The following is a 118,427-nucleotide window of genomic DNA, read 5'->3' as shown; positions in this document are numbered from 1 at the left end:
GGCCCCAGACTGGATGGAGCCTGAGAATTGATAATGCTGACGCCTGTGATCTCTTATGGTTACCTCACCACCCACCAATCAGAGAATTGTGCACAAGCTGATTACCTACCTGGCAACCCTCTCCCTCACTGTGTCTTTAAAAACACTTCCCTGAAGGAGTTCGTGTCTGTTGTGCATAACCTACCCATTCTCCTTGCTTGGCCCTGCAATAAATGAATGCTGTACTTTCATTCTCCATAACTTGGCGTCAACAGACTGTCTTTGCTGTGTGTGGGGTGAGCGGATCAGTTTGGTTCAGTAACACTTTCTGAGTCTTTTTGTTCTATTCAGGCCCTCAAAGGATTGGATGATGTTTCCCACCTTAGGGTGGGCAATCTGCTTTGCTTAGTCTACCAATTCAAATGCTAATCTCATCTGGAAACACCCTCACAGACACACCCAGAAATAAAGTTTAGCCAAACAAATATCTGGACACCCTGCATCTCAGTTGAGTTGGTGCATAAAATTAGCTCAGCAGAGGGGACTCTGAGGACCTAGAGGTGAGCAAAGCCCAAGATGGAAGGAGCCTGGGTCTCTGAAAGACTCTGTGGAGCAGAATGACCCCAACAACTTGCATTGGACTATGGTGTGAATTTAAAAAATAGATTTATTAATGGGGAATTCCCTGGCAGTCCAGTGGTTAGAATTCCACGCTTTCACTGCCGAGGGCCTGGGTTTGATCCCTGGTCAGGGAACTGAGATCCCACAAGCCATGCAGCACAGCCAAAAAAAAAATTAAGAAAAAAGATTTATTAAGCCACTGAATTTGGGGGGCAGGGGGGATCTTCAGTTAACAGCAGCTAGCCTTATTTACTTTAACTAATACACTCCCTGAAGAAAGAGCTCTGTGGTAGACTGATTGCAAAAATAGCTCTATTTTCCACCCCTCCATGTATCCTTGCCCTGTACAATCTGACTTTGCAGTTTCTCACATGAAGGGGTAGAGTCCATTTCCCTACTCTTTGTGAAGCCAGATTGGCCTTGTCATTAACCAACAGAATGAGGTGGAAGGACAGTGTAATACTTCCCAGCCCAGGCCTCAAGGGGCCTTATGTTCTTTTCTCTCTCTCCCCCACCCCCGTGCTCTCAGACAATGCCATCATAACTGTCCAACACCGAGTTAACCCTCTAGCAAATGACAGATGCAAAAGTAAGCCCAACCAAGATCAGCCAAGCCTGGTCCAGACCAGCAGAACCATCCAGCTAATCCATACACTTTTTTTTTTTAATGCAATGTTTTCTTTTATTAATATTTATTTATTTATTTTTGGCTGTGTTGGGTCTTAGCTGTGGCATGTGGGATCTTCGTTGAGGCGCACAGGCTTCTCTCTAGTTGTGGTGCATGAGCTCAGTAGTTGTGGCACGCTGGCTTAGTTGCCCTCGGGGCATGTGGGATCTTAGTTCCCCGACCAGGGATCAAACTTGTGTCCCCTGCATTGGAAGGCGGATTCTTTACCACTGGACCACCAGGGAAGTCCCTAATCCATAGACTTGTGAGAATAATAAATGATTATTTATTATTATTTTTTAAATTTATTTTTGCCTGCATTGGGTCTTCCTTGCCATGCGTGGGCTTTCTCTAGCTGCGGCGAGTGGGGCTGCTCTTCGTTGCGGTGCGCAGGCTCTAGGTGCACAGGCTTCAGTAATCATGGCATGTGGGCTTAGTAGTTGTGGCTTGCAGGCTCAGTAGTTGTGGCTCACAGGCTTAGTTGCTCCACAGAATGTGGGATCTTCCCCGGGCCAGGGCTCGAACCCATGTCCCCTGCATTGGCAGGCGGATTTTTAACCACTGTGCCACCAGGGAAGCCCAACGACTATATTTTTGAGGCACTAAGTTTTGGTGTGGTTTGTCACATAGCAATAGCTATCTGATACAGGCTCCATGACCAAACAAATTCAGAAAATAATGCCTAGGAGATTCCCTCTTGTAGAGTTATCATGGACTCTAGCATGTTAATGAAAATTCCTGCAACGAAGCAGCTCATCTAACTTTGTTCAAGCCAGCAAAGCCCACATTTCTTTTATCAAGGAACCCTTTTATCTTTGAGTATTCATTAACATCTCCTTGGAAATTTGTGAAGCTTTTTTTTGTTTTGTTTTTTCTTGTTATAATAATACAAAAAAAAAAAAAGGTGCCATGACAATCCTTTCACAAACCTTACCCACTTCCCTGATTATTTCCAGGGGCCAAATTCCTAGAAACATTAATGATGGGTCAACAGATGTGCACGTTTTCAAGCTTTGGTCTCAGGCTGCACAGTCATTCTCCAGAAAGGTGGTTGCCATTCACATCTCAACCATGGTGGATGGGTCCCTTGTTGCCCTGAACGGTCCTCAGCTTTCAGAAACCAAAATTTAAACATCTTTGCTTATATGAGACAAAAGGAGTTATCTCAGTATTTTAAGTGACATTTTTCAAATACTAGTGGGGGTAAACTTGGCTTTCATATTTTGTTGGCCATTGGGATTTCTTCTATAAATTGTCTTCCTATTCTATGCTCATTTTTATTTATTAGCTTTTCATGTTAATTTCACATTACTTTATTAATATCTTCATTCCTTAAGGGTGTTAACCAAATTTCTATCATTTTTTTTGTTGCAAATATACTTCTCTAATGCATATTTACTTCAATGTTGGCCATGCCTTTTTTAAAAAATTTATATCCATTATCTCTCTTTTTTAATTAATTAATTTAATTTTTATTTTATTTTTGGCTGCATTGGGTCTTCATTGCAGCGCGTGGGCTTTTCTCTAGTTGTGGCAAGCAGGGGCTACTTTTCGTTGCGGTGCACGGGCTTCTCACTGCGGTGGCTTCTCTTGTTGCGGAGCACAGGCTCTAGATGCACGGGCTTCAGTAGTTGTGGCATGTGGGCTCAGTAGTTGTGGCACACGGGCTTAGTTGCTCAGTGGCCTGTGGGATCTTCCTGGACCAGGGCTCGAACCTGTGTCCCCTGCATTGGCAGGCGGATTCTTAACCACTGTGCCACCAGGGAAGTCCAGCCATGCCTTTTTTAGACATATAAAACATTTGGCTTTTTATACAGTCAAATTCATCTATCTTTTACTTGGTGGTTTGTTCCCCCACTACATTGAAGTTCTGAAAGTCTTTCCTCATACAGGGGTCATTTACTATTTGCTGGTGAAAATCTTTAGCTTTTCATGGTGTAATCTCCCCCCACCAAATAAAATACCTAATTGATATTTTTCCCCCAAAAGGTGAGGGATCAACCCAATTGGTATGACATGATGCTTCTATTATAAATTCTTAGATTCTCCAGTCTGGCCAATGATTCTTTTATATTACCCAATAGATTGTTTTTACACTGAAACCACACTTTAAATTATGTAAGCTCCATGAAGACAGGAGTTTTGTCTGTTTTGGTCACTGCTGTAGCCACAGAACCCAGAAAGGTGCCTGGCACGTGGCAGGATCTCAATAAATATCTGTTGAATGAATGAGTGAATGAATGAGTGGATTGATGGGTGAATGAATACATATTCCAGGCCCTGTGCTGGTATTGTGATTGTTTTTATATTGTGAAAAACATGTTATCCCTTCTTCTGCAAACCCAGAAAACATTTCCTTAATCCTGCATCAGTTAGCTTTTGCTCCATAACAAACCATACCAAAATTAGTAGCCTAAAGGAACAATAATTTTTATTACTTTTCATGATTCTGTGGCTCAGGAATTTAAACAGGCACAGCTTGGTCTTTAAGCAACATCTAAGACAGGAGCAGGGAGCTATCCGGTTGACAACCAATGTGTACATCAGGAAAGGGTCTGGGCTGGAGATAGGGCTGGGAATTGCATGTAGATGGTGATTAAAGTCACCAGAATAGATCAGAGGAGAATGTGTAGAATGAGGACAGAGAAGGACCCAAGCTAATGCTTTAAAGAATGTTCTTTACAGCAAGGTGGGACTGTTTGAAAAACGACCACCAGGGCTTTGGCATTCCTTGTAGCAAGAATTCAGATCTAGGGGGACTTCCTGGTGGTCCAGTGGTTAAGACTCCACACTCCCAATGCAGGGGTCCAGGTTCAATCCCTGGTCAGGGAACTAGATGCCGCATACCACAACTAGAGATCCTGCACACCGCAACGAAGATCCCGCGTGCGGCAACTAAGACCCGGCACAGCCAAATAAATTAAAAGAAAAGAATTCAGGTCTATGTGGCCTCCTCTTGAGTCTGGGTGGTTTTGTAATCACTTTGATCAATAGGCAGCGGCACAAGTGTTACTATGTGACTTCTGAGGCTGGGTCAGAAAAGGCCATGCAGTTTTTGCCTTGTTCTCCTAGAACACTCGCTTTGGAGAAGCCAGCTATCACGTAAAAAGTCCAACTACCCTGGGAGAGCCATTATAGAAAGAACATGTGAGGTGCTCTACTTATCATCCCCACTCAGCTCCCAGCCAACAGCCAGTGTCACTGCCAGCCAAGTTGCTGAGTCACCTTGGAAATCCTGCCTGGTCAAGCCTTGAGATGACTCCAGCCCCAGCCAACTTCTGATTCAAACACAGGAGAGATCTCAAGCCAAGCTCATCCCAAATTCCTGATCTACAAAAACAGAAAAACAGGAAAAATAAAGTGGCTGTTTAAACTTGCTGAAGTTTAGATAAAATTTAATGCAGTTACAGATAACTGGAACACAGATGCATTAGGTAGTTATTGCTGCTAACAAATTAAAACCAAAATTTAATAGCTTAAAACAATATTTATTATCTCACATTTTCTATGGGTCAGGAACTCAAGAGTTCCCTATTCCTATTGGCCTACTCCTGGCCTATGCACAGGGCTGTTGGCAGGAGTTCTCAGTCAGTTCCTTGCTGACTCTTGGCAGGACTCAGTTTCTCATCTATAAGGATGCTTGAGTTTTATCACATATGGAAAGCTGCCTTCTTGCAGAGCCAGTGATCCCAGAGAGGGAGCAGGATGAAGATACAATGCTTTTTATGACCTGATCTTAGAAGTCCCACACCATTACTTCTGTTATGTTCTATTCCTTAGAAGGAAGGCACTAAGTCCAGCCCACACACAATGGGAGGGCTCTTAGAGAAGTGTCAAAGAATTTGTGGACATATTTTATCTTTATTTATTTTCTTGTTTCTCTTTTTTTAACTGAGTTGATGTACAATATTATGTTAGTTTTGGGTGTGTTGTGGACATATTTTAAGACCACCACCCATAATTCAAAAGGACACAGGTACCCCAGTGTTCACTGCAGCACTATTTACAATAGCCAGGGCATGGAAACAACCTAAATGTCCAACGACAGATGAATCGATAAAGAAGGTGTCGTACATATGTACAATGGAATATTACTCAGACATAAAAAGGAATGAAATTGGGTCATTTGTAGAGACCTGCATGGACCTAGAGTCTGTCATACAGAATGAAGTAAGCCAGAAAGAGAAAAACAAATATCGTATATTAATGCATATATGTGGACTCTAGAAAAATGGTACAGATGAACTTATTTGTAGGGCAGGAATAGAGATGTAGACGTAGAGAACAGACGTGTGGACACGGTGGTGGGGGGAAGGGTAGGGTGGGATGAACTGGGAGATTAGGTTTGACATAAATACACTACCATGGATATGGGAACATATGTATATGTACAACTGATTCACTTTGTTATAAAGCAGAAACTAACACACCATTGTAAAGCAATTATACTCCAATAAAGATGTTTAAAAAAAAATACACTACCATGTGTATTTATAGATAGCTATAAATAGATAGCTAGTGGGAACCTGCTGTATAGCACAGGGAGCTCAGCTCGGTGCTCTGTGATGACCTAGATGGGGGGGGGGGAAGGGGGGAGGGAGGTCCAAGAGGGAGGGGATATAGGCATACATATAGCTGATTCACTTCATTGTACAGCAGAAACTAGCACAACATTGTAAAGCAATTTTACTCCAATAAAAATAAATAAATAAAACCATCACAACAGGGATTACAATTTTTTTTTTTTTTAATTTTTTGGCTGCGCTGCACGTGGGATCTTGTTGGCCCCGACCAGGGAAGGAACCCTGCGCTCCCTACATTGGAAGTGCGGAGTCTTAACCACTGGACCACCAGGGAAGTCCCAGCGATCACAAATTTAACCTCTAACTCTAATCCTAAAGCAGCCAGACACGTCATGTAAGTCAGTAAGCAGGGTCGGGTGTCAAACAACAAGTCATGGTGGGAACCCCGGTGCAGAGGGGGTCCCATGCTGTGCTGCTCTGGGCTGTATATATCCCATCTGTTCCTTGCCCTCCCCTTTCTGTTCCAGGTCACAGTTCCCAGTCTCCCCTTCATCTAGACGCACCTGGGGTTCTGCCAATGGGAAATGTGGGCAGGAGACCAGAGAGAGGGAGGAGCTCTAGCAACTTCCTGCTGAGCTAATTTCCCATTGGTTTACTGGCTCCTGTTTGGCCCCGCATCTCCTCCAACGGCTGTATAACTATCTCCATGTGTTAATGTCCCTGTTTTTTCATATAAGAGTGGTTTCTGTGTCCCAGTTAGGTCCTGACAGGTACAGCAGATCCAATAGAGAAGTGGGCTCTGTGTTGTCAGATATCCCAGTGTGGAAGCCAGAAATCAGGATTGTCACGGGGAATGTTTGGATATTTCAAACACTGGATACACCTGGGTGTCCTTGAGACCTTTTCAGGGGGTCTTTGAAGTTAAAACTACTTTCATAATAATACTAAGACTTTTTTTCCTTTTCCATTCGAATTCTTTCACGAGTGTACAGAGGAGTTTTCAGAGGTTATATGATAATATTCAACAGTTTGCATGCAAAAGCAGATATGAGAATCCAGCTATCTTCTCTTAAGCCTGACATTAAAAAGTTTTTGTTTGTTTGGCCGCGCGCGGCTTGCTGGATCTTTGTTCCCTGACCTGGCCCTGGGCGGCGAAAGCATAGAGTTCAAACCACTGGACCACCAGGGAATTCCCTAAAAAAGATTTTCAAAATGTAAAACCATGCCACTCTTCTTGCTAGTTTTTTCAAAAGTTACTTTTTATAAAAAATTAATAATGTTAACATGTAATCGTTTATTACTTTTAAAATGAATGTTTAAACATTTTAATTTCCAAAGTGGTAAACAGCTACAGATATAAGCCTCATAAACAAAAGCTCTTTGAGGCCTCAACGATTTTTAAGAATGTAAAGAAGTCCTGAGACACAAAAGTTTGAGAACCACAGGTCTAAATGTCAGCTGTCATTGCAGGACCAGTAAGTTGAGGTGAAGAGTTGCCTCTTGAGTTTAGCAACAAGGAAGGGCTTTATTTTTCATTTATTTTAAAATATATTTATTTATTTATTTATTTATTTATGGCTGTGTTGGGTCTTCATTGCTGCGTGCAGGCTTTTCTCTAATTGTGGTGAGCGGGGGCTACTCTTCGTTGCGGTGTGCAGGCTTCTCATTGTGGTGGCTTCTCTTGTTGTGGAGCATGGGCTCTAAGGAACGCGGGCTTCAGTAGTTGTGGCATGTGCGCTCAGTAGCTGTGGCGCATGGCTTAGTTGCTCCGCGGAATGTGGGATCTTCCCGGACCAGGGCTCAAACCCGTGTCCCCTGCATTGCCAGGCGGATTCTTAACCACTGCACCATCAGGGAAGTCCCAAGGAAGGGCTTTAGCAATAGAAAGAGTTTAGTTTTTGTGGAGTTAGGAGAGGGTTACAGGAAGGACCATGTAGACACCTCTTTCCTGAAGTATGGCTGTGGTTTTATAAGGGATGGATCAGGCCGACAACACAAGAATCCAACATTGGATCTTAGCATCACAAAGAGAGAACCTGATGGTATGTGCCTCCTGATGGAAAAACTCAACACCACCCATGAAGTATATTTATCCTAAAATCGAACCTGGATCTGACCCAGTTTTTGGATCTACAAGTTTGTAGAATACACAGGGATAGAGGAATATATTAAAGGACAACAGGGGGGTACAATCAGCCAAATCAGACAGTGGGCGATCCCACAGGGAAGTTGTAGAATAGAAGACTTAGAGCTCTATCAGTAGAACAGAAGACTTAGAGCTCTATCAGCCAAATGCACTGCCTGAACCCTACTTGGATTCTGATTTGAACAAGCCAACAGTAAAAAGACAGTTATGAAACAAATGGGGACTTTGTTTCATATATAATAACTTGTTTCATATATAATAATATAACACTGACCGTATATTAAATCATATTAAAGAATTATTGCAATTAGGTGTGATGAAGACCTCACACCTTTTAGAGATACATATAGAAACACATTTCTGGATGAGATGATATGTTGCCTGAGATTTTTTTTTTTTTTAATTAATTATTTATTTATTTAGGCTGCACTGGGTCACAGTTGCCGCATGCGGGATCTTCTCATTATGGCATGCTTACGGGACCTAGCTCCCCAACCAGGGATCGAACCCAGACCCCCCTGTATTGGGAGCGGAGTCTTACCCGCTGGACCACCAGGGAAGTCCCTGTTGTCTGAGATTTAATGACGGGAGAAATAGGGGGAGGTCAGAAAAACTGAACACGATTGGCCAAATGCTGACAATTACTGAAGTTGGGTGACAGGTAAGAGGGGAAAAGGGATATTTTTTCCTTTAAGATGGGCGCGCCATGACCCAGCTTGAGAGTTAACCGGGACCCTGGAGAGTGACCGGTGGAGATGCAGGAAAGCGGGAGGGAGGGAAGAAAGCGCCAGCCAAGAAAAGAGGTCACCTCGGTTCTTCTACTGCAGCCTGAAAGTCAGCTCTGGCGCCCCCGCCAGGACATTGGTTCTCACCCTCTGATTAAACCACGGCGGGTTCGGCAGGCCTCCTGCACCTGCCCAGCCCCATCCTCCGCGAGGGAGCCAAACCCCACAATTCCCCGCGCCGCGGGGCGGGAGCAAAACCTCCGCTTCCAGACTTGAACAAGGTTAGACCGAGGGTGTCGCATGCTTTTCTGGGAAATGTAGTTTGCGTGTTAGGTTGGGAGACACCTGTCAACGCCAGCGAGACTACGCATCCCACAATGCGCCGCGCGCACGGTGCGCGGAGCAGTGCGCTGCTGCCTCCACGTGGCGACTGAGAGGTTATTGCCCGAGTCTGGGACAGTGCAGAGGCTAGGGTTGCTGAGGCTGCAGGGACTTGGGAGGCGGGCGCCGTCCTGGGAACCGCTTTCGGGGAGGGTGGCCCCAGAATTGGGCCAGGAAAGATGGGGTGGGGAGGTGAAAACGGTGAAGAAATTGGGGACAGGACCCGCTGTGAGGATTAAATGAAGCCAGCATTGTAACTGTTGACTGTATATAGGCATTTTTATTCGTATAGTTTATACAGCACTTACCTGCGTGCCAGGCTCTGAATTTAAGTGCTTTACATGTACTAGCTCATTTAATGCTCACAAAATCGTTTGGTAGGTACTATTATCGGCCTCAATTAAGAAATGAAGCTGAGGGCTTCCCTGGTGGCGAAGTGGTTGAGAGTCTGCCTGCCAATGCAGGGGACACGGGTTCGAGCCCTGGTCTGGGAAGATCCCACATGCCGCGGAGCGGCTGGGCCCGTGTGCCACAACTACTGAGCTTGCGCGTCTGGAGCGTGTGCTCCGCAACAAGAGAGGCCGTGACAGTGAGAGGCCCGCGCACCGCGATGAAGAGTGGCCCCCGCTCGCAGCAACTGGGGAAAGCCCTTGCACAGAAACGAAGACCCAACACAGCCAAAAATAAATAAATAAATAAATTTATAAAAAAAAAGAAATGAAGCTGAAACCCAGGGAGAAGGACTTGTCCAGTGCCCAGCTGGTGACACAGCTGGGGTTTGAACCTAGGCTGTCTGGCTCTTCCTCACTAAGGTTGCACCACCTGTTAACCTACTGAATTATCCCAAGTTTGTAACTGGTACACGAATGAACTCAAGTGGGCCATTAGCATATTGAGTTAGCAATTTAGCTCAGTTCCAGGACAAAGGTTGCGTTCAGCCTAAATTTAGCACTGGGATCGTTTCTGATCAGCATGAATCACGGAAGGGATTACTTCAAGCCTACAAAGCCCAGTCCCCTTTTGTTCACATGACTCCTATTCAAATCTCCATCCCATCCCTTCCCTCCTACCAGCACCACCTGGCAGATGTAGTGATTTTATTCTCCCTTCCCCTACTGCCAGCAACCTTATTCATAATGAAATATCACAGTCAAAAAAAGAAAATAAAAGAAAAAAAAGAGGAAATGTTTGGTAATTACCTGTTTGTCTGCCTTCAACTCCCAAGCCAGTACTGTGTTCATTTCATGAGTGTGTTTCCAGCATCAAGCCTGACATACAGTGGGGATGGGGAGGGCTCAAAAAATGTGGGGAAAGAGTGCTGGACATTCAGTGTCTTCCATCTGCATTGACCTGAGGATTAAGGGCAGGGTGGTGGATGGTGCAGGTCAGGCATGGGCAGTTGGTTGGGGGACAGGAGGATTTAATGGGCCTGGTGGATCCCATAGCCCTTTCCTGCCGCTTCCCCTGAAGTTATGGATCTGGGGACCTGGTAAAGGGTGGCCAATGCTGGAGCCGCCAAAACCCACGGTCAATTTTCATAGTAGTGGCTGGGAGGGAGCTGCTCAGCCCAGGAGTATGTTCCAAAGCCCGCTCTGCATCTAGGGTGGCTGCATGACTGACACGTTCTCACCAATACAATATGAGCAGAAATGGAACATGTAGAACACGTTTTTAAAGAAAATGGTGAAACGTCCCCACACTGTCTTCTCCTATTTGCCACCTGGAAGCAGATAATTCCAAGCACATGGAGATGATGGAGCCCCAGTATGGAGTCTGGGTGTGTGAATCATGGAGATTGCTGTCAATCAACCAGAAACTCTGCACTGGACTGTGTGTGTAGGGGGATATTTGTTACAGCAGCTGGTATTGCCTTAACACATTGACCACTGTCCCCCTTCCTTTCTGGACCCCTTAAAGCTTAAGCACCAGGTCATTCTGTAAAATGTGTCTCCCCAATCCCTAACTGTGGTTGACTTTCACACAGCAAGTGTAGGTTTCCGAATTAGAAATTACCAGCATGATCCCTTCCATTGTCATCAAAAATTTTAATGTTTCCCCATGTTCTGATGGGGACAGCTTCTTCCATGCTGACAGCTGGAAGGCATTAAAGCACACCCTGGAAGTCTGTGCTTAGATCTTCCACTGCAGTTTGACGGATCCTCATATACACTGATGCTGTGACCCTTGCTTGGAGCTTGGAGGTATGATTTTGGGTGATCACTGTGTCCAGGAGAGCACGTGATTGTCTTCCTGCCCCTATTCTTTGGCCTCATCACATGGGGGTGCACACTGGGCCTGATCTTAAAGTGAGCCTCAGGTCCTCAATGCTCAGCTAATTCTGCTGAGCTCTGGCTGAACTAAGGTTGGTAGATTGTGGTTGAGAATTTGGGGACACCCCCTCTAATGCTCCTCACTCTGACAACTCCCTCATGTGAAAGGGATCTAAGCCTTGGAACCCTTTTATAAAGTAACCAATTTTGTTTTGTAGATTGACAACTTCATTGATGTGTGTGTGTGTGTAGGTGTATGTCTATCCTAGATGGGTGTTTGATGTGAATCTGAGTGTATCCTGTGTGTGACTCCCCTGTGTGTGGGGGACAGAATCTTTGTGCACTGACTGTATTTCTGCACATGTGACCTCTAGTGTGTGTGTTTTGGGTGTGTCTCCAGCGTTTGAGTATGAGCCCAGGTGTGTGAATGTTCTGTGTATCTGAGTGGGTCCATGTACCTTACAGTGGGCATGAGAGGATGTATGCATCAGGCTGTATGTGCATGTGAGCAGCTTCCCCAAGGATCCCTTCAGCTCTCAAGCATTTCAAACTTATTCTGTACTGCGGTTGCTCCCACCAGTGCCAACTTCTTCTCCAGAAGCTATAATAAAGTAATTTTAACAATTAAGTAGAATCTCCCGAATAGTCATTCCATCAGGAATCCCTTCAAGGAGCTAATGAGGGGTTACTGCACGTGCAGACATACACATGGTGGAACAGGCTCCCTAGAATGCCTGGGCTGCATGCACACGTCACATACCTGAGGGCACAGACCTCTTTGCCCAGCTCTACAATGCTGTGAGGGGCCTCATGCTACTTCTAAAGACTTGAAATTTCTTTCTTCTTTTAAATATTAAGTGAACAGGTCCCCCACCTAAAGGGACAGTGGTAGAACTACTTGTTGACCCCAATATCCCTTTTCCCCAGCTTCTGTAGCACAGGAACGTCTGATATTTGGCTAGGAAATGGCCACCCAGTATAAAAACTACATTTCCCAGCCACCTTTGCAACTACAAGTGGCCATGAGACAGAATTCTGGCCAATGAAATAGGAACAAGTTTTGAGTTGTATATACATATTCCTTAAAAACATGGGGTATCCCCTCTCCCTCCCCTCACCTACCCAGCTGTCCCCAGCCCCCCCTATAATCACTGAGTCTTCCAAACACTTCCCAGGTTTGCGGCAAATTTAATAACATGTGTCTCAAAGTCAATGGCGAGGGTCAAGTGAATAAAATAAAAACGGGGTCATGGGGAGAGGGCCATGGACACACACAGGGAAGGGCAATAAGTAGGTGAGTTAGCTGGAGCAGGGGGTGTGCCCTTCCTTGGGCATCACATCTCGTCCAAACCGTAGTCCTCCTCGGGGAAGTCTCCCACTGTCACAACGGATGGCTTGACGAAGGCGCCGTACTTGGCCTGGCATTCAAAGTAGCGTTTCCCATTCACACTGCAGGGCATGATGGGGAAGGCAGTGTCAGAGGGCTCCTACTCCAGATGCTAGCACGGCTGGGCTCCCCCAGTAGTACATGCATGCACTTACACATAAATGCACACATACGCGCACACAGGCACACACACAGACACTACAGTGGGGATCTCTACCTGCCATCGTTTTTCCCTAGCGGCTCATCATAGCGGACACCGATCCAGTAGCCAGGCTTGAAATCTGTAAGTCCTGCCCAGGGGAGAAATCCCAATGAAACCTCCTTAAGCAGCTCACCGCAGATTCGCACCTGCCCACTGAGTGTAAAGCCTGTCCTGGCAAAAACCACTCCTTGCTACCACCCAGGACAACCACCATCTCCTGCCCACATCAATATGGTAGCCCCCTTCACTCGTCTCCCTGTTCCTACCCTGACCCCCTATTCACTCAACACCCCTAGTCAAAGGGCGCTCTGTAAAAATCGAAGGGAAACAGCACCACTGCCTTGTCCCAAATTCCTCAAAAGCTGCCCATCCCGCTCAGCATAAAACCCATACTGCTTATGGCCAAATGATTTCTGACAAGGGTGCCAAGACAGTTCAATGAGGAGAGAACAGTCTTTCCAACAAATCGTATTGGGTCAACTAGATATCCACATGCAAGAGAATGAAGTTGGACTCCTACCTCACACCATAACCAAAAATTAACTCAAAATGGGTCAAAGACCTAAATGTAATATGTAACACTATAAAACCCTTAGAAGAAAACACAGGTTTAAATCTTTGTGACCTTCTATTAGGCATTGATCTCTTACATATAATGCCACATGTATAAGCAAAAAAAGAAAAAAAAATTGGACTTCATAAAAATCAAAAATGTTTGTGCTTCAAAGGACACTATCAAGACTGTAAAAAGACAACCAACCCACAGAATGGGAGAAAATATTTGCAGATCATATATTTGATAAGGGAATTGTATCTAGAGTATATAAAGGACTCTTACAACTTGTTATGGGCTGTACTGTGTCCCCGCCAAGTTCACATGTTGAAGCCCTAACCCCCAGTAGCTGAGAATGTGACTGTATTTGGAGACAGGTCCTTTAAAGAGATAACTAAGTTAAAATAAGGCCGTTAGGGTGGGATCTAATCCAGGCTGACTGACATCCTCATAAGAGGTTATCTGGACAAAGACTCCAGGGATGTGCTAGCCCACAGAGGAAAGACAATGTGAGGACACACAGAGAGGGTGGCCATCTGCAAGCCAAGGAGAGAGGCCTAAGAAGAAATCAAACCTGCCAAAGCCTTAATCTTAGACTTCCCGCTTCCAGAACTGTGAGAAACAAATTTCTGTTTTTTAAGCCACCTGGTGTGTGGTACTTTGATATGGCAGCCCTAACACACCACTCAACAACAAAAAGACAAACCGCCCAATTAAAAAATGGGCAAAAGATCTGAATAAGCCATCTCTCTAAAGAAGATATGCAAATGGCTGTTAAGCACCTAAAAAGAGGCTCAGTATCATTAGCCATCACAGAAATGCAAATCAAAACCATAATGCTCTACCACTTCATACCCACTAGAATGATTGTAATCAAAAAGATACATAATAGTAAGTGCTGATGAGGACGTGGATTAATTGGAGCCCTCATACATCACTGGTGGGAACGTAAAATGGTGCAGCCATTGTGGAAACAGTGTGGCAGTTCCTCAAAAAGTTAAACAGAGTTACTCTGTGACCCAGCAATTCCACTCCTAGGTACAAAGAAATGAAAACACATGTCCGCACAAAAACTTAAACAAGGATACTCACAGCAACGTTATTTGTAATAGCCAAAAAGCGGGAAGGACCCAAATGTTCTTCAACTGATGAATGAATAAATAAAATGTGGTGTTGCATACAATGCAATATTATTTGGTAATAAAAAGAAATGAAATACTGCCACATACTACAACATGGATGATCCTTGAAATTATGGTTCTAGTGAAAGAAGCCAGTCTCAAAAGACCATATATTATATGATTCCATTTATATGAAACTTCCAGAATAGGCAAATCTATAGAGACATAACATAGATTAGTAGCCAGCTATGTGGACTGGGGGCGCTGGGGTTTCAGAAATGGGGAGTAGCTGCTAATGGTTACAGGGTTTCCTTTTAGGGTGATGAAAATGTAAAACCGACTGTGGTGATGGTTGCACGATTCCCGTGAACTAAAAGCTAATGAATGATACTCTTTAAATGGGTGATTTTTGTTTCTGGCTGCGTGGCGCAGCTAGCGGGATCTTAGTTCCCCAACCAGGGATTGAATGTGGGCCCTTGGCAGTGATAGTGTGGAGTCCTAACCACTGGACCGCCAGGGAGTTCCCTAAATGGGTGAATTTTATGGTATATAAGTTATATCTCAATAAAACTGTCATTAAAAAACCCAAAAAACCCCCGCACTGCTCCCTCCTGTCTCCGAGGCCCAGCACAGTCCAGCCTTGCCCATGGCCCGGGCGTGCCCTGTTCACTTCGGTCTGTGCTTCCCCCATCACAGGCCTAACAATTCTGCCTGTTTCCCCATCTCAGCTCTGACCACTGTGCCCCACGCTTTCACCTCAGAATTGATCCCTCTGGCCTCCACCTCCTCCATCACAACTCAGGTCATATGGCCTCTGCTTCCCACTTCCCTGCCGTGAACATACCAGGCTGTCACAGGTAGCCCCTGGGTCCGTCTCCCTTCCTGGACTAGATCCCCTTGAGGGCTGGGTCCCCAGCACTGCCCACCTCAAGGCAGGACACGAGGCCTCGGTGAGCCACGTACCTACATACATGACGGTGCCCCGGCGAGGGGGCTGCCCAGGTGCCTGCACCTCACAGCGGCTGCCCACGGGGATGGCACCGGCCTGGGCCTCCTCGGTAAGGCGCTGGGAGCTCTCGGCCTCCTGCTGTGCCCGCTCTTCTTCACTGTATCGACCTAGCTTGTTGCGCTTCAGGAAGGAGCGGACTGAGTCTGTGGGTGGGGTAGGGGGTGAGGGTCAGACATGGGAGACCACCTGGGTCGACCTCTGGCCTAATGAGATAATCTGCCACCCTCACGGGGCCAACACTCCGAAGGAAACCCTTCCGTGCTGGGTGTTGAAGGGCTGTCACCCAAACCCCCCAAGTCTCCCACCACAGCCCTGGCCTCTCCCCAGGACCCCTTGGCCTCCCCACAATCCCAAAACTAAAGGGAAGGTGCCTGCCTGCAGTCTTTCGCGGTTCCCCATCCTCCCGTCCCTTCAGTATCACGCTTGCCTCCACCCAGGCCCGGAAACCTTCATCTTCCCCACCACACATTCTCATCTGTCCTCACATGCCTGCACCTCACTGTCCTGTTGGTTCCACGTATTCTACCATGCTCTGCCCCCTACACCGTGCCCCAGTGTGACCCTGACCGCCCCCCCCACATCTGACCCCACATACACACCCCAGACCTTCCTCTCAGGCCCCCTCTACTTTCTCATGGCCCTGTCTGCCTGCCCACACTCGGCCACACCCCCAAGCCTCCATTCACACCTCATGACCGTCCACCCCTGACTGTTCTCCCATGAGCTGTCTGTCCCCACGCCAACCTCACCCCGCCCCCTCGACTCCCCCACGCTTGCCTGCCCCACTGCCCACACCACCGACTCGCCCTCAGTGTCCCCGTCTATCCTGTCTGCTCCCCACCGCCTCCCCTAGCCCCCACGGGCCCCCACCCCCTCCTTGTGCACCCCGTACTTTGCCTCTGGTCGTAGGCTTCTTGTGAGAGCTCGTATTTCTCCACCTTGGACATGTCCTCATACTCCCCAAGACGGGCACCGCTGTGGTCAATGACCTGTAGTGAGGGGAGGGAGGTCAGGGGATCAGGGTCTGGGCAGGGAGGCCTGGGATGCTGCGGGGGGGCGAGTGTGGCTGCACGTTGGAGCATTCCATAGATTTAAGTCTCTCCTGTCTCGGAAAAACCACATTCCTCTACCCTCACCTTTACCCCAGCCTTCTCACCGGCCCTGAGCCCAGCCGAAGGGGTGAGAGCAGGTGTCTACAACGGCCATCTCCCTCTCCACCACCCATCCAAGGCCCTGGAGGCTGCATCTGCTTCCAGATGACCCCTACATACTGGCATCCACATCATTGATGGCCCCGGGACACTGGAACCGAAGGGCAGAACTTGGGCCTTGCTCATGAACCCTCTGGGCAGTGTGTCTATCCTCTCTGGACCTCTGGGACCCTCCTAGGCTGACCCCAACTTCCAGAGCCTGGTGCATCTCTTCCTGTACCACCCCCAACATTTATTCACTCATCGCCTGCTGAGCTCCTCCAAGGCACCCAGCTGGGCCCCGTGCTGGGTACTAGGGACACGGTACAAAAATAGATCAATCCCTGCCCTCAAGGAGTGCTCATTCTGCTGGGAGGCCAACCAGAAACAAATGCACAGAGATGGGTATTAAACACCAGATGACGACAAGGTTCTATGCAGACAAATACAACAAAGAGGCTTCTGGAAGGAGGCGATGTCTGAGACAGGCCTGAAGGAACAAGCACAAAGTCCCAGATGTAGAAATGTCTTTAGCCCCTTTGAGAAACAGCAGGGCCAGCACGGCGGCAGTGGAGTGAGCCAGGGGGAGAGTGGGAGACACAACAGATCACTGGAGACTTTAGCTTTTACCTAGAATGAGATGCAGCCAGGGAAGGGATCAGCCAGGAGGGCTCTGATCTTACACAGGTGTTTACACGCTCCCTCAGCTGAGTGTGGGAAGCAGACGGAGGGGCACAGGGATGGGAGCAGGGAGACGGCTTGTGTGATGGTCCAGGAGGGAGAGGATGGAGGCTGGGCCAGGGTGGGGGCAGTGAGGGAGAATCTGGATTCTGGATAGATTTTTGTGGGTGGAGCCCATGGATCAGCGGACAGATTAGATGTGGGTGTGAGGGAAAGACAGGGGTGAGGAACACCCTAAAGTGTTTGGCCTGAGCCACTGGGCAAAATAGAAATAGCCCTTATCTCTGGCTAACGATCACTAAGAATTTCCACTTTCTATATCAGGGGTTTTTCTAAGTTTGAGATTGCTGTCATTCATTGCTGCAAGAAATATGGGTGAGGGCTTCCCTGGTGGCGCAGTGGTTAAGAATCCGCCTGCCAATGCAGGGGACACGGGTTTGAGCCCTGGTCCGGGAAGATCCCACATGCCGCAGAGCAACTAAGCCTGTGCGCCACAACTACTGAGCCTGTGCTCTAGAGCGTGCGAGCCACAACTACTGAGCCCGCGTGCCACAACTACTGAAGCCCACACACCTAGAGCCTGTGCTCCGCAACAAGAGAAACCACCATAATAAGCCTGTGCACTGCAACGAAGAGTAGCCCCCGCTCGCCATAACTAGAGAAAGCCGCATGCAGCAACAAAGACCCAACACAGCCAAAAATAAATAAATAAATTTAAAAAAAAAAGAAAAAAAGAAATATGGGTGATATTTATAAACAGAAAAAGAATTTTAGAAAAAATACAAATTCTCCAGAGGCTCCACCTCTGGGAAACTTTCCTTGTATGGCCTCAGAAGTCAGCAGCCTGTCTATACCTGAATCCATGTGTGAAACCCTCCTGTTTGAGGACGCCACTGCCCTGCCTGACCCACCAGCATCCCAATGCTGAGACTGCCCAGGTCAGTCCAAAGTCAGTCCTATGGGCTCAGCACAGTCCCGACCTGCTCCCACAATGGTCCAGGACCCATCACCTCAACTGGACTATGGAAGCAGCCTCCTCCTTGGTTTTCCTACTCCTCTGTCCTCCACAGTCTGTTCCCCACACGCAGTCAGAGGGAGCCTGTGAACACCTGAGTCAGACCAGGACTCTCCTGGCTCAGAGTCCTCCCCTGGCTTCCACTTCCCACCAAAACAGGACAGGTCACTCTTCAGCCCCTGTACCCCACTCTGCTCCCTCCCACCTCAGAGTGTTTGCACATGCTGTGCCCTCCTCCTGGAGCACGCCTTCCCCTTCTTCAGCTAACTTCAGGTCTCTGTTCAGGCAGCACCTCCTCCAGGAAGTCCTCCTGGATCTCACTGATGCGTCAGGCTCCCCAGTATAGGATCTCCCAGCTCTGTGATCTCCTCCTACATGGCCCTCATCTCACCCACCCTTTACATTTGTTCCTGTGAATATTTAGCTAACGCCTACTGCACTCACTGGACAGAGCTAAAACACAGACCTTCTCAGACTTGATTCACAGCTATATCCCTGGCATAATGTGGATGCTCAATGAACAGTTATGAATAATTGAAAGAAACAAAAAAGACCTAGTTCTCTGGGTACACTAACTTCTGGAGCCATGCAGATTGAGGTAAAAATTCTGGCTATGTTTCTCTTCAGGAAAGTAAATTCCGTACTGAAACTAAGTTTTCTCTTCTGCAAAATAGGGCTAATTACGCCATTTTCCAAGTATTATTTTATACATTCAACTCATCATTCAACAATGTTTCACCGAGCATCCTCTCTGTGCCAGGCACTGTTCCAGGTACTGGAGAAAAATCCATAGTATGCCACAGGTGATTAGTGAGAAGGACAAAAATCAAAGAAAGTGGGAAAGGGAGGAGGTTTAACTTTTATACTGAGGGCAATGAAGCCCTCACACCCGGAAGGTGACATTTAAGTAAAGACTGGAAAAAAGGAGTGAGCCATGTGGGCATAGAAAAAAGCACCATTCAGGCACAGAGAATAGCACATGCAAAGTTCACCTGGGATGCCAGGATGTCTGCAGAGTTTTGGGGGGGCGGGGAAGACTGAGGACAGAGAGGATGATGTGAGCTGATGCATGCAGAGGTCCTCTGTGTTCTGGCTTCTCCCAACATGTGAGCCTCTTTGCTCACCCTGACCCAACTCACACTCTGTTCCCTCTGCCTGGCATGCCCCTCCCACCTCTTCTCTTAGGTCATCCTTCAGATCTCAACTCAGGCATCCCTAACTTCAGGAAGTCCCTTATGATACCCCGAGGTGGGGTCAGGCACCTCTTCTGGATGCCTCCAGTCCCCTAGGCTTTTCTCAGCCCAGTCCAGACCAATCTGGCTGCCAGTGTCTGGTGATGGGTCTGTCTCTCTCCCTGCTGGACTGGGAGCTCCATGCGGTTAGGGCCTATTTTGGTTATCACACAGCGCAAAGCACAGCAAGCATCTATTGAATAAATAAATGAATGGAGGGAAGGGATCCCAGGTAGGGAGGCCTCACATGGATGCGACAGCCGTCATCTACGGGGTAAGAGCCCAGCAGTGCATCCTCCTGATCCAGCTTGCTGTAGAACTTGTCGTCAGGTCCATACAGCTCCAATTCCATGCAAGAAGCAGGGCTGCCCACAACCAGCTGTAGTTTACACTGCGGGGATACAAGATGGGGAGGCGGGGATGAGGTGCAAGGCTGTCAGTGGCCCCACTCTCTGCCCTGAGACTCCGCCCTTTGTATCAATAACCATCACCCCTTCCTCGCTCCTCCAAGAGACCTACCATTTAGGACCCACCTGGTTATCCCTGGCCCCACCTCCTCTGGTCTTGCCCCCACTCCCTGCAACCTCTGATTTTCTCTGGCCCCGCACCCATTCTCTGGAACCTCAGGTTCCCTCTGGCCCCGCCCCGCTGAGGTCCAGTCCCGAACCTCTGCAACCTCGGCTTATCTCTGGCCCCTTCCCTGCGCTGGTGAAGACCCTCCATTTCTTCTTGGCCCCGCCCCTCTGGACCCCGCCCCCACGGCCACACCTTGAACTCAGCTATGGTGAGGCTGCGACTGTACCGCTTCTGGGAGCGAAAGCTGTTGAGAGAGCTGCTGATGAAAACGTTCACTGTAGGCGCCGACAACCCCGTCACCTCCATCTCGCCGCGCCCTGCGGGGGCCCGCAACCCACTCGGCCTCCTCACACCAGCTCCGCAGCCGCCGCCGCCGCCGCTTCTGGGATATCAGCCCCTCCCCCTGCTCCCGGACCTGGCCAATCCACGCCCCCCCGCCCGGGGGGGGGTGTGTGTGTGTGTGTCCGCCAATCGCTGCGTCTCTTCGCCGCCGCCAGGAAGAAGTCCTGGGTAGGCCCAGCCAATCCTGAGAAGTCTTCCACGGTGCACAGTTCTTCCAATAGCGTCACGGGAAACGGCCTGGCGGGCGAAGGCTGAAGCCTAGAGGAAGGACTGGCAAGAGCTACCCCTGTCCGCGAAGGCTAAACTCGCGCATGTGCACTGGGCTTCAACCTGCAAAGGGCCGAGGCCTCTCCATTTACACTCAGCACTTTGCGGGTTACGTGACGCATCATTTTTCCCGGTTCTCGTACCACACTATTCTGTAAACTGGGGAAGAAAGGCCCAGAAGTTGGAAGCCATATTCTAGGATATCAAAAGATTGAAGCAAGTAATTAATCAAACCTCAGCTCACATCAGCGAGCACAAAGCCGCTGGGAGCCATTACTTGTGCACAGCTCCTCCCCTCTTCTGGCGAAGCTAAGAGATCTGACCCTTCCCGCGACCTGTCGCGCGGCGGAGCAAGCGCTGAAGGCTAGGCGGGCAGTGAGTCGCCATGGAACCCGATGGGACCTACGAGCCGGGCTTCGTGGGTATTCGATTCTGTCAGGAATGGTGAGACCCGGCCAGCACTGTGGAAGGGGAGCAAGTAGTGGCCCCAGTACTGACCTCTGACCTCCCCCTCCCCACAGTAACAACATGCTTTACCCCAAGGAGGACAAGGAGAACCGCATTCTGCTGTACGCGGTGAGCGCGAGCCAGCCGGGCGCCCCGGTGTTCCGTGACCGGCCCACAGGTTCCCAACGTGGCCCGGCCCTACTCCCAGTGCCGCCCCGTCCTGGTCTAGCCTCCCAACTGTCCCCCTAGTGAACCCGACTTTCTCGTCTTGCCCATCCGCGAGGTGATTCTCGATTACACCCAATGATCCCAACCTCAAGACTCCATCCCCTAGTCATCCCCTCGGGGGAAGACCATGCCCTCCCAGTCCCATCGGGGATCTCTCTGTGACCCCCTTCCCGCCACTCTCGCCCTCTCTCAGTGCCGGAATTGTGATTACCAGCAGGAAGCCGACAACAGCTGCATCTACGTCAACAAAATCACGCACGAAGTGGAGTGAGTGGCAGGGCCCGAGCTCGGGGACGGGGTTGTTGGCTTGGGAGGCCCGGTCTAAGCATACTTATTCACCCTCTATTCCCTCAGCGAACTGACCCAGATCATCGCTGACGTGTCCCAGGACCCCACGTTGCCGCGGACCGAAGACCACCCTTGCCAAAAGTGAGGGCGCAGCTGGTATTGGGGAGGGAAGGTGGCTCATCCTCACCAGACGGAGAAGGGAGGAGGGAAGGGTATGGCAGGCTCTGAGTGGCTGACTGTCCCCTCAGGTGCGGCCACAAGGAGGCGGTGTTCTTCCAGTCACACAGTGCCCGGGCCGAGGTGAGTGGTGAGAGCAAGGCTTTCGGAGTGACCTGGGCCTGGTCCTTCCCGGGGGTGGGGATACCAGTATTGGGGAGATCCTGCCCTTCTAGACATCCCGAGCTGGACCTTTAGTAGTGGGGAAAGCCCCCTAGTCTGTTCTTTTGGGGTGAGGCTTCTCTGGATGGAGGTTCGGGTTGTACCCTGCCCTGTGGATCCAGACCCTTCCTAACCATGCATCCTTTCTGCCAGGATGCCATGCGCTTGTATTACGTGTGCACGGCCCCACACTGCGGCCACCGCTGGACCGAGTGAACCACTCTCCCTCTTGTGTAATAAATGCTGTATTCTATGCGTGCCTTTCCTCTGTTTATTTCCCTCTCATGGGTTGGACACGGGGTTCCCAGTCTGAAGCAGCGCAGTGCAGGGCGCGGTGCTGCACGTAGGCGTCGGGCCTCGAGCTGGTGAAGCCGCAGTCCTCACACACATGTAACTTCTCACGGCGCTCACGATAAGCGTAGCTGGCCGGCTGTCCGTGTACGTTGGCAAGATGCACTTCTAGTGAGCAGCGCTGCGTGAATGCTTTCCCACAAGCTCCGCAGCGGAATGGCCGGATCCCTGCGCAGGTGGGCCAGAGGGAGAGAGGACAGGCAGGGCAATGGCCCCCAGACCAGCACCCCCTGACCTCACCCTCCGTGAGCATTCCCCCTTTCCTACTCCAAGTTCGCCAGACCTCGGCCTGCTTCCCACCGTCTGCTACCTCCGCCCCGTGCAAACATGGGAGCTGTGTGTCCCCACCCTCCTCACCAGGATGTTCCTTCCCCTGGAGGAGAAGGAGGGAGGCTTTCCCTTGCACCCTTCAATATGGGACCTGAATCCTGTAACCAGTACTTGTTTTCTCTTTGTATCCCTCAGCGGGCCCCCACCCTGGCACCACCCCGACACCCATTGGCTGGGAGCTGAGGTGCATGGTATTCCCAGCCTCCTGAGGGCTGAGTCTCTGCCCCAGTAACACACGCCCCGCTTGTGCACGGAACTCAAGTGCACGGAAACTCCGCATCCCATGCACCTCCCTCCAGTTCGTTCCATCTCCCCCCAGCAGCGCTTCCCAGTCCCTGCCACTGCTTACCCGTGTGAGTCCTCATGTGCCGCTTGAGGTCAAAGGTGTTGTGAAAGCCCTTGCCGCAGCAGTGGCACACGTGGCGGCGGGCAGGGCTGTGGCACTTGAGGTGCCGGGTCAGCATGCGCTGCAATGGGAAGGCCTTGGGGCAGAGCGGGCAGCCAAGCGTCCCAGGGCCCCTAGGAGTGGCAGTCGGAGTGCCCTGGGAGGGCTGTGGGAGGGACATGGGAGTTAGGACCCCACCCCATCCCTCCACTGGACCAAATGGAGCGCCTAGAACTGGGAACCAAGGAGGTCTGGGAAGGCCGGAGACTGCAGTTTGTGCGTGCTCATGCCACCCTCCCCCCAAGGCCTTCCCTGACCACCCTGCCCCCATCACCCTTACTTTGCTTTCTGTTTCTCCATAGTACATGCCATCTTCCAACATAATATTTTTTTTTCCTAATTTTATTATCTATACCTGCAGCTCCCACCAGATTATAAGCTTCAGGAAGGAGTGAGTTTTTGTCTTACTCCTAAACACACATTGCCTAGAACAGTCCTGGCTCCCAATAAAAACTGAAATAATCTCCAGCACATTTAGTCCTCCCTAGGGCTTTCCTTCTTCCACTGCACGCACAGCTGAGTATCCCTTCTGAGAGACCCCAAACCTCCTCCCCCATCCCCCATCCAGCTCCTGTTGCCTTGTCTGATTCTCTGACATAAAGCAAACCACCATCCACTTACTGGCTTGAATCCTGTTCTTCTGCCCCACTGGGCAGAGAATCCCTGGGGGCAGGGGCTGTGGCTGCCCACGCTGGGGAAAGGGCACTTGGGATGGGGGCTAACAGTGAGCCCACTACTAAGAAAGAAAAGGCATTCCCAGCAGAGAGGACAGTGGGTGGTCCTGAGGCCAGAGTGGCATGAGGGGGTAAGGGGCAGGCAGGTTCTCTTGAGGCTGAGAGCGGGCAGGGGTGAAACTGAGCAGGGTCTTGTGGGCCAGCTGCACACTCACCGCTGCCCAAGAGTCCCCGAGGCCAGAAGACTGGTGTGCCGGTGGCCCCCCCAGGCTGCTGCAGTCTGAGGAGAGAAGCCAGATGGTGATGCTTTGTGTCTCCCCTGCCCCTCACCTCTAGGCCCAGTGAGGGGCCCACCTGGGACATAGGCATCTCCCCGGAGGTGGTCAGGCAGGTGGCCCCAGTCGGGTGGCTGTGGACGCCGACTCCTGACCAGGAAGGCACGGGGCATCACCACCGGGAACAGCTCCCCACACACACAGGGCTGCTTCCTCCACCTGCTGTCAGACCTCAGGCCCAGGAGGACTATTCCAGGTGGGACGGGAGGGGGAAGCCACGGAGAGGTCTCATTCTCTCCATGCAAATTTTGTGACAGGCCCAGGGGGCAGACTTAGCTGGCTCCAGTTACCTCTGCCTTGGTCCCTGCCGTTCCTCCCCCTTCTCCTCTGCCCGGTTCCTGAGGGTACTCTCCAGCCTCCAGGGGAAGACAAGCACTAGGGCCCCCAGGGAGGTCAAGCAAGGGCAAGACTGGAGCCTAAGCAGCTCTTGGGGGTGGAGAGAGGAAACAGAGACCCCAGTGGGGCTGAGTGTTTTTCCATAGTACCAGCAGGGCCAAGGACCTGAGGGTCTGTTTGTCAAGCAAATCAGTCACTACCGGACCTCCAACAGCCTGCTTGGTTATTCAAATCACAGCAGCCGTTCGAGGAAGCAGGGGAGGGGCTGACTGTGATTGCTTGCTCCAGAGGGTGGAGAGACAGCAGGGTCCAATTGGTAAGGTCAAAGTGAGGATCCAGCGTGTGCATCTTCAAGCAGGAAACTCTACCTCTCTGATCCGCAGATGCCCCGAGCTGACGTCCAGCCGGAAGCACTGTTCAAGTGTACGGGGTATCACAATACTGGTTTGTTACTAGTCCAGCTCCTAGTAACTCCCTCACTCTCCTACGGTCCAGGAACTATAAGGGGTCACCTGACACAGCCAGGGGCTCCCAGGACCCTTACCCCAGGACTCTGGCTAGGCTCCGTTCTAGATTGGTCATTGGCTTCTTAGCCAGGGGTTAGGGATTTTGAATATTCCCCATGCAGTTACTTTCACTTAGTCACCCAATGATTTTCTGAGCTCCAACTATAGGCCAGGCCTAGCTCAGCACTGAAAATGAAGACATAAATGTCCATGGGGGAGACACAGCAGTGACAGTCCAGAATGACCAAGGCTATGATGGCGGAAGCACAGGCAGAGTGACCCAAGCTTCAGTGGGGAAAAGCCAGGGGGCTCAGGGGACCCAGAAGAGGCTCCTGATCCAGTCTAAGGGTTCAGGGATGACTTCCTAGGTGTGAGCCTTGAAGGAAGAAGAGGTTTCTGGTAAACAGGGAGGGTTTTCCAGGCAGAGGAACAGTGTATAAAAGGCTTGATGGTGAAAGAAGCAATATTTATTCATTTCTTCACATTTCCTGAGAGTCAGTCCTGCTAATTCATTTGCGGAAGCAACAGAGGAAGGGCTGGAAGCCTGCTGGCCCAGAGCTTTGCCACTTTATCTCTGTAGGACCTGGGGCAAGTCACATCTTGTCTTGCTGAGCCTGTTTCTTTCTTTCTTTTTTTTTTTTAACATCTCTATTGGAGTATAATTGCTTTACAATGGTGTGTTAATTTCTGCTTTATAACAAAGTGAATCAGTTATACATATACATATGTTCCCATATCTCTTCCCTCTTGCGTCTCCCTCCCTCCCACCCTCCCTATCCCACCCCTCTAGGTGGTCACAAAGCACCGAGCTGATCTCCCTGTGCTATACGCTGCTTCCCACTAGCTATCTTATTTTACATTTGGTAGTGTATATATGTCCATGCCACTCTCTCACCCTGTCACATCTTACCCTTCCCCCTCCCCATATCCTCAAGTCCATTCTCTAGTAGGTCTGTGTCTTTATTCCCGTCTTGCCCCTAGGTTCTTCATGACTTTTTTTTTTTCCTTAGATTCCATATATATGTGTTAGCATACTGTATTTCTTTTTCTCTTTCTGACTTACTTCACTATGTATGACAGACTCTAGGTCCATCCACCTCACTACAAATAGCTCAATTTCGTTTCTTTTTATGGCTAATATTCCATTGTACATATGTGCCACATCTTCTTTATCCATTCATCTGTTGATGGACTCTTAGGTTGCTTCCATGTCCTGGCTATTGTAAATAGAGCTGCAATGAACATTGTGGTACATGACTCTTTTTGAATTATGGTTTTCTCAGGGTATATGCCCAGTAGTGGGATTGCTGGGTCGTATGGTAGTTCTATTTTCAGTTTTTTAAGGAACCTCCATACTGTTCTCCATAGTGGCTGTATTCTGAGCCTGTTTCTTCATCTGGAAATGGGACTAATGAGTCTTCCTACCAATGGTTTGTGTTGAAAATCCATGTAGATCACCCAGGGAGAGGATCTGGCATGCAGCAGACATATAAATGAGAGTTGCTCAAAAGTCTTGAAGGGTGGGGTGGCTAGGCAAGCATCTGAGTTTCAATCACCCCATGTAAAATGGGATTTTTTTTTTTTTTTTTTTTTTGGCTGCACTGCACGGCTTGTGAGATCTTAGTTCCCTGACCAGGGATCGAACCTGTGCGCCCTGCAGTGGAAGGGCAGAGTCTCAACCTCTGGACTGCCAGGGATGTCCCTGTAAAGTGGGATTTTAAGTGTCTCCATCTCCCAATTGTTGGACTTTACGCAGCTGTGACTGGTGTGCCTGGCCTGGGTCGGGACGTAGGCCCAGATGCACTGGGGCCAGATGTGCTGAAGAACAAGCCAGTGAGCGGGTTATGGGAGCCATTTTGTTCGTCTCAGGTGCCCAGTTCTCCATGCCGAACACCATGTCTCTTGGAACAACTGGTTTCTGAGTTGTTGCTGAAAACACATTAGGGAAAAACCCTGGGGCTGGGTATCTTTACTTGCCCCCAAGTCCCTTTTCTGTCCTGCTCTGTGTCCCGGGAGGCTGACCTGGGTGGTCAGTATCATTTGGGCTCCTGGGCCCTCTGGCTTCCAGTGGGGTTTAGACAATGAGGAGCCCGGCAGAAGATGGGGGATGGGTTCCCCCAACTCCCTCCCTGTGGGGTTGCCAGGAATGCAACTCCCCTCAGTGCAGCTCTCTCCAGGATTCGCTTTTCTGGGTTCCACTTTGCTCCCTTGTGCCTTGTGTGGGGAGTAACACCTCTCCTCTGTTATCGGTCTAGGGTAATGCACTGGCCCTGAGGTTTCCCTGTTCCCTGTCCACTTCTCTGCAAAGGATCCCTCTGCTAAACTCTCTTTCGAATATCCCACGTGAGCATGCTGTCCTCTTCCTGCTGGAACACTGTCGCATGCACACACATTCATCAGCAGTGGTTTCTTAACCAGTCGGTTTGTCTGAGGAAAGTCTGGTCCTTCCAGGGCTGAAGAGCTTGGCATTAGGAGGTGGAGACTGGCAGACACACTGGATCCTCTCTACCAGCCCACCTTCCTTTTGTGCTGAGAGAACCCAATTTTGTTGCAACAGTAACAGGCCCAGGACAGGGGAGGTGGCTGGTCCAAGCAAATCAAAGCCAACTCCATTCCTGTTGCCTGCAACTGCTCTGAAAGGGGAGGCATCTAAGAAGGCTTTGCACTTTCCCCCCACTATCCTGGGGGCTGCCCTGCTTTGTGCCTTTGCTCCTGGTTGGGTGAAGGTGTACTGCTGGGAGCTATGGCAGCCATGTTGCCACCGTGAGGGCCTAAGCTGGAGAGTGAAACTCAGACTCACAGAGGGTGAAATAGAGCAGGAACAGAATCAAGAGTAACAAATGTCCCTATAGCTTGGGGCCCCTTAAGCCAGGTGTTTGCTACCTGGAGTTGAAGACTTAACTATGATACAGGGTGGGAGGAGGGGTAAAATCCATGAGGGACTGAGGCTCAAGGTGGTCCCCTGGGTGTCCATGGGCCTGGAAACCAATCGCCTCAGAGATCTTAGGCACCTGTGGCCGAGGCAGGCAGGGGCAGGGCAAGTGGGTCTCCAGTCTGCAGGGGTGGTCAGTGGGCCGGGGCAGGGAGAGGGAGCCTTGAGAAATAAACAATACTGGGCATCTTCCCAAACACCAAGATCAGGGATTTTATTTAGGGGAAAAAAACTGTATTGTGAATGTGTCTTGGATTTAAATGTCATGAAGCAACAAGGCCCTGCCCAGTGGGACCCATTCTTCCTCCCACCTCCTCTCCTACCCTCGCCCTGAGCTCACTCCATTCCAGCCTCCTGGCTTCACTGCTATTCCTTTCATGTACATCTGAGCTTGCCATGGGGCCTTTGCACTGGCCTTTGTCTGCCTGGATACTTGCCCGAGTGTCCACACGGCCTGTGCCCTCTATCAAGCCTCAGCTCCAACATCACCTAAGAAAGGCCTGCAACCAGCACAGGGAATGCCCTCAGTTTACCTACAGTTAGACAGTTATTTTAATTTCTGTCGTGTTTCACTTTCTAGAAGGTGAATGCCACGAGGGCAGATGCTTTGCTTGTCCTGTTCCTCGCTCTACCCCTACCGTGTAGAGCAGTGACAGCAGCTGGGACCAGCAATTCCTCGGGGCTGGTAGGATTTTTTTCAACAGCTGCATGATTGGTTCAGTGTTTGCAGGGCCAACAGAGAGCCACGTCCTCACGTTGAAGTCTGGCTCTACCACCAGGCAAGCCTCGTTTGACTCTCAACTCTATGGGACCCGAGGCAAGGCACTGGATCTCTCTGAGCCTGTTTCTGGTGGGCCGTGATCACCAAACAGAGCAGGGAGGAACTCACAGGCAAGTGGGGGTTCAGGCCAAGCAGGCTGCATGGTACGACTGTGCTCTAGGAGGGTCCTGCTCCTGCCGGCTTCCTTTTTACAGACTTGGGACAGTGAGGGCTTTTGTGGTCACAAGAGTGTCCTTCTTAGCAGACATGCCACGTGGCTAGATGCCTGCTGCCTAGGGAAGCTGGTACCAGTGCCGGGAGCTCACGGGATGTTGAAGCTGGACAGTCTTGCTGGGAAAGAAATTACTGGTCCCAGTTGCTCGGTGGCCTGGGCATGCTCCCTGGATTTGTCCTTCCTCACTCTACCCTGCTGCAAATGGGAACAAAGGCCTGCAGCTCACAGGATCCAGCATGGGCCTGGCCCAGGGGCTGTAAGCCAGTGTTGTGGCAGTATGTGAACTGGTGGCCAGGGTCTGGGACATGGTGATCACAGAGGCTCCAGTGGGTTCTTGCGCATCAGTAGGGGGCAGGGAAGAAGGGCTGGCCCCTCCCTAGAGTACAGCTGGGCCCCACTGGGCAAGGACCACACGTGACTCCACAGCAGCTCAGTGGGCTGGGGACAGGTGACGTGGGAGCCAGGTGCTGGGGTCATCATTATTGCAGTTCCCCAACAGTCCTGTGTTCCCCACGACAGAGTCCTGGAACAGGGCCTGGCACTGGGGCATCTGTGAGTTCCCTGGGCTCTCTACCCTCTCTCCCTGCATCCATCTGAAGGGGGCTTTGTGGATGCGCCAGAACAGGCACCAGGAACCACTCCTCCAAGCTGTCAGTTTATTTGCGTAAAATAACTATTTCTTCAGAAGCAGCAGGGCTGCGGTGGAGGGGGTGCTGGCTCTCAGTCCCCCCGTGCCTTCCTCCGCACGGCCTGCACCAGCAGCTCTGAGTAGTGTTCCAGCAGCGCACGCAAATCTGGGCTGGCCAGGGGGCACAGTGTAGGTGGGGAGGGGGGGCCTGGGCTGGGCAGGGCCTGGGCTGGGGCCACATCGGTCCCAACCAGCCAGCCGTTGGCCTCTAACTGGCTGTGGATCCACAGGAAAGCGGAGGCCAGCTCAGTCCGTGCCTGCCGCTGCTCGGCGCTCACCTCGTCACTGGAGACCATCTGCAAGGGGCGCCATCTTGTTAGGGGCCACCTGGGCCAGGCAGTGCCAGGGAGCCCCTCAGTCCTTCCCCCTGACCCTGGGGCTCGGCTCACCAGGTGGTAAAGGTCCAGGGCTTCTTGGAAGGTAGTCTGCAGTCTGTGCACGACGGTCCCCACATTGCTCAGCTCAAGGGGATCTGGGGGCAGGACCCTGGCTGGCCCCCTCGGTTCCCCGCAGTGTCCAGGGTAGCCCTGGACTGGACTGAGCGCATCTGGGGGTGGAGGGGACGAAATGAGAAAGACACTTCTGCTTTTTAGCTGATCTAAAGAGGCCAGTGTTGCTGGGCCGACCCCAACTGTTGTCCCTCTGCCTGGGACGCTTCCCTCAGTCCCCAAGGCTACCTTCCCACCCCTCCGGCAGGTGTCTCCTCAAATGCCACCTTCTCCCTGAAGCCTTTTCTCATCATCCTGTTTAAAACTAACCACTGCTCCCACCTGTCACTCCCTAAACCCTTTCTTTCTCTTCTTTTTCTCAGCACACATCGCTTTGTGATACACTTAACACTTTCCTTATAGATTTAGTCTGGGCGTCTCCCCCAGTTAAGGTGTCAATTCTCTGTAGTCTTGTTTACCACCGGGTCCCACGTCCCCAGGGCCCGGAACAAAGCCCAACACAAACGAGGTACTCACTAAATATGTAGGGCAATGAATGAAAGAGTGGCACAGCGCCTGTGGCCAGGTCAAGTGCCCACCTTTGGGATGAGCTTAGGGGACAATCCCTTGTCCCAAGGATGGTACTCACCAGGGGTGGGCTCCAGGAGGGAGGTGATGCTGCCAGGGACCCCAGGCCTGGCCTCTGGAAGTGGGGGGCTGTTGGGACGGGCAGGGGTATTGAGGGACTCAGGGGCCAGGAACCTTGGGAGAAAGGTGGCGTTGTGGAGCCTTGGGGCGCTCCCATCCACAGGGCTGGGGGCCAGGAAGCTAGCTGTTGTGACCGTGACATTGGGCTGGGTGGCCACAGGCTCCTGGGACCAGACACACGTGGTGGGAGGCTCCAGTTGGGGTGGGGGCAACACGAGCCTGTCACAGATGCTTGACAGGGTGAGTTTCAGGCTGGCGCGGGCCTCATGGTTGCCCCGGGAGGGCAGGGCAGCTTCTTGGCCCTCACTGTCAGAACTGGGTGTCACTGTGGTGGCGATGACCTGGAGCTCCTGGCCCAGGGAGGCCAGCTCCCCCAGGGACGAGGACCTGCACAGAGGCCTGGCCGGCTCAGCCAGGACAGGGCCCTCACTGTCCTCAACGGAAATGCTGCGTGGTATCTTGGCACAGGAACTGGCAGTGGCCTCCATGCAGGAGCGGGTGGCGGGGGTGTGGACACCCTGAGCCAGGCCTGGAGTGGGTAGAGCTGCGGGTGTCAGAGGCTTCTTGTCTGTGGGCGGCACAGAGGAGGGCAGGATGCAGGGCGCCAGGCCCGTGAGGCAGGGGGCTGGAAAAGAAGAGGCAGCTTACTCTCACACCCCCGCTCAGAGCTGATGGACAGGGAGCCCCAGCCAGGGTGGCTGCAGGGTCTGAGTGGATCCTGTCCATCCCCACCATGGCTCAGCTAGGCATCCAGGGCCATTTGCTGAGAAGGCTAGGGCTTTTCACCCGGGGGTGGGGACACTCACTCAGTGGGGACCAGGCTTCCAGGGTCTCAAGGGGCTCCTCAGCCTTCCCCCCAGAGATGACCTGCAAGCACAGCCTTGAGGTGAGGATGAGGCCACCAGGCTCCCAGCCCTATGTCTCGAGGGACGCGGTCCCAGTACTCACGTTGGTCCTGCCTGGGCAGGTGTAGCCAGTACCTGCTCTCAGGGGCTCTGCTCTGGGCGGGCTCCCCCCGAGATCTGTGAGTTTGACCTCCGGGGATTTCACGAGGTGCAGGGGCAGCCGGGAAGGGAAGGTGTGGGTGAACCTGTAGGGGGGAAAACAGGTGGTTGTGGCTGCCCTGGGGGCGCCTGAGGGCACACAGCCCCACCCCGCGGGGAGACAGAGAGCTGGAAGGCGGGGTGGGGGTTCACTAGTTCACCAGCTCCCACCTGGATGTCTTCTGGTGGCGGGAGAGGAACTGGCCTGAGATGCTCAGCCGGGGATTGAAGAAGTCGTCCTCGGCCTCAGAGGCCTTCAGGTCTCTCAGGGATCCGTGGAAGAGCTCTAGGGCAAGATGCCGAGGGCGCCCTCAGAAGCCCTCCAGCCAGCCAGCCCTGGGCCCAGGCAGACCCCCAGACCAGCAGACAGCTCCTCAGAAACCCCCATCAATAGACAACACACACTTTGGGAGCAAATGGAGCAGGCAAAAGAAACCATGCAGCTGGGCCCCTAAGTAAAACATACGCCCTCCCACCACCCTCGCCAGCCCTGCCAGGGAAAGCCTTACCCCAGAGGAGCCCACACTGAGCCCAGTCCTGGATGCCGCCCAGGCAGGGGTCAGAGAGGGGCATGGCCTACCCTCAGGGTGGGCGTCAGTAAGTGTCTCGAAGTGGTGGCGGAGGAACTTCTCTTGCTCAGGGGTCTGGGGCAGGGAGCCGTTGGATATGCTTGGCACCTCGGGCTGGGACAACTCTTCTGTGGTACCTGGGCATCCTGGGGAGAGGAGAAGGGGGTCGGGGAGAGGGAGTGGGCAGGAGAGAACCATCAACACCACGAATCACGGCAGACGCTCTGAAAAAGCCACTGGCCACTTAACAATGGAGAAAGCTGGACTTGCCCATCACACACCCTGTTGCCACCAGGCGGAGAAGGAAGGGCTAATGCGTCTGTCTTCCAGGGGAGGAAACTGGTGCTCAGTGGCCACCAAATGCAGGGTTGATGTTGGGCCAGTGGTTATATATCATGACCATCCCCTGGCCAGGCCCACGCACTGCCCTTCCCCACATCTGGCCCCTACTTACCTGGTGTAGGGGGCGTCACATCAAACTGAGGGTCTGGGTCTGGCTGTGGAGGGGAGGAATGGATGGTGGTAAAGCTGCACTCCAAGTCGGCCTCTGACTCCCCTGAGTCTGGAAGACAGGGTGGGAGGGGTCAGGAGTCCAAAGGTGGGCCCTGACTGAGTCAGGTAAGGCGCCCTGGGTCTCAGGGCTTCAGTTTCCTCATCTGCAGAAGGGTGATGATAAGACCCGCCCCCTATTTTGATGGACCAGCAAGGCTACACTTCGAGGAAGGTGTAGAGCTGGGCTCCCACTGGTGGGAAGTTGGGCTCCAGAATTCTAGAGTGACAATAGCAGGGACCATGTCTGTCTCTGTGGCAGACTCTGGGCTTCAGGAAGACTTGGTCAAGGTCACCATCAGTGCCAAGAAAGGGACGTGGCCAGATGAACAGACTACTGCAGGGTGTACTGCCTGGTGCTCACTCACCCTCAGGTGGGCTCTGGTCCTTCGAGCCGATGGAGGGGGCCCTGAGGTAGGAGTCACCTTGCTGGTCTCCTGACGCCCTCTCTACCTCCTCCGCACAGTACTTGCTGCAGTGCCCGTGGGGGTGGGGAGAAGGAATGATAACGTACTGGTTAGTAAACAAGTGGCCCCCACCCGGAACGCCTAGACATCTGCACCTGCTCCTGCTGGGAGTACAGCCTCACCTCTCCTGCCGCCTCCAGAGGCCCCCGCACCTCCTCCTGGAACCAGGGAGACAGGCTGCAGCAGAGGCTGCAGGGCTGGGCTCCTGCGCCATCCGGGCTTCACCCCCTGCCCGCCTCCCTCCCACAGGCCCACTGGGAGAGCAGAGAGCAGTTCTTCCAGGATGTGCCTATCAGCTGAGGTTTCCTCTCTCCAACTAAGGTTCCCCTTGGTGCAAAGGACACCCACCTGTCTGTCCCTGTGACTGTCACCTCTGTCTCCAGGGGGTAGATGATGAGCTCGCTGGCCTCAGAAGACTCCCTCTGTAGGGGTGGTAAGGAGGGAGGCCCGCAGCCATTGTCCTGGGGACTCTCTGACTGTGGCGGAAGAGAGCACAGCCATCAGAGGCAGCCGTGGCAACCAGGGCTCCCCAAGCTGCTAGGTGTTCCGCCAACACCGACGGTAACAGTAAAGATGTCGGTAGTGATGGCAGCCCTCACTGTTGGATGCTCCCTGTGAGCCAGGGCCTGGGCTGGGGCCATGACGAGCTCACTCTGTGCTGCCCCTGCATTATCATCAGCCCCTTTACAGATAAGGAACAGGTATGGCTCCAACCCTCTAAGAGTCTATTCATATGAAATTCAAGAACAGGCAAACCAATCCATGGTGAGAGAGGTCAGAATGCTGGTTACCAGGGCTTCCCTGGTGGCTCAGTGGTTAAGAATCCGCCTGCCAATGCAGGGGACACGGGTTAGAGCCCTGGTCCAGGAAGATCCCACATGCCGCCGAGCAACTAAGCCGGGCACCACAACTACTGAGCCTGCACTTCAGAGCCCGTGAGCCACAACTACTGAGCCTGCGTGCCACAACTACTGAAGCCCGCGCGCCTATAGCCCGTGCTCCGCAACAAGAGAATCCACGGCAACGAGAAGCCCGTGCACCGCAACGAGGAGTAGCCCCCACTCGCCGAATCTAGAGAAAGCCCGTGTGCAGCAACGAAGACCCAATGCAGCCAAAAATAAAAAAAAAAGAATGCTGGTTACCTCAGTGGGAGTACTGATTGGAAGAGACACAAGGGGGTCCTCCAAGATCCCCTTCCAAGAGGTAGAGAATGCTCTATATTTTGACTTGGGTGGTGGATACATCGGTGTGTACACAGGTAGCAATTCATCAAACTATATATTTATGATTTATGCACATAACTATTTATATTATGCCACATAAGCAAACTTATATAATAGAATAAAAAAGAATTTTGTTCGAAAAAAAATAGAATAAGAGCTAAAGTTGCTTCAGCACCTTTTAGGGCCCAGACCCTGTTTCTAGAACTGGATTACTGTAAAAGCCCCCTGTTCACTTTTTCTTTCATGACCATTTTTAAAAACGACCTTTTCTGAAATCTTTTTTCTTAGTCACCTTCCTTTTTTTAAAATATTTATTTATTTATTTATTTATTTATTTGGCTGTACCGGGTCTTAGTTGCCGTGTGCAGGATCTTTAGTTGCGGCATGCAGGCTCTCGGCTGCAGCATGACCAGGGATCGAACCCAGGCCCCCTGCATTGGGAGCATGGAGTCTTAACCACTGGACCACCAGGGAAGTCCCTTTTTTTTTTTTAAATGACCATATTTTTGAAAATCAGAGCCCAGAGAATCAAGCCTTGCTGCAAGTTACAGAGCCGGGAAGGGGTAGGGCCAGGGCTCCACCTGCTCAAATGCCCCCCGACTCAGGCATAGGCCTGCCCTCAGGCCCAAGCTCTTAACCCCCAAGCGACCCCACCTCCCCGCCTTCTGGTCTGCCCTGGGAAGTTTCACTGTGCACCAGGTCCGAGGCTCACCCTCCTGCCCTCTACCATCTCATGTAACCCTCTCGCACCCCTCGAGTGGGACAGTCGGCTTTATTTTCAGAACGAGAGCACTGAGGCCCCAGGTCCTGCGCCGGCAGTCACGGGGCAGGGGCTGTAGGCCGGGCTGGGGCAGGCAGTCTATACCTCGTTCAGGAGGCCCACCAGTCTCTGCGACTCCACTGTATCTAGAACAGAATCCTCTAGGCTCTCAGGCTTCATGGGGGTAAAGTAGCAATCCAGGTCCCGGGCATCCAGGATGGTCTTGAGAGGCTCCTGGTCAGCCCGCTCCGCCCAGCGGCCATGTGGCTGGTAGCTGCGCTTGGCGTGGAAGGCCGAGCTGTCTGCCACATCATCATCTCCTAGCTGAGGGTGACAGGGGACGGTCAGGCAGCTAGCCAAGTGCTCACCGACTCCAGTGAGGGCCCGGGACACTGCACGGACCCGCATCCAGCCTCGTGGCTTTAAACATCAATTAGAAACAACTTCCAGATATTTGTTTCCAGCCTGAACCTTGTTCTTAAACTTCAGAAGTGCACATGCAACTGCTCCACGTCTCCACATGGATGTTTAGTGATCTTTCAAAGCAAACATGTTGAAGACAACAACTGACCTTCCCCCTAAACCTACTCCTCCTAACGCCTTCCCTGTCTCAGTGATTCTTTGCAGCTGCTCAGGCCCCAAACCTTGAGGTTCTCCTTCGTTCCTCTTATTCTGTCCCTCACACTTCACATTGTATTTCTTCAACTCTGCCACCCAAACACATCCAAGATATGGCCACTTCTCTTCCACGGTCCCCTAACCCTAACCCTGGTCCTGCCCACCACTGCCTCCTACCAAGACTTGCTTGAGAGACAGTGGAGGGTGGGTGCTTGAGAACTTAGGCTCTGGAGCCAGCCTTCTAGGGTCGACCCCACCTCCCCTAATTCCTAGCTTGACCCCAGATAAGTTACTTAACCTCTCTGGGCCTCAGTTCCCTATCTGTGAAGTAACAAGGGATATGAAAAGCCCGTACGTCCAGGAGGATTAAACAATACATATAAAAGACTCAATAGAACCTGTACAGAGTAAGTGTTCTGTGAATATTTGTTGGATGTAACTCCAATTGTAATATGCACTGATAAGGGAAAGCTTGGGGGCCTGAGAGAGCACAGCCACATGCCTGACCTGGTCAGCAGTGCAGGGGCTGATGACAGGGAGGATTTCCCTGAAGAGCTGACATTTAGGCTTTGATTTGAGGTCTGACATTGTTCCTGAAATAAACCCTTCAACCTGGGGTTTAGGATTCTGCTGCCAACTTCTAACCCACCAGCTCCTGGCCTGCCCCTCCCTCAATTAATGATCACTCATTCAATCCTACCTTCATCTTGGTCCCTCTCTTTCTCTCACATCCAGTTGTTTGGCTCCACCTTCAAAATCCATCCAGAATCCAACCACTTCTCCCCCCAGGTCCAGCCTCCAACCTCTCCTGCCAGGATTATCACAGCAGTCTCCTCCCTGGTCCCCCTGCTTGCCCCTCAGGGTCTGTTTTGCACAGGCAGCCATAGGGACCTGTTAACACCTGAGTTAGAGCACGACCCTCCTTGGCTCAGAGCTCTCCCTCCTGTCCATCTCACTCAGCGCTACAGGGGAAGAAATAAGTGGAGAAGGACAATAAGGGGTGTCGAGGGGACGCAGCAAGCCCACACGGTTCCTCACCACCTGGCCCCCACTGCTTCTCCGAGCCCTTCTCTACCATTCTGCCCTCATTCACCCTCGACCCAGGCATCGGGCCTCCCTGCACCTCCTGGAACATGCTAATAAGCATGATCCTGCCTCACGGCCCTCACCATTGCAGACTGGTCTCTCTGCCTGGAACATTCTTTCCCAGGATCTGTATTTCTCACTTGCTTTAATTCTGCTCAGATATGTGAAGGCCTCCCAGTGATGCCTTTTCTTTTTACCCTAAAATTGTCACCACCCCCAACACTTTGTATTTTCCTTCTCAACTTTTTTGTCCTCCATAGCGCTGATTATCAGTTCCCCAAATACTATATAATTTACCTGTTTGATGTGGCTATTGTCCACCTCCCAAACTAGAGAATGAGCCTGTGAAGGCAGAGACTTCATCTGCCCTGCTGGTTGCTGTATCTAAGGGCCACAGCAAGGCCTAGCACAGGGTAGGCACTCAGTAAATATGTGTTGCATGAAAGAAGGACTGTCTAAGCGGAGAGTGGAAGGATGACAGGGGTTCTCCAGGGAAAGGAGACATGTGGAGGGGAAAAGTGTTCCCAGAAGAATGAGGAACATGGAGGAGGGCACCCCTTCTTTGTCAGCTCCTAGGCGTCCCACTCTCCGGGCAGACTCACCAGCCGCTTTGCCCAGAGTGGTAGCTTGCCGTTGGTCAGCAGGCACCGAGGATCTGGAGAGACACATGGAATCCATGAAAAGACAATAAGCAACCCAAGAGACAACAGGCAACATAAACAGCAGTTCTCCAGAGACAACACAGGAAATGACAGACATCCAAAGATGGTCAACCTCTCTAACTGTCAGGGAAGTGCAAATTTAAGCAATGGGATATAATGTTTTACCCGTAAGACTGACCAAAATTAAAATGCTTCAAACTATCAAAAGTTGGCAAAAGTGTGGGGAAACGGAGGGCTTAACACTGACTGCTGGGTGGGGCAGTAACTGGATTTGGAGGGCCCTTGGGGTTCTCTTTTAAAATAAAAAGTATATCCGACTTCCCTGGCAGTCCAGTGGTTAAGACTCTGTGCTCCCAATGCAGGAGGCACGGGTTCAATCCCTGGCTGGGGAATAAAAATCCCATATGCCACGTGGCACAGCCACAAAAAATAAAACAAATCTTAAAAAAAAAAAAAAAGTGTATTAACCCCAGGATCTAGCAATGCCAGTCCTCGGCCTGAGGCCGAGGAGTGGTCAGCACAGCGTCATTCACAACAGTGCAAAGTTAGAAAACACACAAATGCCCACCCAGAGCAAAATCACTGGTTATGCTGCTGGTTAAAAGAGGGAGGCCTCTGTTTTGTATTCACCAACCTACAGGTCAGTAAGATAGTTTTGAGAAGAAAAAGATACAGAATGATATCTGCAGTATAATACAATTTGCTGACACAGATGTTTCCTATGGATATGCACACATATATATTAATGATCAGGAAAAGGCCTATAAGGATTCACACCAAACTCATCGAAGTGGCCACCTGGGAGAGGACGCTGGATTGGATGTGAGGGTGGTGACAAAGAGAATGAGCTTACTCTCTATTTGATTGCTTCCCAAGGCTGAATCCTCCCACCGCTGTTGCCTACCGGTCAGCCATCCAGTTGGCCCCTGCCTGTTTCCTCCTTCTTGGCAGCCCACTACCCTCGCTAAGAGCACCCAGTGCTGGTCACTGTTCCCAGCCTCTCTCACAGCTGGAGCAATCATGGCCAATGGGACCTGTGAGAAGCCTGCAGGGGCTTCTGGGAGAGAGTTTCCTCTCTACAGGAGATTCCAGGAGGGAATGTCCTCTTTCAACCATGTCTCTGAGGACACAGTGGGGGAAGGGGAAGCTGGGACGAAGTGAGAGAGTAGCACTGACACATCGACACTACCAAATGTAAAATGGAAGGCTAGTGGGAAGCTGCTGCATAGCACAGGGAGATCAGCTCGAGGCTTTGTGACGACCTAGAGGGGTGGGATAGGGAGGGTGGGAGGGAGGCTCAAGAGGCAGGGGATATGGGGATATATGTATACATACAGCTGATTCACTTTGTTGTACAGCAAACTAACACAACACTGTAAAGCACTTATACTCCAATAAAGATGTGAAAAAAAAATGTCTCTGATGCCTGGAACTTAAGCAGCCATCTTGTAACACGAGGGCCTAAGCCAAGGCGATATGCGGAGGGGCAGAAATTTATAGAGGGCCTGGCCTCTCATAAAGTCGCTGAGCTACTACTCTCCCTTCTGCCTGAACAAGAGAATCTGGGCTGTCTTCCGGTTAATATCACCCTGTTTTTCCCCTGGGACACCCCCTTACACCCACCCCTCGCCTTTGGTCAGGTGGTTCAAGTGGAGCTGACTAAAGCCTCCTACCCTCAGAGATGACCACATAACTCAGGCCTGGCCAATCACAGTGACTCAGAAATGGGCAGGCGACTCACAGCAGGAACATGAGTCATGAACACAGTACTTTGAGCTATTGGGAAAGAAGTGCTCTCTTTTCTAGAGTGTTATAACCTTGAGCTGCTGGGGATACTTTGCCCCTTGTACAGGGAGACTCTGCCTGAGAGCAAAGTCAACATGGAGAAAAGCAGAGCCAGGAGATGGAGAAACATCTATTTCTTTAACATCACCTGACTACCTGGATCCAGCCATGCCTGAACCAATACTCTCAAATTTCCATTTACAAGAACCAATAAATTCTCTTTCCAAATTAAGCCAGTGAGAGTCTAGGTGATATTACCCTGAAAAAGTCCTGACTGATGTGATTATTGAGCTTCAACACGTGCCAGGCTGTGAAAACAGAGTAGGTCGCCAAAACCCAGCAACGATCCCTACACTGAGAGGTCAAAATAGGGCCCCTTTCCCAACCTGGATCCAAACTCTCTTTTGATGGTGTCTTTAGCAACTCTTCAGGTTCACATTCTTCCTCCAGCTCATCCTCCGTCTGCTCTCCAGGGCTTAGGGAGCAAATCTCGTTGGGCACAGATGCGTATGTCTCCTGCCTGAAGCCAGGAAAAAGGACGGCAAGGAGAGAAACATAGGTAAATGGGGTGGTAGAGGGGACCTGCCTAGGGCTGGGTCCTGTGCTGGGGTCCATGTGAACATACTCCTGGCTTCTGGTCAAGACGGTGCTGGGAGGTCTCACCTGCCACACCCCCTCTGCTAGAAACATATTGCCACAATAAATGAGATGTAACAAAGGCTGGGCTCAAGAAATAAGACAAACTCTTCAAGGGCCACAGCAATGGAACAAAAAGCAAAGCAGATGATAGTAGGGCATGAGTCCTAAGCTGCTGGCTTCTGTTCTGGGAAGTGGGGTTAGCAATGAGGTTTTAGCTCCACAAGCCAAAGAGCTGCCCACTCTCTTGGTGCCTAGATCTGCATTACCTCAAGATCACTGCAAAATATGGCCCATGTCAGGCCTGGTCCCCGTGGGGAAGCAATGCAAAGCCTCAAGACACAGAGAGAGATAGGGACAGCTCCGGAGGCGGGAGAGAAGAAAATTCAAAACCTCCCACTCCAACTGAAACTTCCAAACTAAAATCCCAAATCAAAAACCAGAACAGAAATTCGCTCCAAATAAAACTGGTCTTGCAATATAAAGACTTAAGAAATATGTTTAGGAAACTCAAAGATACAAGTGAAGGAATAACTTCCATTAAAAGATTAAGAAGATGGGACTTCCCTGGTGGCACAGTGGTTAAGAATCTGCTTGCCAATGCAGGGGACACGGGTTCAAGCCCTGGTCCGGGAAGATCCCACATATCGCGGAGCAACTAAGCCCGTGCGCCACAACTACTGAGCCTGTGTGCCACAACTACCGAAGCCCGCACACCTAGAGCCCATGCTGTGCAACGAGAAGCCACCACAGTGAGAAGCCGGCGCACTGCAACGAAGAGTAGCCCCAGCTCGCCGCAACTAGAGAAAGCCCGTGTGCAGCAATGAAGACCCAACGCAGCCAAAAATTAAAAACAAACAAAAAAAATACCTTAAAAAAAAAAAAGATTAAGAAGACATCTCTGCTCCACTGGACCCTTCTCTGATCTCCTCCCTCCCCACCATGGGCTGGGTGGGCTGGGTCAGGGCCTCCTCTGGTCCGCACAGCCCCCTGGGGCTTCCCCACCAGAGTGCCCATGGGCTCTCCAAGCACTTTTGCTTTTACACTTCAAAACCCTTCTCATATGCATTATTGTAACTTCCTATTCAAAGTACATCTCCCTTCTAGGCCCCGAGGGCACAAAGGGCAGGGCCTGGGGCTGTCTGGGCCGTGGTTGTTTCCCCAGCCTCTCTCCTCCCGGGGCCCAGGGCAGGAAGACGGCCCTCTGGTGGACGGACAGGGGATGGACAGGGGGTCGCCAGCACCTGGGGCGGCTGCTCCAGTTCCTGTCCTTCGTGTCCTGCTGCTGCTGCTCACAGCGGTCCATCTCCAGCAAGTGCTGCTTCATGCAGTTGGTGATCTCCGGGCCCAAGTGCCAGATGAACACGCAGCTGCAGAGGCCAAGGAGGGATGTGGAAGAGGGAGGAACAGTGAATATGGAAGCCATCTGACCCCAGAGCCACCTGGTTCATCACTGCCAAGACCTTATTTCCTGGCCCGGAAAACAGCCCTCATCAGCTTAGCACAGGGCTCTGGACCAAGTCAGGTCTACACCCTGGGAGGGGTCCAGAGCATCCCAGCAAACCAAGGCTGCTCTGAAGACTTTGAGACCCAAGGAAGGGGGCTGTGAGGAAGGAGTGTAGTATTGATAAATTGAAGAGAGCGCCAAAAGGGACTTCCTTGGATACCAACCATGCGCTAAGGAACTTATGTCATCTCATTTGACTCTCACCATACGATTTTCAAGGTAGATGGGGTCATCTCTCTTTTACAAAGTCAGAGAGGGGATATTAAGTGGCAGAGCTAGGATTTGAACTCAGGGCTGGGCACGCACTATCCGAGAGAGTAAGCTGGCACACTCAGAGAGCTCTCTGCACAGGCAGGCTGTGGGCATGGGGTTCCAGTGTCTGAGCCCTTGCTCTCCCCGCAGGATAGGTCCCACCCACTCCCAGAGGGAGGCCCAGCCGGGGCGCCCTCCAGGCCTTTCCCACCTGTCTCCGGATACTGTGATCAAGTGACGACAATCGTAGGTGAACTTCATGCCAGTGACGATTTCTGCAAGCAGAGCAGAGAAGCCGTGCTGGCCTTCTGAGCCAGAAGGCTGGGTTGGGGTAGGTGGGGAGGTGTCCCAAGCAGGGAGGCACACCCACCTGAATGGCCAAACATCTTGGCAACGCACTCGCCGGAGTAAAAATCAATCACCGAGATGCTTTTGTCAGAGCAGCTTGTGGCCAGGAAGGTACCTGAGGGGTCCACGTGGACCTGCCGAGAAGAGGACCCACGTGACGCTTGGGCTGCCTCCTTCTGGAATAGGCCTGGGTCTCAACACAGAACCCCACTGACTGAGGAACGCCTCGTGCTGGGCGCTTGGCACATGGACTCAGGTAACCCTAACGACACACACCGTGGTAGGTAGAAGTTCCTGCTCCCATTTCACAGGTGAAGAAATCAACAACCACACAATGGTACTAATGGCAGCCAGGCCCTGTGCTAAGAGCTGTACGTGTGTGAACTTATTTCCCCCACAGAACCCTGTGATAGAGGTAATTTTTATTTGCATTTTACACATGATGAAACAGGTTCGAGAGGAGATGACATTTGCCCAAGGTCACAGTCAGCCCGAGGCAGAGCTGTAAGAGGGTCTGACCCTGGAGCCTGAACTCATAACTCCCCTAGTCCAGAGGCTCTTGAGAAGGTCCCCACCTCATCCTGGATAACACAGGTGGGGGCAAGCCTGGAGAGGCCTCTCTGATTCCTCCCACCACACTCTATTGCCACTCACAATGGAAACCACTTAAATGTCCCCACTTGGGGAAGGATTCAGTAAATAAAGGTAGAGCAGTCAGGGCCAGCCCTGGCTCCCAAGCATCCTTGGTCAGCCAGGCCTGAGTAGATGCTGGCCAGCATGGGATCCTTTGATCCCTCTGATCAGGTGCCAAGGAGGACCCAGGTGTCAGGAGGCCCAACAGGGCAGGAGACAGACAGGGGGGCCTTGTGTGTGGGTGTCTGTGTACGGTTTTCACCCGGGGCCCCAGCTCCTCACCTTCAGCAGAGACCCTTCGTCACCCTGGGAGCCCTTGTAGCACTTCTTCTGCTTCCCGTTCATGGTGTTGTAGACTCTGGGAAGGTGAGAGCAGAAGTGGCTAACATGGCCCTGCCCACCGCCCTCTCTTGCTCCCTTGTTCCAACCTTACCTGCTGCCCTCCTCTCCCCTGGAAGCCCCCAGTACCTCCTGTCCCCCATCCGATGCCTGGACTGAAACCCCGTATCAGGGAATGAGACCCTGCCTCAGGCTGAGGTCACAGAGGTTATGTCTTGGGGTGTCCACTGAGTTAATATCTATCTCCCTGCCACACAGCAAGCTGAGTGCCTGGCACCCAGTTTGAATGAGCAAATGAAGGAGATGGAGAACCTCTTTCACATGCTTATTCCTCCACATCCTTCCCAGTTTAAGCTCAGATGTCCCTTCCAGCGACCCCAGGTAGGGTCGGATGTCCTCCCAAGGCCCCCCCAAAGCCCCTGGGCTCCCCTCATCCCAGCCCTGACCACTCTGTGCTGTCACTGTCTGGTCAGTCTGTCTTCTCCTCCACTGCACTGTGAGCTCCACAAAGGCAGGGCCTGTGACTCCCCCACTGTCCCTCCCAGACAGGAGCTCAGGGAACGAGGATGAGTGAGTTTATGAGCCACATCAGCAGCTCTCAGTTGCCCCACACAGGCTCCTGAGATCTAGGAGAACCCTCTGTTTGACCTGGAGACTAGGCCTGGGTGAACCCAGCTCCTAAGAAACACCCACTGGGTCCCACCACTCCACCCAGCTTCTCAGGTGAGCAGGGGAGGAAAGCAGAGCGCTCATGAGAAGACAGACCCAACCAGGCCCCACTTAGTCTGGCTGACTAAGAGTCCAGGGCAGTTCCTCACCTTACGTTGCGGTCCTGGCAGGCCACAGCCACGTACTTCTGGGTAATGTCAATGTCCATGTCATACAAGGTGGTCTTCTCTGCCACGTGGTGGGTACGGACAAAGTGTAGTCCATCTGAGGCCTGGCAGGGCAGGCAGGGCCTTCAGAGGACACCCCTGACAAGCCCCCTGCCCAGCCCCCAAGGAGGCTGCCCCACTCTACCCGCTGGGCACTGCGGAAGTAGATGCTCTTGTCGGCCCCACAGCTGATCATCTGGATGTCCCTGTGGCCTGGAGGAGGAAGCAGTGCCTTAGGCAGGGCTGGGCCACTTCTGGGCCCAACTGGGGCTGGGGATCCTAGGAAGGGAACTCTACTATCAGGGCACTCTGCTGCGGGTCAGAGAGGGCTTCCCGGAGGAGGTGACGTGAGTGCTGGGTGCCAGTAGGACTCTGTAAACTGTGAGCTCTGTGTGAGGGGGGCACAGATGGTGCAGTGGGCAAGGCAGGAATCTGCAGAGCAAGAGCAGACAGGGTAACAGAAGCCAGGGACACAGCAGGGGCACCATGTTTAATTTGGGATTTGGAAAGGTGACTCTGGCCTCACAGTGGAGGCGGGAGTGAAGCAGGGAGCAAGAGGAGACAGGCAGACGGCTGGGAGGCTCACGCCCTCAAGAATGATCAGAATATCCACACAGGGGCTTCCCTGGCAGCCCAGTGGTTAGGACTCTTCGCTTCCACTGCAGGGGGTACAGGCTCGATCCCTGGTCGGGGAACTAAGATCCCACAAGCCATGCAGTGCAGCCAAAAAAAAAAAGGAATATCCACACAGACTTCGGGCCAGGTCCTGTGCCACGTGTGCCTCCCTTTCCTGACTGTCACCAGCCACTTGTACAAATGTGAACCCCGGGGCTCAGAGTCACACAGTCCTTGTCCCAGGGTGCAGAGAGTCAAGATGGGGCCAGGGCTGATCCCAGGCATTCTCTGGTTAAACACTGTGCTCTGAAGCCAGGCTTCCTCTCCGAGCCTCAGCTTCCTGTCTGTTCAATGAGCCTGTATCAGCCACCGCCCCGTGGAGTGGTATGAAGCCCTTGGGACAGTGGCTGCTACCTGGTAAGCACGATCGATGTTCTTACTTTCATTCTTCTTTCTTTATAGAATAAGAATAATCACAGCACAAATACCTTGCAGAGTTGTGGTGTGGATGAAAAGACAGAACGAATATAAAACACGTACGACCTTGGTACAATAGACACTGCTCCTTCATGACAGGACATTTGAGAGCACCCAGGCCCGACATACAAGTTAAGATGTTACTCAAGCAGAAGTCACTGGTTTATAGAAGGGAACGAGTCCTTTGTTGGCGAGGAATCCAGAGAGGGCCTGCAAGTTACTACTGGTAATGCTTTTGCTTCTTAACCTGGGGTGGTGAGTCCAAGTATTTAGCAATATTAGGACTAGGACCAATCAGAACAGTTGCTGGCTATAAACAATGGGTGTGTCTAGTTCAGACCTACTGACTATGAACCTTGATGTGGATATTCATTGTACTATTCTGTAAACTATTCACAGATTTTTCTGTTCACTTTTTGGGATATATGTTTCATAGAAAAGAATTAAGAGACTGATTCATTCTTTAGCTGGATAGCTTCAGACAGTTTCCGACTGGCTGGTGCCCAGTTTATACGAACTATCAATGAGCATAACGCCCAGTTGAGCCAGCCCAGCCAGAGCAGGGCTCACAGGACTGGTTTTAGGATGTGCATCCTCTCAGATCGGCTGGGGCTTTAACAGAGGCCCATGCCTTCAGAAGGTGACCTAAAGGACCGACTCCTGGGCCACCCCCTTGGCCAGTTATCACCTCTCCTGGATCTAGACCATTCATTAAAGGTGAGGTCACTGCTGGCCAAACTGCTAGATTTATCGATCTATTCTAACTACCTCTACCCTGTGGAATGGGATGGTCTGAACAGTTTTTTACAGGTGTCTGAGAAGTTTGAGCTGATCAGCTTTTGTCAGGTCCTCATCAAGACATAGCAAACGTGTTAACCTGTTTTTGCCCAGCTCCCGACCACCTGAGTTAGACAGAGACAGGGCAGAAAGTGGGGAAGACCAAGGACATTAATACATTCTCAGCCACAAGATTATATGTACAAAACACTTCATAGTCAAGAACTTGGAGTACGTGGACGTATTCCCTCCATGAATGGATTCTTCTTGAATATAGTTTTGAACATGTTCTTGGGTTCTGATCAGTTAAACCCCACAGGGCCTACTTCCCCTCCTCTTGGAGTCCCTTAGGGCCAGGGATCTCCGTACTGGATCTTTCCAGTCTTGGAGGGATCCCTTCAATTGCCTGGTTGAGCGAGGGCTGTAAAGAAGGACAGCCTTATGCAAAATACCAGGCCTGCACCTACTGGCTGTGTGACTCTGGCTGTAAAGTACGGTAACTGCTGGGGCAGTGCAAGGATCACATCACCCAGCACAGAATTAGCCTCCCGCAATTGTCACTGTCACCTATTTTTTGGCCAAGGTCACCAGAACCCATCCCACCTTGGACTGGCATTCTGATTTCTTTCTGCGGACCAGCACTCACCTAATGTCAGTCCTCCTGGATCAGGGGTGGAGGCAGGTGGGGGCTGGGGGCACACGAGTCACACCCAGCCCAAGAGGATACTCCAAAGCTCTGGCACCAATAACTGTTCTGGAAAGGGCAGGTGCCTCAAGCCAGCACAAGGAAAGTCAGCTCCCAATTTCTGCCAAAATTGACAGGAAGAGGGGAAATCTCTTTCCAGCGGCACAGTGACCACTGAGATCCTGCCCACGAGAGAAAGGCACAGCTGACAGAGGGAGAGAGTCCAGGTAACTTCAAAAAATTCAACCTTTGGGGACTTCCCTAGTGGTCCAGTGGTTAAGACTCTGTGCTTCCACTGCAGGGGGAACGGGTTCAATCCCTGGTCCGGGAACTAAGATCCTGCATGCCACGTGGAGCGGCCAAAATAAACGATACTCCAAAAGCATTAAAAAAAAAAAATTAGGGGCTTCCCTGGTGGCGCAGTGGTTGAGAATCTGCCTGCCAATGCAGGGGACACGGGTTCGAGCCCTGGTCTGGGAGGATCCCACATGCCGCAGAGCAACTAGGCCCGTGAGCCACAACTACTGAGCCTGCGCGTCTGGAGCCTGTGCTCCGCAACAAGAGAGGCCACGATAGTGAGAGGCCCGCGTACCGCGATGAAGAGTGGCCCCCACTTGCCGCAACTGGAGAAAGCCCTCGCACAGAAACGAAGACCCAATACAGCCAAAAATAAATAAATAAATTTAAAATTGAGGTTATTAAAAAAAAAAAATATTAGTCTAAAAAATTTTTTTTAAATAAATAAATAAAAATTCAATCTTTGGATCCAGCTGCGCCTGAATCCAGAGCTTGCCTCTCCCTTTTTTCTCTAAGCTAAAGGGGGCTTTTGCTGTTACATGCAGTCAAAGGAGCCCATCTAATGAGGCGCAGGACGCAGAAGGGAAGGGCTCACCAGCAAACTTAATGGCGGTGATGGAGGAGGAGTGGTCGTCCAGGGTCTGCTCCAGGTTGTAGTTCTTCTCCACGTTCAGCACGTGGATCAGTCGGTCCCGACTGGCTGAGGCCAGCAAGGTCAACCCTGAGGATGGAAAGGGTGCCACTGGGTTTCTGGGAGGCTGCTTGATGGCTTGGCCTCCCAGAGAGCAGTGTGACTGAGCTTTCCTGGCCTTGAAGAAGGAATCTTTGGTTTCTTAACTGCAGTCAACTTGCCACAAACCCAGAAAGGGGCCACTCCCCCACTCTGGGCAGTCTTTCCCCAGAGCCCCAAACCCTGGCATTTTACATCCCTTGCCACCAGTTCCTGCAGGATGACTCTTGATGTACATGCGGACACTCCTCCACTTGTGCCCACCCCAGACATTCCAGCAGAGCCCAGCACTCCTCCCTACCAAGTCCAGCTACTTGGCAGCCATGTGAGGCCCTGCCAACTTCTCAGCCTCCCCAAAACACTGTCCCCTCACTCTCTGAGCTCTGGCTACACGAGCCTCACCTAGGCCCTACTGACCACATGCTGCCACCCTTCCTTCAGCCACTGGACCTTTGTGCTGGCCCCCTCAGACGGTGCCTAGCCTGGGCACCTGCTATGTCTGAGGCCTAACACATGACCTGAGGTGGAGGAGAGCTCGGGAGATGTGTACTGAATGAAAAGAAATTTAAAGAAAATTTGGCGGGGCAGAGGGTGTGGGGGAAGGAAGAGCATGGGAAAGAACATTAACATTATCAGGACATAACTCCACCTACATTATATTCCTGCCAAAAATGCATCATCGGAATCAAATCATGAGGAGAACAACAAACCCAAATTGAAGGAAATTCTATAAAATGACTGATCTATAGTCTGCAGAAAGCCAAAGTCATAAAGACAAATTAAATAAGGCTGTGGAAATATTCCAAAACAAAGGTGACAAAAGAGCCGCAACAACTGAAGTGTGAACCTGGACTGGAAAAACAGAGGTGCTATAAAGGACAACACTGGGACAACTGGCAAAATGTGAATAAGAACCCAAGATAGATGACAGATTTGATAAGATGCACATTTGATAAGTGCACTATGGTCATGTAAATAGATGTCCCCATTCCTAGGAAATGCTCACAGAAGCATTTAAGGGTGAAAGCGCAGCATGCCTGCAACTTACTCTCAAGTAGTTCAGCAAATAATAATAATAATAATAATAACAATAATAATAATATACATGCTTTAATAATAATAATACACATGCTATTATTTTATTACAAGTGTATATATACACAGGTGCGCAAATACATAGAAATGGAAAGAGGGGAAGCAGATAATTCTGGCACAGGTCAGACAGGATTTAAAAGAAAAAACGTGGGGAGCCTGGGTGAAGAGGCTACAGGTATTCATTATAATATTCTTGCAATTTTTCTGTAAGCATCAAACTTTTTCAAAAGAATATGTTTGACTATTGCGCCATCTTTATCTTCTCCAGCAGAGGAGGAGCTCATTCATATATTCACTCATTCAACCTTCACCTCTTTAGCCTGAGCTCTGTTCGGGGCACTCGGGACCAGGGTAAACAAGTCGAGTCTTGCCCTGTCATTCACGGTCCCACCAGACACCAACGACTCCGCCCTGTGGCTCTGCCAGGCAGGCTGCTCCTGTGCCATGGGCTCACCTGTCTCAGGCTTGGAGTACTCCAGGCACAGCACCTCAGCATCATGGGCCTCCACCTTGACCAGCTCGTCCATGAAGTGCAGCTCGTGGATCCTGGGAGATACACACTGCCTGCTGTACCCTGCCTGGCGCCCCCCACCCCTCAGCTCAGGTGCTCTGCCACTACTAGAAAAGGTCAGAGCAGCCACGTAGGTGACGTGGAGAACACCCTACCCTGGCCAAGTAGTCTACAGGTGCCCAACCTGTTCCTCATCTAAAAACCTGCCAAGCCTGCGAGCACCTCAGCGGGCACCCCGCCCCTTGTGGTTCCATGGGTAACACCTAGGATGGTCTTCTGGGGGAACAAAGGTTAGGGTAGGGATATATCAGAGGTGATCCCTGGGGCTGGGGCAGGGGTCAGAGGTCATACTCAAGGATAGGACCTATGAGTGGGAACATTTGATTCCAATCTCTCATTCTTTTTTTCCTTTTTTCTTTTTTCTGGTTGCACAGTGTGGCTTGCAGGATCTTGGTTCCCTGACCAGGAATTGAACCCAGGCCCTCAGCAGTGAAAGCGTGGAGTCCTAACCACTGGACCCCCAGGGAACTCCCTCTCATTCTTAAAGAGTCTCAGATCCAGACTTTCCTCACATTCTTGCCAAATGAAATCAGACAACAGGTCATCCAGGACTGAAATAAGAGTCATTCCAGCTCCTCCACTCTCTACTCATGTGACCTTAGCCTAGCCACTTGGCCTCTCTTCCTTCAGTGAACTCATCTGAAAGTGGAGTGAATAACAGCACCTACGCCAGAGGGTCGGTGAGAGGATTAAATCAGTCAACACCCATGGTACTCAGGCCAGCGGCCAGCCTGGGGGAAGATCGCTATGCCCATGTTACCTCTCCGTACTGTTTTCACCATTCACAGCCGAGTGCTGTCAACGGAAGCAGCCCCCTGACACGTTCAGTTTGCCTCATGCAGTGACTGACATCAGAACAGTTGCCAACATTTAAAAACCATGAAATTTCACAGAAAAAATCCGCACTTTAGGCTCTTCTTGGACAATGGGAAGATACGACAACTTGGAGCCTATACTGCCGGTGCTGCGTGGTGGCTGCCCCTTTATGGGGCACGTGCTCTCCAGTGCCCGGTCCCTCCCATTCCGCAACAGCGCCACCACCCAGGTGGTCACAGCTGTCATTCGCCACCTTAAACCTGATCCCTGTGACAGGGCTCATATTCTCTCAGCACCTATTGGGCCTGTCACATCTTGAAAAACCTCTGCAGGGTGGTAAACAGCCCGAGCCCTCAGATGTCCCATCCTCTGGTCCCTCTCCCAGGGCCACCAGAAATGCCAAGCTCCAGCTGGCATCTTCTCTGACGGTTCAGCAGTGGTACCATGTGGCTGAGAAGGTGTCACCATGCCCGAGAGTCATGCAAGTTTGCCTGTCCACCCTGCAGGCAGAGCTCACATGGCCCAGCTGCTGAGGCCCCGGGAGCTACCCTGAGCTAGCCCTTCTGGAAGCCCCTTCTCAGCTTATGTTCCCAGGGGTGGCTGGCTACCAGATTGCTACTCACAGTCCCTCATTCCCAACAGGCAGCTGGAGGTGCCAAGGCCAGGGCTCCTCCCCACTGCCCTTAGTACCTGAGCCCAAGCTGGGAGATGTACACTAGACAATGCCAGGGCCCACTTGCCTCAGATTTCCACTTCGGTCGCCTGAAGCCAAGTGTTGGCCATCAGGACTGACCTGCATGACTCGTACCCCAGCTTTCATGTCCACAGGCATCCCATTCTCACTCCCCCGGTCTGGGAAGTGTGACATGTTCTGCAGGTGCTGGATGTCACTCTCCACATACACAACCTTCAGCAGGGTCTGCAAGCGGGAGAGGACTTAGGTCAGTGCTATGAGAAGCTCTGGAGCACCTCTGCAATTTTTTCTCCTGATAGTCAGTCTCCCATTCTTCATTAGTAACAGAACTCCAATTCTGACCTGGGAGCTTCATCACTCAGAATAATAACTATGTTTCCCAGACTCCCTTACATCTAGATGAAGCTGTGTCAATAAATTCTGGTCAATGAGGTGTAAAGCAAGTGAAAACTCTTCTGCTTCTTTCCCACTATCCTGCTGCCTGGAACGTGGATGGGATGACTGGAGCACCAGCAGCCATCCTGGACCATGATGACAAGGGCCACTCCTTCAAAATGGGCAGAGTGGAGAGCTGGACGGCTCTTGGGCCTCTAAGGGCTTCCTACAGCTGCCAAAACAGCCTGGACTAGTTACCTCTAGACTATTTTTACAAGTCAGAAAATCAAACTTTTACCTCGTTTTGGGTTTTTCTATTGTGTGCAACCAAATATAACATGGTTATCGCAGATGCAGAAGAGAAGATGGCAGTATGGCAGGGGGACATGGGGCGCTGGTGAGGGGAGTCGTAAAGGAACATTTGCTATACACACCCTGCATTAAGAGCCTTTTTTGTTCCAGCCACACTAACCTCTTTTGGGTTTTCCAACTCATCAAGCTCTTTCCAGACATAAGGCCTTTGTCCCTTGGTGTAGAACACTCTCCCCTCCCCTCTTTACTCCTCCCAATCCTCCATATCTCAGTTCAGTTATCTCCTCCTCCAGGAGGCCGCCCCTAATGCCACAGATAAAATCAGATGACTGATTTTAGATATATCTTACTCATACCTTACAACTTTCTTTCATGGTGCTTATTATGCTTGTGATTATATCATAATTTGTGCAGTTATTGGCTGGCTGCCTCCCCCTACTAGACTGTAGGTGTCCCGGGGGCAGGAGAAGGGTCTGTCTTAGTCACTGATGTGTCCCCAGCATGCAGCACAGCACCTAGCACTGACCTTATATATATATATATATATAACTATCTGTAGAATCAGTGAATGCATGATTCAGGCCTCAGCTCCTCAGAGAAGCTCCCTCACTGACCTAGCAACACCAACCATTTCTTCAGTAAAGTGTTTCTCCCCAGCCTCTCATCATGGCTCTCTTTGGGATCCTGCCAGCACCTCCACCTCAGGCTTCACTGCGTGGCAGCTAGCTAGATGGGAGACGCCCCTGCCTGGTTTGGCCCATCAGGTGCTCTCCAAGGGAGTTCTAACTCAAGACTTGGGGAGCAATTTCTTCTTTGTTGAGTATGTCAGGTTGCCTGGAGTGGCTGTGTCCACACACACCTAGAGAGCAGGAGCTGAGTGGTAAAGAAAAGCAGAGAGGACGACAACCAAGACCCGACACGGCCGAAAATGAAATTTAAAAAAAAAAAAAAAAAAAAAGCAGAGAGGAAAGACCATGTCACCTAGAAAGAAAGAGAGGGAGAGAGAGAGAAATGAGATAGGAGACAGAGAGTGACCAGCCTTGGTTCCTGGCTCCTGTCCCTAGTGAAGCTTAACACTGAGGTTCCATAAAACTCCCTCCTACCCCCCTATCCTAGCTTCAAGTAGGCCTTTGTTCCTCCTAAAAGATGGCTCACAATGAAGTCCCTCACATTACTGAAGATGTTCTTCCGCCAGTGAGAGTCAGGGCTGCTGTCCATGTTCCAGAAGCGGATGGTATTGTCTGAGGAACAAGTCAGAAAAGATCCTGATGGCAGACAAGCTCTCTGATCTTCAAACTCAGGATACACCTACAGTCCCCAGAGAACAAGGCAAAGGGCAATTCATTACAACCACTTCAATGACAGCACTATGATATACTATTGCATGGTAAAAAAAAAGTAAGTTGCAGATAAACAGCCTTAGTGTAATGCCTTGCAAGAAAAAAAAGACACAAAATGCTACCATATATTACCCATGCTCCATCTTCAGTCCAGTCCATAAAACATCCCCACAAATAAATTTCTAAGGAAAATGGGTAGCGCAAATCACTAAGCACAAAAGGAAACAAGGTACCATGAGCAAGAAGCAGCAGAAACAACAGAGTCTAGCTTCAAATACTGGAATTATCTAACAGACTATAAAATAACTATGTTTACTATGTTTAAAGAAATAAAAGAACTTCGACAAGATTAAAAGTATGAGTAGCCAACCAGAAACTATAAAGAACAACCAAGCAGAGCTGAAAAGGAACAAAATAGAACTACTTCTAGAAATGAAAAATAAAACATATTAAAAACCAAAGATTTGACATAGTTGCAAAGAAAATTAACTGAATTGAAAGACAGAACTAAAGACGTTATTCAGAAAGCAAGTCAGAGAGACAAAGAGATAACATATAAAGAAATTTCAAAATATGGAAGCCTGGACTCTGAGATGATGATGACAGCAGCATCATAGATTTTTAATCCAAAATTCCCACGTGAAAAAGAGAAACCTGAAAGCAAAACCAAAACCCCATGGAAAATATTTATAACAAAAGTAGGTGAACAAGATATTCTCATAACTCCCCAAATACAAGCAGGTAGGAACAAATTACCTCCAGTCATAAGACCTACATGTTCTCAACATGTATATGGGAGAAAGCAGAGAGGAGCAATGAGGTATTCTAACCTCAAAGTAGCCAGCAGGTATTCACTGGAAAGCACAACTGGCCAAACTGAACAGTAGTTGAACTTGGCAGGGTGCGGGTGGGGGGTTATCCACTCCAATAGTGGTTGAGTGCAGGGCTCGGCAGTAAGGCCTGAAGGGGCTGGAGAAATCAAGGCCTGGTGAGCTCTCAAAACTAACCTGCCAGGGCTCCTTTCAGGACAAAGGTCTATACTGAGGAGAAACTGCTGGGAATGGAAACAAAATTGATCAGGATAGGGACAAGAGAGACAAAGTAAGGAAGAAGTACAGATAAAAGTAAGGACATAACATATAAATAGGAACATAACAAGGAAATATCAGAAAGCAAGCTGCCATATTTTGAAACATAAAAAGCATTAGAAAATGGAGTTCTTTCTTGGCAAGTTAGCTGCCCTGAACCACACCAACTTCTAAAAATTCAGAAAAACCAGTATCACTTAAAAATGAACAACAAAAAAGGGACCCATGCCAAGCAAGCCCCAAACAAAGTTACTCTTTAAAATAAAAGGAAAAGTGCACAAAACTGTAAATCAACTATATTACAATTAAAAAAAAATAAAAGGAAAAGAAAAAAAGCATACCAGAAGCCAAACGGCGCAGCCACACAAAAAAAGAAAAAAAAAACTACTATAAAAACCAATACCAAGACACACTCTTGAGTAAAATAACTAGGTTTAAAAAGAAAAAATTCTTTGGGCTTCTAGGCAAAAGCAGCAAGTCACTTAAAAGGGAAAGAAAGACATCAGACACTTCAATAACCATAAGAAAATGGGCTAACATATTTAAGATAGACAAGAAAAGAAAATGTGAGCCAAGCATTTTCTATCCAGCAAAAGTGACTTTCAAGTATAAAGGGCAAAAACTGTTAGCAACATGCAAAAACTCAGGAAACATTGTCCCCACGAACTGTTCCTGACAAATCTTCTCAAGAATAAGCCATGACAACAAAAATAACTAGAGAGACGTCAACACAAGGATTAAATATATAGTTAACTGTAGAATGAAGAATAAATGAGGATCAAGTGACATCACTGAAAATGGCAGAGTAGTGAAATCCAAGAAGCCATACCTCCACCAAAGCAAACTTAAACTGGCATAAACTGTCAGAATCAACTTTTTCAGAACTCTGGAATCTAACTTACAACAACCAAGGGAGAGTTTAATGAAGAAAGAAGCTGCTGAATTTTGACATTCAAAGAAACTGCTGTCAAATCACTAGCTGACCACTAAGATAATGGAATAGAGACTTCAGTGACCACAGATGAAAAAGAATACAATCCTTACATAGTTTAGAAAAGTCACTAAACAATTACAACCCACAACAAGCCTTGGGGAGGGGGAGAATTTGATTTCCAAAGTTACCACATTATAACAATCAAAATATCCAGTTTTCAACAAAAAACTATGAGACAGGCATGCAAGAAAAGAAGAAAGTGGACTTGCCTGGTGGCGCAGTGGTTAAGAATCCGCTTGCCAATGCAGGGGACACGGGTTCCATTCACAGGAAAAAAGAAATTAACAGGAAGCCCAGATTGGACTCATTAAACAAAGACTTTAAATCAACTGTTTTAAATATACTGAAAGAGATCAAAGAAATTATGGACAAAGAACTAAAGGAGAGTTCTACCCACCACCAGAGCCTCCCATCAAGCCTCTTAGATAGCCTCAACCACCAGAGGGCAGACAACAGAAGCAAGAAAAACTACAATCCTGCAGCCTGTGGACCAAAAACCACAGTTACAGAAAGATAGAGAAGATGAAAAGGCAGAGGGCTATGTACCAGATGAAGGAACAAGAAAAAACCCCAGAAAAACAACTAAATGAAGTGGAGATAGGCAACCTTCCAGAAAAAGAGTTCAGAATAATGATAGTGAAGATGATCCAGGACCTCGGAAAAAGAATGGAGGCAAAGATTGAGAAGATGCAAGAAATGATTAACAAAGACCTAGAAGAATTAAAGAACAAACAAACAGAGATGACCAATACAATAACTGAAATGAAAACTACACTAGAAGGAATCAATAGCAGAATAACTGAGGCAGAAGAACGGATAAGTGACCTGGAAGACAGAATGGTGGAATTCACTGCTGCGGAACAGACTAAAGAAAAAAGAATGAAAAGAAATGAAGACAGCCTAAGAGATCTCTGGGACAACATTAAACGCAACAACATTCGCATTATAGGGGTCCCAGAAGGAGAAGAGAGAGAGAAAGGACCAGAGAAAATATTTGAAGAGATTATAGTCGAAAACTTCCCTAACATGGGAAAGGAAATAGCCACCCAAGTCCAGGAAGCGCAGAGAGTCCCATACAGAATAAACCCAAGGAGAAACACGCCGAGACACATAGTAATCAAAGTGGCAAAAATTAAAGACAAAGAAAAATTATTGAAAGCAGCAAGGGAAAAACGACAAATAACATACAAGGGAACTCCCATAAGGTTAACAGCTGATTTCTCAGCAGAAACTCTGCAAGCCAGAAGGGAGTGGCATGATATACTTAAAGTGATGAAAGGGAAGAACCTACAACCAAGATTACTCTACCCGGCAAGGATCTCATTTAGATTTGATGGAGAAATCAAAAGCTTTACAGACAAGCAAAAGCTAAGAGAATTCAGCACCACCAAACCAGCTCTACAACAAATGCTAAAGGAACTTCTCTAAGTGGGAAACACAAGAGAAGAAAAGGACCTACAAAAACAAACCCAAAACAATTAAGAAAATGGTCATAGGAACATACATATCGATAATTACCTTAAACGTGAATGGATTAAATGCCCCAACCAAAAGACATAGACTGGCTGAATGGATACACAAACAAGACCCATATATATGCTGTCTACAAGAGACCCACTTTAGACCTAGGGACACATACAGACTGAAAGTGAGGGGATGGAAAAAGATATTCCATGCAAATGGAAATCAAAAGAAAGCTGGAGTAGCTATACTCATATTAGATAAAATAGACTTTAAAATAAAGAATGTTATAAGAGACAAGGAAGGACACTACATAATGATCCAGGGATCAATCCAAGAAGAAGATATAACAATTATAAATATATATGCACCCAACATAGGAGCACCTCAATACATACGGCAACTGCTAACAGCTATAAAAGAGGAAATCGACAGTAACACAATAATAGTGGGGGACTTTAACACTTCACTTACACCAATGGACAGATCATCCAAAATGAAAATAAATAAGGAAACAGAAGCTTTAAATGACACAATAGACCAGATAGATTTAATTGATATATATAGGACATTCCATCCAAAAACAGCAGATTACACGTTCTTCTCAAGTGCGCACGGAACATTCTCCAGGATAGATCACATCTTGGGTCACAAATCAAGCCTCAGTAAATTTAAGAAAATTGAAATCATATCAAGCATCTTTTCTGACCACAACGCTATGAGATTAGAAATGAATTACAGGGAAAAAAACGTAAAAAGGACAAACACATGGAGGCTAAACAAAAAAAAAAAAAAAAAGAACTAAAGGAAACCAGGAGAATGATGTCTCATCAAACAGGGAATATCAATAAAGAGACAGAAATTATAAAAAGGAACCAAGAAGAAACATGGAGCTGAAAAGTATAATAACTAAAATAAAAAATTCAGGGACTTCCCTGGTGGCGCAGGGGTTAAGAATCTGCCTGCCAATGCAGTTCGATCCCTGGTCCAGGAAGATCCCACATGCCACAGAGCAACTAAGCCCATGCGCCACAACTACTTAGCCTGTGCTCTAGAGCCCACGAGCCACAACTACTGAACCCACATGCTGCAACTACTGAAGCCCGTGTGCTCTAGAGCCCATGTGCCGTGACTACTGAGCCCAAATGCTGCGGCTACTGAAGCCCATATGCCTAGAGCCCGTGCTCGGCAATGAGAAGCCACCGCAATGAGAAGCCTGCGCACCGCAACGAAGAGTAGCCCCCAGTCGACACAACTAGAGAAAGCCCGTGCACAGCAATGAAGACCCAATACAGCCATAAATAAATAAGTAAATAAATAATAAATAAACATGTGGTATGCCTATATATATGGTATCCCTTTAAAATAAATAAATAAAAAATTCACTAGGGTTCAACAGCAAATTTGACAGGCAAAGAAAAGAATCATTAAACCTGAAAATAGGTCAATTGAAATTACCTAGTCTAAGGATCAGAAAGAAAAAAGTATAAAGAAAAATAAATAAAGTCCAAGGAGAATCACCATGGAGAATACCAACGTATACATTACAGGAGTACCAGAAAGAAAGGAGAACAGGAAAAGGGCATAAAAAATATTAAAAAAAATAATAGCCAAAAACTTCAAATTTGATAAAAGAATCAACACATTAAAGAAGCTGAGAAAACTCCAAGTAGGATAAACAAACTAAAAGAGATCCACATCAAGACATACCACAAAGTATTGAAAGCCAAATCCAAAGGAGAAAATCTTAAAAGCAACATGACACAAGTGATTTATCCCATAGAAAGGATCCTCAATAAAATTAACAGTTGATCTCTCACCAGAAATCATGGAAACCAGAAGGCAGTGAGACTACACATTTAAAGTACTATAAAGAAAAAATTGTCAACCAAGAATTCTATATCAAGCAAAACCATCCTTCGAAAATGGAGAAACTGGGGACTTCCCTGGCAGTCCAGTGGTTAAGACTCTGCATTTCCAATGCAGGGAGTGTGGGTTTGATCCCTGATTGGGGAACTAAGATCCCACATGTGGCATGGTGTGCCAAATAAATAAATAAATAAAATAAAAATTAAAAAATGGGGAAATTGGGAGACTTCACATATAACAAAAGTTGAGGGAATTTGTGGCCAGTAGACCTGCTCTACAAGAAATGCTAAAGAGAGTCCTTCAGGGTTAAGTGAAAGGACATGAGACAGGAACCTGAAGTCACATGAAGAAATGATGAACACTGGTAAAGGTAACTATATAAATAAATATAAAAGCCAGTATTATTGTATTTTTGGTTTGTAACTCCTCTTTTTTTCTATATGATTTAAAAGACAAAGGCATAAGACAATAATTTAAAATCAGTGTTAATGAGAATACAGTGTATAAAGACATAATTTGTGACAATTACAACATACAGGGGGAGGGACAGAGGTATATAAGGAGCAGAGTGTTTGTATACTACTGAAGCTAAACTGGTATTACTTCAAACTAGTTTGTTAATAATGTAAGATGTCACTTGTAACTTCCAGTAAAAAAATAACTTAAAAATATACAGAGGAGGAAATGAGAAGGAAATCAAAATGGAACATTACAAAAAATCAATTAAACACAAAAGAAGGTAGTGATAAAAGAATTAAGAAACATTAAAGATATCATATAGAAAGCAAATAGCAAAATGGCAAGAGGAAGACCTACTTTATGAACAATTGATTTACATGTAAACGGATTAAACTCTTCAATCAAAAGAAAATAAATGGCAGCATGCATTAAAAAAAAAAATCCAACTATATGTTGTCCACAAGAGATTCACTTTATATCCAAAAATACATACAGGTTGAAAGTGAATGTATGGAAAGATATTCCATACAAATAGTAACCAAAAGGGAGCTTTGCATGTCTATAGTAGTGCCAGACAAAATAGACTTTAAGTAAAAAATTATTACAAGTGACAAAAAAGGGTCAATTATAAAGAAGATATAACACATACAAACATACAACTAACACAGAGACCCAAAATATATGAAGAAAAAGTTGACAGAATTGAAGGAGGAAATATACAGTTCTACAATAATAGTTGGGGACTTCAATATTCCATTTTCAATAAAAGATAGATCTAGGGGACTTCCCTGGTGGTCCAAGGGTTAAGAATCCGCCTTCCAATGCAGGGGATGTGGGTTCGATCCCTGGTCAGGGAACTAAGATCCCACATGCCATGGGGCAACTAAGCCTGTGTGCTCTAGAGCCTGTGCACCACAACTAGAGAGCCCACACACCACAACTAGAGAGCCCAGGCATCGCAACTACTGAGCCTGCGCACCACACCTAGAGAGCCCACGTTCCACAACTACTGAGCCTGTGCACCACAAGAGAGAAGCCCGTGTGCCACAACAAAGAGCCCACGCGCTTCAACGAAAGATCCCACGTGCCGCAACTAGGACCCCACACAGCCAAATAATAAATAAATAAATAAATAAATAAATAAAATGAATGACTGCTTCAGCTTAAAATATATATATATATAGATCTAGAGAGATAAAGAACACCCAATAACAGCAAAACACATTTTTCTCAAATGAACATCGAACATTCCCCAGAATAGACCACATATAGGCCACAAAATAAGTCTCAATAAACTTTAGAGACTTTAATCATACAATCTTCTCCAACTACAGTGGAACGAAATTACAAATGAATAACAGGAAATATGGAGAATTAACAAATATGTGGATATTAACAGACCTTTACATAACCAATGGGTCAAAGTAGAAATCAAAAGAGAAATTAGAAAATACTTTGAGACCAATGAAAATGAAAACACAGTATACCAAAGCTTATGGGATGCAGCAAAAGCCATGCTCAGAGGGAAATTTACAGTTGTACATGCCTACAAAAAAAGATCTCAAATCAATTAACTTCTTACCTTAAGGAACTAGAAAAAGAAGAGCAAAATAAACCAAAGCTAGCAGAAGAAAGGAAATTATAAAGATTACAAAGGACATAAACAGTCTTTTTTGCAGAAATGGAAAAGCTGATCCTAAAATTCATACAGAATTGCAAAGGATCCCCAGATAGTCAAACCAAATCACTACAAAACTATAGTAATCAAAGCAATGTGGTACTGGCATAAAGATAGACATATATCAGTAGAATAAAACTGAGAATTCAAAATTAAACCCATACATCTATGGCCAGTTGATTTTCAACAAGTGTGCCAAGATCACCTAAGGAGGAAAGAATAGTCTGCTCAACAAGTGGTGCTGGGATTATCCATTCACAAGCAAAATAATGAATTTGGACCCTTACTTCACCATATACAAAAATTAACTCAAAAGAGATCAAATACCTAAGTGGAAGAGCTAAAATAATAAAACTCTTAGAAGAAAACATAGGAGTAAATCTTCATGACTAGAATTTGGCAATGGTTTTTTAGATATGACACCAAAGACACAAGCAACAAATCAAAAAATAGAGAAATTGGACTTCATCAAAATTAAAAACCTTTGTTCATCAAAGGACACCATCAAGAAAGTGAAAAGACATAAAGAATGGAAGAAGGGCTTCCCTGGTGGCGCAGTGATTGAGAATCCGCCTGCCAATGCAGGGGACGTGGGTTTGAGCCCTGGTCTGGGAGGACCCCAACGTGCTGTGGAGTGGCTGAGCCCGTGTGCCACAACTGCTGAAGCCTGTGCGCCTGGAGCTCGTGCTCCACAACAGGGGAGGCCATCACGATGAGAGGCCTGTGCGCTGCAGCGAAGAGTGGCCCCCACTTGACACAACTGGAGAGAGCTGGCACACAGTGATGAAGACCCAACACAGCCATAAATAAATAAATAAATAAATAAATAAATAAATAAATAAAATTAAACAAAGCTATAAAACTTCTAAAAAAAAAAAAAAGAATGGAAGAAAATATTTGCAACTTATATACCTGTTAAGGGTCTAGTATCCAGGATATATAAAGAACTCTTACAACTCAAAAGCAAAAAGACAAACAGCCCAATTAAGAAACAGGCAGGGGCGGGGGGCTTCCCTGGTGGCGCAGTAGTTAAGAATCTGCCTGCCAATGCAGGGGACATGGGTTTGAGCCCTGGTCCAGGAAGATCCCACATGCCACGGAGCAACTAAGCCCGTGCGCCACAACTACTGAGCCTGTGCTCTAGAGCCCGTGAGTCACAACTACTGAAGCCCGTGTGCCAGAGCCCATGCTCCGCAGCAAGAGAAGCCACCGAAATGAGAAGCCCGTGCACCACAACGAAGAGTAGCCCCCACTCGCCGCAACTAGAGAAAGCCCGCACGCACGCAGCTACGAAGACCCAACGCAGCCAAAAATGAATAAATACATAAATAAAAATTAAAAAAAAAAAAAAAAAAGAAATAGGCGGGGGAGGGGATATGGGGATATATGTATACATATTGCTTATTCACTTTGTTATACAGCAGAAACTAACACAACACTGTAAAGCAACTATACTCCAATAAAGATGTTAAAAAAAACCCCAAAAAAACCAGGCAGGACTTCCCTGGTGGCGCAGTGGTTAAGAATCCACCTGCCAATGCAGGGGACACGGGTTCAATCCCTGGTCCGGGAAGATCCCACGTGCCGTGGAGCAACTAAGCCCGTGCACCGCAACTAGTTAGTCTGCCTGCTGCAACTACTGAAGCCCGTGCGCCTAGAGTCCATGCTCCACAACGAGAGAAGCCACCGCAAAGAGAAGCCCACACATTGCAATGAAGAGTAGCCCCTGCTCGCCACAGCTAGAGAAAGCCCGTGCACAGCAGCAAAGACCCAATGCAGCCAAAAATAAATTTTAAAAAATTAATTAATTAAAAAAAAAAAGAAATAGGCAAAAATCTTGAATAGACATTTCTCCAAAGAGGATATACAAATGAACAACAAGCACATGAAAAGAGGCTCAAAATTATTAATCATTAGGGAAATACAAGTCAAAACCACAATACCTTGCAAATACTAAGATAGCTATAATTTTTAAAAAACCAGACAGAAAAATAACCAGTGTTGGCAAGGATGTGGAGAAATTGGAACTTTCATACATTGCTGGTGGGAAAGTAAAATGATGCAGCTGCCATGGAAAAGTCCGACGGTGGTTCTTCAAAAACTTAAACATAGAATTACCACATGACCAGTAATTCCACTGCTGGCTATACACCCGAAAGAAGTGAAAACAGGTGTTCAAACAAAGCTTTTACACAATAGCCACAAGGTTATTTTGGCTATTACGAATAGGGAATAAACCAAAAAGAAACAACTCAAATGTCCATGAACTGATAAATGCATAACAAAATGTATTATCCATACAATGGAATAGTATTATTCAACCTTAAAAAGGAATAAAGTACTGAAACATGCTACAACATAGATGAACCTTGAAAACATTGTTAAATGAAAGACATCAGACACGAAGTCCACATATTCTGTAATTCCATTTATATGAAACATTCAGAACAGGCAAACCCACAGCAACAGAAAGCAGATTAGCTGTTGCTATGGGCTGGGAACAGTAGGAATGGAAAGTGACTGCTTAATGGGTACAGAGTTTCCTTTTGGGGTGACAAGAAAGTTCCAGAACTAGACAGTAGTGATGGTTGTACAACACTGTGAATGTCCTAAGTAACACTGAATTGTATATTTAAAATGATTTAAGTGGTAAGTTTTATGTTATGTGTATTTTACCATAATATATATGTACACTTATACTCCCCTCAAATAAATGGAGGTCAAAAGGGAGAAAACATAGTATATAATGGCTATATGATCAGATAATATAGATACAGAAAAATTAATCTAAAAATTAGGGGAGAATGGGGAGAACATTTGCAAAAAAAAATTGTTTTAACTGTTTTCAGAATTGAATTATCATTCTTAGGCTGTTGTATTATAATGTGGGAACAAGGAAATGATTAACTGGGGATATTCTAATTCCATCATCCCCCTATGTCTTTGAGAACTAGGATTCTGGAAGGATCAATCCAACAGCTATAAGCATCCCCAGCACCCAGACTGTGACTTTGAAATACCAATTCAAAGTGAAAAAACAAAACAAAACAAAACAAAAAACAGGGCTTCTTCAAGAAATGGCTGATTCCAGGTTTGGGGCAGGAAATGCACAAGATGAGGCTAGAACACCTTGCCATCCCTTGTCATTAGCAAGGTAGCTAATCAAAGACTACTGGCATCATGTCCAAAGGACTCAGGAGCCAACCTGAAGAGGCTTCCACTGGCCAAAGATGGGACGATCTGAGCTCCAATAATGTTAATAATTGTAATCAATTAAAATATATCCAATATATTTAAATATAGGAATTTATAATGATATTAAATAAAAACAACTAGTTACCTTTAGAGGACAAGGAACCAATTCATTATCTTGAAAACTGGTAATTAAAGGGAAAAAATCAAGCATTTATCCTGCCTTTCCTATAGGAAGTGTACCACTGGGTGACCAAATGGTAGATAAGAGGAAGTTTCTCTTCATATAAGCAGTCTAACTAATAAAAAGAAATGATAGAATTAGAATATCACCATATTGCAACCCCCAATGAATAAAGGGATCTAGGCATCGAGTGTCAACAGTTGCTAACAATAATCAATCAACTGTACATTTCTTTCATGTGGTTTTCTAGATCTCTGTTTTATTGAAAAAAAAATATGAAGGACAGAGAAAGACGGCACATTAGAGTAACAGAAAAAGAGAGAATGGGGTAGAGGCAACTCTTAAATCCATATTGGCTGAGAACTTTCCAGAACTGATAAAAAGATCTATCCACAGATATTTCTGTTGAGAATATATATATAAATAACCAGCAGATGCAAAGAAGATGAATTGAAAAAAAAAACACATAATAAACTGATAACAAGAGTAAGGGTGAGAGAGACAGCAAGAGTGGGGGGTGGGGAGGTGATCAAAGTAGACTTTAGCTTGATCTGTAATAGTTCACCTTTTTCTAAGGAGAATATATTTATAAATAAATTTCGAAAGTTATTTAAAAAACATTCTTGTTAAGTGAGAAAAGTGCTATCAACAGAAATGTCAGATCCACGAAGGCAGATGTATTCAAGCAAAGGGCTGAATAATGCCTGTTCAAAAGGATAAAGTTATTTCTCACAATCCTGAACTGGGCCACTGAAAACATAATTTCTCTAGAACAAACATTCCTAGTAATAAGAAATTTTCAGGAAAAAAAAAAAAGCAGACTACAATTCTTCCTCTACCTTAGCTTATCTACAAGTCTTATCTGCAAGAAGTATTATACTTAGAACAGCTTCAGAATGAAAAATCCCCACAGATTCATTCTCAGAAAATAAAGACTTCTTCAACACTTAAATAAAAAAGGGCTTCCCTGGTGGCACAGTGGTTAAGAATCCGCCTGCCAATGCAGGGGACATGGGTTCTATCCCTGGTCCGGGAAGATCCCACATGCCATGGAGCAACTAAGCCCGTGTGCCACAACTACTGAGCCCGCATGCCACAACTACTGAAGCCCGTGCGCCTACAGCCCGTGCTCCGCAACAAGAGAAGCCACCGCAATGAGAAGCCCGCGCACCGCAACAAAGAGCAGCCCCCACTCGCCACAACTAGAGAAAGCCCGCACACAGCCATGGAGACCCAACACAATCAAAAAATAAATAAATAAATAAATAAATTTATTTAAAAAAAAAAAAAAAAGCCATGAATTACGTAAATGCCCTCGACAGAAAGCTCCCTGAGGTACACACGCTGCTGCTGTAGGACCTTTGCACTTGCCGCACTCACAATGGTGGCGTGCCTCACCCCTGACTTCCTGCAGGTCCCCCCACTCGAATGTCACATCTTCAGAAAGTCTTGCCCTGACCACTCTCCTTTCTAGAATAGCACCCTTGAACCCCTTTTCCCCTAGGCGGCTTTGTTTTTCTTCAGAGAAGTATTGTACTTGGCATGTTCCATATTGATATGTTTACAGGTTTATTCTACCACCCGGATGTGAGCTCCAGGAGATCAGGACTTGTGTCAGTTTCCTGCCCAGCTGTGTCCCCAGCACCCAGAACAGCACCTGGCACATAGTAGGGGTCCATGAGTATCTTTTGCAGGTATGGCTGAACGGGTTCCCCAAACCCTGCAGAAGCTTCCTCAGCTGAGCCCCAGCTGGGGGCTGAGCAGGGGGAGGGGGAGGGAGAGAGGGGCTCACCTCCACGTTCCAGACGTAGGAGCTGTGGAAGAGCTCCGACCACACCTTGCCTACTTTGTTGATGTCTTTGACATCCCAGATGTAGATGCTGTGGTCCTTATACACACAGGACAGCCACTGGTGGATGGGGTCGAAGATCAGCGCCACTGTATCCGGGTAGATGGCTTCTGCCTTCCTGCAGAAAAGGAAGCTGACAAGGCCACGTGAGTCATCAATGACCATCAATGTCACTGTGAGTAGTAACAGCTGCCTCTGATGATGCCTGAGCTGCCTCCTGCCTGGCAATGCCATCCCTTATGATCTTTGTGGTGACCCATCTCCCCTACTCCAACTCCACTTCTCACTCCTCCATCTTCTTTCTTTGCTTTGCTTCTAATACAGAGACTGTAAACTGGAAGCTTCTGCCTGGCCCCTAAGAGCGTTTGAATTTTCGACTCCTGTTAATATTTCTCTCCCCTTTTCACTCGGCCCAAGCTCCATCCTCTCTCTCTGAGCATAGGATAATGGGCACAAAGATCAGGCCTTCTCTCTCTCAGCCTCACAAACACACGATCAAAATTCCCTGTGTAAGGGGGCTGGTGAGCCGTCCCCTGGCTTGCGGCCTTCCTACCAAGGCTACAGTTGACTGAGCACTTACTGTGTGCCGAGCCGAGAGCTTTAGCTGTGCTGAATTCCCACAATCTCCAAGAGAGGTAGGTACTATATTTTACAGACGAGGAAACTGAAGCACTGGTTGATACACTGACCTGCCCGAGGCCACACAGCACACAGCAGAAGGTGGCAGAGCTGGGCACCCCGGCCATTACAACACACTACTGTCTGTGGGTTGCTCACCCACCTTCTCTTTCCTTTGCGACATCCAGTAAGCCCCTCCACGCACTCTCTTAGAAAAGGCACACCCAGGAGGTAGTGTCCAGCAATCTACGAAGAAGCAGCCCCAGGCACCCAGAACCCTCTGGTTACGTAGCCCCCCACCCCCACAAAACAGAATTACAACAAAGGGGAAGATAAGCCACAGCTCAGCCCCTCCACCCGCTCTCAACGTGGCAGCCAGAGGAGCTACTACTCAAGGCCTGACCAAGTAACACCAGTGCCTGAGGTCCCAGTGGCTGCCCAGTGACCTCAGAATAGGCTCCAAGCTCCTCTCAGCAGCTTCCATCAATGCTCGCACCTGTCTCCTACCACCCTCCCCCCAGCACACTGGGCTCCAGCCACACAGCCCCCAGCCGTTCCTGTGACACACCGAGCCCAGTGTGCTGTCCCCTTAAGGCCTCTGCATTTGCTGTCGGGACCCAGCTCTCCACACAGCTGGCTTGTTCTCACCAGAGAGGCCTCCCCTGGCCACCCAGTCAACAGCCCCACCCCCAGACACTCTCCTTCTTGAGTCCCTGCTTTATTTCACCAAAGCATTTACGACTATCTGAAATGATCTTGTTTATGCACTCATTTATCATCCAGCACCCTCACTAGACTGCAGACTTCACGAGATCCTGCTGCCTCCTTACAGCCTGTATCCTGCTTCCAGCCCAAGGCTGGCCAGTACGTAGATGGATCTGGAAGCATGGATGGATACCAGCAGACAGACTCTAGGTAGGCCCCTCTCCTTCCCCGTGCCAGGCAGTACCTGGGCTCCAGGCCCTGGGCCACATCCACTCCAAGGTAGTGCGGCTTGGGCAGGTTGGCGAGGTATTGCAGGCTGTGGGCTTGGAATATGCGGACTGTCCCATCTGTGCAGCCGCAGAAGATGAGCTCCTGGCTGACACAGAGGCAGGAAGACAGCGAGACCTGTGGGGGCAAAGGGGAACCAAGTGGACTTAGTGTTTTGTGTGGCCCAGTTCAGGGATACGGGGGCTGACAGAACAGCCTTGGGCCTCCAGAAAAGCCTTACAGTTTTAGGGTCTAAGAAGTCCATTTTTGCAAATGTTAAGATTTTTGAAATCAGGATATAGTGCTCAGTCACTATTGAAGGAAAGGGGGCAGCAGGCAGACAGAGGCACAAATTGGGACAGAGTTATCATTGTTATAGAGGAATTCAGCTGTGTGTGGAAAATATCTCCTCAGCTGATTGTGAATTCAGATAGGTCACTTGCAGTAGCAGCGTTGAACTTTAGGCTTAAATTAAATTTTAGGCTTTATTCCTTATTGCTTAAAAATACCTTCATAGAGATTATACTTTAAAGCAGCGTAGAAAAAAGTTATTATATATAGGAAGGACTGTCTCTTCTGCCAGGGCATGCAGATAGAAGGGGCAGGAACTGCCAGACCTCTGGATACAGCTTAGAGGACTTTTTCCAAATCTAGAGGGACTAAGTTTATGGGTCATTTAAGACACCTGCTCAGGGGCTAAACATCTATCTATCCAAAGCTTCTGACTTGCTTAAAAGCTGCATGAGTTGGGGCTTCCCTGGTGGCGCAGTGGTTGGGAGTCTGCCTGCCAATGCAGGGGACACGGGTTCGAGCCCTGGTCTGGGAGGATCCCACATGCTGCGGAGCGGCTGGGCCCGTGAGCCACAATTGCTGAGCCTGCGCGTCTGGAGCCTGTGCTCCGCAACAAGAGAGGCCACGACAGTGAGAGGCCCGCGCACCGCGATGAAGAGTGGCCCCCACTTGCCACAACTGGAGAAAGCCCTTGCACAGAAACGAAGACCCAACACAGCCATAAAACAAACAAACAAACAAACAAACAAAAAAAAGCTGCATGAGTTCTAGCAAGAGGATTCAAATGAGAGAAATAAATGACGTTTAACCAACTAGGAAAGACAGATAAAGCTTGGAATTCTTCCACACACCTCTTGCCATGCCATTAACCCTAAAGCTGAGCTCCAGAGGGGAGTCATAAGAGCAGGAATAGGACAAGGAGGAAAACTGTGATGCGCCTGCTAACAGCCAAACAGGCATCCAATCCCAGGACAGGAAGACAGCTTGGATGCAAACCCTCAGATCCTGAAGAAAAGTGGTTCTGTAATTTATTGATATATCACCTTTTAGTTTAAAATTTTATGTATTTTATATAGTCTTTTATTATAAAAGTAATATAAAAATTATTAAGTCAATGATACCTTAGATTAAAAAAGAAAAAAAAAGCGGTCCTCCCACCAGCCAAGAGTGCCCAGTGAAGAAAAGAAACGTGAACTGGGTCAAATGGTGATGGGAAGACAATTGTAACCCTGACCCCCATTATAGGGGAACCAGGCACTGTGCTAAGTGTCTTACATATATTATCTCGCATGACTCCCCTGTCAACTCTGTGAGGTAGGCAGAAGTAGTTCCATTTTACAGATAAGAAAACTGAGACTCAGAGAGGGAAAGTCACTCTCCCAGAGTTGTACAAGCAGAACAAGAAGTCAGCCCCAGAGCTGGTGTGACCAACTATCACGCAGGGGCACTGCTGAGTGTCCCTAGAGACACATGTCATGGGGAGTGTTTCCCCCACTGACAGCAGAGAGGGAGGCTGGGGTACCTTTAGGTTGATCCACTTCTCCAGCACCCTCTTCTCGTTGAACTGGCAGAGGAGGCCCGAGTAGGACACACAGAAGGTACTGCCTGTCATCTGGCCCCGGCCACAAGCCACACCACAGAAGACGTTGTTGTGCAGCTCACCCAGGATGCCTGAGCGCCCCACGAGGGGCACTGTGCCCGTCACCTGGAGGCAGAGCAGGGCACAGTGAGACACTGTCCACATGGCCTAGCCCCCAGCAAGGTCACGGCGGGCCTCTCATGACCAGTGGATACAGCACAGCTAAACAGGAGAACTCTCAGAAACTCCTCCAAATGGAGAAGGGAAGAACAAAGAGAACACACACTTCCAGGCAGAGCGGCTAGAGGCAGCAGGCCAGGGATGAAGTCTGGCCCCGGGGTCCAGCAGGGGAGGTTACCCGGCAGGGCCTACCAGTCAGTCAGCACCTGGAGAGCAGGCCCAGAAGCAGAAGGCAGACCCCTGAGAGGCCAGACAGCCTCTGAGACCACTGCCCCCGAATCTCAGGTAGAACCAGGAGTCCCTACTGCCCCTGACAGTTCCTCCCCTGGGCCCGGATGAGGTGGCAGGGACAGCAACTCACCTTTGCTTCAGTGGAGACTTCCAAGAACCAGAACCTCACATGCCGGTTCCCAACAGTGACAAAATAGCTGCTGTCCTCTGAGAAGGAGAGGGCGATGACCCTGCACGATACCTTGTTGGAGGCCACCACGATGTCTTTCTGGAAGAATCGGTGCAGAGAAGTTCACGCCAGCACCCACCTCATCAGCCTCTTTGAGCCTTTGCCCTCAGCCCTGCGTCTCTCCACCCTCCCCTGCTCCAAGTCTGTTTTCCTTGGGCCCTCCTTTTTGGGGAAACCTACGTGTGACACTCTTATCATTCCCAACACAGAGGAGACTGAGGCCTGGAAAGGTTCCCACGTGAGAGTAAGTTCCAGAGCTCTCCTCAAGAGTCCAAGCCCTGCAGCTCACACGTGGTGTTGAGGACAGCCACAGCTGGAAGGTAAGGACAATACGACCCACGCTGCCGGATATCGGGCTCTTACTCTGGGCCCTGCTGAGCCCTTCACAGGATAACTCGTGGAATCCCCTCATCAGTCCTACAAGGGAGGTGCTTCTCCCCACCACCCTGTCATGCTCAGAGGGGGCTGTCACGTGCTCAAGGTCACACAGCAGGTCATGAACAGAGGCAGGACTTGGTACCCACCTCTCCCGACTCCAAGTCCTCCCCAAGCTGTTCCAAAGTCCAGCCTTCCAGAGCATATCAACTCATTGAATTCTCACAACTCAACAAAGCGGATACTATTATACCCATTTTACAGATGAGGAAACAGGCTCACAGAGAGGTTAGGTCCCTTGCTCAAGGTCACAGCTGGTCAATATAAAAAGAATTATATGTTCCCTGGGTTGACAGCTTGTCACATGCCCTGCAACAGGTGCCTAGAACTGGGACTGGCATGTAGTAGATGCTCAATAAATATTTGCTGGTTAAACCCTTTACCAAGTTACCTCATTTAGTTCTCCCAATGCCCGAGACTCAGGGTGTTCTGGCAGCTGGCTGCCTGTCACACACCCACCAATCAGCTCTTACCTTCCAGTCCCAGACGTTGAGTACCATGTCGTGCTGGTAGCCCATGGACACAATGTGCTTCATATTGGGGGAGAAGGCCACACAGGCCACACCGTACTTGTGGCCCAGCATCTCCGCCACCTGACTCTTCTCTTCCACGTCCCAGATGCGCACAGCGGGCCTGTGCCCGTTCTGGGGAAGATGGGGCCATTTACTGCTGCCGGGTTCTGCACCCAGGTGGGGCTTGAGGGGCTTTCAGGGCTGAAGTTGGCATTGCCCCAGGGTGCACCCGAAAGCCACCTCCCCCATCTGTCACGGGGCTTTTCTAGCCCAGGAAGGAGCTATTCCAGGGATTCCTCAGGCCTCCTGGGAGCAGAAGGAATGGCCCCAAGGCCCCTCCCCACCCACTCAGTCATGAACACGACTCACCTCTCCCGTCACTATGTACTTTCCATCAGGGGAGAAGGCCAGGGCACTCAGAGACTTCCTGGGGGCAAGGAAAGGGGTTGATCACTGATTCCACTGAGGATGGGCAGCCAGACCCCAGCCTGGCTGTGCTCACAGCACTCGGCCCACTCCTCACTCCCAAGAGGCCGGGACAGGTGAGCGCCTGCGGCTCCCCGAGAGCCAGGGCTGTGTGCTTGCCCAGCACAGCACCCAGTGCATTCCCTGCTGCTGGAAGAAGCGGGGGCAGCGGCACAGGGAAATGGGGTTTTGTAAAAGCAAAGGCCCCTTCCTCCCCAAAACCCCAAACCCTGATGGGGTGGATGCTGTATGGAAACCCTCCTTCCCTCTCCCTCTGACAGGGTGGGCTCCCTAAGACCCCATCCACCCTGTAACCCTGAGCAATTCAGATGCAGGAAATGGTACAGATCTGGCCTAACTATGCAGGTGGTACTGATGGAGGACCCTGGCAGACATCACACTGAGACAGCCTGCAGCCTGTGCTCCACTGCTAAACGCTGAAGGTGTCCTGGAAAACCTGTAAACAACCAACACGTTTCTCTTCGACACTCCCAGCTAGCCTGCAAGAGCCCTGAACGACCAGTCTAGTTTGCATGTTTTGTGGCAGCAAGTTTCACTGTTCCCAGACTGTGTTGTTTTTTCTCTCCTCTCTCTCTTTTAATCCTGTTTTTACCTCTGTTCCTTAGCAGTCTAGCAATTGTCCACCTCGAATGAGTAAACTGCTGTGCAGATAACTAAGTCGAGGGCTCTAAGTGAGTCACTGAAAATGTCATAGAACATTCATCATCATCAACTCAATCCTCTGCAGCTTCCCACTGCTCCTAAGGTAACAGCCAAGGTGTGCTGCCTATCCAATATCCACTCGCCTCTCTTTCCTCACGAAGGGAAGCCCAGTTTTCATGGGGATGGCAATGGCCCCAGCTGGAGTGCATCTCCTCACCTCTCCTGCAGCCACACAGGCACAGCTACATGACGCAGTCTGGCCAATGAGAGGTAAGCTGAAGTGTTGTGGGGGACTTCCAGAAAAGCTTCTCAAAGGGAACTCTTGGCCCTGCTCCCCACTTACTCCCACATGACAACCAGAATTTCACCTTGGGCCATGAGGTGATCTTAAGCCTCCCAATAAGCATGGTGAACAGAAAGACAGAAGGAGTGGGGTCCCTGATGCTGGCAGAGACACCAGCCCCCTAAGTGCCTACTTCCTGGTTTTGTATGTGCAGGAAGAGCACGTCCTTTCGTTTTAAGCCATGCCTGTTGGGGGTGGGGAAGAGGGCGGGTCTGTCGTCTGCAGCTGCCCTAGCCTGGCCCTCTGCCAAATGGGCACCGCTACACTGATTCCTCATGCACACTTCGTGCAGTCAAGACCCTTCCTAGCCAGTTTTGAGATGAGGAGACCTCAACACAAGGAAGTCGTGCCAAGGTTACCTAACCAGACAGGGCATATGAGAATTCCCCAGGGAGCTTTTGAAAAATATCACAGCCATGCTAAAACTAGTGAGTAAAAGTTTGGTAAGGAACAGGGTAGTATCTGCATAGTTTCAGAGAAGCTCCCCTCAAGATACTCACTAATCACAAAGGGGAAAAGGGAGGCTTGCCAGTGGAGAAGCTTGGCAGACACCACCTTAACCAAGGGCTCAAGGTGATCACCACCAGCCACAGGAGAGAACGACATCACGCAGCTCCTGACAGAATGCGCTGAGCAGAACGCAGCATTCCTTCGGAGGTGTTCCTGCAGAACCTAACTCTATCTATGAGGAAAGAGCACACAAACGCAAACGCTGGGACATTCTACAAAACACCTGGCCTGCAATCCTCAAAGGTGTCAAGGTCATGAAAGTCAAGAAAAGATGGAGGAAACCTCTTTAGATTGAAGGGAGACTGAAGAGACAACTGAAGGCAATGCGTGATTCTGGACAATCCTTTTTGCTGTAAAGGACATTCTTGGGACAAATGGTGAAGGCTGAATGAGGAGCAGATGGTAGTGATGTACCAATTTTAATTTCCTGATTTTGCTCAATCTTTTGTGGTTTTGAAAGGTCATACTTTTTTTTTTGCAGTAAATTCACACTTAAGTATTTAGAGGTACAGAGGTATCAGGTATGCAACTTACTTTCAGATGGTTCAGAAAAAAATTACTATGTATATAGACAGAGAATCAGAGAATGATACTTTTTTTTTTTGGGGCCGCAGAGTGCAGCTTGCGAGATCTTAGTTCCCCAACCAGGGATCGAAGCTGGGCCCTCGGCAGTGAAAGGACGGAGTCCTAACCACTGGACTGCCAGGGAATTCCCATAGACAGAGAATGATAAAGCAAATGTGGTAAAATGCTGGCATTTGCGAAATATGGGTGAAAGGTGTACAGGTGCTCTTTGTACTATTCTTGTAGGTCTGAAATTATTTCAATATAAAAAGTTTAAAAATTGGCAGTGCTTAGGTCTTACTCCAGACTAACTGATTCAGCCTTCTCTGGGGGTGAAGCCTGGGATCAGGTGACTCTGAAATGCAGCCACAATGAAAACCTCCACTCTGGCCACACTGCCTCCTAAGACAGACCCATCTGTGACTGACAGTGGACACTTCTATGCTGTCTGCTTCGGATCAAGGTTACCTACTCTACCGCCTACAGGACTCAGGGAGGCAACAGGGAGGATGAAAAGAATTGGGCAAGGGGCATTCTGACAAATGCCACCAAGCTCCAGCCCATCCCTGCCATAGGAGAATGTGGGCCCCACAGATCTGAATCTCTCACATTTCTAAAACGAGAGGGCATCTGGATTTTTGTGTAGAAAACTTTAAATGTTGTCAAGTAAGTCCGATATTTAAAACATACTGTCAGACAAGTCTGTGGGCCCCTAGTTTGTGATTATTGACAAGAAGTATTTCACCTGAGATCACATAGTGAATAAACACTTAAGTCTGGATTGGAACCCATCTCTGCCCTCACCACCAGTGACAGAACCCACAGTCAGAGTCAAGGGTCCAAGAAGCCCCTTCTGAGAGGGAATCTGTATCTACCAAACCGTATCTTAGGGACCTTGCCTTAGGGATCGTAAGGGAAGAAGAAAACCCACAACTTATCCATCCACCTGGAGAGCCAGGCCAAAGGAGCTAAGCTTGAGCTATTTGTGCAGTATTTGTGGAATAAAAAGTTGCAGTGAGGTGCCTCCCAAAGGTCACAACCCGGTTGGGACCAAAGTCCCAGGATGACACAGTGTTCAATCAGCCCCAAGGCAGACCCCGGGCATCATCTTGGGCCTGCTCAAAGCCAAGGGCCTTCCTCAATAAACTGGCAGCTGGAGGGATCTTCCTAAAACCCAAATCACACTCATTCATTCAGGAAACGATAAGTGTTATCAACGTGCTAGACACTGACCCAAGGTATAGGGACACAGAAATTAACTAAGAGAAAGTCCCTGCCCTCAGAGAGCTCACACTGTGAAAAGAGACAGTAAATATCATCGCTGAGGAAATTAGACAGCGTATCAAAAAGGAGTGCATTTTGTGGAAAAAAGTAAAGCAAGGAAGGCAGATAGAGTGTACTGGAGGGCTTGGGTGCGTGAAGTATATCCTTAGCCTGCAAATGCCCTCTAGTGGCTTTTCTTTGCAATCAGCATGAGAGCCAACCCCTCCCCAAGGCCCCTGTGATGTGGCTTCTGCTGGTTCCAGCCTCATCTCCCCCTCACCCACGGAACCCTGACTGCTCCTCAAACATCCTGAGATTCTTAACCACTGCAGGGCCTTTGCTCTTGCTGTCCCCTCTGCCTGGAATGCTCTCCCCACACCTTCACATGGGTCACCCCCTCACTTTCTTCAGCTCTCAGCCTCAGGGAGGCTCTGATACGACTCTGACGAGAGTCCTTTGCCTGCAAACCTGCCCTAACACATCCCCATCATTTCCTCCATAGCAACAGTCATGGTCTCATGGTCGGCTAGGAATTGCCAACTAGTTTAGTCTGTCCCTCCCCCCACCACCCAAGCTGCCAGCTCTACGAGAGCAGATTCTCGTCTCTTTTGTTAACTTCCATGTCCCCAACACCTGGAACAGTACCTAGCACTGAGCAGACCCTTGGTGAATGTCACTGAACCACCAGGTGAATGAATGAGTCACCCACCCACAAGCACTTCCAGGCAGTGTGGGGAAGGAGGGATGTGCCAGGACCCTGGTCCCACCCCTACCCCATGCCCGGGTCCCAGCTTACCTGGCTGTATTAAAAATGTGCTGCTGCTTGTTCTCCTTGGGGTTCAAAATCACCACCACACAGCTGGGGAGAAAGAGGAAAATGTGCCCAAACTAAGGGGAGTATTGGGGTCCAGGGATGATTCTATTCCCAACACAAGAGCCCACAGATAAACAAGGCTCTTTCTGAACAGATGCTTCTCTCTTCAGTCTCTTCCTCCCCCATTATCTATGCTGAGAATTCTGGGCACTTAACATTATTATTATTGTTATTATTTTAAACATTTATTTATTTATTTATTTATTTATGGCTGCGTTGGGTCTTCGTTGCTGCACGCAGGCATTCTCTAGTTGCAGCGAGCGGGGGCTACTCTTCATTGCAGTGCGTGGACTTCTCATTGCAATGGCTTCTCTTGCTGCGGAACGCGGGCTCTGGGCACACGGGCTTCAGTAGTTGTGGCACGCAGGCTCATTAGTTGTGGCTCGTGGGTTCTAGAGCACAGGCTCAGTAGTTGTGGCACATGGGCCTAGTTGCTCCGCGGCATGTGGGATCTTCCCGGACCAGGGATCGAACCCGTGTCCCCTGCATTTGCAGGCAGATTCTTAACCACTGCGCCACCAGGGAAGTCCCAACATTATTATTAATATCAGTATAATCTTAAATAGAAGCCAACACTTCCTCTGTGGTAACTGTTAGGCTCTGGGCTAATAAAGACATACTGTGCACAATCTCTTTAACTCCTCACAACCGCCAGATGAGGTCAGGAATCTTTGTCGCTTTTCATAGATGATGAAACTAAAGCGCTTTACAGAGAGGGAAGTCCTTTACCCAGGACTCCCCAGCAGGTCAGGGACAGAGTGGGGAAGTGAATCCACACCTGTCAGATTCAAGAGCCCAACCCTGTCCTCTATTCTGGCTGCTTCCCAGAGACTCAGTAGCAGATACTGTTCATCAGGAATTACTATGGCCCTGCTCTGCCCTGCCCTGTGGGGGTGAGGGGTCCCTTCGGTGCCTAGAAGAGTGCCAGGCTAGACCAGTATTTGTGGCATAAACAGCTGCAAATGTCCTTCAGTCCTCTCAACTAACTACCCAAGAGGAGGGTATCACTAGTTCTGTTTTACAGAAGCAGAGGCTTGGAGAAGGGCACACACAGTGGAGCTGGGACACAAATCCAGATTGCCTGACACCAACCATGGCTTGGATCTTAACCACCTACCTTTCCCAGAATCACTGCCACCTCCTGCCTGCAGTCACAATAAGGCTTTCTTAGCACTCACGCATGCCAGGTACTGTTCTATACACAGAAGGGCCCATGGAATCCTTCCCACAGCCCTCAGAGGTAGGCAGCATTATCTGCATTCTACAGACAGAAAAGGCGAGGCCCAGAGAGATTCACTGAAGACTTCAGGCTCTGAACTCAGGATCAGTGATCAGAGGCCGAGGCCCACCGACTCACTCACCCTGCCAGGTAGGCCACGTGGCCTGTGCTGGGGTCACAGGTTAGGCCATTGCTGTTCTGGGCTGTGATGCCAAGCACCTTCTCAAGTGATACCTGCAGGGAAAAGGCCCAAATTAGAAGCAGCTGCCCCAGCAGGCCCCACGTGGCACAGTCACCTCAGCCACCCATTCAATCCCTGTCACTCCAACACATTCACTGAGCGTCTAGCGTCATCTACCAGCAGCTAAAGCTTGTCCTCCTCAAATGCTGCTTTGATAAATACAGTGCTAGGTGAAGGGCACAGAATGGTGAGGAAGATAGACAAAAAAAATCCCTGTCCTCCTGGAGCTCACATTCTGGGGGTGATGGGGTGGTGGACATAGAAAATGAACAGAACAAATATGTAAAATAGATGTCAGGTGACGATGGGAGCATTAGAGAAAAATTAAGCAAGGAAGGAGATTGAGAGTACAGAGGAAGGGGAGAAGGCCTCACTGAGAAGGTGAATAAGACTCTAAGTATTCTATATGGATGAAAGACTTGACAGCCCACAACACCGCGAAGAAGGTGCTATTATCACCACTATTTTACAGATGAGGACAGAGGCCCAAGGTCCCACCCCTGTGGAGTGGCAAGGTTGGGATACAAACCCAGGTAGTCTCTGGCTTCAAAGCCAGCACTTTGTGCAGCACTTTGCTTACAGCAGTGAACAAAAGTGGACACTGTCCGTTCCCTCAATAAATTCACAGTCTAGAGGTTCAACGAGTAAAGAAACGAGTGAACTTGAACAATCGCATTTAAAATCTTAAAATTCTCTAAGCAAGATAAGTCAAATGAGCCAGTCCCCATCATGGTTGATTAAACAATTCAGAGTATGAACTAACAAACTGTGGTATTTTCATATTCTGAAGAGACTAGTTTCTAATTATTATAAAGTAAAACATTCTCAAGCAAGGTGGTGGGTCTCAGAAATGAAAGGCAAATAGAAGATAGTAATAACTAATATTTATTGAGCATCTAACCAGGAGACAGGCACTGTTTAAATACCTATAACTGTATTAACTTATTTAATGCTCACAATAACCCTGTGATGTGGTCACTATCATCATCATCATCTCCACCTTACAGATGAGGAAACAGAGGCCCATGAGGGTAATCCATCTGGAAGGAGCAGTGCCAGGACTAACCCAGGCAACCAGGCAATGGCAGTCACGTTTTCTTAATCTGTTAATCAGCATTACTGGGCATTAGCATAGCTGGTAATTTTTAGACTAGGTCTTTTGCAAGCTGGATGGACCCTACACCACCAAACAAGAAAAATAAATGACACCAATCACCCAAAATGTTGAATACCCAATCACAGCAGTAACTAACACCAAGAGAGTACTTACAGTGTGCCAGCTGTTGTTCTAAGCACTTAAGATATGTGAGCTTACTTAATCCTCACCAGTACCCTATAAGGGAACACTTATATTATTATCCTCATTTTACAGATGAGGAAACTGAGGCACAGAAAAGATCAGGAAAGGAAGAACAGAACTAAGGTTAAAGCCCAGGCAGTCTGGGTTCAGAGGCGGTGCCCTTAACCACCTTGTTATACTGCGTCTCTGAAATTACTATTGCTATTCCTCTCCTTCATACACTTTAGAGCCCACACGGCACTTTTAGGAACATATAAGATAAGGGCTATGAAGTACAGGGTTCTGGGTGAGAGACTTAGGTGGGTGTCTGCTTTAGGCTGGGGTTCAAGAAGGCCTTTCACGGTAGGGATATTCAGGCTGAGACTCGAGGGATAGGAAACAGCCAGGTAGACTGCAGCAAAAAGCCCAGAGAGAGGACTCACCACACACAAAGGCTAAGAGGCAGAAAAGAGATTGGAGCCTCAGGAAAACAGAAAGCAGGCCACTGTGACTGAACCTTCATGAGAGGGAGGCCAAGGGAAGTATGGCGAGAGAAGTGGGCAGGGGCCACTTGCCTAGGCACCTTGTACCCAGGAGTGGGTGATATAATCAGAGTGTAGAAGAAAGCCACGGAGGAGGAACAAGATCCACGGCAGCTACCACGTACTGACCCTCTACCTGGACTTTGTGCCAAGTTGGTCATAATCACAATCTTGTCGCATCTCCCTGCAACACCATGGTTATTGTTATCTCCATTTTATAAAAACAGACTTTGCAGCTCGGGGAGTTGGAAAACAACTTTTTAAATTGCTGCTGTGCTACTGGAATTTCTTCTACCTACTCTAAAATCTTTGTTTCTGTGTCTCAGGATTTAAGGAACTGTTCTATACGCCGTCTGCCTACCTCCGGCAGAGCTGCTGAGATTTTACAAATATTACTCACATACTGTCCATAATTTAGGGTGGCAATATGGACTAAGAATCCCACCTTGGTAAAGGAGAAGGAAAGAGAAGGCAGGGGATGAAGGAAGGCAGGCTAGAGCTGAGGAAGAGTTGGAACAAGTAGGACACGGAACTGAACCCTGGTAGGGACCCTAAAGACCAAGAGGTGGGTAAGGTCAACAAAAGTGGAAGAGCCCAGAGATACGTCTAAAGGTAACTAAAGGGATAAACAGAACTAGGAGGTGATTAGCAAAACTAAAATGCGCTCCAAGGTACAGGGCCAGGGAGGAACCCCGGCAACACTCCAAGGGCTAAGGGTGGGGCCAGGGTTTGAGAAGTGGGAGTAGGAACGACGGGCACTACCCGAGAGAGGAGGAGACAGGGCAGTGGGATGAGCCTTGGCTAAGGGGGCGGGTTTTAGAGGACTAGTCGGGTCAGAGAGCAGCTAGAGGGTGTACCAACCGGGGGCTGAGAGGCGGGGCCAAAGATCTAAGGGCGGGACCAAGGGAGACCCAGGGGAACCTGGAACTGAGATGGGCAAGGTAAGCAGCTCCTCACCCGGTTCTGCACCGTGTCCTCTGGCGCCGCCGAGAGTCTCGTCCGCCGCCGGAGGCAGAGCGGTGGAACGGGGGGCGGGGAGGACTGGGCCCTCCGCGCCGGAACTCCCGCCATGATGGATGGCAACTTCTCGACTGCATCGTTCCGCGCGTAGCCTCCGGGCCCCAAGGCCGCCATCGTCGCTCCGGAGCCCGGCGACCGTTACACTCCTCAACCGCCACCGAACAGCGAACGGCCGCGGGAAAGCCGGCGCCGCCGCCCATTGGACGCGGCCGGCTGCCGGTCTGGCCAATCTCAGGGTTGCCAGGCGGCGCTTTTGACCAATGAGAGCTAAGAGGCGGAGCGGAGTGTCTGGCAGGGTGGAGCCACGGTTCCTCAGCTTGATGCTTGATCGAGCGTTGTGGAGTTTTTTTTTGATCCCGTCTGTGTTTTCATCATTCACTAAATATCAGGTTTTAACTTTTACGAGGCTAATGCCAAAGCCTCCTCGCCTCGCTTTTTGCTGCCCCCCACCCCCACCCATGGGCGAATATGCGCGCAGTGGCAGTCGCCCGGATGTAAGCGTAGGGTGGAGCCGAAAAAAGACTGAAGAGTTGGCGCAGACTCAGAAACGCCTTGACGCCATCTCTCCCCCATCATGTGAGGGAGGCTAAGAGCCGGCTTTGCGCAGACATTCTCGCTTTTCTCCATTTGCCACGTGATGAGGGCGTAGCTGTGGTAACGCGGCCCGGCGCGCAGTACGCAGGCACGTGACGAGGCCCTAGGGGCCCTTACGTCAGGCACGCTGCAAGCGCGCGGGCTGGGCGGGGTTCGGCGGCGCCCGGCGAGGACCAAAGTGCGTCTGCAGGCCGGGTAAAACCCAGTTGGGTTGGACAGCCATGCCCAAGTACTGTCGGGCTCCGAACTGCTCCAACAATGCGGGCCAACTGGGCGCGGACAACCGCCCGGTGAGCTTCTACAAGTGAGCGCAAGCGAGGGGCGGGGCCGAGGATAAATGCAGCAGTGCGGGGGACCTAGTCCAGCTTGGGGGTGTCTGGAAGCAGGGTTAGCAGGCTGAAGAGACCGTATTCCCAGTATTTCACTAACAGTAAACACCGCACATGTAAAGGTGCAGATGTGTGAAACAGCAGGGGTAGAGGATTAACTGCAGGTAGTGAACGGGGCGAGCGGAGGAGTGGGAGGGCTGTGTAGACAGAAGTGAGGTTGGTCCAGGCTCAGAAAGAGCCTACAATTTCCCACTCGCCATCCCCATGGATTTGAGGCATCTGAAACGCAAAACATCCGAAACCAAGCTCCTGATTTTGTCTCTCCTAAAACCTCCCATAGCCTTTCTTATCCTAGTTAATAGCTTTCCATCCTTACCGTCTTTCAGGCTAGAAACCCTTAGAGTCATCTTTACTTCTTCTCTTTTCTCACACTTGAGAAAGTAAAAATTAGCTTGAACTGTAAAACAAAAAAAAAACCCAATAACAACAAAAGACCTGCTTTCTTATTTATTTGGCTGGAATGACAGACACGGGAAAAGCTAGCTGAAGAGTTAATAGGAAAAAATTTTTCTATATTTTTCTCAGGGATGTGCTGCAGATGTAAAGTGACAAAACTCCCTTTCTTTTGAGTGACTGCTGCTTTCTTACTTGGAAGCTTTGTTCTCTAAAATCGTAGGCCATCACAAACTGCTGTTTGAAATTACATCAGTAAGAATGAAACATCTTACTTAAGGTTTGGAGAAGTTGAGTCACTTTGACACAGAGAAGCAACCTTGATTTACAATCCAGGTGCAGAGCTTCAGGTAAGGGGTTTCTGGACACAGTATTCCACATCTATCCAAACTTTATTGCTTCCAAGGAGACAGACCCTGGGCCCACTTTGTAATCCAGGTCTGATATTGATCCCTTTACACACATTTCTGCTTTGCTTTGAGCCTATCCAAACACTGTTTCACTTACCTTTCACCTAAGTTTCACCCATTCACCAAACCCAAATAATAATTATTTTCCTCTGTTTGATGAAACTCCCCACAGTATCTCTGGTGTACAGTCCCCTTATTACTGTGGTAAATAAACCTGACTTCCCTAGACTACAGGTTTGTCCCTGGTGGCCTTAGTCTAAGTGGGCCAGGACACATTCCGCATCCAGTCCATTAGCAAATCCTGCTGGCTCTCCCTTTAAAGTCTATCAAGAATTTACCACTTCTAACCCCCTTCCTTGCCCTCACCCTGGTGTTGGCCACTGTCACCTCCCAACTGCATGACTGCACTATTTTAGTAGTCATCCATTTGTCAACCTGCTCCCACAGTCTGATCAGGGCTCAGATCCCCTCCCCAGCTCCCACCTGACTCTGTAAAGACAAGAAGATGAGGCTGGAGCAGGCAGAGAACAGGCCTACAAAGCCCTACAGGAGCTGGATCCCCACTCTCTGTCTGACCTCATCTCCTCCCTCCTGCCCCTTACTTACTCTGCTCCAGTGTCACTGGCTTATTCCATGTTCCTCTAGCATGCCAGGCACATTGTTGCCCCAGGGCCTTCCCCTGTTCTGAACAGCCTGTGCTGTTCCCTCTGCTTGGAAAGATCTTCCCTTTATGACCACCACTCTGTAAAATGATAACCGTCTCCCAGTACATACATATTCTCCCTATTCGCCTCCTGCTTTATTTTTCCCTTTAACATTTACCACTTTCTGGCATACCACATATTTGATATATTCATTTATTGGCTCCTCGACTAGAATGTCAGCTCCATGAAGGCAGGGATTTTTTTCTGTCTCATTCCCTGTTGTGTCCCCACCATCTAGAACAGTGCCTGGCACATAGTGGGTGCTCAGTAAATATTTGTTGGATGAATTCGATGAATGCATTTCAGATGGGCTCCTCAGGAAACTCAGAATGCCATGTCCCAGCTATCCCTTGAGGGACCCTGGTTCAGGGTAGGAGGAGGGCAGAGGAGTCTTTGAACCTAAATCAGTATGTCCAGACTTGCTTTTTAAAATATATCGCTCTGACATCGTTTATTAAGTCAGCAACTCCGAGTGTCTCCTGTAGTAAGTAAGCTCCTGCTGGACACAAAGGACCCTGACAGATGTTGTTCCTGCCCTGACGGAGCTCATGGATAGGTGTGGGGTCAATCATTGAAGAACTGAGGACACAACTTGATCCTTTCTTTTCTTCAGCACCACTGCCCCCAATCTTGTCCATTAATCCATCCTTTGACTCTACCCTCCAAAACAGTCCCATCCTGCAGCAATCACAACAAAAGCCCTAACTCCTTGGCAATACAGTTATAAATGCAAAGGGAAGAATCCTCACTAAACTATCAGGAAATAAGGAAAGAAAGAAAACCCACCACATTCCTAGTCTGACCACTTCCGATCACCTCTGCTGTCACAGCGTAGCCCAGGCTGCCATTATTTCTTTCTTGCTTTTTTTAATATTTCTTTCTTCTTTCTTTCTTTCTTTATTTTGGCTGTGCTGGGTCTTAGTTGCGGCATGCGGGATATTTAGTTGTGGCATGTGGGATCTTTAGTTGTGGCACGTGGACTTCTTAGTTGCAGCATGTGGACTTCCTAATTGTGGCATGCGAACTCTTAGTTGTGGCATGCATGTGGGATCTAGTTCCCTGACCAGGGATCGAACCCGGGCCCCCTGTATTGGGAGTGCAGAGTCTTACCCGTTGGACCACCAGGGAAGTCCCCATCATTTCTTAATGAGATGCTGTGATAGGTGCTTGCTGGTCTCCCTACTTCTACGCTTGCTTCCCTTACAGCGATAACAATAATAACTTGTTTAAAGAGCACTTACTGTATACCAGGTACTGTTCTAAGTGCTTCACACATAATAATAAGGAGAACAGAACTGTGCATAGCAGCCAGGCGACCGTATAAAAATCAGTTCATGTCTGTGTTGTTAAAATCCCCCCAATGGCTGCCAGGCTGTTCCTCACACAGGCTGACCCATTCCCACCTCAAGGCGCATCCCTGAGTCACTCTTGAAGAAGCCATTTAGCTAAGAGTTTGGTGAGGAGCAGTCTCCAAAAGAGATTCAAGAGAGGGCATGGATGGTAGGAAGGAACAAGGTGAAACACTGAGGGAAGTGGCTGCTAGGAAGTAACTCAAAATTCCTGCCTGGGTGCAAAAGGAAACATTCATTAGTTGTGATTTAGGCCCTTTCAGGAACAAATGACAGTCATCTCTCATGGCAGGGGGAGGTGTCTAACAGGTAGGAATTGCATCTGTCTGGCAGTAACAAAGTCCTGAAATAATAGTGGCTTTACCAAATTATGGGGTCTATAGGAATCAGCGTGGTTAGGTTATGCTACAGTGACAAACTCACAGAATCTCAGTGGCTTACCACAACAAAGGTTTATTACTCACTCACACTAATGTCCTTTGCAGGCCCTTTGTGGCCCTTTCTCTGCTGTATCTTAATTGGGGATTCAGGCTGAAGGAGCCTCCCCTACCTGGAATATTGGTGGTCTTGTGGGAGGGGGAAAAGAGAAAGTGGGGAGAATCACCCAATGGCTACTGGTAAATTGTATATTTAGAAGTGGCCCATATCACTTTTACTTCTTTGGCCACAGCAAGTCTATGGCAAGCGTCAGGTCAGTAGAGTGGAAATGTGTATCTTCGTGAGGGGAAGGGCAGCAAATGTTTTGAACAATAATACAGTCTACCGCAAGGTTTATTTTTCTCTCACATGAAACAAGTACAGAGGTTGGCAGACGAGCACTGGTGTGGCAGTTCCACAATCATCAGGGATGAGGGTCCCATCTTTCATATCCATCCAGTGGCTGCCAAGTACCTCAGCCATCATGCCCAACCATTTCTGGAGGGAGAAAAGAGAAGGGACGAAGAGCAAAAGAGACACAACTCTAAACTAAGCTGGTCTGCTTTACAAAGCCTTCTCAGAAATCCCACCCAATGGTAGGTTCTTCATCATTGGTCACCCCCCCAACTGCAAAGGAGCCTGGGAAGTGTAGTCTTTTGCTGGGCAGTTAACCACCCTGAAGACATTTTGAGTTATGTTAGTAAGGAAGAAAAGAAGAACTCCTAGCAGTGCTGTAGATAGAATGGCCAACAAGACTAAAATATTCTATAAAAAAAGGAGGACACTGGCTGTGCACTTAAGGTAGAATCTTAGGGAGGGACATTTCCTATCATAAATGTTGCCATCTAGAGGAACAAAAGAGAAGAAAAACAAGATCAAATTAGGAAGAGGTTTTCTATGATATTACTTTCCTCCTTTGCCCCTTGAGCTGCTTCTGATTCCATTTGAGAACCCTCTCACATTTAAGGTACCATCCTAGATGTCTCACCCAACATGAAAGTATTGGCCAGAACTTAGTTACATGGCCCAGCTACTGCAAAGGAACCGGGGAGACAGTCGTCTAACAGGGCACATTATGGCCTGAAAAAAGTTGGAGTTGGTTAATAAGGAAGAAGAAGAGAGTGGATGCGGAGTAATCAGTTGGCAGTCTCTGCCCAGGAGTAGGTGGGAAGTGCTGGTACAAGGGATTTCATGTTCGTGTCCAGGCAGAAGGAGGTTGGTGAGAACATTTGGATCTCAGATTGAGGCTGAAGGAACTGCAGCAGCCAGAGTTTCTGGCTCTGTGCCCTGGGGTTCTGCTCTTTGGATGCCACGCTCTCCTCTGAGTCAGCCCTTCTGTCCTCATTCACCAGCTATCCCCCACTTCCCTCTCTGTCTACCTTTTGCCTGAGAAGCCTTCCTTTGCTCCCCACCAACAACCTCTGTCCATCCCATCCACCTCCTCCCCACTGGTGGCCTCTTTACTTTCTTATGTGTCTTTCCCAGTGTTTCTTTATGCAAATGCAAGCAAGTCTGAACATATGTTCTTGTTTCCCCCTTTATTACTTTGTTAGTTTCCTATGGCTGCTGTTACAAACTGCTGGTGGCTTAAAACAATAGGAATTATTCTCTCACAATCCAGATCGATTTTACTGGGCCCAAAATCAAGGTGTCAGCAGGGCTGCATTCCCCAGGAGGCTCTAGGAGAAAATCTGTTCCTTGCATCTTCCAGTTTCTGGTGTCCGCAGGCATTCCTTGGCTTTTGGCCACATCACTCCAATCTCTGCCTCTGTCGTCACATTGCGTCTCCTCTTTTATCTGTGGTAATATGTTCTCCTGCTTCCCTCTTATAAGAATACTTGCAACTGCATTTAGGGCCAACCCGGACGATGTAGGATAATTTTCCCCATCTCAAGATCCTTAACTTAATCACATCTTTTGTCATGAAATGCAATATTCACAGGCTCCGGGGATTAGGACATGGATGTCTTTTGGGGGACCGTTATTCAGGCTGCCACAATGACTAAAAGCTGATATACTCTATTTGGAACCTTGCTTTTTTCACATAATATATGCCTGACAATAGCATATCATTTCATACAGTGCCTTCAGCCTATTTTAGAGCTGCGTGGTATTCTTTTGTGTGCGTATGCCGGAGTTTATTTGTCCTGTCTCCTATGGATGGGATTGTCCCCCACTCTCTAACACTCCTTACTCTTCCTTTTTAACAAAGAGAGAGCAGGCCTTATAGCCCTCAGCAAGTAAAGGTATCAGGTGTTTTTATGGTTAACTCCTATTTATGGAATTGATACCGGTTTTCCATTTTCAATTGTGGTTTAAGTTTCTCTTTTAGGTATCTTCGTTTAATAAGTTGGTCAATTTTAAGAAAAATATTAAGTAAATAATGTCACAGATATGGAAGACATTGTGAAGGTGGGATGTGGATGAATGACTGTATTAGTTATCTAATGCTCCATAACAAACTATCCCAACATTTAGCAGCTTAAAATAAACCTTTAATGTCTCACAGTTTCTGGCAGCTCCCATAGAACAAACTGGCCGGAACTTAATCATGTGGCCACCTCTAGCTGCAAATGAAGCTGGGAAATGAGGTCTTTATTGTGGACAGTCTTGAGCCCAGGTCTAAATAGAAAGCGTACTGCTATAAAAGAGGGCAAAAAGAGACGTTGGGGACAGTGGCACCAGTTAACGGCTGGCACTACTTCTAATGGACACAGAAGTAGTTGGGCGCCTGTAGAGGGTGCCTTATCAGATAACCCCTATCCACTCCCACTGGGAAAGCTTTTATTTAATTCATTAAAAAAAAACAACTTTAAAATTAAAAAAAATTTTAATTGTGGTAAAATACACATAACATAAAATCTCCCCTTAACCATTTTTAAATTCAGTAGTATTAAGCATGTTCACATTGTTGAGCAACCAATCTCCAGAACTTTTTCTTTCTTTTTTTTAAAAATTTATTTATTTATTTTTGGCTGCATTGGGTCTTCGTTGCCGTGCGCGGGATTTCTCTAGCTGCGGTGAGTGGGGGCTTCTCTTCGTTGCGATGTGCGGGCCTCTCATTGCAGTGGCTTCTCTTGTTGCAGAGCACGGGCTCTAGGCACGCGGGCTTCAGTAGTTGTAGCACGCAGGCTCAGTAGGTGTGGCTCGTGGGCTCTAGAGTGCAGGCTCAGTAGCTGTGGCGCACGCGCTTAGTTGCTCCGTGGCATGTGGGATCTTCCCGGACCAGGGATCGAAGCCATGTCCCCTGCATCGGTAGGCAGATTCTTAACCACTGCACCACCAGGGAAGTCCCTCCAGAACTTCTTCATCTTGCCAAACTGAAACTCTATACCCATTGAACAAGAACTCCCAATTTCCCTCCCCCTCCCCCCTAGCCCCTGGCAACCACCATTCTACTTTCTGTTTCTCTGAATTTGACTACTTTAGATACCCCATATAAGTGGAATCATACAGTATTTGGGTTTTTTGTGACTGGCTTATTTCACTGACCGTAATGTACTCAAGATTCATGTTATAGTATGTGTCAGGATTTCTTTCCTTTTTAAGGCTGAATAATATTTCATTGTATGTATATACCACCTTTTGCTAATCCATTCATTTGTTGATGGACCCTTGGGTTTCTTCCCGCTTTTGGCTATTGTAAATAATGCTATTATGCACGTGAGTATGCGCATATCTCTTCGAGACTCTGCTTTCAATTTTTAGGGGGTCTGTATCCAGAAGAGGGATTGTTGGGTCATATGGTAATTCTATTTTCAATTTTTTGAGGAACAGCCATACTATTCATAGAGGCTGCTCCATTTTACATTCCCACCAACAGTGCACAGGGTTCCAGTTTCTGCTCATCCTTGCCAACACTTGTTATTTTGTGTTTGTTTGTTCGTTTTTGTAGAGTAGTCATTCTAATGGTTATGAGGTGGTATCTTGTGGGGGGTTTTTTTTAGAAGTTTATTTATTTTATTTATTTATTTTTGGCTGTGTTGGGTCTTCGTTTCTGTGCGCGGGCTTTCTCTAGTTGCGGCGAGCGGGGACTACTCTTCATCGCGGTGCGCGGGCTTCGCATTGTCGTGGCCTCTCGTTGCGGAGCACAGGCTCTACATGCGCAGGCTCAGTAGTTGTGGCTCACGGGCTTAGTTGCTCCGCGGCATGTGGGATCTTCCCAGACCAGGGCTCGAACCTGTGTCCTCTGCATTGGCAGGCGGATTCTTAACCACTGCGCCACCAGGGAAGCCCAATCTTGTGGTTTTGATTGGCATTTTCCTAATGATAAATGATGTTGAGCATCTTTTCATATGCTGGTTGGCCATTTGTATCTTCTTTGGAGAAATGTCTATTCAAGTCCTTTGCCCATTTTTTAATCGGGTTATTTGTTGTTGTTAAGTTGTTTAAAAACTTTTTAACATGTTTTCAAGCATACGCAAAAAATAAGAGTTGTTTAAATGAATCCTCATGTATCTATCACTCAGTTATACCAGTTGTCAACATTTTGCTAATGTTTTTCATCCACCTTCCTCCCATGTACATCTTTAATGCAGTATTTTAAAGTAAATTCCAGACATTAGGTCTTTTATCCATAAATACTTCAGAATATTTTTCTAACAGATGACTATTTTAGAAGGTTAAACCAATATAATTATCACACCTAGCAAAATTAACTTCTTACAATTATCTAATACCCAATTCATGTTCAGTTTCCCCCAGTTGTATTAAAACGTCTTTTTACAGAATGGTTTGTTGCAGAGAAAGTCCACATCTGCCTTTGGACTGATGTTTCTTATAAATCTCTTTTAATCTATAATCCCACCCCTACCCCCATGAATATGGGATCTCCCACATTCTAGATTTGTCCGATTTTGTAAACTGCCTCCTGAGATTCATATGGAGGAACAGACTTGGGGGGAAGGGAGAGTGACAGTGGGCAAAGAGACCAGGGAGGAGACTGTTGCAAAAACCCAGCCAGGGGAGGCTGGAGGCTGGAGGCTGGATAGGAGGGTCAATGGAGGTGGGAGAGGTGGGCTGATGCTGGGTGTTTGAAAGGTGGAGCCTGAAGAACTGGATGTGAGTAGGAGGTTGAGAGCCTGGTTGGGAGGCAGGGCCAGATTCTGGCCCAGGGGAGGCAGAGGTTTGGAGCTCAGGGACCTCTGGGTGTGCGTATCCTCAGGGAGGGGTGGGGTTGGACCTGATCTCGCTGACCCCGCCCCCCCGGCAGGTTCCCCCTGAAGGATGGCCCCCGGCTGCAGGCCTGGCTGAGGCACATGGGGCGTGAGCACTGGGTGCCTAGCTGCCACCAGCACCTGTGCAGCGAGCACTTCGCCCCCTCTTGCTTCCAGTGGCGCTGGGGCGTGCGCTACCTGCGGCCGGATGCTGTGCCCTCCATCTTCTCCCGAGCGCCGCCCGCCAAGGTGAGCTCAGGAGAGTCCAATGGCTGGAGTCTGATCCCCCGCCCTCCCCTCTGAGGGAGGTCCCTCCTGCAGGCTGACTCTTAGCTTAGCCTCCACTCCTGAGGAATTTTCCCTTGGAGTCCGGCCCTGATGTCCTCCATCCCCCATCCCTTGCCTTGTCTTCCAGAGGCAGACGAATTCCCGAAGCACCGAGGAACCAGTCGTGCCTCCGCCTCCGCAGGAGGCCACGTCCCTGTCCTCTGGCCCAGCCGTCCCGGCCCCTGGCCCCGTACAGCTTGTGGTGCTGGGGCCAGCATCCGGGGGCCCCGAGGCCCCAGCCACCGTGTTCCTGACTCCCCTGCCGCGTCCGCCGGTTCCCACGGGGCCGCGCCCTGGAGTGTCGGCCCAGCACCCCCGGCCCGGGCTGGGCGCGGCGCTGGGAGCGCTGCAGCGGCGGGTGCGGAGGCTCCAGCGGCGCCACGAGCGGCACCAGGCGCGGCTGCGGGCTCTGGAACAGCTGGCGAAGCAGCTGCGCGCGGAGAGCCTGCTGGCGCCGGCGCACCGGGGCCGGCTGTGCGCGGTGAGTGCCCTGCCCGGCCCACACAGTTGGTGTGCTTTCGGCTAAACTAGAGTACAGAGTTGAAAGTCAGAACATTTCACCCGTGTTTCCAAATTTCTGGCTTGAAAAAAAATCAGTCTGGCAATGCCAAGCAACTATCGGTGGGAGCTGAGTAGTGGCTGCTCCATTTATTAATGATATAATATTTAAGCAGCCCTTACTCTCTTCTAGACACAGAGTTAATAACTTATTGAAAACTCACTATGACCTTGATATTGAAACTGCTCTTGTCCCCATTTTCCATATGAAAAAACTGAAGCACAGAGTGGTCCAGTAACTTGCCCAAAGCCAGGCAGTCAGTAAGTTGCAGAGCCAGGATTCAAACCCAGGTGTCTGGCCCCAGAGGAGGCCTGTGCTCTGTGGGAGAGCTCCCTGCTTGGCCCCTATAGAGCTTGAGTTTGCAACTCTATACTAGAGTCTCCCAGGCCCTATCTAAGGCCCTTTTGCCCCTATGTTTTACTGCTGAGTATTTTCTGGCGTGGGGAGTGGAGGGGATCATGTCTTTTTTTTTCGGCCACGCCACGCGGCTTGTGAGGTCTTAGTTCCCCGAGCAGGGATCGAATCCGTGCCCCCTGCAGTGGAAGCACAGAGTCCTAACCACTGCACCACCAAGGAATTTCCGAGGGGATCATGGCTTTAAAAATCAAAATTTGACCAGGCCTTTTTCCTGCTTAAAACCCCAGGGTCAAGCTTGAGGTCCCAGGACCCTTGTTCCTGCCTGGACAAGGGAGGTGGGAGGGGGTTTCAGAAAGCCCCTGAGGTACCTCTGTAGCTAAGATGTCTCAACCTGACAGCCAGTGGGTTGGGCCTGGCCCACAGATATTATTCTTCTGGCCTCAGTAATGCTGTAAAATATTTTCTGGTCTTTCCTGAAGGCTCAGCAGATCTAGCAGCACTGGGTTCACATCCCCAGATAGTAGCAGTCAGCTAGAGCTGCAGTGGCTGTCCCCGGAGGCTTTATGTTTGAGACTGTGGCCTGAACCATGCTGGAGCACAAGAGGGACATACGGGGGGTTGGGGGGGGGGGCAAGCACATAACTCAGACTCAGGCCTGGGGCTCTTCATGGAGCCTGCCAGGGCCCTTGGGCTGACAGTGTCTCTCTCTGCCTCCCCTGCCCCCATTCCATCCCTGCCTCTCAATCGCTTCCTCTTTCTCCCACATTCATCTTTGTCTTTCTGCCCCCTATGTCTCTGTCATCCCATCTATCTCCCCACTTCCCACATCTCTCTTCATCTGCATCTTTATCCCCCATATCCATGTCCCTGTCTCCCTGCCCCTACATTTCTCCCACCCCCCATATCTGTCTCTCCATGTCTCTCTTCCCCCACATCTCTCTCCTCACATCTCTCTCTGCCCGTATCTCTCTCTGTCTCCTGACACCCCCCTCCCACCTCCACCTCCCTGTTCCTCACCATTTCTCCCACTGCCCCCACTTTTTCCTTCCCTCCTTCCCTCCCCTCACTCCCCTCATTCCCCTGTGTCCTCCATCTCTACTACTTCTTGGCCTGGGACGGCCCAGCTCCCTGGACCTGAGGAATCCCAAGCCTTCACCATCATCTGTGGAGGGCCTGACATAGCTGTGGTCCTTGCCCAAGGTCCTGCACCTCCTACCCTGGACGCCAAGCCTGAGCTCCTGGACACTCAGACTCCCAGTGCATAAGGACCAGGACAGATGATAGAAGACAGAGGAAGAGAGACGCATCAAACGTGGGCTTGGCCCAGCCCCATGACCCATGCCTGGGGCATAGCAGTGGCTCCCTCAAGGGCCTGGCTCCCACCACCTCCTCCTAGGGACCCCCTGAACCTTAGGGCTGACCTGGGCCCAAGACCCCTGTCAGCAGTGATTACCCTGGGAACCAGGTCCCGACCCCACCTTCAATCTTTGCGGTCAGTAAAACACCCTCAGAGCAGAGCAAGGGTTGTTTGTTTGGAGAGAGTTGTACCTGGTTCTGAAGAGCCCCTCATACCCTTTGCCAAGCCCGGTGCCAAGCCGGGGATACAGCAGTGAACACAGCTGACAAAAGTCCTGTCCTCGTGGTGCTCACTTTCTGCTTGAGCAGAAGGTGAACTAGTAAACTAATAAACAGTATAATTTCAGGTTGTGATTAAGTGTCAAAAAGACTGAATGAAAATGTAATGGGCTGGGTGGGAGGGAGGACTCTCTAAGGAGACAATGTTTGAGCAGACACCTGATGATGAGAAGGAGCTGGCCTGGAAGGCACGTGGACTGGATGTTCCAGGGAGAAGAACAGCCCCTGCACATGCCCTGCCATCTAAGGTATAAGCCGGAGGAAGACAGTGTTGCTATGGCGAACACTGAAGCAGGGAAGGGAGGGAGTGAGTGTTTGTGTGTGAGGAGGGTGGGGGTGGGATGCAATGTTAGAGCAGAAAAGGTCTCATTGGAAAGGTACCAATAAGCGAAAGCCTAAAGGAGAGGAGTAAGGGAACCAGGTATCTGGGGAAAGAGCATTCCAGGCAGAAGGAAAGCCAGTGCAGAGGTCCTGGGGTGAGGAGGAACAAGGAGGCCAGGATGGTTAGAGTGGAGTGACTGAGGGGGAGAGTGAGGAGGTGAGATTGGAGAGATGACAGGGAAGTTCACACAGGGACTTGTGGGTTGTGGTTGAGACATTGGCTGTTACCTGCAGTGAGGTGCAGCAAGCAGATGCCTTTAGGAAGGTCCTGATGTGATAGGTGTTAATAGGTCCCTCTGGCATATTGGGGTGTTGGGGGGAGCTGCCATAGTCCAGGTGGGAGAGGATGAAGGATGGACCAGGATGAGGGCCTGGGACTGGGGTCAGGGATGAAATTCTGGAAATATCTTGAATGGAGCTACTGGGCCTGCACATTAGAAGGATGAGAGGTGGAAGGCAAAGTCAGCCAGCCCTGTTCAGGCTGGGATGATTGTGGACAGTGCAGGCCACAGCCAGTCAGGTGTGACAGCCCAGCCAGGATGATGGAGCCAGGAAGGCCTCATCCCTGGGCTGGCTCCTGGAGGCCTTTCTGGGGGAGGAGTCCATTGGCGGCAGATCTATCCCCTAGACACTGCCAAAGCCATGTAGCACGGTGATTAAAAGCCCAGACTCTATAGCCCGGCCACTGGGATTCAAGTCTTAGCTCCATTACCTATTTGCTGTATGCCCTTGGGTAAATGGCTTAACTTCTCTGGGTAAGTGCTGTGTGAGCACTATGTGATAACGACAATGACAGTGATTATAGGAGTCTCCACAAAATCATCCCTCTGAGACATCCCTTGTCTAGGGCGAACATGGAGTAGAGGTCAGGTCTGATATGTCAGAGAGAGAAAACACCCACCACTACCACACATCGAGACCCCTGCCCAAACTGGTCTGGTTTGCCGTCCTTCGCAAAGGCACTATCACAGCGGGATGGACAATAAGAGCTGTGCCCGTTTTCCCATCCCTCTCTTTTTGCCCTTGTCCCTGCTTCATCTCTCTCCTGTCTCCATGCCTCACATGCTTCTTCGTGGCCATTTCTTCTTCTCCCCATCCTCGGTGTCTATACCCTTCCCACCGCTGCCTCCAGCCTTTTCATCAATGCAAGCAGCCTCGCAGTGTCTCCGCCCCCGCGCCTGGTTGGGGGTGACAGCGCATGCGCCATCAGCGCCCCTCCCTCTCCACCCCCATCCCCGGTCGGCGTCCGGGCCTCGTCCCCTTCTCTCTGTCTCCTTCTCCCCCATCACTTCCCCAGACACTGACACCCCATTACTCCAGTTTCCCCGGTTTCAGCTTTGGTCTCCAGCCCCAGCCACCCGAGGTAAGATGGGTAGAGGGGAGGCCCGCGGAGAAGGGGAGGGGCAAAGCATCCTGCATCCTGAGATAAACAAACCGGGGGAGGGGGCGGCCTAGACTGAGGGCCCTGACGCGGGAGGAGAAGAATGGGGGACTGGCCTGGGGGAAGTGGTAGGCGCTGGGCCCACAAACCAGCGTCCTCTGATGGGTGACTGGCGTCCCTATGATTGCCCAAAATCCAGAGCTGGGGGCGTGGGAGCCACCCGGAGGCCGGGGAGCGTCTGGGGGGCTGAGATTCCGGAGACTGTGGGGCACCCTCTCTAGCTGACCTCTGCCCCCAGGATTTGCCTGAAGGCCACCCCCAACTCTGCACCTGCCCCCTGAGGGCCACCAAGGACCATGACTAAGACAGATCCCGCCCCGATGGCCCCGCCGCTCAGGGCGGAGGGAGAAGAGGAGGAGGAGGAGGATGAGCCTGTCCCAGAGCCCCCCAGCCCCACCCAGGAGCGCCGGCAGAAGCCTGTTGTGCACCCCTCGGCACCTGCCCCCCTCCCCAAGGACTACGGTAACCACCCTCCCCACTCTGCAATATGGCCTGGAGCCTTGGGTGGCCAGGGAGGTTTGGCTGAACTCTGCTGGTGGAGATGGTGGGAGGATTCTGGAGGATTTGAAGGTGTTCTGGAGGAGTCCTGGCCCTTGGATTCCACCCCCCCCCTTCATTAATTCATTCACCCATTGGAGAATGGAATTGGGATAATCATAATATTTAATTCATGACACATCATTCAGTCATTTAGTCATTAAACAAGCATTTTTGGAAAGCCTGCTATGGACCTAGGAACTGGGGGCACAGCATGGAGCAAGACAGATCTCGTCTTTGCCTAAGAGAACTCACAGGCCTCAATGACAACCACACAAATAAGTATAAAAATATAAGTACATAATTACAAGACATGATGAGAATTGTGTTTGCTAAGAACCGAATTCTGTAAGAGCTTTTTAAGATATGCTTTCCCTGAGGAAATAACATTTGAGGGAGACCCAAGGATGAATTGAGAGTTAACAAGGGAAAAGATCAGGGGAAGGGGGTCCTAGGCAAGGTAACCGCAGGAGTAAAGGCTCTGAGGTAGGAAGATGTGGAGCTGAGAGGGTGGCCTCTTGGAGAAACGGGAAGTGTCTACTCATTCACCAAGCAGTATTTATCCATCACCACTACTCTGTGACAAGCCTTGTGCTAGGAGATGGAGATTTAATGGTGAGCAATCCAGGCATGATCCCTGCTCTCAGGAGAGAAGGCAAGACTAAGCAAGTAACAGGTATATAAATCGGGTAAGTTCAGATTAGAGTGAATGCTATGAAAGAAATAAAAGATGGAGATATAATAGAGAATGGCTAGGGGGCAGCACCTTGAGACAGAGTGGTCAGGGTGGGTCTTCTGACGAGGTGGCATTTAGGCTGAGACCCAGAGCGTGAGGAGGAATCAGCCATAGGAGAGCTGGAGAAAGAGTGTTCCAGGCTGTAAGCAGCAAGTGCAAAAACCCTGAGGCAGGACTGAGCTTGGAGCAGAAGGAAAATCCCGGCGTTGCTGTTAGGGAGTGATTGGAGTTGAGATGAGAGGTTGGCAATGGCTAGATCTGGAAGGGCCTTAAAGGCTACTGTGAGAACTCTGGATATATTCTAAGTGTGATGGCGGGGGAGAGCAGTCTGGGGGGAGGGCAGGTCTGATTTATATTTTTAAAAGCTCCCTCTGGCTACTGGGTAGAGAGGGTGGAGCTCAGCCAGAATTAGATATAGGAGGAGGCTTTTAGAAGATGTTGGCTGGGAATCCCCAGCAGCTGTAAGTTCGGAAATGAGGTTCCAAGTTCAGAGAGTAGGCGTCATCAGGATAGGGCAGGAGGGGTGGCATCTGTGGACATGTCACCCACTAGAGGTGGGTCAGAGAGGCCATAAGTTGCCCTCAGTCTGTTAGAAAAATAAGAACGTTATCTGGGTGTCTAGGGCCGGGTATCCACCCTGGGAAACTGGAAAATCTCCCCTGGAAATGTGGCTGGATGTGGCTGGGGCCTGTGGCCTGCTGGGAAGTCAAAGAGTCTAGGGTATCAGCCCCCCCCATCCCCAGGAATCCTGCTTGTAGAACAAGGAGGGTTTGGTCACAGAATATGAAGGAATCTGAAAATGTGGTCTAGGGCAGAGAGAGGGCTAAGGTGGACTCCAATAGGAACTCGTGTATTTATTAAATTTGTACATTAATTCAGCTAGACTGACAGAGCGCCTCCTGCATGGATAAGGGAGTGAACAAGGCAGCCTGGAAACGTCCTAGTGAGGGGGACAAGCAAGAAAGGAAGAGAATGAGGAAGAAGAGAAAGAGAGGAAAAGAGGGAGGGAGGAAGGAGTAAACAAGTAATGTTAAGTAGTGATTTTTTTCTTATTTTTTTTTCTTTTGGCCGCGCCACGTGGCATGTGGGGATCTTAGTTCCCTGACCAGGGATCGAACCCGGGCCCCCTGCACAGGAAGCGCAGTGTCTTAGCCACTGGACCACCAGGGAAGTCCCTAAGTAGTGATATTTTTAAAGAAATGAAAAAGGGCAAGAGATAAAGAAGGGCAGAGCTGCTGATTTAGCCAGGGTGGTCTGGGGAGGCCTCTCTGAAGCCTTAGGAAGATCTCAGGGAAGACGGGCCCAGGCAAGAAAAACAGCAAGCACAAAGCCCCGAGAGAGGAATTTGCCTGGCGAGTTGGAAGGACAGAAGGAGGTCAGTGTGGCTGGAGGGGAATGAGTGAGGGGGAGAGGGCGGAGAACAGACGAGGCCAGTTTGTGCAGGGCCTGTGGGCCAGGGTGAGGATTTGGGTCTGTACTCTGCGTGTGATGGGAGCCAGGGCAGGCTTAGCCGAGGAGAGCTGTGCTGTGACTGGGGTTTTAAAAAGAGCACACAGGCTGCCTCCGGGAGACACCTTCTATGCGGTCCTTCCCAGGGCTCTGTGTCATCTGGTCATTCATTTGCTCATCCATTCAACGTGCACTGGGCTCTTGCCTTGTGCCAGCGCTGTGCTGGGTGCTGACGTTACTACAGGGCAACACTCTAAAGGGGGGAGATGGAAGTTCCTCTGGGCACCCCCTGGCTGGCCACAGGTTGGATCCTGCCCATGGATCCATTTTATGTGCACTGCACAGTAATTGAAATTTGGGGAGATTTTTCTTAAAAACCGTGATTTCTGGCTTTTTAATTTCCTTTACCCTGGAGATTTGGCTAAACCATGCCCTGACAGGGCAACATGCGCTAGAGCAGTAGCAGCCCCCTTGGGCATGCAGACTCCTTACCACACTCTTGTTTCATGGGGTGGAGTTTGCTCTTATATGATCTTCCAATTTTTCAAGATACACCAGGCATCCACACCTTTATGTGAAACCTCCTGATTTTGAAACCTCACTCTGGCCACACAGAAAATGCCTGTGGCCCATGTGCCACCAGTTTGAGACTCTGCATTAGAAGGTTGTAAAGGTCTAGAGCTCCTCTGCCTTAGGATGGAAGGAAGGGGGTCAGTCCACAGTTTGCCTGGGGTGACCTTGGACCTCTCACCACCCTAGCCTTCACCTTCTTCGACCCCAACGACCCTGCCTGCCAGGAGATTCTGTTTGACCCGCAGACCACCATCCCTGAGCTGTTCGCCATTGTGCGCCAGTGGGTGCCCCAAGTCCAGCACAAGATTGATGTCATTGGCAACGAGGTGAGAGCACTGGGGAAGCGAGGGGGGAGAGGAAGGGGTTCCTCATGTGTTTGGGTAACCCTCCCTGGTCCCCTGGTACTCCCAGATTCTGCGTCGAGGCTGCCATGTGAATGATCGCGATGGGCTGACCGACATGACACTGCTCCATTATGCGTGCAAGGCGGGGGCCCACGGAGTCGGTGAGGGTCCAAACCCCCAAAGCTAACTCCCACGCCCAACACGCTCAGAACCCCGGCCCTCAGACCTCCATCCTGGACCCACAGCCTAAGATCCCAAAGTGCAGTCCCTGAAGCCCTGGGCCTTCCCCATGCCCTGGGCCCACACCCTGGAACAGGGGAGCCAAGCTGACCTGGGCTGTCGCGCAGGGGACCCCGCGGCGGCTGTACGCCTCTCGCAGCAGCTGCTGGCACTAGGCGCAGACGTGACCCTGCGCAGCCGCTGGACCAACATGAACGCGCTTCACTACGCGGCCTACTTCGACGTGCCGGATCTCGTGCGCGTGCTACTGAAGGGTGCACGGCCCCGAGGTGAGGAGGAGGGGCCAGGCTGGGAGGGGCAGGACCTAGGCGAGGAAGGAGGGCTGGAAGCAGAAGGAGGGTACCCAGGTGTGGGGAGAGGAGACAAGTGAGAAGGCGGGGAAGGCGACTGATGGGGCCTGGCATGGGAGGCCAGGGTGGGAGGCGGGAGGTGGGAGGTGCGGGAGAAGGAATTCAGGGGTCCAAAACGTCAGGGCCTGGCGGGAGCTGGTTGGGAGGGGTGTGGCCGAGGAGGGGCGGGGCTCTGCGTCAGAGGCTGCGGGAGGCCCTGGGGCCTGCGGGTTAAGAGATGGATGAAGAGGCTGGAAGGCAGCGGGAGGGCTGGGGTGCTGAGGGCGCTCACCCGGAACCCTCCTCTCACCCACTTCCCAGTGGTGAACTCCACGTGCAGTGACTTCAACCATGGCTCAGCCTTGCACATCGCTGCCTCCAACCTGTGCCTGGGCGCGGCCAAATGTTTGCTGGAACACGGCGCCAACCCGGCGCTTCGGGTACTGCCACCCTGGCCCAGTCCTGTTATCTTCCTTCTCCTTCCTCCCCAACCGCTTTCTGGCCAGTAGGCGTCTGCGGAGGATGGGAGCGGGGGAGGGGGCGGGGCAGGACCACTTGAGTTTCTTGAAGCTCTCATTCCCCATTGGCCCAGTTGGACCCTTAACCCAGTACCACAGGAGCCCATTTTCAGTGTTTGTCCTTCACATGGCCCCATTCCGGGCTTGGGGTCTTGGCCCTGAGGGCATGACCTACAGCACTGAAGTGGGACCTTCATTCCCTATTGGCTCCATACTTGACATCCCCAGCCTGAGGTCTCAGGGGTGGACTTCCCTGGGGACCGTGGTCTGTACCTTAATGCCCCACCCCTTCCTGTTTCCAAGTTGGCCCAGGGTATGACCTACTCCCACCTCTGCCTCACCTCCTCCCGGGGTCTCTGGGGGCATGGGCTCAGTGGGAGTGCAGCCTATGCCGCTGAGTCTTTGCTCCCTCTCTTCCTGTTGGCCCCCAGAACCGAAAGGGACAGGTGCCAGCGGAGGTGGTCCCAGACCCCATGGACATGTCCCTGGACAAGGCAGAGGCGGCGCTGGTGGCCAAGGAGCTGCGGACGCTACTGGAGGAGGCTGTGCCGCTCTCCTGCGCCCTCCCCAAGGTCACGCTACCCAACTACGACAACGTCCCAGGCAATCTCATGCTCAGTGCACTGGGTCTGCGCCTGGGAGACCGCGTGCTACTGGATGGCCAGAAGGTCAGGGACTGGAGCAGGGAAGGGAGGGCAGGACTCAGCCCTCATCCCTCAGAGCTGGGTCTTTGGGCAGAGTGCACACTCTCCCCTTTGCCTGCCCACCCTCGCAGTCATGCACACAGTATTCATTTCGTCTAACAGTTGTTCTGTGAGTGCCTCCTTTGTGCCCCACCCAAGCTGAGCTCTCAGTCCAAGGGGGAAGGCAGATCCATCTCCTGACAGTGACAACCTGGAGCCGTCGTGGCTCATGAGGAAGCACATGCAGAGTGATCAGCGCAACTCTGCCCCCTTTGGGTCCCCCTGGGCCTTGTGGTTCCCATGCAGGGGCCACTTGTGTTCCCAGAGTGATCAATACTTTGCTCACTTGAAGATGCTGAGGAGTGAGCCAGGAGAAGAGAGGGAGAAGGGGGCCTTAGGGAGGGGGAGCATGTATAAAGTCCCAAAGGACAGAGAGAATCTTCATTCATCCAAGCATTCCAAGTTTGATTCATTTACCTGGTGTCCCTCAGGCTCCATGCTGGACCCAGCCTGTCCTTGGGGATAAAGGCCTGTGTTAGCCCCAGCCCTGCTCTCATAGAACTCCATTTCTATTGAGGAAGAGACAGTCAATAAAGTATACCTATAGTTAAGATAATTTCCAGTAGCAACAAAGGCTTTGAAAACCATTAAATGCTTGGATTTAATAAACTGGCCCTGGCTAAGGGCCGAGGTGGTTTTAGCTAAGGTCTTCTGAGAAGGCTCCTCTGAGGAGGTGATATCTGAGCTGAGATGGGAAGGAGCTCACCTTGCAAAAATATGGAGACAGAGGAGACCGCAGGTACAAAGTCCCAGAGGAGGGGAGGGGTAGTGTGACTGGAGGGGAGTTATCTAGGGAGGGTGAAGTGGAGACGTTAGCAGGGGCTGGATCTCACCAGGCCTGCAGGCCACTGGAGTGAATTTGAATTTTGTTTCTTTGTACAGTGAGAAGCCATAAAAGTCACATTTTGTTTCGTAATCAGGAGTTTTGCATGCATCAGCCCCATCTGGAAAGTTTCTGTACATGATCTAATCAAATCAGTGTGACAGTTTTGAAAGCAGGATGGGTTGATTCTCTCCATTTTACAATATAGAAGACTGTAAGAAGCCCAAGAGGTGAAACTTTTTGTCTGAAGACATGTAATAACAATCTCTGCCTGTAGAGAAGCAGCATAGCACAGTGGTTATAAACTCAGGCTCAGGGATTTGCTCAGGCAGATCTCAGCTTTGCCACTTACCAGCTGTGGGGCCAGTGATTTCACCTCTCTGGGCATCAGTTTCTTCATCTGTAAAATGGAGCTGATAGTACCCATTTGAGGGGGGTTGTTTGAGGTTTATTTTATTTTATTTTTTTAAATTAATTTTTATTGGCATATAGTTGATTTACAATGTTGTGTTAGTTTCTGCTGAACAGCAAATTGAATCAGTTATGTATATACATATATCCACTCTCTTTTTAGATTATTTTCGAGGTTTAAATTAGTTAAAATGTGTAAAGCCCTTAGAATAGGGCTTGGCTCTTTGTGTGCCAGGCACTGTTCTGATCCCCACACCAACTCTCCAAAGTAGGCACTATTATTTAGCCCATTTTATAGATAAGGAACTGAGGCTTAGAGCAGTGAAGAAGCCTCACACCAATGATTATAACCACACTCACTGCAGCTAAGCAACTTCACATATATTAAAAATGTTTCCACCAGATAACCAGCCTCTGAGGTGGATTGTTATCCCCATTTTCCAAATGAAACCGAGGCCCCGTGAGGTCCCTTTACCAAAGTTACAGGATAATAATAGTCAACACTTACTGATCCCTTACTCAGCACCAGGCCCTGTTCTGAGGGCTTTTATGTCTCTATAGCATTCATGTCCAATAGACCTTTTTGTGAGATTGGAAATGCTCTGTGTCTGTGTAGTCCAGTGAAGTAGCCATTAGCCACATGTGGCTATTAAGCACTTGAAATGTGGCTAGTGTGATTGGAGAAATGATATTTTAATTTAATTTTAGTTAATTTAAATTGTCATATGTGGCTAGTGGCTGTTTACTGCATCGGACAGCACAGCTCTGTAACAATCCTGTAAGGTGGGTGAGATTTCTGTTCCCATTTCGCAGATGAGGACGTTGAGGCACAGTACAGTTAAGTTATACAACCAGTGAATGGTGATGTCCAAGCTGAGATTTAAGCCTGGGGCTCCCTCATCCATCCCACCATGCTGCCTGTGTGCCAGTGATCTTATCATGGCCTCTCAAGGTGCACCCAAGCCATATCCTCCCTTGTCTCCTCAGACGGGCACGCTGCGGTTCTGCGGGACCACGGAGTTCGCCAGCGGCCAGTGGGTGGGCGTGGAACTGGATGAACCTGAGGGCAAGAATGATGGCAGTGTTGGGGGTGTCCGGTACTTCATCTGCCCTCCCAAGCAGGGTCAGTCCCACTGGGGCCCAGAAGGATGGTGGTGGGGTCCACTCAGTAGTTCTGATGCTGCTGCTGAGTGCTGGGGTTGGGAGGTGATGGGGTGGGGGGGCGGTCAGAGGGCAGAGGCTTGGACAACTCCCAGCCCAGGCTCTGTCCCCCCAGGTCTCTTTGCCTCTGTGTCCAAGATCTCCAAGGCAGTGGACGCACCTCCCTCATCCGTCACCTCCACACCTCGGACTCCCCGGATGGACTTCTCCCGTGTCACTGGCAAAGGCCGCAGGGAACACAAAGGTCAGAGGGGGAGCCCTAGGAGTGACGAGTGCCATTCTTGAGGATATTCTGTGGGTAGTCCAGCTTCTGTGACTCAGTTTCTCCTCAGGCTCAAACTCCCATTTTAGAGGATGACCTCTGAGTTCCTGACTTTTGTGCCTCAGTTTCTCCTTTGACTCAGTACTGGTCCCACCCAGTTCTTGCAAGGACCTGTGTTTTCCCTGCCCCCTATGACTTAGTTTCCCCTTAGACCCAAAGGTTTTCTCCCAGTTTTAGGGAAGAATCTACAGGGTTCCTGGCTTTAGTGACTTGATTTATCCTCAGACCTAACTCCCCGCTTCATTTTAAAAGGACAGTTTCTGGGTTTCTGACTTCTGAGACTCAGTTTTTCCCTTGGCCCAAATATCCTCAACTTTGAGAAAGAGTTTTGAGGTTCTCTAGGTTCTTGACTTAGTTGTCCCTCAGGCCCAAAGCCCCCACCCCCAGTTCTCTGGCAGCTGGGATTGTTTCCTTTCAAGCCCACCCCCCGGCCCCATTTCAGAGGAAGGCTCGTCTCGTTTGAGCCAGGACAGTTTCTACCTTGTGGCTTTCTGGGTGACACGGGGCCCCCAGGGCTGGCATCTGGAGGCCTCACCCTCACCCCTTGTCCCCTCCCCGCCAGGTAAGAAGAAGCCCCCATCATCCCCGTCTCTGGGCAGCCTGCAGCAGCGTGAAGGAGCTAAGGCTGAGGTTGGAGACCAAGTCCTCGTCGCAGGCCAGAAGCAAGGGATCGTGCGTTTCTATGGGAAGACAGACTTTGCCCCAGGTGAGGATAGCTATCTGGGCTGGAGGCAGGCAGGGCTTTGAGGCATCCTGACACTCTCCTGTTGCAGGTTACTGGTACGGCATAGAGCTAGACCAGCCCACCGGCAAGCATGATGGCTCTGTCTTTGGTGTCCGGTACTTCACCTGCCCCCAACGGCATGGAGTCTTTGCACCAGCATCTCGAATTCAGAGGTGAGCCCAAACTCTGGTCACAACTCAGGGCACCACCCAGAATCCTGATCCCCCACTTGGATGTCTCCTCCTCTTGGACCAGGAGGACAGTGTGGATATCCACCCCCAAACCCTAGCTCTTTCCTCGTAGGCCCCCCGGGGCTCCGCTCCTGGTCAGACCCTGGCCTCTTGTGGCTCTGACTCCTCCCACTCCTCGTGTCTCCCCAGGATTGGTGGATCCACTGACCCCCCTGGGGATAATGTTGGAGCCAAAAAAGTACATCAAGTGACAAGTGAGTTGGGGGCTGGCTGTGGGAGGAGTGTGGATTTGGGGATAGGAGGAAAGGTCTTGGGTCCTCAGGTATATGCTGGTGACAGAATCTCCAGTATTTAACTGGGGACACAGGGTCCAGGAAATGATGAGACAGGATCCCAAAAAGGATGGGCGCTATAGGGATGGGGATGTTAACGAGAAGGCTCTGAGCAGGCACCGGGGACGTGGGTAGGTCTTGGAGGACACAGGGAATATTATTGACAAGAGGTCTAGGTGGCTATTGGGAATGGAGGATATTGGGGACGTGGATAAATATTAATGAAAAAGAGTCTGGGTGGATACTGAGGACAGAGGTGGATCTATCATCCCCTCACCTGAGACCTTGCCCTTCCCTTCAGTGACGCAGCCCAAACGCACCTTCACAACAGTCCGGACCCCAAAGGACATCGCATCAGAGAACTCCATCTCCAGGTGCGTAGCAACCCTTGGCCCCCCTCTCCTGTGGGATATTCAGGGAGAGGCATCCACCAGGCCATGGGACACAGGGAGGCTGGAGTTCTGGGTTGGGGCTGGAAATAGAGGTTAGGAAAACATAGGACTAGTTAGCTTACCCAGAAACAGTCTTTAGGGAGTGAGGCCCCACAGTGAATTCTGGTGACTTCAACTTTATATATATATATATATATATATATATATATATATATATATATATATATATATATATATATATATATATATAATATATATATTTGGCTGCGCCGGGTCTTAGTTGTGGCACACGGGATCTTCATTGCGGCATGCGGCATCTAGTTCCCTGACCAGGGATCGAACCTGGACCCCCTGTGTTGTGAGCACGGAGTCTTAACCACTGGACCGGCAGGAAAATCCCTGGTGACTTCAACTTTTAAGGGGCAGGTAAAGGAGGCAGAACACCTTCCGCTCCACGGGAGCCTGAGAGGGCACAGCTGGAGAGACAGAGGCGGAATCCAGAAAGGCCAAATCCCAGACACTTGGGGAAGAGCTGGGCAGTGACGGATCCAGATGCTCTCGCATCCTGCACCAGCGTGTGACACAGTTCTCTTCCCCAGGTTGCTCTTCTGTTGCTGGTTTCCCTGGATGCTGAGGGCGGAGATGCAGTCTTAGAGGCTCTGGACATCTGAGAGACACAGAGCCTCCTCTAGCATCTGCTGACACAAGGAGCCCCCGAGTCACCCTGAGATAGAGATTCCCAGTAACACATCCAGAATAGAGACCCCCATTAGCCAGCCCTCGATCACTGAGGCCCCATTATTAACAGATTCCCTCATGATAACCCCCCAAATACAGACCCTATGTTACCCAGAAAGAGATTCCCTAAGTGTAGTACCTTCAGGCTAGTCCCAACCCCTCAGAGCAGACCCCCCCCATAACAGATTTCCACATCACCCCAAATGACGGTGACTTTCTCTACATAATGCTCCACAGCAGAACATTCCTGAGTCACTAGTCACTGGATCAGAACCCTTCGCTGTTAACAAAGACCCCCCCTCCACCATCAAGTCCCCTTGAAAGAAACACCTCCAGAGCAAGAGTAACAAACCCACATTTAACATCAGTCCCCTCAAGATGTTGTGACCCCCATGGTCACCCCAAACCCCTTACACTGCAATCAGAGACTCCCTCCATTAACGAACCCCCCTGCTCTTACCCCTCAAGAAGAAACCCCCATTAACCAGCCCACTGTCACCCCCAATTTACAGATACCAAAACAGTACTGGAAGTGCTAATTACAGGACCCCCAAGTCTTCCTATCCTCTGCACCCTCCAGAAACCCCCAGTGCCTTGTACGAAGCCCACCCCATGCGGCCCACAGCACCCGTGCTGGCCAGGCTCCCAGAAAATTCTCTATTTTTAAAGTAATTATTTCCCCCTTTGGGGGGACTCCAAAATTTGGAGGTCCCATTCTGGGACTCTGAGGATCCCAAACCCCAGAGTACATGTCCTAAACTCCCCTGTGCCCCCAAGTCCTACAGCCCCTAGGAGACCCCAAAGCCCTAACTCCCAGGATCCCCAAATCATGGAATCCCCAAATCCCCAGGGAATCCCAAATTTAATAAATCCAATCCCAAGCCCCCAGGAAACCTCAATCATGGAGGTTCTTGTGCCTGGGATGGAGGAGATACGCATCCCGGGCCCCCAGAGCACCTCAAGCCCTATTCATAGGCACCAGGAAACCCCAAACAGGAATTCTCATCCCTGGAAACCAGAGGACTTCAATGCCCTGAGTCCATGGATCTCAAGACACCCAAATTCCAAGAGCACCAGCCCCAAGGGAACCCCAAATCCTCAAGCCTCCATCTCATACATGAGGGGCGTCAAGGCCTTGAGGGGATCCCAAATCCTGGAGTCCCCATTTCAATCTACATTCTGGTCACAGGTCCAAAACACCAAATCTAAGTTACTGGCCCTGAAAGACCTCAGAGCACCCTGGCCAGACTAACAGCCCGACGGAGACCCTGAAGGCCCAGGGGTCCAGGGCAGACCTGGGGCCCTGAAAACCAAGGACAGCTCACGACTGCCCCTTCACTGCATGTCCCCAAACTCAGCATGACCCCTACCCCCTTCAATAAAGACGTTTCTACGGCTCTCTGTGTTGGGTCGGTGTTTAGGGAGTTACGGCCCTGCCTCTGTACCCTTGCTGGGTACAGCAATCTCGCACCCCTGCGGCCTTATATAGGATGGCCTAACCTGCGGGGAGTCCTTCCCACCACCGCGTCTTTCCTGCGGCCGCCACGGCTGCCCCTCCTTTCTGGGCTCTCCGCAGCGTGGACAGGTTCCGTTCTGGAGCTCTGATTGGTCAATGCCAGACGAAGACCCGTCTCTGAAGGGGCCCCAGTGGCTCAGAGGCCGGGAGGCACAGCCTGTCACCGAACGAGGGTGAGGGGGCGGAACAATAGTGTGTGAGAGCGCCGATTGGGTGGAAGGAGGAGCCTTAAAGCCTTTGAGAATTCCCATTGGTCTGAGGATTCCTGCGTCGGCCATGTGGGTCGGAAGTGGCTGGGAAGGGAATGGGGGTGTTGAATTTGGATTTTGGAGGGGTCGCTGGTGGACGGTCAGTTTGGGGCGCCGAGGGCGGAGATGGGGGTCCAAGAGGGCTGAGAGTGGGGATCCGGGGAAGCTCAGATGGGAGTCCGAGGAAGCTAAGAGTGTGGGGTTCTAGAAGACAGAGACGGGGGAACCAAGGGGTTCAGGGAGGGAAGGTGTGAGAGGGGTCAGGCTCAGGGTCAGAGGTCCAAGGGTGCTGCAGGGAAGGGGCGCTCGGGAAGAGAAGTCTGAGGGGAGTCTAGAGCGGGGAGGATACAAGGATACTGAAAATGGATGTGTCTGAGGAAGCTTAGACTGGGGACCTCGAATATTGTTAGAGAGCCGGGCTCAGGATTTCAGGTCTGAAGTTTTTAGGATGAGGTCTCAAATCAAGGTGTTTAAAGGGGGTCTGGGGTGCAGCCCTGGGGGATAGGTGTGGAGATCTTAAGAAAGGCTGCCAGTGGAGTCTGAGGTTGTTCTCTGTAGAGGCTTGAGAGGGCAGACATGTGTAGTTTGATGGGTATTTGGTGGATGGTTTGGGGGGAGTATTGTGGGTGCTCACTGTGTCTGGGCAGGGAGCCTAGGGGTGCATTGGGTAGCTTTTGAGATGCTGAGGACATCTAGGTTTTAGAAACCAAGTGAGTTTCACTAGAGGGCTGAGGTGAGGCCCTGGCCCATGATAAGAGCAGAAAGCTGGATCACAGTCTGAGGGGTGGGAGGCTTGGTGACTTCAGCATGTTCTCCCCTCCCCACAGGAATGACCGGGTACACGGACTTGATGTCAATGGAGGATCAGGACGCCAGGGTTCCAGCTCTGGAACCATTCAGGGTGGAGCAGGTTGTCAGGACTGGGGGTGCAGAGGGTGAAGGTGGGGACTAGAGGGCGGGAGATAGAGTGGGGATAGGCAGGCTGACTCCTGGGTTTGTGGGCTGGGACTGCCCCCTTCCTCTCAGTTCATCCTTACCCTCAGGGTCTAGCCCTCCCCTCACCCCCACCTCCCCATCCCCCAAATAGCCATTGGTCCCTCGACTTAAGGCCCTGGCCTGTCTGGGGACATCCTGAGCTACGCTCCAGAGGAGGGGCTGCTCATGGATGGTAGCACCCCTGTGTGGATGCAAAGGTCACACCTTCAGGGGGAATCTCTCTATCCTAGGCACCACCTGTAATCTACTATGTCCCTGACTTCATCTCCAAGGAAGAGGAGGAGTATTTGCTTCGACAGGTGACCTGTTTTTCCCCTCTTCCCAGAACCCTCTTCAACCCCCAGTTCTGGTGGGAGAGCCCGAAAGGTCACAGTGAAGATCCTGGCAGGAGGGAGAGTGCCACCTGGCACCCATCCCTCACCACCTTCCCTATTCCTTTCTCAGCACCTGCTGGGGCCTGTCAGAAAGGGCTTTTCCCAGGAAGCTTAGGGGAAACCAAACTGATTTTTGTTTTTTTTTGGCCACGCCATGCGGCTTGTGGGATCTCATTCCCCTAGGGATTGAACCTTGGCCATGGCAATGAAAGCGCCGAATCCTAACCACTAGACCACCAGGGAACTCCCCAAACTGATTCTTAGGAAGATGGTGGTTATTATGGAGCTCAGACTCCCTGTGCTAAGACAGCCCTATCCGGCTACCTTAGAGAGAAGGAGGTTATAACATAGGCTGAGATATAGCCCAGTTCACTCCCTTGAGATTTGGGGAATGAAGAATTTACAGTGTTCAGATTTCTGTGCTGAGATAACCCAGGCCTCAGAATGTTAAACGCTTCCCTGTGCTGATAGCTCAGCATAGACCCAGAGTCTTGGGAACAAGGTTACCAAGCACAGACCACCTGTGTTAGATAGCCCAGTCTGTACTCTATTCTTAAGGTCCGGGGAAAGGAGAATTTTACAAAGCTCAGAGTCTGTGCACTGGGATAGCCCTTTGCAGCCCCAGAGCCTTGGTTATAGAGCACAGATCTTCCCTGCGCTATCCCAACTAGTCCTGTCTAGTTTGAGTCCCAGGAATGAGTTAGCTCCAAAACTCAGACTCTCATACTGAGACAGCCGATTCCAGCCCCATAACAATGAAGGAAATAAGGAGATTTCTTAGACTTCTTTGAGATAACCCTTTTTAGACCCTTGGGGTCTTGGCAGTGGAGAATTTTCAACGTACTCTCTTGGCTATACTGAATAGCCCAGTTTAGCACGTTTTCTCCCCCAGGCAAGAGGAACAGGAGGTTCCAGGACTCAGACTGTGCTGACATAGCCCAGGAATCAGGAAATTACAGACTGCAGACTGTTTGCTGGGCTGAAAGAGCCCAGCCCAGCCCAGAGCTCTGAGTAGATTCAGACCCTGATTGTCACAGCCCTGGTTCCCTCCCTCAGTCCCTAGACACAGGGGGGCTTTGAGGCCAGTGGCCTCCACAGGGGGAAAGGGCAAAGAACAAAATCCTGGGAACACTATCTCAGAGAATGATCCCACAGACACTGAGATGACCCATTTCCACCCTAGGTGAAAACCCCTATGTTGGCCTGGGTGGGAGAATCAGAGAGGGTGGTCCTGGTAAAGGACTGACCCCCTTCCCACCTCCCAGGTCTTCAATGCCCCAAAACCAAAGTGGACCCAGCTCTCCGGGAGGAAGTTACAGAACTGGGGTAAGTGTCTCCGGCTGTGGGCATGGGTGATTTAGGGCTGGGGACTGGGGTAGGCAGCTCAGGTTGGATAGTCTCAGGACATTGAGGCGTCGGGGTGCGGGGGAGAGGTCCTTGAGGGTTCAAGGGGTCCCAAGGGCCAGGAGGATTCTGAGGGGTCAGTGGAGGTCCTGAGGGCTTAGGGATTTCCTGATGAGTTGGAGGGTATCTCTCGGGGTTTGGAGAAGTCAGGAAACCTTTGAGGGGTGGAGTGGTGATCTCCAAAGAGTTAGGGGTCCCCGAGGAGGTCAGAGTGCCACCAACCACTGGGATATCCCTAATGGGGGCTCCACATGCCAGAGCTCCTTGGTTGGGTGCCCTCAGCACCCCATTTCCCCCCCCCCCAGGTGGGCTCCCCCATCCCCGGGGGATGGTTCCTGAGCGGCTGCCACCGTGGCTCCAGCGTTACGTGGACAAAGTGTCTGACCTCAGCCTTTTTGGGGGTCTCCCAGCCAACCACGTCCTTGTGAACCAGTATCTGCCTGGGGAGGGCATCATGGTAACCACTCTCTCACCCCGACCCCCAGACCTCGGATCCACCATGGGGCAGGGCATCATGTCGACCCACATCCACTCTTATTAAGCAGCCACATACCCCAACCAAACACTCACCTCCCTGTCCCCAGCTGGGGAGCCCCGCTTTCACCTGAGGGTGGGGGTGTGTGGACTCCTGCCCTGTCCAGCCCTGGTACCCACTCCCCAGCCCCACGAGGATGGGCCACTGTACTACCCGACTGTCAGCACCATCAGCTTGGGCTCCCACACCATGCTGGACTTCTACGAGCCTCGGCAGCCAGAGGATGATGACCCGACAGAGCAGGTGGGCCCTGAGACGTTGCCCCAGCCGCTTGTGGGCACTCTGACACCCCATATCCTCTAAGAGGCCCCAATCCCACCTGCCTGCGGGGTACCCCTGATACCCTTCCAGACATCTTCCTCTGTCCCCTCATGGAGGGCACCCACATCCGCCCAGATGCCCAACCCATCTGCCTGCAGGGTGCCCTAGAAATCACGATATCCACGGATACCCCAATACCCCCATCTGCTGAGTGAATATCCTGACATCCTACAGATCCCCTGGCTCCACACATTCAGAGCGCTCCAACACCGCATGCAGGGCTCCCCAGTTCTCCAACAGACACTGATATCCTCAGATACCCCAACACCAGCCACTCAGGGTTGTCTCTGACATCCTTCCAGACACCCTGACTTTCAGTGGCCACTGCACAGGCACCCCAACACTGACTTCCTACCTCCCACTCCAATAATGTGATCTGTCATGCAGGACACCCCCAGATTCTCCTTGGCACCTCAACACATGACTCGCTGCTCAAGGGCCCTCAGATATCCTGCCTCCCCTCTGTGTTGCTCATGACAGCAGCTTCCCTGACCTCTTTCTTTGATGTATGTCTGACACCCCAGTGTGCACAGAAACTCCCCTGGACACCCTGACACCAGCTGCTCCTTACGGCTGCCCTTTTTAATCCTACATGCTCCTGGATGCACTGACACCCCCTCCCACTCTGCCGGTGTCCTCAAAACATCCTGATATCCACACACATCCTCCCAGACCACACCTGCTCATCTCTTCCTCCCTTCCTGGCTTCAGCCAAGTCCTCAGCCCAGTTCCACCCAGTTTCCTGGGACCACTGATCCCTCGGTCCCAGCCCCAGCCCCTTGCAGAGCCCAGCTGCAGTTCCCTTAGGCCCTTAGACGCCCCCATCTGCAGCCAAGTCCCCTGTCGAGGGACTGCTGACACCCCACCACCACCCCGTCTCCACTTCCCTACAAGCCTGGCCCTGGCCCTGGCACCCACGGGATTTTCACTCCGAAGCCTCGATCCCTAGGAGCACACTTGCCCTCAGCCTTCGCCCCTGGGACTCTCTGACCCTCGCCCCCTGAACCCCCAAACCCGCTGACCTCTCGCCCACCCGACTCCTAACTTCTGGGGACCCGCTAACCTTCAACCCGCCCCGCAGCCCCGGCCCCCGCCCCGGCCGGCCACCTCGCTGTTGCTTGAACCGCGCAGCCTGCTGGTGCTCCGTGGCACCGCCTACACGCGCCTCCTCCACGGCATCGCAGCCGCCAGCGTAGACGCGCTGGACGCCGCCTCCCTGCCGCGCAACGCAGCCGCCTGCCCCTCGGCGCAGGCTGGAGCCCGCCTGGTCCGCGGCACCCGCGTCTCGCTGACCATCCGCCGCGTACCCCGCGTGCTGCGCGCTGGCCTCCTGCTCAGCAAGTGACGCCAGGACCCAGGACCCGCTCGGATTCCCGAGCTCTCGCCTGCTCTGGACTGCTGGCGCCCTGTGGGCAGAGGGAGTTCCCCCCGGGTTATTTTCCCAGTACCTGTGAGGGAACCACAGGAAGAGGCCCCATTCCAAATAAACCACCAACAAAACAATCTTACTCTGGTTTTGGACATTTGGGGGTGGGGGCCCAGATGTTTGGGTTCCTGAGGGGCGCTGCGTCCGGGACCTTAGATGGATGGTGTGGGCTCCCGGGGTCAGATGTTTGGGTCACAGAGTGGAGAAGAATCCGGGGCTCTTGAGGGGCAGGGTTATATCTGGAAACCCCTTAGGTGGGTGGAGTGAGCTTGGGAGGTTCAGCTACTGGTCCGCTAGGGAGGAAGGAGTTAAGTGGTGCTACTGTCACCTGAGCTGGGCATCAAATTACCCGGGTCCAGGTTCCTCCTGGAAAGAGGTGGAGCTGAGCCTGGCCCTGGGCTTCTGGCTGCCTCAGGCCTGGGTGAGTCCAACTGAGGAAGTCTGGGAGGATAGGAAAAGGGCTCCTACTGGGGATCCTCACTGACTCTCTGTCCTCAGGCTCCCCAATATGGCCCTGCCCCCACGCCTGGGCCCTACACCCCCCTCAGAGCCCTTCAGCCACCCGCCTGGAGCCCCTAGGGAACTGAACGCATCTGGATGCACCATCTGCTCTGCCTCTGGAGAGGAGAGAATCAGGTACGGGCTGGGGCTTTTGAAACTGTGGTCCCAAAAGGGTGGGGGCAGTAGCAGGGGCCTTTTGAGGGTAGGAGGTATTGTAGCTAAGATCACCTGGTGACATGAGAGAGGTAACTGGGGACAGGGGTAGGGTAGGGTGGATAATGGGCACCTAGGCTCACCCAGGGGCCTGTCAATGCCGCCCCCATCCCAGGTCAGAACAGGCGCAGAAGCTGGGGCAGGACTCCTTGGACCCTCCCGAGCCCTTCCAGGGTGGGCCGAGGGGCACTGAGTCTGCTGCTGGCCTCCCCAGATTGCCAACGCCCCCTTCTCATGAGGACTCGGCTGGGGCCAAACACCGTGAGGTGAGCTGAGGTGAACTAGGCCCCTGTGCCAGCCCCTACCTCCTGTCTGTCTCCCAGGATCTGGCTTCCACACCGGGGATGAGGTGATGATTCTGGAAAAGTGTTGGGCATCTGTGTGGGGAGGGATGCTCTAGACAATGATTCTTTAACTATCACTATTCAGTAGTTTACCAACTGAGAGAGAATTATTTTAGAATTGGCCCTGGTGTAGCCCCATTCCTTGTGGGGCTGTCCAGCTCCATCACCCTCTCCCTCTCCAGATCCCCAGGCCCTATATGTACAAGTTTCTAGGAGCCTTGAAAACCTGGAGAATTTGAACTAGGCCTGGCTCCACTGGGAAGTTTCTCTAGGTGGGAGCAACTCTGGTGCAGACCCAGAGATGGACTCTGCTGCAGAGAAGCATCCAGAAGGCAGGAGCCTGGGTGCAATGGGTGTGGGCCAGGTCTTGGTTGGCTCACTGGCTCTGACTCAGCCCCCTGTGTTCCCCAGCGCCCCATCTCTGGCCGGGAAGTATTGGAGGCTGAGCAGGACAGCCTGCATCTTTGCCTTTTGGGGCTGGGCCTCCGGCTGCAGGACCTGGAGCAAGGCCTGGGGCCCTGGGCATCAGCCCAGAGCAGGATGGTCCAGCTGCAGGTGGGCAGTGGGAAGCCAAGATGTGGGAGGGTGGGCAGGGCCTCAGGAGTGGGTGCCAGCTTCCCAGGGTGGGAAATGGGTTTATTCCATGTTCCAGGTGTCTGGACGGCAGAGGGGGCGGGGATAGTGACTCCAGGTCTCAGGTCTCTGGTGCCCCTGCTGTATGTGTATGGAGGTGGGGGGTGGGGATGGGTTGGTGTGGTGTTGGTGATGTCTAACCATGTGTACCCAGGCCCTACAGGCAGACCTGCATGGGGCAGCTGAACGTTTAGATGCACTGCTGGTGTTCGGTGAGGGGCTGGCACAGCGGAGTGAGCCTCAGGCCCGGGCATCCCTGGAGCAGGTCCTGAGGGCCTTCAGAGCCCACCGAGACAGCATCTTCCGGCAGCTGTGGCGGCTGCAGGCCCAGCTGGTCAGCTACAGCCTGGTATGGCCCACCCTGGCGGTCCCTGGTGCAGGCGCCGATCCCAACCCTCATGACCTCTGTCCTCTGACCAGGTGTTTGAGGAGGCCAGCACACTGGAGCAGGACTTGGAGGTCGAGGGGGACTCAGACGGGACAGGACCTGGTGGGGTCTGGGGGCCCTGGGCACCCAGTAGCCTCCCCACTCCCGCAGAGTTGGAGTGGGACCCGGCGGGGGACGTTGGGGGCCTCGGGCCTTTGGGGCAAAGGACAACCTGGACACCAGGGACTCCCTGTGAGCTGTGTGGCCGCAGGGGCCCCCAGGGCAGGGGACAAAGCCTTGAGGTGAGAGCAGGTGGGGTCACCTCCCCCCAGGCACCCAAGGGACCCTCTGTGTGTCTCCTAGCAGGGCCCTTTTTCCCTTTCGAGGAGGTCTTCATGGCTCTGTCTCTCCCGGTGTCTCTTTTGCTTTTGGTGTCTCAGTGGTCTCCTCCCTCCGTCCCTCTGCCTCTCTTGGCCTCCAGGTGTCTCTGTTGTACCTATATTTCCTCATTTCCTCTCACTCTCTCCCTCACTCACCTCACCACAGCCACACTAGCCTCCTGGCTCTTCAAATATTCCAAATACATTCCCATCTCAAAGCCCCCAGAGGCACACCGAGCTCACATCCTCACTTCATTCCATCCAGTCTCTCCTCAAATGTTACCTCTTCAGAGAGGCCTGCCCTGGCCTCCAAACATTATCACTCCTTATCCTCTTACTTTATTTCCTAACAGCACTTACCACATCTTGACATTATACATTTATTAACTTATGGTCTCTCTCTCTCCTGCTAGAATGTAAACTCAGTGGACGCCAGGACTTTGCCTGTTTCCATGCTCACAGTGTCCCCAGCTCCTAGAACAGTACCTGGCATGTAACAGATGCTCATTAAATATTTGTTGAATGAATGAATAAATAATGTCTCTCTTCTCTTGGTTTCTTTGGCTCTGCCCCTCTCTTCATCTCTCCCTGAGGTCTCTCTCTTCCCCCAGAATCTCATCTCTGTGACACTCCCCCTGTCTTGGCCCTTCCCCAACTTTGTGTCTCTTTGTCACTGATTCTCCAAGGACCCCACTTCTCACTCTCCCCACAGGACATGCTCATGTCAGGCCTCAGCCACCGGAAACACATAACAGGTCACCGAAGACGATCCCTGCTCCGGAAGTCTCAGGTGAGTTGGTCCTCGGCCAGGTGTATCACTCAGGAATGTTGATGGCAAGTGACAGCAACCCAACCCAAATTGAATTACACACAAAAAAGAGGATGCTATTTTTTTCATGTAACTGAAAAGTCCAGGTGGTGTTGAATTCAAGACCTCAAATACTGTCAGGGCTCAGTCCCTCCCTGTCTTGGGCTCTACTTCTCCAAGGTGGATTCCTTCTCAGCAAAATGGCTGCCCCAGCAGCTACACACTCAGTTCCCACTGGCTTACCCACCCCAGGAGGCAGCCAAGTTCTAGGGCTGACTCCTGCTTCCCCAGCTTGGGTCATGGCCTACACCCTGAACCAATCACAGTAGCCAAGCTGATGGAGGGCTCTGGTTGGCCAGATCTGGGTCACATGCCTAACCATGGAGGTGGAGTTTTGAGTTCAGGAAAGTAGGGTGGTATGATACCCTTCTCCCCAAATTGAACCACTGTTACCAGGAAAAGGGGGACTGTTTGGAGGGCAGGCACTGACAGACATCCACTACACTTGGAGATATTCCAAGTCCATGTGGGGTCTTGGGGATGGAGGGGGTGCTAGGAAAGGAGGAGAAATAAGCCCAGCTCTGTAGGTCTATGGTAGTAAGGTAAAGACCACATTAAATATCACTTCCACCCATTCTGCTGCTGGCTGTTCTCTACCTTTAGGACAAGATGAGGCAAGTATCTCCCAATGTCCAGGATGTGATGCTGGAGGTAGACCCCGGGTGAGATGCCTGGGAGATGGGTCTGGGGGTGTGGGGGTAGGGCTCATGGTGGCAGCCCACCCATACATTGAACACTGCATTTCCCTTTGCAGAGCCCCAACTCCTGCATCCAGGCGGCCCCTGACCTTCCTCCTCCTCCTCCTTTTCCTTCTGCTGGTGGGTGCCACACTGCTCCTGCCCATGTCAGGAGGCTCCTGCTGCTCTCCTGCCAGGACACCTCACCTGGTGCTCAGCTATGTCAATGGTCCTCCCCCAGTCTGAGTACACAGTCCAGACATATGTAATAAATGGTCACTGTCAAAGGATGTGTCTTAGTCTGTTCGGGCTGCTATAACAAAATAACATAGACTGGTGGCTTATAAACAATAGAAATTGATTTTTCACAGTTCTGGAGGTTGTAAAGTCCAAGATCAAGGTGCCTGTAGATTCAGTGTCTGATGAGGACCCACTTCCTGGTTCATAGACGGCTGTCTTCTCACTGTATCCGCACATAGAAGAAGGGGTGGAGAATCCTCTGGGGTCTCTTTTATGAGGGCACTAACCCCTTTCATGAGGGCTCCATCCTCATGACCTAATCACCTCCCAAAGGCCTCACCTCCTAATACTATCACTTTGGGGGTTAGGATTTCAACATATGAATTTTGAGGGGACACAAACATTCAGTCTATAGCAAGATGTGTGGGGATATTGGGTGCTTGAGTACTGAGAATCTTGGGTATGGCCCTGGTACATCTAGACAGCCCCCTCCACAGATCCCTTTGCCTTGAGCACAGAACATGGACCTGAATCAGCCCATCTTGGGTTGGGTTCCCCCAGACCCTGAGACAAAGATTCAAGCACAGGTCATTTTTTAGGGAGTTGATCCTAGGCAAATTGATAGGGGAATGGGAAGTGAGCCATGGAAAGCAGTTAATGAGCTGGTTGCTGCTCTGGGCACCTAGAGTGCCATCCCCCTAGGGACCTCTGGGAGACTGTGGGACACCCTCAAAGTTGTTCCACCCAAGAGGTGAAGAAGTTGTGGCATATATGTACCAGCTCCCATCTCTCATTGGTTAAGTATTATTCCTGGAGATATTAACTCCCCAGCACTTCCAGCCTCTCCTGCCTGTAAAAGACCCTCAGGCAAAGAGGCACAGGTGCTTGCTACAGGACGCTAGAGTAGGGGTGCAGGTGTGCAGGAGGGGTGCAGGTGATGTTGGTGCTGGGTTGCCGACAGCACTTGCTATAGCCCCTGACTTGCATTCATCCACGTGCTCTGTTCAAACACTCCACATGGTGGGCTCCCAGGCTGGCCATCACTGATGCAGGACTGTGAAAGCCCCCTTCTCCCAGGTCACCATGCTGAACTGAATTGCCAGGGCTCAGTCCTGGAGCCCAGTCCCCAGCCCCAGGTGTCTAAGCTCATCCTCTCCCCAGAGCTTAAGGTATCAGGACAAGAGGTAGAGCAGAACCAGACTCAAGAACAGAGGCAGGAGCGCTGTGCTAGGCTCCTGGATGTGCACTTAAGACAGATCCCTTCTCCTTTAATTCTCACAACCACCCGATGATGTGGCCCCGCTTAACAGAACGGGAAACTGAGGCTCTAGACAGGAAGCCACCAGCCTGAGGCCACACAGGGAGCAAGTGACTGAAGCCAAATCCACACTGATTTAAAAAGAAATGGGAATCTGTTTCCGTGGGTAACTGAAAAGTTCAGGACTGCAAGCACAGCTGGATCCAGAGGCTCAGTTCTTTCCTCTGTTTTGGCTTCACTCTTATGCGAGTGATCACCAGAGTGCCCCTCAAAACCTCCAAGCCTATATCCCACCAATTTAGCAGCCAATAGGAGAGTTACTCTTCCCCTACAGTTCCAACCAAAGACCCAAAGCCAGTGTCACATACTTCACTGGGGGCTGCAGTCAGCCTTGACTGAACCATGTGTACTGAAAACAGGGGGAGAAGTTGTTCTCCAAAAAAAATCAGGGAGCTGTTACCAGAAGGGGGAATGGACACTGAGGGAAGGGGGCAGGAAGCAGCAGATTCTGGGAGTGACTCCAAGTTCGGGGAGAAGTCAGGATGCAAACTTAGATCTGTTTCAAATGCCAGGCCAGGTCCTGTCCCTGAGGAGGCATGGTGTTCCTGGGGTTACCAGCAAATGGGACAGGCAGAGTCTTGGCAATATCGACCCAACCGATTGGGTAATAGAGCAAATCCATGCCATTCATTCATTCATTCATTTAATATTGACTGAATCTGCTATGAACCAGGTCCTGGTCAAAGAGCAGGGCTATGATCGTGAACAAGTCAGGCTAAAATCCTGGTCCCTGTGGAGCTGACATTCTAGTGGGAGAAAGCAACAGTAAGTAAAAGAAACAAGTAAAATATGTAACAGGTCAGAGAGTGGTTAAGTGCTAAGGAGAAAACTAATGTGGGCAAAGGCAAAGGGGGAGGGGTACAATTAGGATGGTTAAAGAAAGAATCAGGGAGACAATTATATCATTATGCTATAATTAAGTCATTATACCAAACTGCAGTGAGAACACAAACCAGGGGGACTCCCAGAGGGGTGCTGTCCAACAGAAATATAATGTGAACCACAAATATAATTTTAAATTTCCTAGCTGTCACAGTAAAACCGTAGAAACAGGTGAAATTAATTTTAATTTAATTTATACTCTAACGCAACATATCCAAAACATTATCATTTCGATATGTAATCAATATAAAAATGAGGTATTTTACAATCCTTTTTTCTTACTAAGTCTTTGAAATCTGGTGTGTGTTTTATACTTTATAGCACATCTCAATTCAGATGCTTAATTTTCAATGCATAAAATGTAGTGCTACCAAAACAATACAGCTGTGTTTAATGACAAAATATTTTACACTGCTACAGTTTAAAATTTTAAGTTACTTAGAATTTATAAAATTAAAAAAAAATTCTCCAGTTGCACTAATCCCATTTCAGATGCTCAAGTCACAGGTACTTCCCAGATACCATACTGGACAGTACAGGCCTGGAGGAAGAGTATTCTAGGTGGAGGGGACAGCAAGTGCAAAGGCCCTGAAGTAGAAGTGTGCCTGGCACG

At 50.2% G+C, this 118,427-nt stretch overlaps 8 protein-coding genes across 27 annotated transcripts; 5 read left to right on the top strand and 3 right to left on the bottom strand.

Moving 5' to 3' along the window:
• Positions 1-12,480: 12,480 nt before the first annotated feature.
• TBCB (tubulin folding cofactor B) lies at positions 12,481-22,050 on the bottom strand. 3 transcript variants are annotated; one of them, XM_068528641.1, is made up of 7 exons: positions 21,926-22,038; positions 20,471-21,046; positions 19,950-20,093; positions 16,477-16,573; positions 15,539-15,727; positions 12,917-12,989; positions 12,481-12,761 (listed from the first exon to the last, which is right to left on the bottom strand). In XM_068528641.1, the coding sequence occupies exons 2-7, from the start codon at positions 20,582-20,584 to the stop codon at positions 12,647-12,649; spliced, it is 732 nt and encodes a 243-aa protein (XP_068384742.1). In that variant the 5' UTR covers positions 20,585-21,046; positions 21,926-22,038; the 3' UTR covers positions 12,481-12,646. The 3 variants fall into 3 exon arrangements, with proteins under 3 accessions (XP_068384742.1, XP_068384743.1, XP_068384744.1); XM_068528642.1 differs by lacking the exon at positions 20,471-21,046 and having other exon boundaries at positions 21,926-22,050; XM_068528643.1 differs by lacking the exon at positions 21,926-22,038 and having other exon boundaries at positions 20,505-20,579.
• On the top strand, positions 20,939-22,481 carry POLR2I (RNA polymerase II subunit I). Of its 2 annotated transcripts, none has more exons than XM_068528658.1 (6): positions 20,939-21,331; positions 21,409-21,463; positions 21,780-21,829; positions 21,917-21,991; positions 22,099-22,150; positions 22,382-22,481. In XM_068528658.1, the coding sequence occupies exons 1-6, from the start codon at positions 21,273-21,275 to the stop codon at positions 22,442-22,444; spliced, it is 354 nt and encodes a 117-aa protein (XP_068384759.1). In that variant the 5' UTR covers positions 20,939-21,272; the 3' UTR covers positions 22,445-22,481. The 2 variants fall into 2 exon arrangements, with proteins under 2 accessions (XP_068384759.1, XP_068384758.1); XM_068528657.1 differs by having other exon boundaries at positions 20,946-21,331; positions 21,756-21,829.
• An 18-nt stretch (positions 22,482-22,499) lies between these two features.
• OVOL3 (ovo like zinc finger 3) lies at positions 22,500-24,476 on the bottom strand. The gene is made up of 4 exons (XM_068527121.1): positions 24,383-24,476; positions 24,244-24,308; positions 23,259-23,460; positions 22,500-22,747 (listed from the first exon to the last, which is right to left on the bottom strand). The coding sequence occupies exons 1-4, from the start codon at positions 24,474-24,476 to the stop codon at positions 22,500-22,502; spliced, it is 609 nt and encodes a 202-aa protein (XP_068383222.1).
• A 5,295-nt stretch (positions 24,477-29,771) lies between these two features.
• Positions 29,772-80,508, bottom strand: WDR62 (WD repeat domain 62). Of its 4 annotated transcripts, XM_068528459.1 has the most exons (32): positions 79,834-80,508; positions 76,957-77,048; positions 75,518-75,580; positions 71,283-71,340; positions 70,875-71,045; positions 69,868-70,005; positions 69,270-69,452; positions 67,434-67,594; positions 65,810-65,999; positions 52,923-53,060; positions 51,112-51,290; positions 49,439-49,530; positions 47,755-47,880; positions 44,454-44,521; positions 44,252-44,373; positions 43,377-43,452; positions 42,484-42,595; positions 42,325-42,388; positions 41,599-41,724; positions 40,105-40,238; positions 37,874-37,926; positions 35,673-35,891; positions 33,933-34,060; positions 33,486-33,589; positions 33,023-33,130; positions 32,580-32,714; positions 32,171-32,285; positions 31,905-32,046; positions 31,763-31,823; positions 30,898-31,581; positions 30,210-30,367; positions 29,772-30,116 (listed from the first exon to the last, which is right to left on the bottom strand). In XM_068528459.1, exons 1-32 carry the CDS (start codon positions 80,008-80,010, stop codon positions 29,853-29,855), a joined length of 4,641 nt encoding a protein of 1,546 aa, XP_068384560.1. In that variant the 5' UTR covers positions 80,011-80,508; the 3' UTR covers positions 29,772-29,852. The 4 variants fall into 4 exon arrangements, with proteins under 4 accessions (XP_068384560.1, XP_068384561.1, XP_068384562.1 ...); XM_068528462.1 differs by lacking the exons at positions 29,772-30,116; positions 30,210-30,367 and having other exon boundaries at positions 31,492-31,581; positions 31,937-32,046; XM_068528460.1 differs by lacking the exons at positions 29,772-30,116; positions 30,210-30,367; positions 31,763-31,823 and having other exon boundaries at positions 31,424-31,581.
• Positions 79,726-92,261, top strand: THAP8 (THAP domain containing 8). 6 transcript variants are annotated; one of them, XM_068528628.1, is made up of 5 exons: positions 80,717-80,794; positions 81,405-81,622; positions 89,365-89,557; positions 89,724-90,116; positions 91,676-92,261. In XM_068528628.1, exons 3-5 carry the CDS (start codon positions 89,411-89,413, stop codon positions 91,814-91,816), a joined length of 681 nt encoding a protein of 226 aa, XP_068384729.1. In that variant the 5' UTR covers positions 80,717-80,794; positions 81,405-81,622; positions 89,365-89,410; the 3' UTR covers positions 91,817-92,261. The 6 variants fall into 6 exon arrangements, with proteins under 6 accessions (XP_068384730.1, XP_068384728.1, XP_068384727.1 ...); XM_068528630.1 differs by having other exon boundaries at positions 80,727-80,780; positions 81,496-81,622; XM_068528629.1 differs by lacking the exons at positions 80,717-80,794; positions 81,405-81,622 and adding an exon at positions 79,726-79,817.
• A 1,505-nt stretch (positions 92,262-93,766) lies between these two features.
• On the top strand, positions 93,767-105,968 carry CLIP3 (CAP-Gly domain containing linker protein 3). Its single transcript, XM_068528562.1, has 14 exons — positions 93,767-93,930; positions 94,247-94,470; positions 97,490-97,629; positions 97,715-97,808; positions 97,995-98,156; positions 98,538-98,656; positions 99,166-99,402; positions 101,699-101,834; positions 101,988-102,116; positions 102,757-102,900; positions 102,968-103,091; positions 103,299-103,363; positions 103,743-103,815; positions 104,433-105,968. Exons 2-14 carry the CDS (start codon positions 94,305-94,307, stop codon positions 104,485-104,487), a joined length of 1,644 nt encoding a protein of 547 aa, XP_068384663.1. The 5' UTR covers positions 93,767-93,930; positions 94,247-94,304; the 3' UTR covers positions 104,488-105,968.
• A 382-nt stretch (positions 105,969-106,350) lies between these two features.
• ALKBH6 (alkB homolog 6) lies at positions 106,351-111,468 on the top strand. Of its 4 annotated transcripts, XM_068528635.1 has the most exons (7): positions 106,351-106,435; positions 107,163-107,245; positions 107,562-107,630; positions 108,971-109,031; positions 109,415-109,566; positions 109,771-109,887; positions 111,047-111,468. In XM_068528635.1, exons 2-7 carry the CDS (start codon positions 107,165-107,167, stop codon positions 111,308-111,310), a joined length of 744 nt encoding a protein of 247 aa, XP_068384736.1. In that variant the 5' UTR covers positions 106,351-106,435; positions 107,163-107,164; the 3' UTR covers positions 111,311-111,468. The 4 variants fall into 4 exon arrangements, with proteins under 4 accessions (XP_068384736.1, XP_068384737.1, XP_068384739.1 ...); XM_068528636.1 differs by lacking the exon at positions 109,771-109,887; XM_068528638.1 differs by lacking the exons at positions 106,351-106,435; positions 111,047-111,468 and having other exon boundaries at positions 107,177-107,245; positions 109,809-109,871.
• An 86-nt stretch (positions 111,469-111,554) lies between these two features.
• On the top strand, positions 111,555-115,661 carry SYNE4 (spectrin repeat containing nuclear envelope family member 4). Of its 6 annotated transcripts, none has more exons than XM_068528598.1 (9): positions 111,555-112,027; positions 112,320-112,371; positions 112,861-113,004; positions 113,237-113,431; positions 113,503-113,751; positions 114,243-114,318; positions 114,542-114,619; positions 115,301-115,359; positions 115,452-115,661. In XM_068528598.1, exons 1-9 carry the CDS (start codon positions 111,900-111,902, stop codon positions 115,641-115,643), a joined length of 1,173 nt encoding a protein of 390 aa, XP_068384699.1. In that variant the 5' UTR covers positions 111,555-111,899; the 3' UTR covers positions 115,644-115,661. The 6 variants fall into 6 exon arrangements, with proteins under 6 accessions (XP_068384699.1, XP_068384697.1, XP_068384696.1 ...); XM_068528596.1 differs by having other exon boundaries at positions 112,221-112,371; positions 113,237-113,416; XM_068528595.1 differs by having other exon boundaries at positions 112,221-112,371.
• Positions 115,662-118,427: the final 2,766 nt, after the last annotated feature.

Source organism: Eschrichtius robustus, chromosome 19 (assembly GCF_028021215.1).
Source record: "Eschrichtius robustus isolate mEscRob2 chromosome 19, mEscRob2.pri, whole genome shotgun sequence".
Classification (NCBI taxonomy): domain Eukaryota; kingdom Metazoa; phylum Chordata; class Mammalia; order Artiodactyla; family Eschrichtiidae; genus Eschrichtius; species Eschrichtius robustus.
The sequence above is the reverse complement of the archived record's forward strand: the minus strand, read 5'-3'. Positions and strand labels throughout refer to the sequence as shown.

Bases quoted from the DNA above. Each gene is read 5' to 3' on its own strand.
- TBCB (XM_068528641.1), bottom strand. From the start codon at position 20,584: ATGGAGGTGACGGGGTTGTCGGCGCCTACAGTGAACGTTTTCATCAGC. The intron at 15,728-16,476 runs GTACGGGGTGCA...CCCCACCCACAG, and splicing joins AGCCTACGACCAGAGGCAAA to ACTCAGTCCGCTCCTTCCTG. The intron at 12,762-12,916 runs GTAGAGATCCCC...CATGCCCTGCAG, and splicing joins CTAGGGAAAAACGATGGCAG to TGTGAATGGGAAACGCTACT.
- POLR2I (XM_068528657.1), top strand. From the start codon at position 21,273: ATGGAACCCGATGGGACCTACGAGCCGGGCTTCGTGGGTATTCGATTC. The intron at 21,332-21,408 runs GTGAGACCCGGC...CCCTCCCCACAG, and splicing joins ATTCGATTCTGTCAGGAATG to TAACAACATGCTTTACCCCA. The intron at 21,464-21,755 runs GTGAGCGCGAGC...GCCCTCTCTCAG, and splicing joins ACCGCATTCTGCTGTACGCG to TGCCGGAATTGTGATTACCA.
- OVOL3 (XM_068527121.1), bottom strand. From the start codon at position 24,476: ATGCCCCGTGCCTTCCTGGTCAGGAGTCGGCGTCCACAGCCACCCGAC. The intron at 23,461-24,243 runs GTGAGTGTGCAG...TCCCTCCCACAG, and splicing joins TCGGGGACTCTTGGGCAGCG to CCCTCCCAGGGCACTCCGAC. The intron at 22,748-23,258 runs GTAAGCAGTGGC...CCACCTGCGCAG, and splicing joins GCACATGAGGACTCACACGG to GGATCCGGCCATTCCGCTGC.
- WDR62 (XM_068528459.1), bottom strand. From the start codon at position 80,010: ATGGCGGCCTTGGGGCCCGGAGGCTACGCGCGGAACGATGCAGTCGAG. The intron at 67,595-69,269 runs GTACCCCAGCCT...TTGCCCCCACAG, and splicing joins AGAAGTGGATCAACCTAAAG to GTCTCGCTGTCTTCCTGCCT. The intron at 51,291-52,922 runs GTGAGGGACTTC...TCCCGCTTGCAG, and splicing joins GGAAGAACATCTTCAGTAAT to ACCCTGCTGAAGGTTGTGTA.
- THAP8 (XM_068528625.1), top strand. From the start codon at position 80,712: ATGCCCAAGTACTGTCGGGCTCCGAACTGCTCCAACAATGCGGGCCAA. The intron at 80,795-89,364 runs GTGAGCGCAAGC...CCCCCCCGGCAG, and splicing joins CGCCCGGTGAGCTTCTACAA to GTTCCCCCTGAAGGATGGCC. The intron at 89,558-89,723 runs GTGAGCTCAGGA...CTTGTCTTCCAG, and splicing joins CCCGAGCGCCGCCCGCCAAG to AGGCAGACGAATTCCCGAAG.
- CLIP3 (XM_068528562.1), top strand. From the start codon at position 94,305: ATGACTAAGACAGATCCCGCCCCGATGGCCCCGCCGCTCAGGGCGGAG. The intron at 98,157-98,537 runs GTGAGGAGGAGG...CCCACTTCCCAG, and splicing joins GAAGGGTGCACGGCCCCGAG to TGGTGAACTCCACGTGCAGT. The intron at 98,657-99,165 runs GTACTGCCACCC...GTTGGCCCCCAG, and splicing joins GCGCCAACCCGGCGCTTCGG to AACCGAAAGGGACAGGTGCC.
- ALKBH6 (XM_068528635.1), top strand. From the start codon at position 107,165: ATGACCGGGTACACGGACTTGATGTCAATGGAGGATCAGGACGCCAGG. The intron at 107,631-108,970 runs GTGACCTGTTTT...CCCACCTCCCAG, and splicing joins AGGAGTATTTGCTTCGACAG to GTCTTCAATGCCCCAAAACC. The intron at 109,032-109,414 runs GTAAGTGTCTCC...CCCCCCCCCCAG, and splicing joins GAGGAAGTTACAGAACTGGG to GTGGGCTCCCCCATCCCCGG.
- SYNE4 (XM_068528595.1), top strand. From the start codon at position 111,900: ATGGCCCTGCCCCCACGCCTGGGCCCTACACCCCCCTCAGAGCCCTTC. The intron at 113,432-113,502 runs GTATGGCCCACC...TCCTCTGACCAG, and splicing joins AGCTGGTCAGCTACAGCCTG to GTGTTTGAGGAGGCCAGCAC. The intron at 114,319-114,541 runs GCATGTAACAGA...CTCTCCCCACAG, and splicing joins AGCTCCTAGAACAGTACCTG to GACATGCTCATGTCAGGCCT.